Below are 144,179 nucleotides of genomic sequence, written 5' to 3' on the forward strand. Positions count from 1 at the left end.
CGCCTCAGCCCACCCCTGGTGCCAGCAGCCGGGCCGCTGAGCCGTGAGGCGATGAAGCCCACCAGGTGCTTTGCACCTCATGGCCTCTTCTAGGGTTGCCAGGCATCCGGTTTTTGACTGGCATGCCCCATCAAAAAGGGACCCTGGCCATTAAAAGTCCAATCAGCGGCATAGCGGGGCTAAGGCAGGAACCTTGCAGCGCCTAAAAGCAGCCGGTATGTCCCTGTGGCCCCTATGTGCAGGGGTGGCCAGGGAAGCTCCGTGCTCTGCGCCTGCCGCGAGTGCTGGCTCCGCAGCTCCCATTGGCTGGAAACCATGGCCAATGGGAGCTGCGAGGGCAGTGTGTGGAGCCACCCTTGCGCCTAGGTGCCGCAGGGACATCCCGTCCGCTTCCGGGAGCCGCCTGAGGTAAACGCCACCCAGCGCCTGCACCCTGAACTCCCTCCTGTATCCCAGCCCTGAGCCCCCTCCCAGAGCCTGCACCCCAACCCCTTCCCGCACCCAAACTCCCTCCCAGAGCCCACATAACCCACCCCCTCCTTCACGCTGAACCCCTCGGCCGAGCCCAGCGCCCCCTCCTGCACCCCTCATCCCTGGCCCCACCTCAGAGCCCTCACCTCCCTGCCCCCACCTGCACAAGTCTGGTGAAAATTAGTGTGTGTGGGGGAAGGCGTGAGTGGGTGGGCGGGGCCTTGGTGAAGGGGCAGGGGGCGGGGCAAGGGTGTTCGGTTTTCTGCAAACAGAAAGTTGGCGACTCCTCTCCGCCCAGTGTAGCCCCTCCCCCCCCCACAGGGCAGGTGCCGGCTGTGGCAAAGCCCGCCCCCCTCCCGCCCCCTGGCTGGCAGTGACCCGAGCCGAAGTAGGTGGGCGCCACTTGTCGCTGGCACAAGCCAAAGTGTCAGGGCTGGGCTGGCTCTGCAAGGGCCAGGGGCAGGCCCCGGCACTAGGCCTTAAGGGACGCCCCCGGCACTGGCCTGCTCCCCCCTCGGCTCAGCTGCCCTGCCCCAGCCACGCATGGGCGTGTTGCTGCGGGGCCAGGTGGAGCTCGGGCTCCCCCTGCTGCCCATCACCCGATACTGCAGCTCGCGCCATGGCAGGCCACCCGCCGCTCCTCACCAGAGCAATGCGGGGCGTGGTACAAACAACTCCTGGCTGGAGGCAATGCACAGCAAGGCTGCAGCTCCCCCCCCCCCCCCTTTGGAGGGCTAAAGGGAAAACTCCCCCCCCCCAACTGCCCCCTCAGGACACCTGGGCCAACAGCAGCCTCAGGGGCTCAGCGGGTCTCCTGTCCCGCAGCACTAAACCAGCCCTGTGGGTGCAGGTCACGCCACCCCCAGATAAGCCTCAGACGGCAGGCTCCAGGGGGTGTGTGGATGTGCACACACATGCTCTCTTGCAGCAGCACCTCCCTGGTAGAGTGGCCCTGTGTCCCGGTTTGGCTGGGACAGTCCCGTCTTTAAGCCCTGTCCTGGCCGGCCGGCTGTTTGGCAAAACTGGATATGTGTCCCAGCCAACTGCTCACCAGTCGGCAAGTGCCGTGGTGCCAAAAAAGTGGGATGCGCCATCTCCCAGGGGGCACAGAGGACGCAAGTGGCAATACCAGCCCTGCACCGGAGGGAGGGTCAGGGAGAGCAGCTTTGGCCAGGCCAGCTGTGCATGGGCAGGCAGCAGGGGGTCTTGAGCTGGCCCCATGCAGGTACTGGGGAGGTGTCGATGGGGGCTTTGGGCCAGTCCTGTGTGGGTGGCAGTGGGGCTTGGGCTGGCTGCAGAGGTGGGCAGCGGGGCCTCATGCCAGCCTCACATGTGGGGAGAGAAGGGAGGGGTGTCTCAGGCCAGCACATCCTTGCTGGCAGAAGGCAGGGGGGGCTGCAGGTTGGCCCCTGTGTGGCGTCCTGTTTTCTCTTTGGGAAAATAACATCTCCCTTCTCCGTTGGAGCATTGCTGGTGAACAGGCGCCTGCCAAGCCCTTGTGAGGGCAAACGGAGGCTGGTGAGGAGCTATTCATCCTGCCCCCTTCTCAGGCTGCTCGTTCCCTGTGTCCCCCAGCGTATACTGCACTGCGAGCCTGCGGCCGCTACGTTGAAGCAGTGATGGCGCGCAAGCGGCCAGGTGAGCAGCTAGGCATGAGAGGAGACAGCTGCCCATGGTGGATGGGGGTGAATGGGCCCAGGGGAGATGTGTATTTCCCCCCAGCTACGGCAGCTTCTCCCTCGGCCCACTTCCACCACCCGAAGCCGGAGTGGCCGCAGCCAAATCTACTAGAGGGCAGCGGGTACCTCTACACCAGGTTACTAACGGTTCAGCGCGTAGGAAGAGCTAGTGGGGTTCTTGCCCATTTTACCTATTGTGTGTATTAAATATAGCTAGGGCCAGGGTCTGTTTTTCCATGTGTCCCACCCCTCCCCCCTTACAGGAAGGAAAACACTTCCCAGCAATAACGAATGGGCAAAACCTAGACCCCCAAATGTATTTAAAGCAAGACATGCAGGCACTCTACTGTCACTGCCTTTGATTGCTGAGGCTGTTATACGTTTTGTTAGATTAGAGCCACTTTTTAACATGCAATAAGATGCTTACCAGCATTAAATGGTCCCAAACCCCACTTCAGAATCCAGGACGGGAGGAAGTGGAGGAGAACTGGGACTTGAAATTATACTGACATGAAAAAGGGTAAAGTCTACTCTAGACTAAGTTAGTGTAACCCTTCAGCCAGGAGTAGTCAGCAGCAAAAATAACCAGCTTCAAATATCTAGGGTTCCTTTCAGAATGAAACAAATACCAGCTCAAGCCCCTCCTCAGATACCCGGGAAACTAAATGCCTTTCCTGGGCATCTTTAATAGGCAATACTTCCCCACTCGCAAGTCTGAGTATGAGGCATTCAAGGAAAAGGGGATGCAGAATCAACTCAGGAACAGTAACAACACATGTATGTATGTATAAAATAAATCACCCATCCCCATGGTATCTTTGGCAGAAGATCAGCTCAGTTCCCGAAGGGCCGGTGCGATCAGGGCCGGCTCCAGGCACCGCGCAGCAAGCAGGTGCTTGGGGAGGCTAACGGAAAGGGGTGGCACGTCCGGCTCTTCGGCGGCGGGTCCCTCAGTCCCGCTCAGAGGGAAGGACCTGCCGCCAAATTGCCTGCGAAGAATGAAGCGGCAGTGGTAGAGGTGCTGCCAAAGTGCTGCCGCTCGCGACTTTTATTTATTTTTTTCCCGCCGCTTGGGAGTGGCAAAAACGCTGGAGCCGGTACTGGGTGTGATACCGGATAAGAAAACGTCCCTTTAACAATTTCTCTCCCCTTCTCCTTCTCCTATTACACCCTCTCGTTGTTTGGTTGTCACAGTCACCTTCCCCCTCTGCTACTGCACTTCACTCATCATTGATTATCCCTGGTTAGCAAACTCTAGAGCTCAGCAGGCCCATCTGCAACCCCTAGGGGAAATACTATACAGTCTGGTCCTGAGTCATCTTCATTTAACTCAACTGTGATTCTTTCAGTATAGTAGGGACAATATTTAGCCTTTTCGGGTCTGTCCATATTTCACTATCCAACCATGCCAGAGAGTGGATTTGGTTAGGGTGACCGCTCATCCAGGGCACATTTGGTGCAGTTCTTTTGCCTTCTGTCACCCAGCAAGGATAACAACATTTCATTATCCTTTCACCCAAAAAACAAAAACTAATTTTCACCACCACCCCTAAAGCTTTTACATAACAAAAATGCAAATGAGGCCTGGCTAATGGTCTCTTCTCCCTGATCACCAGTAGATGGCAGCAGAGAGCTCTTTCCCCTACAGAGTTTCTGCCCATCTGGCGTTCTCAAGCAGCTCTGGGCCACTTTCCACTGCTCGCCAATAAATGGTAACAGCAAGCACCCTCCACTCTAAACTCCAGGCTACAGGACTTGCATCACAAACGTGAAAAATGTTAAGGCTGTAAACCCAAGTACCCAACATTTAGGGAATGCCAGATTTACAATTGCCCATGCCCCCTTAATCCAGACTCCACATGCATCCATCCTGTCCACTAGAGCAGCAGAATCGGGGGTCAGAAGCCCCCTGGAGGGCTGTGAGCAGGTTTTGGGGACGCCAACAGGGCCAGCATTAGACTTTCTCGGGCCCAGGGCAGGAAGCCGAAGCCCGCCGCATGGCGTCGAAGCGCAGGCCTTAAGCCCCACACCACCCGGAGCTGAAACCAAAGCCTGAGCAATGTAGCTATGCAGGGGCCCCAGGCAAGTGCCCGGCTTGCTATCCCGTAACTACGGCGCTGGCTTTTATATGCAGAAAACCAGTTATTGCGACACAGGGGGGCCATACAGTTTTTATAGCATGTTGGGGGGTGGGGGGCTCAGAAAGAAAGGTTGAAAAGTCCTAGAGGAGGCAGGGGTCCTGTGGGACAAATAGCATGTAATTACAGACTGCACCCCAATGCATGTACACAAGGAGGCCAGACTGAGGTTGCCCATGTAGGCTTAACTCTGGCTTTCCCTAACTTTTGAGTTCAAGGCCTGGCTCTTGGTTTTGGGGCACTTCAGGCCGGCGCTGCAGGAGGTGGTTTCTGTGCAGCACCTACAGGGCTGGGGAAAGACTGCGTCTCCCACGTGGTGACGGGAGAGTGACCTGCAAGTCTCACTGGGGGGAAGGAGGGCTCATGGGGAAACCTGGGTGGGAGACAATGTTTAAGGACTCCAAAGGGAATGGGCCAAGGGGATAGGGGCTCAAAGGGAGCCTCAGTGCCATGGTGCTACCCCTGAAACAGCAGCTGCCTCCACCCCAGGTAGCATTGAGGACGGAGACTGTTTCCCTGGCCTTCATGACAGTGCCAGCCTGTGGCCAGGAGGAATCACTGCAGAGGATGGAATTCCTAGCAGCCTTTGATGGGTGCATAGGAGAGAATGTGGTTGGAGGTGGAACAAGCTCCTTGGGGGTGATGTAAAAGAAAAGGCCACACAGAGATCTGCATTTTCTTGCTTCTTCCTCTTCAAATTTACAAGATTTTCAGGCTCCTTTCAGAAACTCTTCCCTGCACCCCTAGTAGGGGGCCTCACTGTTTGAGAAAGCCTGTTCTGAGAACGGCATTCTCTGGGCAGAACACAAATGTCATGGGGAACCCTCCAAACATGCACATGAAGCACAGCGTTTAAAGCCAGACTTCCTCTCACCTTCTCCCATAGCTCAGTAGAGTACAAAGGGCCATAACTAGGAGTAGTGGTGTGGAATTACGAAAGGGAGGCCTTTTGCTTATGATATTAAGGAAAACTTCCCAAGAGGTGGAATGTCTTCCTAGTGAAGGGAAGCCCCATCGTTTGGGACATTTAAAACTAGACTTGTCAAACAGTCATAAAGGTACAGCTGGAAACATGTTCCTACATCAGTGGGGAGATGAGTTGGGTTACCCCTCAAATTTCTATTACAATTTTTCAATGAGGAAAAATGGTTTTCAGTTTAGTAAGAAAATCTAAGCTAAGGAAAATGTCCATCAAAATGTAGAAATGTTAAAGAAAAACTTCAAGCCAGAGCAACTCAGTCGGACTCCAGATCCACTGATAGGAAAAAGGGAGCTCAAGGAAGAAGGGATTCATGCTTCTTTACAAATCTCCCTGCATGAGCTGGACTTAACATGGTCCCCTCTTATTCCAAAATGAATAGTTTTGATGCTCAGGTGGGCTTCGACAGGGTGTCTCTGTGGAGACAATTTAATGGGGGAAAAGGCCATTCAAGAGTCTGTACCAAACTCTCTCAAGTGATATTATGGGACACTTGGATGTCTATCATGTCTCAATCAGTGTGTGAAAAAACCAAGACAACGTGTTTTAGCAGCAATTTCCCAATTTATTGAAACTGATTGATTTTTGCAAGTATGTCTAAGCTAATCCCATCACATAAAGTAATCATAATCAATAGGCATACCTTCGGCATGCCTAGGCAGACAAGAAACTGTGAGATCAACTAGAAAATAAGGTAATATTTACCTGACCTACATTTACAGAAAATCAGTACAACACACAGTCGCCCACTGACTTCTGATTACTAAAATCTCCCCACCTCCCCAAAATATTAAACACATCTCCAATACAAACACAGGTTTATAATAATTAATATAAAGTCAGTATAATATAGAATATTCCCAGCAAAAAAAATAGTCAACAATCTTCAAACACTGTCTTGGTGTTTTTTTGTTATTTTTAGTTTTATTTTTGTAGACAGGTTTAAAGCATGTTGAAAAATAAATATATATGAAAGCATACACACAGCACTCTTACTATGCAGAAATTCTAAAAAAGGCAGAAATCCAAAACACAATATAGAATCTAAAAATAAAAAGAACCATTAAGTATGGCTTTCTTAAGAGTTGCACATGTCACAGAATGAGCTAAAATAAGATTATCTTTCATAATATTGCAAAAAATTCCAGTTTTTGCATTTTCTTGGAGGTTTTTTTTTTTTTTTTTTTTTTTAAAGGATGATGTGCAAAATTGGAAGCATTAAGGTGGATCTTTTTCACAGAGGTGCCTAGTCAAAGATGGCAGTGTTTGACCCAATGCTCTACTGCAAATTGAGAATCAAAATATATAACTTTGTCAGGAACAAGAGTTTGACACATAACCCAGAGTAATAAATTCCCAAACATACATATATATATATATATATATATAAAAGTCAACTGAATGCGATTTTCACTTTGGAGTTGCAGAACATTTAAAGGCATAATTCAAGATACAAAACATAAAATGAGACCTAATGCTAAAGTAGGTTTCCGTTTGATAAGAAAATATTCCTTTAATAGTCCAAACACTATTTGTTTTTAAAAAGAACCAGTCACTTTGAAAACCTTCATGAGACATGTCCCCCTTCTCATCTCCCTGCAAAATCATTCTGTATCTTTGTGAGGTTTTATGGTGACCTTAAACTTTAATATATAAAGAAACAATACTCAAATATATATAAATTAGGATTTTTTAAAAAGACTTTTTGAAAGAAACAAAAAGTTGACAGGAAGGAGAAGCCAAGAACCTAAGTTGCCTGTATTGTTCAAGAAAGCTTTTAATGCAGTATTGTACAAAGGTCTAACCTACTGCATCATTTAGCATGCTTTAGGTATTTATTCGGAGCTGCATAGATAGTGTATACAAAACTGAAGAAATGCATTCAATCACTGAACTGCATGAGAAATTAGCAAAGCTGCATTTGAGATGCTCTTTTTAGTCCTGGCCCCATTTTATATATAAAAAAGATGAGAATAAGAAAGATTCAGGGTACAGTGATTACACATTACATATAAAACATTTTTAAAAATTACCCACATTTCCACTGAGATCAAATGTCTTAATTTTTCATTTTAAGGGAGTTGTTTTCTGAAATTAAATCTGCATTTTATTTTTTTATTTTTTTAAAGAAATTGAAATTTAAAAAAGGAACCTCAGTAAAATATACAAATTCCTGAAGGGAAATAGAAGAGCGGATGCTAAAGATTATTTGAGCTAGTGTTGGATAGAACAACATTTAAGCAGAATTTCTTTACACAGAACAGCAAAGATAGAAATTTATATAGGCAGCAAATTACACAAGTATCTGGACACAGAAAAACGTGAGCAATGGTTGGCAAACTCTAAACGGGCGCCCCAAATTTAGAAAGTCAAACACCTGCACAGAGTTGGGCATTTGCTTACGTCTTTGTGGGATTGGGCCTGGGGATGGACCTGGAAATTGCTGGTCTCTTTCCATGCTTAATTTCCTGTTTTCAAATCAGATTTCTTTTCATTTTTACAGAGATTATCCCTGCAGTTAAACATAGTGCAGTTTCAGATTTCAGTTTAGAACACAGAAGTGAAGTAACTGGTAAAGTTGTATAGACAGCCTCCCTTTCCATTTGAGAGAAAGTATCCCCGTTTTAAAACTCACTGTCTTTCAAAAATAAAATCCCATGTCTCACCCCTATAGGGTGTGAAAGTTTAAAAAGAAATTCCTGAAAGGTTTTTAATTTCCAAATCTGCACACCTCCATCAAAAACAAAGCACTTAAAAGTATACATCACATATTAGAATGATTTATTTGGTATATATATTTAGTGTAAATTAATAATATAGACGCATGTGCCATATTAGAATTTTAACATTATAACAAGTTAGCTTTTTGTGGGTTTTGTTGGTTTTTTTTGCATCCTCAGTTTGAAGAGCACAGAAGTGGCACTAGTAGAAAACATTTATGAAAGCCATTTGGCTTATTGTCCACCATTTAAAAAAAAAAAAAAAGGAAAAGAGAAAGGCAATATAAAATATTTCCAAATAAAACATGAAATAAAGCTAAGCACCCCCAAAATATTAATACAAAATCAAGTTTGCCCAAAAGGGGGGCAGGGACAAGGGAAAAAGTCAACTCAGGATCAATACCTTTTGTTTCTCCCTAAAACATACTAGCTGAAGATAGTGAATCTGTATAGTGGAGTCAGGGTGGACAAAAACTGGAATGTAGAAACTGAAGGTTTGTGGTTTTGGGTTTTTTCTCCTTTCTCCATTTTTAAATAGATTTAATATATAAAAAGCCAAGCTACAGGTATCTTTAAAGTACTGTATGTATTTGTCTACATGTAACAAGTGATTGCTGGAAGTTTAGGGAAAAAACGTCGTATTTACAGAATAAATGGCAATAAATCCACAACCTGCGTATCTGACAGGTGAAAGCAGTCAAGTTCATGAAACAACGGCCTGGTTTTATGATCAACACAGAGTGGACACAGCTGCTGATTTCTTTTGCACTTAGAAAAAGGGATATAAAGGTCCAATCTTAAAATATTGGGGTTTTTTTAAACATAGTTATAGGGCTTTACAACAAGCTAAAATGCAAAAACAGCTTTTTACAGTTTCATAAAAATGGTTTTATATGACCTTCCCCCACTATTCCTTGAATATTTAAAGAATCTGGCTGTCCATTTTTGTCGGGTAACTTTCTCAATCCTAAATATTAGCAGCAGTGTAGACAAGTGATGACAGAGCTTTGCTTCGAGCTAACAGTAGATTTAAGAACATGGATTGGCTTAGAAAAAACATTTTTCCAAATTACTGACAAGTACCAAACTTGAACAGTAAGAATTCTGGTGCTTTTGCACAATGTGAAAGTATAAACCACTGTGAGTGGAGTCCCAAAATTTGGGGAGGAGGAAAACATGCATAGGAAAATTGGTGAGATTTCCCTCACCCCCCCAAGAAACTGAAGACAATTGCAGAGAAAGGAATAAAATACATCACAATGGTGATATGACCCTTCAACTAGAGCAATGCCTAAAGGTCCAGGTGGGTAGGTTCCTGCATTATCACACTTCACTGGGAGGAGATTCCTGGCACCGAATAGTTGAAAAACCTAAAGATTTGATTACCGGGATTTTGTACAGTAAAATCTGCTTTGATTTTACTCCCTGGGTAGAACCATGCTTTCCATTTGTTAAAATTAAACTGCAAGGACTTATATGCTTTTCCCACAAGAAATTGCCTTTCCCACAATTGGGGGAAAAATAGCACCTTTTAATCATTTGGCTTCCTAGATTTAACTGGTTGCTTATTTGTGGCAGGTTTCACGATCACCATATTCATACAGGTTATATAAAAGTCTGCTCCATAGCAAGAAAACAGTGAGGTCTTCAGCTTTTAAGCACCAAAAGCATACAGGTGAAAGGTACAGCAGAAGCTTTTATTATGAACAGGACACTTTCATTGAGTTTTTTCTTTAAACATTGTCATAGGAAGGCAGCAATGGCCAATATGAACTGAACTATTTGGAACACACCCATGTAAACTCTACTGAAAGAGGAGATGCTCTAGTGGAGAAATCTGGTTCTCTAAAAGAGAAGGTTTACTTACCTGGAACCAACCTGGCTGAAACAAAGGAAATTTTACTTAGTCAATTAAATATCTGGACTACACCTACAAATTAAGTAGGACTGTTTTAGCTTGGCAAGGATGAATAATAATATAACTTGGGAGAAATCTTGACTTCAGAACCAGGATTTCTCCCCTAGTTTCTTGAGTTATCACAATTTGTAATTCATTTTGCTAAATGACTTATATTTACTAAAATTTACACATCAATATGAAAAAGGCAGTTAGTTGACACCTACGGGAGAAAGGTGACAACTTTCATGTAAACCAAGCAACTGGGTACTAAACTATATGCGTCTTTTATAACAAAAGAAATCTTATGGAAACACCAACACTCATTTCACATAACGTAACTAAACAAGGTTGGAAAACTGGATTCTGTTAAGATGCCAGTGGGCCCAAGTAATTTCATGATCTTTAACCTGATGGACTATTTGGGAGTTAAGACCCCATGTTATGAAAGTGGCTCTTAAGGCTGCAGCCTGAATTGCTGTTTGATCTAACAGGCTCCATTAAAAAAAAAAAAAAAAGACATAAATTAAAAAAATTAAATATTTAAATTAATTCTTTGTGAAAGGCTTGGGTTATATGGAGAAGCCCTCAAACATACAGGTCAGTTTATTTACATGATACTAGTCTGTAAGTAAGTCCACTGCTGCTGTGAATTTAGAACAAACAAAACTTAAAAAAAAAATGGTTTGGGACGCAAAACCTCCCTGGTATTTAATTCAGGGTGGGGAAGGTTTATAAAAGGAACAGACGCTTTACACTGTCTCCTAGTCTCTCCCCCCTCACAGTGCTCACATCTTCAGAAACTTTACGTCACTTGCATGCAATCTGATTTGCTCCCACAGAGAGGCAAAGACAGACAATCGTATTTTTCCATGGGGGAGAAGGGGAAGGGATGTAACTGATGCCACTAAAAGTGACACTTACTAATACAGTATCTGAATGGTACAGATAAAGGACTTGTTTGTTTTAAAAAAACCCCACAAACAACTCTTTTGCACACATGGACGACAACAAGGCTACTTAGTTTTTCCCAGCACACTCTGTCTTCCCTCCCTCCCCCTACAAACAAAACCTTCCCCGTTTCCCTAAGAAATCCAAGTAAAATCCTTGTCATTCTCTCCAGAGTTCTCTTGCTCCTGTGGAGAGTCGACATCTTCTTTGTCATCTTCTAGAATCACATCATCTTGTGAAATTCCTACGTCATCTTTCCATTTTATATCATCATCATCCCCCATCTCTTCATCTCCCTCCACCTTCATGTCATCTGGATCCTCCATGTACTGGCCTTCACCAGGATACAATTCATCTGGAGATCCTTCTCCTCCATTCTGATCTAAGTGGCCTGTTATGCCTCGACCAGAGCAATCAACACAAACTCCATGGCGTCGGGAACCATGCTTAATTCCCACGCTGGCGGCAGACATGAACACTCTGTTGCACACTTTGCATACATATTTTTTATCTTTGCTGTGGACCTAGGGAAGGAAAAAATAGAAACAAAATTAAGGCAGGGAAGATTAAGCAGAGAATTGCAAATGTGGTCCATGAAAGAAGAGATGCTTTCTGTTTTGCTGTAAAGGGGAAAAAAATAGCGTAGCCCGTAACTGTCACTGGCTGGTATTTGGAACAGAAATGATGGGTCCCAGGTATGACTTTTACCCACTATATTTCTACCAGTATTAGTAGGAAGGTATTTTACAAGGCAACAGAAAATCCTTTTTTTGAAACAGCCCTGACTGTGAAACCAGTAATTTAAGCCTACATTTACCACAAGGCACTAAAGTGCACACATTCCTAAAATTCCTACTACATTTTGAAAGTCTTGTACTATCTTAAAATAGCTGTCACCAGATGCTAGTTAAAAGCTACCAAGAAATGTCTCAAAGATACAACAACCAGAATTTCCGTGTTTGCTATTGGTCAGACAAAGGAACTGTCTATCTCAGGAACGTTTTCACTGGTGTAACCAGGTCAGTGTAGCTACACTGTGCAAACTGCTAATGGAGCTGCAGTACGCTGAAGTAAAGTGAGGTTACTTCGGCAATTAACCAGATTAAGTTGTGCCTTTGCAAGCCCTGGCGTGGAGTGGTGCAGTGCATCTGTGGGAGAGATGTATCCTGCTTTAGTTGCATTGACAGTTACCTTGATCAAGTTTTTCAAAAATGTTCCCCGTGAAGACAGGCTCAAAGGTGGTAATTTATCAACAGGTGTCAGGATATTGTAATGCATGAATTTAGCAGTCTGTATTCCATCATTATCACCATCACCACAGGCTAAAGAATAAAAACCTAGCCAATGTATCCACTTAAAAAACCCAAACCAAAACAAAAAACCAAACCACCTTCTAATGCACATCAGCTTCAAAATGTATGTTTACTTTGACAGGTTTGTCACAAAAGTTTCTGTTTCTCGAAAGAGTCACACAGCAGTGTGTGTCTGAACATGGCATTATGCACAGCTATTCCAGTTAAGAGAGCACGAGCAGCAGTGGAAAAGTCATCTGCAGAATTTATTCAGAGGGAGAACATTGTTCTAACTGACCCAAACTTCACAGTATAATAACCAGAACTAAGCACTTGAAGAGTTTGTGTTTAAACACAGCTCCATCCAAAGTACGCTAATACACGTAATCTCTGCCTTAGCGTATTTTCACTTTAGGTAAAAGCAAGGGAGCTTATCTACTCATTAAGCTAATTTGCTACACTCCACTCCTAAAGAAAAGAACGTATCAGTGGGGTCAGGATTACTGAACTCTACTTCAATGGAGTCACACCAAAAATAATATGGCACGCGTAAACACGTGACGCTTTTAAAGGTTCTTTCTGTTAAGATGTTACAGTGCCAAGAGGTCTCTGGGAATAGCATTCAAATCGATTGTGACTGTCTATTCTTTGAATTGATGGGCCTACCGTGTCCACCAGAGAAAAGCTGGCTTCTGTTTGAGGGCTCTAGGGCAATTTAAACTACGCTGGCTATGCCACAAAGTTATTATAGTAAGGAACGGATGAAAAAAACCCCAAATTAATAGCTAGACTTTGACCTGACAATCTGAGTTTAGAACAAATGCTTCCTCACATTCAAGTAAAGTGGTGAGTTGGCTTTTCCACACAAAAAGGAGATATTGGGACAGATATTAAAGCAGCCCAACTTTCATCAGGCATAACTTGATCCAGAGTTTTTGCATGACTAAATCTGAAATTAATCTGAAACCAGTCAGGAAATGTGCCACATAGAAAATGTCATTGAGAGAGAATAAAATAAACAAGTCAAGATATAGTTGTGCCATAAGTCACTTTGAACAGGAGATGGCAGTCTTGTAGCTGAGGCACTGGTCTGGGATTCAGATCTGGGTTTAATTCCCAAATCTGCTGCAGACTGCCTGGGTGAGCTTGGACAATTCACTTCATCCTTGTGCCTAAATTACCCATCTGCAAAATGGGGATACTACCTATTTCCTTTCTCCCACCCTTCATCTGCTCTGTCTGCTTTGACTGTAAGTGCTTTGGGGAAGGGACACAGCCTCTCATTATATATTTGTGCAACAGCTAAAACAGTATGGCCCCAATTCTGGTTGGGGACCTAGGCACTATAACAACCTGTTTGGGGTCCCCAGGCGATATAAATAATTACTAAAACAGACAGCTGGAAATCAACTAATTTTAGTTAAAAGTAAGAATTCTTGTAGCACAAATCAAGTGTACATAACAGACTTTTTTCTTCTTTCTGTGCTTTCTAAATGAATTGTCTGTAACCAGCACAGTTGGTACCATGGCTAAATGCACGCGAGAGGGGGTGAACAGCCCACACTCTTGCTGCCTTCAGGAGATGTTAGCTGTGCTGGCAGGATTGAGAACTGTGACTACTGACATCCAGGTCTGAATCCCCAAATATATGCAATTTCCTGTCAAAGAAAAAGGGTTTCCTGAGTAATTCCCATCCACTGTAATGCAGTTGACCACCACCACCAAGGCATTTGAGCAGACAGAAACTGTGGGAATGTAATGCCAGACTCAACAAAAAATTCTCTCAAAACTTTATATCTAAGAGCAACACTTCCTCACATGAACTTTGTAACAGTCAAGCACTCCACTCCGGAAGGCACTAAGCTCTCTGATGATTTCTGTTTCTCAAAGTTCAAGCCAGCTGGGAGTATCAAGAACACAATACTCCTAATCTCAGAGTTAGGTTGTTTGAACAGACTGTAGTCATTCTGTTTAGCAACACTTATGGATTATGTTAGGTTTCCTGACTTGGGTAAGGTGCCATATGAGAGGAGCAACGGAGCAATTAAAGCAGGACCAATTTCTCGCTGCAAACATGCTGGTAGGGGTAAAGAAGTAGGCAGCCTCTCTGGCCCTGTGATGGGCCCTCATAAAGCTGCCCAGAGATAACAGCTCATGGGTGGGGAGTGCAGGCTCAGAAAGCAGCTTGCTGGTCCAATCTGTGTGTGTCGCCCCTCGCCACACACAGCTCAGTTGTGAGAACAGGCGTCTCGGCCACATGAAAGCTGCCAACATTCACCTCCATCACAAGCAGCATGTAGCTTTCTGGTCATTGATGGAATAGGCAATGGGAACAAGGGCAAGGGAGAGAAAAAACCAAGAGAGCAAAAACTAATAAAAATGGACAGGAAAAAGGAGGAATGGGAGTAACAGGAGGAGTATGAAAAAGAAAAGTAAAGTGGGCAAACAGAAAAAGGTTAGAAACACAGTAACTGAATCAGCAGATAGCATGGAGACATGGGGAAGAACTGCCCATATACTGTGTCTGCTCTTGACATAGTTGCCTATAAGATGTAGCTATTAAAAGGGGGACACGGTGGCCCAAAAACTTGTAGCAAGGACAAGCATAATCACACCTTGGGAAGTTGAGACCCCTTGAGAAAAAGTTGGCTGAGGACCATGGACCACTTTCTAATGGTCTGCTGGCAGTTCTCATGGTGCTGGCTCCACTTCCTTGCTCCCAAAGGCATTTGGGCTCACCAACGTAAAAACATTTTTTTACTCAGAAAGGCGGCCAATTAAGCACATTATTAACTGAGTCACAGAAGATCTACATTTCCTCGATCTGATCGCCAAACCAGTTGTTCTATGGCAATTCCTATGTTCCTATTCTGAGCATAGGCTAATTGGATTGCTTACAACTAGGATATTCAATTTTCTTATTGGTTACAAAGCTGAACTAAAGGTATTTGGAGAGAGAAGAAACTGATCAACTTCACCACTCAACATACTGCTAAAAAAAAGTTAAGGCTCGTCTACACTTACTGGGGGTTCGATGACCGCCGATCACTCTCCCATTGACATCGCATAGTGTGGACCCCGCAGTAAGTAGATCTAAGTTAGTCGACTTCAGCTACGTTAGTCATGTAGCTGAAGTTGCGTAACTTAGATCGATCTCCCCCCGTAATGTAGACAAGATGTTAGTCATGCTTCTTTGATCAACATTGAGTTCACCAAAGCCAGTGCATTCTTACTCCTATCGAATCACACATTATTCCATGCTCTGAAATATTTTTCAAGATGGGTTCTTGAAAACTATTTGAAATACTGTTGTATTTATTACCATACGAATATGAAGCAAACTTTTTTTTTTTTTTTTAAAGTTGGATAGTAGACCCATGCTAAAGAAGGAATCTTAAAAGCCATTTAAAATAATCTATGCTGCAACCATGTATGTCAGTCTGTGTTACTGAAAAGATTTTCAAGAATCAAAACATCAACACTGTCTTGAGAGATGGCAAAATAGGTAGATGAGGTGAGGTCCGCAGGGCCAAGAGAGCAAGAGTCAGAAGTGACACAATATGCACCAAAAATGAACCATAACTTCAAACAGAAAACTGACCAGCAGCCCAAACTTTTAAATGATTCTTATTCTCCACCCTCCCCACCCCTTTTCTATGTTTGATAGTCTAATTGGAATACTCAAAGCGACCCACCCTACTGGATTTTGCCATCAAAATGTACTATTTCCATTCCCCCAGTTAACTCAAAAGATGTACCATCTAAAACAAAGGCAGATATGCTGTTTGTCTTCAGTATTTGAAAATGACCACTTTCATGATAGACGGACCCTATGCTTACTGTATTTGATAATAAGGATATTCACCAATATTTCCAAGGGGAATAACTGCCCTGGCTGCAACTGCACCAAATCCTAGAGTAAAAAAGAAAAAGAAAAAATGTCCCCACCAAACTAAAAAGATCCAGGGAACCAGCTGGTATGACAAGGTGTCTACAACGGCAAAACTAACAACAGACCTTGAAACCTTTGTGTCTGCAGGGGACAGAGCTGACTGCTTGGATGTACCTACTGAACACCAGAAGACTAATGCCCAAAGGAAATAATAAAGGGACATCTCAGGGAGCAGTTGGTCCCAAGGCCAGATGGCTGGGCACTCATCCGAATGGACACATACTCATGGAAGGAAGTAAAAAATGGCAGGGTTTTAGATACCATAGCAACTGATAACATAAGCCCCTTGATCATTCTGGTTTAAGTGGTATGGGCTAACTGCCACCCTGTATATAAACACCACCATTTGGCAAGCTAAGACAGGACACTGGCATCTGCTCCAGGCAGACAACTGCCTACCAGCTGACTACAGACAACTCTTCCCAGAAAAAGGGACTGAACATAGTTTCAGAATGCACGTGTGAACCAAACAAGCTGCATTCACAATGTACGAGCTACACGAAAAACGTCAGTTTATAGTTTTAAAAAGCTCTAGCTACTCCAAGGAGTTGGGGGCTCAGCAACCAGGGAAGCTGTTGTTTGTCATTCACAAAGCCACTAGATTGAAGTAATTTCTGGTCACTATGGACACTGCAACTAGCAGGGGTCAGAAAATTTTAGCAAACACAGGGACAACCCAAAGGGAAAAACAACAAAACAAAAAACCCCACAGCAAACAACAGCAGAGCAATACTTTTTGCTGAAGCCATTTAAAAATATTTGATTATAAGACTACACATTTTCCTTCCAAGGTGGACATCCATTTTTGGATACACAATGTGCATTGCAACCTCAAGGAAAGTGAGTGATGATGTAATGTTAACTGATACCACATTATCCACTGGTTACTATTGCTATTACATCTAAGCCCTCCAAAGTAAATGGTAATTTAAAAATAAAATAAATGAACCTTATTTAGAGTATGTATTTCTCAATACACATCTGTAAATCAAATAGAAGAAAGGAAATATCAAAGAGATATTTGCCATCTGAGGTCATTTGTGTGTTTTTCAGAAGCACAGCTGTTGATTTAACTCCTCTTCAGATAGAAATCACACTGGTAAAATTAACTTTTTATAGACAGTGTTTTAAAGAGACACTATCGGATTTAAAACCATATTTTTAAAAATTTATGTCCTTACCTATGTTAACATTGCATACGTTACTACAACTAGAATCTGTGCTGTTCACACATTTTGTATTTCTCTCAACCTGGACAATGAAAATAGATCTGTCATTTCTGTTTCTAGTTAATTTCTCTTTCAGCTTCTTATGCTCTAATACAATGGAAAAGTAGCTGAGAAGCAAGGAATGCAGGGAAAATCTTATTGGTTTAAAAATTTGCTCTGGATTTTAAAAAGATACAGCATAGAAACATTTCTACAGACCTGAGGTTATATGTAAAAGCTTTAAAAAACAAACAAAAAAAACATTTTTAAAACAAAAAATTGGGCTAAACATAAGCTAATCCAGGCCCTTTAAACCTTGCACACTGATTGAGGAACTGAAAGAAGCAAAGTCTTTGGTGGTTTAAACACAGTTCCTTTTCTCTACTTCAACTTTTTACTCTGAGATGTATGTCTGGAAGTTATTTTTATAACAGGTGCAGTCTGCATTTAATGCACATCAACGTTCATCTCCACAGTGCTACCTGCAAACTGGCACTAAGAAGCACAAACGTCTGACATATGAGGAAAATAAAGTTACAAGGCAAATAAGCACAAGGCACAAGATCCCATGGGTTTCCCTACCCATATTCAATTCACACAAACCACAACACCTCCCTGTCGTTGAAGATCAAGATACTGACTGAACTAGTAGCCTGTGGAAAGAGATGCTGTGCTAAGTGGAAAAAAAAAATCTGATGAATATAAAACTATCCATTTTCTTGAGTCTTATACACGATCCTCCCCTGTAGGGTTCCCACTTTTGTGAAAATATTCAGTCAGTGGGTTCCTCTATGGAGATTTTTGTCAGTATACCTGATGGGTCCGAACTGTAACGTCCAAAAAGCAAAGTGAACCTACCTATTGCTTCTTCATAGAAGGAACAATGGTCTGAACACAAAACCAATCATGATTTTTAAGTTATTTTAATTGAGATTTTCACTGTCCAGTTCGGGGCATCACACCTTAGGGAAGATGTGGATAAACTGGAGAGACTCCAGAGGAGAGCAACAAAAATGATGACAGGTTTAGAAAACCTGACCTATGATGAAAGGTTAGAAAAACTGGACATGTTTAGTCGTGAGAAAAGAAGACTGAGGGGGAACCTGATAAGCTTCAAGTATGTTAAGGGTTGTTCTAAAGAGGACAGTGATCAGCTGTTCTCCATGTCCACTGAAGGTATGACAAGTAGTAAACCGTTTAATCTGTAGTAAGGGAGATTTAGGTTAGATATTAGGATAAACTTCCTAACTATACATGTAGTTAAAATATGGAATAGGCTTCCAAGGGACGTTGTGGAATCCCCGTCATTGGAGGTTTTTAAGAACAGGTTGGACAGACACCTGGTAGGGATGGTGTCATAACTATAAAGGGAAGGGTAACAACCCGCCTGTGTACAATACTATAATCCCTCCTGGCCAGAGACACCAAAATCCTTTTACCTGTAAAGGGTTAAGAAGCTCAGGTAACCTGGCTGACACCTGACCCAAAGGACCAATAAGGGGACAAGATATTTTCAAATCTTGGTGGGGGGAAGGCTTTTGTTTGTGCTCTTTGTTTTGGGGGTTGTTCGCTCTTGGGACTAAGGGGGACCAGACATCAATCCATGTTCTCCAAATCTTTCTGAACAAGTCTCTCATATTTCAAACTTGTAAGTAACAGCCAGGCAAGGTGTGTTAGTTTTATCTTTGTTTCCTCAACTTGTAAATGTTCCTTTTGCTAGTGTTTACCTCTGTTTGCTGTAACTTTGAACCTAAGGCTAGAGGGGGTTCCTCTGGGCTCTTTGAATCTGATTCCCCTGTAAAGTTATTTTCCATCCTGATTTTACAGAGATGATTTTTACCTTTCTTTCTTTAATTAAAAGCCTTCTTTTTAAGAACCTGATTGATTTTTCCTTGTTTTAAGATCCAAGGGGGTTGGATCTGGACTCACCAGGAATTGGTGGGGGAAAGGAGGGGGAATGGTTATTTTCTCCTTGTTTTAAGATCTAAGGGTCTGGATCGGTGTTCACCAGGAAATTGGTGGAGAAGTCTCTCAAGGCTACCCATGGAAGGGTTATAGTACTTGGGAGGGATATATTCTGGGGGGAGGGTGGTAGACAGTTTCCCAAATGACTCAAATAATTTGGGTGGTGGCAGCAAAACCAGATCTAAGCTGGTAGTTAAGCTTAGAGATTCTCACGCAGGTCCCCACATCTGTACCCTAGAATTCAGAGTGGGGAAGGAACCTTGACAGATGGTCTAGGTTTACTTGGTCCTGCCTCAGGCTGGAGGCTGGCCTTGACCTCTCGAGGTCTCTTGCAGCCCAACATTTCTATGATTGTTAACCCAACCTTTAACCGATTTATAACTAAACTGATAAATTCTTTGGAATAACTTTGATAACATAAGTAGTAATGCATTTTATTCCAATGTGACACTTTTTCAGGACTTTATTCCTTGCCCTACAAATCTGCACACTCAGTTGGCACTTTCAAAACAACAAGAAATAACTGGATTCCGAGGGACGGGCTCAACTGCATATGAAGAAAAGTTATAGATCTCACAGAGATGTCTGATACACCTCCCCATGTATATACTAAAATAATTTTAACTCCATTTCAGTACACCATGGTAGTGACCTGACGGGCCTTCCTTATAGCAAAAATGGAGATCTAAGATGGATTTGTACAAAACTCTCTCAATTCACTTCTGAAAGACAATGTAGTTTGCTTCCTGTGCAAGAGAAAATAAAAATATGCTACATTTAACCTGTTTAAAACTATCCATTACAACAGGAAAAAACCTTGCAGGATATTTCAGGATATTCAAATGTGTTATATTTAACTTGAATTATCATTTTAAATCACCTATTCAAAATTTGGTGATGGGAGAGAGGATTCCTTTGTGGATATCTGCTGTTTGAATTATAACCAGTAAAACATAAATCAGTCTAAATTTATCTTTAATCTTTTGTGATACCTTAATTTACATGTACTTCACATGGAATACACATCATTTAAAAGGAAAAGCTGTCTCCAGCTCCTATCTGTCAAAACCCATTAAGGTAAGGGTTTTTCTTAGCCTGGAAGATTTTAGTCAGTCTTACAGCCCACAATCAAGAACTGTTGTTTCTGAAGACAATACATTCCACTGAATTCTCTAGTAGTTGTATCTATTTGCAAATTCAAAATTAAAAAGGTGATGAAAGGTAAAAACAAGCAAGTTATTGAACAGGCTCTAACCATTTTTTTCAGTGATTTATCTGCCCAGCTCTCTTTTTCCCTTTCTCTCCCACAGTGTTACAAACCAGTTGATGTATGAGAAAGTATTATTATGAAGCTGCTACCATCCCTAAAATTAAAGCTGAAACTGGTGTTTTTGCTACAGACCTGATTTAAGGGGGAAGAGGGACAGTGCTGGTCTTGGCTGTTGAAACTATTGTGCTAGAAGTTGACATAAAATTTGTTCTTTTTAAACTAAAACTGTTTCAAGGGTTTTTTGTTGTTGTTGGAGAAAAATGCAAGTTAGTTTTAGATTCCTTTGTGTCAAATACTAGCCCAAACATTCTGCTTAAAAATAAAATCAAAATAAACTTGGCAAGTGTTAGATTCTAGCACTTCTAGTTTGTGTGTACTGAATTTATTATGATAAATAGAAATTGCCAGGATATTAAGGTTTTGAAAAAGTAGCTAGTGAGTATGAACAACAATGATATCTAATTTCACTATCACCAGATGGGACTTCATGTAATCTGTACTATCCCACAATATCACCCCACACCATCAAGGTGAAGGCTTGTCAAGTGCAAGTCTATAGAAATGATGCTAACAAATGCATGGAAGGGAAAATACTACCACCGAAGAAGGAAATTTGACAAAAAAATGCACACACAATATCATGTGTTTATAACAACGCTTCAGTTGAGACAAGCCAGCAAGTTACAACAGCACATATTGACCTTCTAAGCACAGGGATCGGCAACCTTCGGCACGCGGCTCGCCGGGGCGGGCCGGGCCAGTTTGTTTACCTGCTGCGTCTGCAGGTTCGGCCAACCACAGCTCCCACTGGCCAGGGTTCACCGCTCCAGGCCAATGGGGGCTGCGGGAAGTGGCGCGGGCTGAGGGATGTGCTGGCCACGGCTTCCTGCAGTCCCCATTGGCCTGGAGCAGAGAACCGCCGCTAGTGGGAGCTGCGATTGGCTGAACCTGTGGATGCGGCAGGTAAACAAACTGGCCCGGCCCACTCTGGCGAGCCGCGTACCAAAGGTTGCCGATCCCTGTTCTAGCAGCTGTCTGAACAGCAAGCAATCTTTAATGAAATTATGTATTAAATGATAATTAAGTGAAACAGGATAGCGGTATTTCCTTGCTTTTACTGGGTGATGTATTACTTCAAAAAAATGTGTTCCTAATTATTCAGCCTATTAGGCCAACATTTTTTATACTAAAGATAAAGATAACATTGTCTCTTGTGCCTTGAAGCACCAAAGCCTAATAGGTCCTCCACAGCAGTCTATGTTGCATTAAAAAGTAGTTTCGTGCACTAGGAAGTGAGGTTTGAGATTCCAGCTCAGTCCCTCACTTTGGGGCCAGGAGCATTAAACAGGGTGTGCAGACCACTTCAAATTGTTCTTCAGCAACTCCTCTGGAGGACCCATTGTTGAATAACTCCAGAGGAACAATAAGCAAGACCCTGGGACTTTTAAAAGTGGAGAAAACAGGACAGAGGTCTTCTGCATTCCATAAAAGACTCAGAAGAGCACCAGGGGAAAAACAGAACACAAATCTAAGTCAGGTGAAATTCCTTTTCTCCTTAAGCACAACAAACCATCTTTCTATTTTCCAACTACTTCAAACGCTCCTACTTACCAAGGTGTGCCGTTTCATGTGCTCCCTGCGTGTGAATTTTTTCCCACAGATTTCACAAGGATAGGGTCTTTCTCCTGTATGGGATCGCATGTGTCTCTTCAGGATACACTGATGCATGGCTGAGAAACTGCAGTATGGGCACTTGAATTTTTTTCTGATGACTGTGAATTCGTTTACTGAAAAAGAGCAACCCAAGAAAGCAGGTTACAACTTAAAACATTTCAAATAATCCATTTTCTTGCTTAATGTTCATTAATGTTTTTGCTGTCAGACCACATTCCCACTGTTTTACGCTCCGCATAAGGAAAACATTTAACAAGTTCAATTATGTTACACTGTCTTTCTAATGTCTGCCTTATTAAGCGGCAGATTTTAACTAGGGTACTTATACTGTGTCAACACAGCTGGGAACTTCAAGTATCTCCCCCAGAGAAATTTGTTGATAAGACAGTACACCAGGCTGTCAAATATTTAGCAACAGCAAAAGAATGACCCAATTTCCTTAATGTCTGTTAAAGTACAAAACAAAAGGGGACTATAATCTGCTATAATGCTAAATTATTTTCAGGAATTAGTTGGCCAACAGAGAGAGATCTGAAATTCAAGCATAGTTCTAGTTAGTGACAATGCCCTGATGTACTGAAACAGCTACATGCAGAATCAGGTCAGAAATAACTGGCTGTGAAGAGAGGATCACAAATGTGACATGTCGATAGCAGTATACAGAATTTCTCTTTAAACCCCTAAGTAAAACGAATGAGTGAAATGCAGTTTATAATAAACCAGGTACCATGGCAGTATTTCCATTAATGTTCAAAGATTGAGGGGCATCTTGAACAAATATAGAGTTCACCATGCAAGCATTTAACAGTAACCATCTTTAAAGTAGTATTACTATTGCTGCAAGTATAGAGAGTAGCAAAAAGCGGATACAAAATGTTGAATTAAAGCGCAGTTCTTGAAAGAGTGTTCACAGTCCAAATTGTATAATCTTTGTTGGAATAATTTTCTTATCACATTCTCCGGAATGATTTGGAAGAGAATGAATTTTTATAAGTTATTCCTGTGCTGTCAATATTTCTCCTTTTGCCATCCTTTTAGAGGTAAAGTGCACTCAAACTGGACTCTAGGGATACATACAGTATTGACAGCCTAAGGGTCTAATTTGCCAGCAGAGTGCACATAGAAGCTGTGTTGATGTTTCCCCCTCCAAATAAAAATGAAAGTGGAACATGCAAAACAAAGCAGGGGAAAAAAGAAGATCTAATATTCCTTAATGGAACCCACCCACTATACATTTGGAGGTCATTGTCCTTGTGCATGTAGCATTTGATATCTTCTCATTAATAATTTTCTTGGTTGCCATTACTATATGTTAAATATTACCCACTTCAATGATCATCTTTGCCCAAAGCAGTTTTACTGCTAGTAAGGAACTGGATTCTTAATCTTAAGGATACTGGTTTGCATTCAATAAAAGCAAATTCTAGTTGACATCTTAAACCTTGGTGGGCTTAAACATGGTATTGTTCTAGGTAGATGGCAAACCAGCATTGTGTTTTCAAATGAAGCACCGCATGTAGGAGAGTGAAGGAAACAAGGGAAGTCTAATGTCTATTATGGTCTTATGTCATTGAAGGTACCGAGTTAAATGATAAGCTGCTTACTCAAATATTACATCCTGCAAAGATCCCACTAGCTAAGTCAACACTGAGAGCTCTCAGCATCTCAGACTCGCGCCCTTCAAGTGCAATTGTACTCTGAAAAATGAACTATTTTAAAATGACATCTTTTTACTCAGCAGGCCTGTTTCATCAGCTTACTCTGGTGACCAGTTATTTTTAAAAATTTACTTTTATTTGCATTGCAGAGCAAACACAACGAGAGGGGGAACTAGGTTTGATTCCTCATGCAAACACAGTGCAGACACTCTCCTGAAAAAAAATGCCCCAGAATTGTGCTGGGCTGCCACATGCCATTTTCCAGATAATGCACAAAAGTGGTCCTAACAAGAACTGGTTGGAACATTTTTGACTAAATATATTTTCATTGAAATATGTTGTTAAATCGAAGAGTCCATGTTTCAGAGACTTATCAGTTTTCTAAGGTCCAGGGCTTTCTGGTAATTTCTGACAAGAGAGAGATGCCCAAATTGAAAATCTGATCTTTTCGATAAGAAAAATGGACATTTTAACACAATTCCACTTTGTGGAAACATTTGGAAAATTTTGTTTTCGTTCTAACATGGAATGAAATCAAATTTCAACAACTCAAATATTGTCATGAAACAGAATTGTCATCCTCTGGCTGGCTCTAGTCCTGACCACCTAGAGAGAAGATCCAAAGTATAGTTTCCTGCTCCAGCAAATGGGGCAGTTATTTTTAAATCTACCTCTAAATCTTCTCAAATCAGCACTTTGAACTTAACAGTCCTCATATCTTGTCCCAAACTGTTGCTCTGTTGTGTTCTATAGCTTGTGTGTTCCACCATGAAGTTATTTAAAGCAGCCCTGGAAAACTGTCATGAAAATTTACTAGTCCAAGCACAAAACCTATTCATCCACCTGTACCATGGTGACTATAATGATAATAATGAAAAAAACAAAGACTATTTTATTCACTTGTCAGAAAAGATTACCCACTCCAGTCAAGTAGAATTTCCTAAGGTTAGTTTAAAGGGATTACAAACATGCATGCAAACTGCTTTGGGAACCTATGGGATGAAAAGTGCAAAATAAATGAAAGATATAACACCTGAGTTCCCGGCACCATTCTCTCTCAATAAAGCACGTTCTAATATCCATTGCTCTGCGCCAGCTATTGTTGATAAAACAATAGCAACAGCTTGCTTGCATAGTCACTGTGCTACCAGTATTTAACTTCTTACTTGTAAAGCACTGTTGAAATAAACTAGAGAATGGAAAGGTATTCTAGTCTATTTTATTTTTCCAACTTGCCTGGGATGAAAAATATTTTGCCTTTGTATCGTATCTAACACACTTCCCAGTCTATTTCTTTTATAAGCAATCTTTAGCACGTTTGAATATTGTGAAGGACAAAGATATTTATGATAATCTGTTACCAATTTGAATAGGGGATAAGATCTCTCAGCTGCTTGACTACTAACAATAGGTTATACAAACAAAACATTTGCACACCACAGGATCACCATAACCCAAATACTACAGAATCTAGACAAGGTAAGCAAGCTATCAGCAGATCAGGTAAGATCAGCCAAGGTCATCTAAGCCTCCCACAGCTACAAGGCTATTTTCAGTATTGTTTAACAATTTAAACCGAACATACATAACTTAATACAATCCTTATGTCATTCCCAGCTATCCAGCTCTGTTGGATTCCTTCAGAGGTGGTTATTTACAGGAATTAAACTAGTCACAGATGCAGTAAACAAGGCTCCTGCAGGTCCACCTTTGTGAACAGGTGGTGTTCCTTCTCATGTACAGTTAACCAAATCAGTTTAAAAAAATGCTGACCTAGTATGGAATACTAATTCAAAACAAATTGGGTCCTTTCAATGAAAATGCCTCAAATTAACAGCAAATTTGTTACATTTTGGATTAGCTTTCACCATCACCTAAAAAAATGTCATTATAGTAATCTACTGGTGAAATACACTATAAATAAATGCAGGTCTTGATCCTCTTACCGATGGAGTGTAGGAAATTTTCCCCAGTGGGTGTGTGAAGGAGTGCTGAAGCTATCCATTTCTGCAGAATTTAAGATGTTCTTAAGAAAAATCAAGTGTAATCCTTGAAGCTGCAAAGAGAACCTTCTAAATGAGAACGGATACAGTACTGCCTTCCTGTGGACTTGTCTACATTATCTGCTGGATCGACGGGCTGTAATTGATCCAGCGGGGGTCGATTTATCGTGTCTAGTATAGACACGATAAATCGACCACTGAGCGCTCTCCTGTTGACTCCGGTACTCCACCGGAGCAAGAGGAGCAGGTGGAGTCAACGGGGAAGAGTCAGCAGTCTACTCACCGCAGTGAAGACATCGTGGTGAGTAGATCTAAGTACGTCGACTTCAGCTACATTATTCAAGTAGCTGAAGTCGCTCAACTTAGATCGATCCCTCTCCCGCCCCCAGTGTAGACCAGACCTGAGTCTGCAAAGACAGACAGTTCTAAGTGCCTTTGCTGCTGCTGGCATTTAAGTGGAGTCAAGCTGACAAGACTATGGTTAGTTTCACTGTTGCTATTCAGAATCCTGACAACAACGAAACTGTAAATCAGTTTCACACTGTCCACCAAGAAACTTCTTACCAGCAACAGAAATAGGTACTGGAACTATTCAGAAGAGGTAACATAGAACAGAAATTGAAAGGCTGGAGTAAGTCACAACAACAGTACGGGGCTGTTTGGAATAGCAATCGAAGAAAAAAATTGCTGGTGTTTCAACGGCAGAACTTCACGTAGGCAGAATGTAGTTAACAGAGTTACAATTAGCCAGGATGCCACCTATACTTAGTGCCATGGGAGTACTCACAGAAATTAAGTGCCCCCAACACCATTCTGTGATACGGTTTCAATTCTGATTTGTAGATTACGAAGGCAAGAAAAGAAGGGATTACTGTCATCTTGTATAATTCAAACCATAGGACTTCCCTGAATTAATTCCCAAGTCAAATATTTTACCAAAATCTAAGTATATTCCACCAACACTATTATAATCTTTATCAACCAAACTTGTAATCTCGTTTAAAATAAAGATATCAAGTTTGACTCGATTTGTTTTGTGTTAACCAAAGTTGACTGGCATTAATTATATTACTCTTTTTTAACTCTTTATTAAAAAAGTCCCATAACAGCTATTCCCTTAGTTTCTTGGGATAGACATCAAGCCTATAGCTACCCATGTCATCCTGCTTATCCTTGAAAATACTGGCATCACATATGTTTTCTTCTAGAGTTCCAGAACTTCCCCAGTGTTCCAAGAATTATTTAAAAAAATCAATGTGAAACTCAGAGGTAAGAATGCCACTTACTTCCTACAATACTAAGATGCCCCTTGGAGGGCTTCCCTCAACTTATTGTCCAGACAACATATGGTTTAAGCTTGTGAAGCTAAATAAATTACACTGCAACATTGCATGTGTTACTGCAGACATAGAAGTCCCCAATTTCAAAGCCAAGGTATACATTTGCAGGAGTTAACCAGGCAAACCCATGTACAAAATGTCCATTTACCCCACTTTGGGTGCACTATCATAGCAAATTCATGCAAATAATGCGTGTATTTGGATACCCAACAGTATGAAAAAAATCAGGTACAAAAGCTTTAAGAGAATGGTTAAAATAGATTAAACCATTTTAACTATTTCTGCTTACCAAGAGAAAGATATGAAAGTCTTATGTTAAATTCAGATACAAACTCTGTTTCAAATAACAGATCCAAAACATTTTATGATAAATGTCCCTCAAATTTACTGCTTTTGGTATTAAAAGGAATCTCAGTGCAGACGACACATTTTTCCAGCTAAGAAACTCTGTTTACTTAAGATTGAACAGACACAGGACAATAATTTGTGCAGTTATAATTTTATTAAAAACTAAATATTTTGTCAAATATCCATATATTTTTAATTCTGCATCTATAAACTAAAAACTTGAAAAATAAAAGCATCATTAGAAAAACTCTAATACAGTTTCATTTTAGAGTTTCACAGCACTATCTGTTAAACACATACCTATAAGCATGTATATTTAGTCAACAATATAGTAACCTTGGTATGGACAGACAATGAATTTTTTTGTCTAAATGACAAAGTTTAAATGTACAAACTATTTGCTCTAAATAAAAAGGCTAATATTAAATATTTACAACACGTAGAAATAGCAGCATCTGTAAACAAGGAAACGATCATTGACCAGATTACCAAGATCATTACCAACAGCGATACATGGCAAATCTCTAAATGAGGAATAGCACCAAGAAATGAAATATGCATAACGAACAGAGCTGCATTTTTAAACAAAAACTGCAAAAATAAATAATTTTATAAATACATTTATATAAAATGAGTGTTTTAAAAAAAATTATCCAGCAACACTACAAAAACTTTGGCATTACTGTCTCAAGTCATCTATCTAGTTTCACTGAGGTAAATTTTCATTGTTTTACATTTTTAGAATTCTCTCCTTGCTAATACATGTTAGCTCCCCTCCCGCTTCCCCACCTGAAAAAGTGATGTACAGATTTAACACTACCCTGGTTTGTACATGCATTTCCTGCATAAATTTGTAAAAAAACCTGTTTGAAAATCTAAATAAACTCCAAACAAATTCCCAATGGAGAAAGATTAAAACTTTTTCAAAAGTATAAATCTGGTCTGTCGACTGTCACTGCTAAACACTGACAAATGCCTAGATGATATAGGAAAAAAACCTGTTATGCAAAGTTAATATGCATTAGACCTATCATGTAACATATTCATATCAATGATGTTATTTCCACTCTAGTTTTGAATATGCACTCCAAGTCAGTGATAAAGGGCCCCATTTCATTTAGCATCACATTGTCTACAGAAGAAATTTTATTGTAAGGTTTGTCTGCAGTTTGGAAGATTTGTAGACAACTCTCTCCCTCCCTCCTCCCCTCCCCCCGCGCAACAAAAAGCCCCACAGCTAAATTTATGCTTTCTTAATATCTTGCTTATCTCATTTGCAACAATTATTCATAATTATTTCTCTTTATTGCTGACTGCTACCATCAGGACCCCCCAAAAGATATGTTCATAATTCAAAATCCCAAATTACGGAGACAGAATTTCTGGAATCCTATGCAGTAACTAGATCAGTTCTGTGCCATATATTGTTTGGCATTCCCCTGCTTCAGTTGTCCACTACTATAAGACTGCAATATATTATTCCATTTGGTGTGTTATTAGAATTGCCATCCTTAAGACAAGATGTTAAACCAAAAGCCATTTCTCCTGATTCTATGGAAATTAAATATTTTTTTAAATTAAAGGGAAAACTTGTTTCCTGACCAAAATTCTCCCTCTCAGGGCTTGTCTACATTACCCGCTGGATAGATGGGCAGCGATCGATCCAGCGGGGGTCGATTTATCGCGTCTAGTCTAGACGCGATAAATCGATCTCCGAGCGCTCTCCCGACGACTACTCCACCAGGTCAAGAGGCGCAGGTGGAGTTGATGGGAGAGCGTCAGCTGTCGACTTCCCACAGAGAAGACATCGCGGTGAGTAGATTTAAGTATGTCGACTTCAGCTACGTTATTCACATAGCTGAAGTTGTGTAACTTAGATTGATTTCCTCCCCCCCCGCCCCCCAAAAGTGTAGACCAGGCCTCAGAAATAGCTGCTACATTTCCTATATAGTTACATCAATACCAGTAGCTGTTCTGTAAAACACCACATAACTATTGCATAAAGGTGCTATATAAAACTACATTTTATTCTATAAATCTGTAACTTATGCATCTGCTGTGTTACTGCATGACAATTATTGGAATACTGAATCTTTTGGATGCCAAGAAGTATTTCACAAAATAACCTGAGGCAAGTTTTTTGCCTTTCCTTTTACACATTAGACTGCATTTTATATTTTTAAGCTCAAACTGCAATTTTTGTTATTTACATAGTAAAACCAATAATCCCTATCACATCTTCTCCTACTTCCTAATTCTGAACTTAAAAATACAAGTTTAAGGAAGTTTTCTATTACAACTATATAACATCTGTTATATTGTTTCCTGAAATTCTAATGTTTGGGGTGTTTTTAATTAATTTGCTCCTATCCGTGAAGACAAGAACTTGCAAGTCACTCAAGAAGTTTGATAAATATTTGCACAGGTGTCAGGAATCAATACCATCGGTATTAACTGTACATATTACAATAAAATGCCTAATTAACCTGTCTAGTAGAAAATAATTTCTTCCACACCTATGTGATCTCATTTGGATGTTAAATTAATTCAATCAAGTCCCTTAAACATTAGGGAAATGACAGGGCTAATCTAGTTGAAAGAATGTTATCTAGACACTTTCACAAAGAATAACACAAAATAAAGGACAAACTTAAAAACCTCAAAACAACAAACTCTGCAGAAAATGCTACAAAAATCAGAGAACCAGCAGAGCGTTGGTTAGAATGAGAGAAAAGAGGAAGAAATGATCAAGGGTCTTCTTTCATGATCCACCTACTCCTTCTATTTATAAGATGTATTCAGTGACTTTAAAAGTTCCATATGTGTTTCACTACATTTATTACCATTGTGGCAATTTGAGTTCCAATGACTGAACCGAAGCATCACTGAAGAAATCAGATAGGAGCCAGATTTGTGACTGATGTTACACAGGTATTAATTCCCTAGTACAGGGGGAAACCCCCACCCCAAATAAGTATTTAATATGGCCATTATATCTGCCTGTGGCACATAACAGTCTAACTTCCTATGGGTTGTAATACTTTGGGTTAGTTGGGATTAGTGTGAGGGTGTTGGTGCCCTGCGATAAAGAGGTCAGACCCTTTGTAGCCCTGTTGCCTTAAAAACTTTATGACTATGACTCTGTCATGAGGCAACAGTCCTTTTAGGTATGCTGTGGTTACTCATGCTCCCTTTCCGATATGGTCTAGATAAGCCCTCATTTTCTGTTTCCATAATGCCACAGATATTTTTCATGGGGGCAGAGAGATTTTTCACAGTTCCCTCTCACTGCTCAGTTCCTTCCCACCTCCTCTCCCATCTGCCAAAGAGCACAGTAAATTTACTTAGCAATTGCCAAACATCAAATAGGCAGATTAGTCATGTGCATAACAGGAGGAGCAGGTTGATTCTAAGGCTTATTTATACATATATCAATAATCAATAAGGGGAAAGCATTATATGGACAAAGGAGTGCTTAATATGACTTTCTTGCTATATCAATTAACACGATATGTGCCATAATTGTTACAGAGGAACAGACTCTCAAACGGTCTGTGATCTGCTCAGACACGGTGGGGGTGAGGTTGAGTGGTGTTTGTGGCTTCCTGGCCCTAAGCCACCCAGCTCTGGTGCAAATTAGAGCTGCAGTGAAGCAGATATAATTTACACCAGAGGAAGACAGAGAGTGTAGTAGATCAGTGCTCCAGAAGGCGCCACTTCTCCTCCAGGCTGGGGGTGGTAGAGCCACCTCTTCCCGCTTTCCACTGGTAGACAGTTCCTCTGCATGAGAAATTCTCCACTGGCCATCTTCAGCTGTTTTATGCCCACTTTGTGCAGCTTGCAAAAGTGGATTTAGCAGGCTAAAGAATCTGGCCCTTAATGTTTAATCATCCTACAAGTATACAATATTGTTTGTGCAAAACTAAGCATTTCCCTGCCTTGTTTTCCTGAGGTATGGCCATGCTACAAGAGAACTACTTTGGAGAAATCATAGGACTACTACTTCTAAAAGTTTTGTTATTGTTTCCTAGTTATGTTGTCACACACATCAAAAGAACCAATATACAAATTAACCCCAACACATTACATAACCCTTAAGCACCAGACCAAGTTGCTGACAACTTGTGCATTGTGCAGAGTATTTGAAAAGCACACTTACTGTGCCTTAAACTCAGGCCGCACAGATGATTCAGGGGGCCTGGGGTCTTCGGTGGTGGGGGGCCCCTGTCGTCGAATTGCTGCTGAAGACCCGGCACTTTGGCGGCGGGTCCTGGGGCGGAAGGACCCCCCGCCGCGGGTCTTCAGGGCACTTCGGTGGCAGGTCCTGGAGCAGAAGGACCCCCCGCCGCCGAATTGCTGCCGAAGACCCGGAGCGGAAGACGCTCCGGGGGCCCAGGCCCAGCGAGAGATTTCCGGGGCCTCTGGAGCGAGTGAAGGACACCGCTCCAGGGGCCCCGAAAAACTCTTTTGGGGCCCCTGCGTGGCTCGGGGCAAATTGCCCCACTTGCCTCCCTGCCCTGGGCGGCCCTGCTTAAACTACAGCAATTGTTAGAGTAATTAAACTAATATGTATTTGTATGAAAATAAATAGCAAGCTGTGAGTTAAACAGTTCACAGCTTTCAAATAATTGAACCAAAGTAATTAAATGGGAACTATAGTTAGACTTCAACCTTCCAGTAACAGTGGCTAATTGTCAAGCTCCACTGTCTCCACTATATAGTATTAGGCTTTTTGAAGCAAGAGGATCTATTTTTATGTACATTCAATTGGGCTGGCTCAACCACAATGTACAGACCAATTGACGGAGTTAAAACACTTGAAGAAACTTAGTTTTTGAATGCCACATTCTTACTCATAGATATAGAAAATAACTCCAGGTAACATTCAGCAGCATACTAAATAATCTAATGTTCTTAACCCTGCAGCAATTTTAAAAAAATCCTAGTATAGAACCATGCCCAAGTAGCATAGAGTTTCTAAATATGATACAGAAAACTGGACTTCTTTATAAATAGCTTGTGGCATTTGGTGATAGCAAAGTACTTTCATTAACTGGCAGTTTGGGCCAGAGATGGAACTAGCAGCTCAATCCCACAGTTGTGCAATTGCAAAGTTTAGGTCTTTTGTTGTTGTTGTTCTGTTTCTTTTATAATCTGTTTGATGCAATATAAATCTAATCTTTGTCCAATAGCATTCCAGAAGTTTTATGTGGTTTTAAAAACTAGTATAAATGAAGACAGTCAGCAAAGCAGAAATACTTGCACAGTGGTTCAACAGAGTTTCTCACCTAATACAGGCAACAACCAGAGTGTTTTAGGGAAGAGGAAGTGGCTGAGTGCACATACATGATACATTGGCAGGAAGCCAAAGGAAGTTTAAAAAAAAAAATCTCAAAATGCCATAGTCTAATTGTATTAAACAGCAGGCCAGCTTCACCTTTTCTGGTAGGGCTATCTTCCTCTTCCCATGCCTGAGATCTGCTGGAATTTGTACTTTTCAGAACAGATTCACTTTAGCTGCAGTACAGAACAAGCTTATAGTTTAACTGTGTAATGCCTAATATCAGAGGAGGAAATCTCCTTAGATGACAAAGTTGACACAGAGACACGCCCTCTTCCACTCCCAAATGCAATTATCCTGTATACTTCTCAATAATCCATTTGAGACTATTTTTAACAGAACCCATAAAGCAGAATTTTAAACCAAGGAAATGTTTACAATCACTGATCATTTCCATTCATAAAGACCCCCACAGTACATAGGGACAGCAAATAACATACTGCCATGAATTGCTATGTTTACAAAGGAATCTTTTAAAACTGCTTTTAAAAATAAATTAATTATCTTTAAAACCATTATCTCTGTATAACAAATTAAATCTTCTCTAAAGGCTTGAGCTTATATTTAAAAAATACACAAGCCAAAGCTCTTAATCATGACATATAAAAATTTAAAGGGAATGCAACCTCTAATCAGGAGTAATCCAAAATACCATTATATTATCTATCAAAAATATTCTTACACAAAATTGCATCTTGATTCTAATTAGAGTTTTTAGTTTACAAAATCTGGAACTGAAATAATGCCTGACCAATCTGTCCAATATCTGGGAATTATTATAGTGTTATAGCTTATCCAATGGTAAACCCATTTTCGGCTAGTAACAATGCAGCAATATACTCCTCTTAATTTATGGATTTAATAAAAAATAAATTCCTAAAACATGTGATCCCATCTCCCTCCAATTTCATGATTTTCTCATTTCCTTAATACAGCTTTGATAGACCTCCTCAGGTTCCTGATTTTGATCCACACGATCCAGAACTTCTTCACCCATTGGCTGGGCAGAGCCCAGGTAACACACTTTCATATGAGTAGTGAGATTCTTTTGTGTACCAAAACCTTTGCTGCAAAAGAGACACACAAAGGTACGTTCATCTGAGTGCACGGACATGAGATGCCGGTTCAGATCTGTTTTGTCTCGGAAGAGTTTTAAGCAGTCAGGACACTGCATCTTCTTGTGGTTAAAGTGGATTGTCTTTTCATGCCTATCCATATTTGATTTTAGTGTGAAGCTTGCAGGGCACTTAGAACATTGGAAACGGGCAAGCTGATCCTGGGACACATGATCAGTGAGGTCAATGAGCACAGGTCTGGCACAGTCAATTAAGTCAAAAGGAAGAATCATGGAAAAAGCATGCTCGTGTATGTGCTCCTTCAACTTTTCAGTGCACTCAAAAACCCTCCTGCAGAAACCACAAGTCAGACTCTTGGTTAAGGTTGAATCCGAGAACAGGCCTTCATTCCTTAAGTCATCTTCAGATCTTGAAATGTTTATATCTAAAACAGAAACACATGCACACACACGTTAATGACTTTAAGTACAAAATAATTTTTTATTAAAGGTATTGTTCTCTCCATTTACCTGTGTCAGAGTTGTCAAACTGCCACAGTGCTAAAAATCCATCACAGGGGGCCTGCAAATGAAAAGTGCAATGAAGTTAAAATAAACACACAGAAAAATATTTCTCACCCACCCACCAACCCTCCACTTCTTTAACAGAGATCCAGCATTCTATTCAGCAATAATTAATTTCTCTTCTACAGACTTTTCATTATTAACAAAATTTAGAGATGGAGGTCAAGTTTTCAAGTTTGGAGCACAAAGAAGGGAACCTAGATAGGAATTTAAATTCATATTTGGGTTCGTAAGTAAATGTGGTTCCATTTTCAGAGTTGCCTAGCACACACAGCTCCCTTCAACTTAATGGGAACCACAGTGCAGAGCAATTCTGAAAGTCAGGCTACTTTTATTTAAGAGCTGGCATATGGATCCAGGTACCTAGTTTGCCCTTAACCCTTTACTACTATTTTTCTTTCCATACAGAAATAGCCATATCAAGCAAAATCATGCTCTCCTCAGTTTCTTTTATGTTAAGACTACATGATATTACTGATCTGAATTTGGCATAAGCAGTTTGCACTATGCCATTGCATGGCAGATGGTGACCCTGTCTATGGAAGAGTGCGGATGTTGTAGTCTGGGTAGGTTTCTCAGAGATTGGGGACAGGGTGGGGTGGTTAATTAACCTTTCTTACCATGTGATTTTTTCTAAGGTGACTGCAAAGGAAGAGCTGTATTTTACTCCATTTGTTTAATAAGGAGGCAAAGAACTCATTACTGACAGCTACATATTTTAGTTCAGAAACTTTTCCATTACGGAAAGCAATCCCTGCTTCTATCCATGTTTAAGTACTGAGTAAAAAAGCACACTGGACACTTGCGTGTTCAAGCATCCTTATACTGTATTATAACTCTTAATGGTTTTTATAATAAAAAGCACACATGCCATTTTTGTAAAAAACACTAATTACTTTTGGATGTACGTTCCACTGCGGAAAGAAAGAAAGAAAAGGGAAAGGGAGCTGCAAAATTAGGGAAATATTAGCTCTTAATCCAGCCCAGGAGCAAATCTGGATTTTTTTTCTGAAGTTTTAAATTAACTATATTTTGAAAATGTAACTCTAGTGTGACATGGCAGAAGTATAAAATACGATGGTCACTGCATGTTTTTCTACTAAGGAGAATGTGTGTTAAACCCCCCTAACATTTACAAATTTTTGCCGCTATCTCTTGATCTTACCTGAGCCGAGGAAGACAGCTTTCCTTTTATCATGGTTTCTGGTGACATTTCACCAGAACAGGAGATCACAGGGGGGCTCTGAGTGGCAAGGTGTGATGAAGGCAGCAGGGGAGATGGTGCTTCCACTTTGCCATCAAATTCGCCCCTTGAACGATTCAAGTTGGCACCAGGCCCTGGGGAACACAGGAAACGAGTCTCACCCACGTGAACTAGCACCAGCTGGTGGTTTTAAAAAAGGCCCTGAAAAGGCAGTGAATGAGCACTTGCAGTTTATCTTCTGTCAGTGGGAGGGAACGCAGCAGTGTAGTGATGCCAGGCCTTTTGTGTTTTTATAACCAGCCTCCCCACCCAAAATGCCAGTTGTCTGCATGTGATGTATGGGGTGGGGGTTATAGCTCACAGCAGCAAAATGTTCACTAAAGAGAGTCATATGGGAGAAAGAAGCAAAAAGGTAGCACAAATATTCTGAACAATTACACTGCTTTAACAAGTACTATTTCAAACATATAGCTCTAAATTTTCCATGAAATATACAAAAATTATTTATCCACTATCCATATAATTGTCTTTAAAAATTCTGTCAAAGTTTTAAGCCCATTTAACCATAATAAATAAATAAAATTTGTTTTATATAGTATCCTTAATCCCAGATCTCAAAGTGCTTTACAAAAGGTGAGAAAGTACTACCTACATTTTATGATTGGGAAAGCAGAGAGCTTAAGAGACTTGTATGAGGTTGCATAACTAAACCCTAAAAAGAATTACATTCTAAACCTCTACTACAGTTTAAGGGAAAAGAAAATGACTGGCCACTAAAAGGCCAATTTATTTTTGCTGTGCCAGACAAAATAAAAGTGTATCCCTTTGTTCATGTTGTGACAGCAGCTAAATGGTATACAGTACTCAGAAAGTATGTTGACAATCAATGGTGAAAATATATAATGATGTTTTGACTAAGACAAATTGCTATACAAGTTTAAAATTGTTAATTAAACCTTAACAGCCATCTTAATTGTTGCCTCATTTCAATCTCACAAACAAACGATTGCTTGTGAAAAGAAAGTGGGCAAAATCATTAGGAACAAATACTGTATATGCATTGTTCAATATGGTATTGTAAACTAAGCTGTAAAAAAAGCACAATTTAAAATACTTTAAGTCCTTTCAAAGGCTTTTCATTCTTATTACAAGAGAGTACAATAATTTGCTTGCAAGATAGCAAACAAGGTGTATAAAAATTTAGCATAATTTTAATCAAATTATTAAATACGTGCAAATGTTAAATTGCATGGCATGAACAATTATTTCACAAAAAAGATACAACTTAATCAAAATTACAATGGAGCATTCCACCGAAACTGGGTAAGAGTCTCTTACTTAAACCACCCACTACAAAATAAAACCGCCCAACATTTTATTAAATACCAAAAAAGATTAAAGTGACTTTAATATGCCTTGTAATAAGGATTCCCCATTACTTCCTCAGTTTATTTAAGTTTTAGTTCGTGTGAAACACCACTGCTACTCTTGCACTTCTTACTATCTTCTGGTTTGGCCTCCTCTGTTTTGGTCTTCTGTATTAAAGTTACGCTCATAGTTTAGTTAGTTACATTCAGGAGCAATGAAAAGAGAATATTTTCAAGCTTTCCTTCTATTTAACAATAAACATTGCAGGGCAGTGGAGAATGCCAAGAAAAATTAAATGTAGGCAGTAATGAGGCAAAATTAAATTACTAAGTTACTATCTCCAGATATAAACAGGTGGATTTCTTGTCTTAATTTACCATTAGAACTTATGTGATTTCCTTGTGAATGGGCAATGGTCTGTGGCAGGTTCAAGAACACATGGAGAGTACATACGAATGTAAGAACGGCCTACTGGATCAGACCAATGGTCCATCCAGCCCAGTATCCTGTCTTCTGACAGCGGCCAATGCCAGACAGTTCACAGAGAATACACAGAACAGACAATCATCGAGTGATCCATCCCTGTTGTCCAGTCCCTGCTCTGGCACCCAGAGGCTAGGAACATCTAGAGCATCCCTCACCTTCTTGGCTAATAGCCATCGATGGACCTACCCTCCATGAACTTATCTAATTATTTTTTGAATCCTGTTATAGGTCTGGCCTTCACAATAGCCCCTGGCAATGAGTTCCACAGGTGACTGTGCATTGTGTGAAGAATTTCCTTATGTTTGTTTTAAACCTGTTGCCTACTAATTGCACTGGGTGACCCAATTCTTGTGGTACGTGAAGGAGTAAACAACACTTCCTTATTCACTTTATCCGCACCATTCATGATTTTATAGACCTCTCTCATATCCCTTAGTCATCTCTTTTCCAAGCTGAAAAGTCCCAGTCTTTTTAATCTCTCGTCATGTGGAAGCTGTTCCATACTATTAATCATTTTTGTTGCCCTTCTCTGTACCTTTTCCAATTCTAATACATCTTATTTGAGATACAGAGTAAAAAATATTTTCAACGTTCAAATGAATCATGGGGGGAAAAAAGTCAGGTTTATAGTATTACAACACTTTAGGTAATTGTGTAAAACACAATCACAGTCCACCTACACAAATATGAGATTAACTGGTGTTCTGATTAAATCTACAATACTGATGCATATTGCCCTGTTTACATTGCAGCTTTCATTGTGACTCTAGAGAACTTACATACGGAGTCCAATTCAGGCTAAAAGTAGTCTGAACTTTAGCAAAGTAAGAAACAGTGGTTTAGCTTTCGTAATTCCCTTGCTAGTTCCCTTGGGAAGCTATACTTGGTAATAAACGTGAAGTAAACAGCTGCCCACTTATTAAAGCAACAGTGAAGGCTAATAGAATGGGCAATTTTTTGGAGCATAAGGGGAAATAATATGCCACTCCTGAAAATGGAAAGGAAAGATATGCAGCATAAAATAGATACAGAACAACAATTAATATCTACTTGTTTGTTTCCACCAATTGCAAGTATCAAATGAAGGTATATCATTGATGTTTTGTACTATGCATGTAAGTAAACAGTGTCTGAGTTTAGGTTTTAATCCATTCTGGTTAATATAGTAAGAAATGTTAAGATTATTTTTTTCTTTAAATTCTTTCATGGAAGCAAGACGATTTTCTTAATCAGAAATTAAAACTATCAATTGTCCTGTAGTCAGCACTGTTCATGGAAAAATATACATAGAAGATCTCAGTGATAGCGACATGAAAATAGTATCCTCCACTGCCAAGAGCACTAACAGATTTAACAGTCAACTCCTGTAGAAAACTTAAATTGAAATGCCAAGATCATTATGACATGCTTAAAATGACATCAACTCTCCTCTAAATCTTGTCAGAAAACGTCCCTGCCTACATGAATACCACTTGGGAAAACTGACCACAGTATAAACATATTCCTTTAACTTTTAGTGAAAGTATAAATTATTGGCTTCAATGCATATCTAAAAATAAAATATTAACTGGCTAGCCCAAGAGAAAATGGCCCTTTTTACCATGCAATCTGTTGTATAACACGCCTCATAGGAATTGCTTCTATAAACAAACAGAGTAAACAGGAAGATCCAAACGGACATATGGAGAACTTTAGAACAGACTAATCTGAAAACATGACACATTTTTTTTTAAATGAGAGTTGATTTCAATCACCAGAAAACGGAAAACTTAACTGACTTTTTAACTATGGAAAATATGGAAAAAGTAATCAGATCAATTTATTTCCTATAGCATTACCTGAATGGCAAGAAATGAAAATAAATTTAATTTTTTTTATTACTTTTATTTTTAAGCTGATTTGAATTGGTTAAGTTTAAAAGTATGCATTACCTTCTGCTCAGTTGTTCTAAACACAATATATGAATATCCACTGAAACAAGAATCATCCTGTATTTCCATTGTCCATTAATTGAATATTAGGGATTTCATGCTTCTCTTTCAGTGTCATCATTACAAAAGGTACAATGCTTGTACATCCTTTAAAATTAATGTTCATTTACACAGAATTTTACACTTTGTTTTGTTAGCTTAATGTTTACAATACCACAGTAAAGTTGACATGAAACTAAGCCTTTTAGTAATCAGCAGTTCCCTTTACTCACCAAGCACAAAGATTTCTCAGGTTTAAAATCCATTAGAAAAATCAGCAAAGGTATGATGAGCACCTTTATGTATTCTCAATTAGCTTCTTACAACAGTATAAACTATGCCAGAGAAAAACTGAAAAAAACCCTGTATTTCTACAGCAACCAGGGGTGCAACCAGAAATTTCCTAAAGGAGGGAGTCCAAGAGGTGCATTTGTGTGTACGCGTCGGCCCCTTCCCCCTCCTTCCCCCCACTGCCATGACCTCTTCTCGCTCTCCTCCCACAGGAGAGACACTGACTGACTGAAACACTTTTCCCCTCCCTGCATCACCCCTGAGAGTTGGGACCCCCTCCCCATCTATGGCCAAGGAGGGCGGGAATCCTGGGCCCCCTGATTCCCTGCCCTCATTGCATCCCTAACAGTGACAGAGTTACACGCCCCTTAGAAAGCTCATGAGTATGTCAAACAAAGAAAATACACTCTTACAACCTATTCCTCCTTACCTCAACCTTACTCAGAGAAAGGACAGCAAATATTACCAACACTATTTAGGTAATCTTCTTACAATATTATTTTCTGGGTCAGGAAGACAACTGAATCAACAGATGGTTAAGATCCAACACACTTTCTTTTCTTTTTTTAAAGCTTCAGGTTGAAAACCATTTAGAAATGCTTGGTGTTAGTGCACGTCATTTTCAGATTTGATAAGATAGAAAACAAAACTACAATTAATAATGTGTTGTTTTTTTTTTTAAAAGCACTTTGTTCACTGCCCCCCCCCCTTTTTTTTTTAAAGTTTCAAAGATTTAAATGACAAAATCCTCAACTCATGGGTTTGAGAAGGAAAGTAAAGAACTGAAATAATGGGAGGGAAAAAAATCCAAAGATCGACTACTAACCTAAATCGCATGTTCTGAATGTATTAGCAGTGCCTTAATCACGTGATACGTTATAACTTATGAGTTTAATCCCAAACACGGATTTAACAACAAGCTATCACTTATGGCTTTTTAACAAAAACAACAGGATATAAAGTTTAATGAGAAATTTTAGTGTATAGAGTTAAATATCACTAAAGAATTAACATTAGAAAGATACTCAGATTGAAGGGACCATTATAAAACAAGTACACTCGAAATTATGACAGCAGCTCTTAGTGATACATTAACAAACAGCAAGGAGCCTAATAAAAAATAAAGAGGAGGGTCCCCTCCCCCCAATTCCCTGATTCAATCAGCTGTAAAATGAGTCTCCCCAGGCTTTTGGGCATGGTTGTGGCAAGAACTATAGACCAATTATCTTTTTCTCTTAACTTCAGAAGAAATGCATTTCACTTGCATGAAGACCAAGTAATTAGGGTCTATGTGGGTGAATTTCATGTGCTGGTGAAAGCACAAGGATGAAATCAAATACCTGCCAATCTAGGGCCAAGATGAGGGGCTGCAGTGTGGCATCCTCCCAGAGCTGTTACTCTTGCCAGTGAAGGCAGAAACTGCGTCATCATGCTATTACTCCTAGAAGCAGTGGACATGACACATTGTCCATGTAACACTGATCCTAGGTCCCCTCCCTTGACCTGCCCTATTTCTAGCCTCCACCCATCTGTAGGCCTAGAGAGGAGACCCTTTCTATAGAATGCAAGGAGGGCAAAAACGCCCCTGTGCAAACACTCTGCTTACAGGTTCCTCCATACAGTTGCAACAAGAGTTTAGGTGGTACAAAGGGCCATGTGCTGCTTCATTGCAATGGGGCCATTTGCACTCTAGGAGTAGTCTGAACAACAGAATATTCTACTTATTTACTTAGAGAGATTACCAAAGTAAAGAAGCTACCCTACCAATTAAAAAAAAATGCAAAACATCACCCCAAAAACAAAAACAAACAAAACACAACTCCAAGCTGCAAAAAAAGATTACACCACCAACCCCCCTTAGTTTTAAAACCAGACTAACTTCAACAAAAAAATTAATATATATTAAGATTTGCCATTATGTTATTTTTAATTGCATTGCCACTGCACTGTAATTCATCATGCAATTCAGGTGATTGTTAGCTTAAAGGTGACCTAAACATTTTGGCCTTCAAAAATAAAAATAATAAATAAAAATCAAATATGTGCTAAATGTTCTTTTCACTTTGTTTATTTGGGTCATTCACTGCCTTAATTTTTTTTTTCTGGAAGTCTGAAGTGCATATACTGCTAATGGCCATCTTTTGCTCTGTACGATGCCCCAGCCAGTGTTGTTCTCCCCCACTACTGAAAATACCATCTCAATACCGCATATATGGTTGTTATTTCTATTTTCTCCAGCCTACCAAGTTTTATCTAAAACACTTTATAAAAGACTTCTGCCTAGAAGAAACTATAGAACTACCTTACAACACAGGCAAGAATATATACTCAAGTTCTTATTAATGGTGTGTACACATAACCAGTAGAACATAACCTGAAGCAACCAGGAAATCATCCTATGAACTATGATGCTTCCACATGCTTCAGACTTGAAGAAAGTATGTTTTAAGTTATGAATGCACAGAATGATCACTTTTATCCTGAAAAAGAGCTCCATGTAAGCTCAAAAGCTTGTCTCTTTCACCAACAAAAGTTGGTCCTATACAAGGTATTATCTCACCTACCTTGTCTCTCTAGCATCCAGGGATCAACACGGCTACAGCAACACTGTAAACACGTTTACCCTGATTATTTGGGGATACTTAGCAAATGTACAAGTGACTCGTTACAAGATGCTATCAAGAATTTTCCTTCCTTCCTCAATTCCAGTTTTTGTAATCATCAAATATTTAGTCCTAAAATAAACCCCCCAAACAAACAAGAAGTATTACTCTTTGTGCATAAGCATAGTGGAAGTCAGAATGGCTACAGAAACTGTATTTGTTCATTATCAAATGCAGAAAATCCAAAGGAAGAAGCAAAAAAGGATTCGGCTTGTTGGGACTACAAACATGACTACAACTCTATTTTATTTTTAAAATTTACTGGAGTGGCAGCTCCTTCCCACCTGGCTTTAAGATTGATTACTTTTTTATTCAAATCCTACACAGCATCCATTCTTTAACTGAAAAAGTCAAATATTCCATACTCTCTAAATACGTAAAACCATGCTAGTGATTTGTCAATTAGCACAATGTCCAAATCAATGTAATAAATATCTCCCTAATACCTTTTGTATTTCCGACAATTGGTACTAGAGCTATGCTGCATAACATTACAGACAACAGAATTCTAAACCTCATGGGATGTGCATTTATACAGAAGTTTAACACAGATAAAACTAGCAAAGGAGTAATAAATCTAGAGTGACCTGAATTTCCTCCTTTTTCCCCTAATTAGTTTTTAAATTAATCTTTAAGCAAAAATATAAAAGTATAAACTTACGAGATAAAGAATGTGTGCCTTTGGGTAAGTACTCGAATAGCAGAGAACTGTCCTCTCCCAGCATGTCAGCTTTCAGAGATAACAAGCTGTTCTTACTCATGAGGGCTGCGCGCAGGTTAGCAACTGTCGCAGCCTGAAGTGCATCATCCTTCTCCGGGGTAAGAGGCTGAGATAGGTAGCTAGCATCACCTCCTAGGAGTGCTTCATCAACATTTGTGTAAAGGTCTGATCTCTCCACTCGGCTATCCGAATTGCTGGGTTCTGTCACATCAGCACCTATGTAAATAAAAACACCATTAGAGAAACATATAAAGAATTCAAACTTTCAAGGTGAGATATCTAGACACGTGCATTTCTAATCTTAGGACTAAATGGCTAGGCACCAACAGTACATAGGAAGAGGACCTACTGGTTTTGCTTTCATAAGTAGATGGTAAGAGTTCTGGTTTGGGTCTCAACTTTTATTGTCCATTACATATTTTAATTTAAAACAGTTACACATTTTTACTCAATCCCAAACATGCAACTCACATGCTTCTAATGTCCAGACTACTCAAAGATTAAAGCAAAAAAAACTCTGTTAGCGTTTTCTGTTGCCAACCACTAAAGACTTATTCTAATACATGGTGAGAAACAAATTTAGTGTGAGTAACTCTTCCATCCCTTGAGAAAGCCTGAAGGTGAACTGCAATATTATATGACCCATAATCTTGTAATTTGTAATGTGTGCGCACTTTCTGTTTCAAGAGATACATCAGAACCAATTCAATTAAGGTTCTCCACCAGATCCTTCCAACGTGGGTTGCAGTCTTCGCTGTTGTTCTATGAAGCAGGTGGTTACATCACAGCTATCACAAACAACGTAGATGGATAGGCAATATAAGATAATCAATGTAACTCACTGGATTATACTGAGCAATTCATATTTTATACTACAGCAAGAGTTTCACTGACCATGACAGTTAAGATTTTATCACAGCAGGCTAGTACACAAACTGTTTTCAGCCACTTTAAATTGTGGCTTTCCAGCTGAAATTTTCCAGGCTTGGTCTTTTCCCCAAGATGAAGATTTTGGAAAATCTGAGCAACAACAGGTCTACTACAATTCCATGTGGTCCCTGAGGTCATTCATATTAAAAGGATACCATAAACTACAGTTTCACAACAACATCTATTATACATGAAGTTTAACATGAGTACTTGTGAAAAAACTCTGACAAAACAGACCACCTGACATGGTTAATTGCCTCAGAAGTCAAAAATGTAATGGACTATTACAACAATTAGTATAAGTGCAGAAGAATGAAAAGAATATTAGAAAATAATACACATGTATGTAAAGTTGTAAATATTACATTTGCATGTTTTTTATTCCAATAAAAAATGACATTCATACCTTTAGCCATTATGATAATTATTTAAAATAGTCCACAAAGGAATAATCACCCAACAGAGCAACAGTGACCACACACACAACAAAGTTAACTAGCCATCAATTCAAAATAGCCAAACATACCCAAACAAACCTAAAACCCAATCAGACACACACAGCTTAGCCATTGCCAAAATCCTGAGCAAATGGATGGTCGGTGCAGCATGTCCTAAAAGTCAACAGATTACAGCTATTTTGGAAAGCCAGCAGGACATCACTGAGAATGCCCCATCAAGGGGGTTCTGCATCTCTGCTGAGTGCACATGTGGCTGTATCATATAGGGAGAGAGGCAGTTTTTCCAGTAGACAGGTCCCAAATGATTTATTACTATATAGGTCAAAACCAACTCTTTAAAATTCACTCAAACCAACAGGAAGCCAACGCAGATCAGAGTGCTGATGCTGTGTGCTCCCCTACAAGATACACCACTTAACAAGTGAGTTGTAGCATTCTACACCAGCTTCAGTTTTCAAAAGGATTTAATGTGTGGCCCCATAGAGGGCATATTATAATTTATATAGCAATTTCCATAACTACATCTCAAAGTGCTTTACAAAGGAGGTCAATCTTTATCCCCATTTTACAGATGGGGAAACTGAGCACAAAGGTGAAGTGGCTTGCCCAAGGTCGCAGAGCAGGCTAATGGTAGAGCTAGGAATAGAATCCAGGTCTTGAGTCGCAATCTACTGCTCTATCCACTAGACCACACTACTCTACATTACTGTAATGTAATTTTGAGGTGACAATGCCACGCATAACAGCAGCAAGGTCCAAACCGGAGAGAAAAGGTTGCAATCTCCTGTCTGGGAGCAGACAAAAAAACAACATATTGGTCACTGCTGTAATATGGAGTGTCTAAAAGCCACTGTGTTTTAAATGATTGTCTAAGACAGGGGTCAGCAACCTTTCAGAAGCGGTGTGCCGAGTCTTCATTTATTCACTTTAATTTAAGATTTCGCGTTCCGGTAATACATTTTAATGTTTTTTAGAAGGTCTCTCGCTATAAGTCTATATATTATATAACTAAACTATTGTTTTATTGTAAAATAAACAAGGTTTTCAAAATGTTTAAGAAGCTTCATTTAAAATTAAATTAAAATGTTGATCTTAGGCCGCCGGTCCGCTGAGCCCGCTGCTGGTCTGGGGTTCTGTTCACCTAGGCCGGCTGCAGGCTAAGCGGGGCCTGCGGCCGGGACCAAGGCTGGCAAGGGTCTGGCAGCAAGAACCCTTGACCGGCAGTGGGCTGTGCGGGGCCAGCAGCCGGGACCCCAGACTGGCAGTGGGTTGAGTGGCTCAGGCCGCTGCCGCTTAGGGGTTCCATCAGCCGGCTCCTGCCAGCTGGGATCCCGGCTGCCGGACCCGCTCAACCCGCTGCCGGTCTGGGGTCCTGGCCCTGCCCATGTACAGTGGGTAACTACCTTCTCCCTGGTTCTGGCCCATTCTCTTCCTCTCTCTGCACTGAGCTGAGGGTGGGAGTGCACTGAGCACAGGGCTGTGGGTGAAGGAGCAGGCTGGGGGTTGGGGTGTAGGGTCTGGCCAGGAGCTAGAATGAGGGAGGGGGCTCAGGGTTGGGGCAGGAGGTTTGGGTGTGGGGCACTTACCTGGGCAGCTCCCATTTGGTGCGAGGGGTGCAGGTGGGAATGTGGGGGGGGGGAAGAGTAGGCGCTCCCGTTTGGTGCTCAGGGTGGGGATGGGTATGTGGGGGGTGCAAGAGTCAGGGCTGGGGTCCTGGGGACGGAGGGGGTGAAAGAGTCAAGCAGAGGTCTGGGTGTGTATGAGGGGGGTACAGGGCTCAGGGCAGGAGCCTGGGGTGTGTGTGGGGTGCAGGGCTCAGGGCACGGGCCTGGGAGGTGTGCAGGGCTGCAGAGTGCCATTAAAATTTGGCTCGCGTGCCAACTTTGGCATGCGTGCCATAGGTTGCCGACTCCTGGTCTAAGACCATTTCAAAATTAAGAAACTAAGGACAGATGACTACTGTGACACTCTACACCCCAGGGGAGCACCCTGTAACCCACATATTTATTTGTATATAATTTTGATGTTGCATACAAGGTATGCCTTGTAAGGCATCATGGGAAAAGTTATGATCTGCTGAAACCCATTGTTGCATCTAAATATATATATCATTAATGCATATGAAGTTATGAGAGTTGTGTTGTATGATTGTCACTAAAATATGCTAAGGGTTTGGGAAGCGCCCAGATACTAGCGCCCCCAAAGACAATAACCAAGGAGATAACCAACGCCCAGGCAAGTGTCGAACAACTATCAACAGCCATTGTCCAGCAAGGGAGCTACAATGCAATGACTCACTTGCACAAGGCCACACCAGGGGAATTGCTCAACCTGGGTCCTTTTTCCTCCCCCACCTATGCTGCAAGCAACAAGGACGTTGAGAAGACAGAAGATTTCAACAGAGAAGACTGGCCCATGTTTAAGGGACAAACCTGTATATTAAGAACTGTAAGAGCCGGTGGAGTGAGAACATTGCTTGATCTAAATACTGCCTAGTGTGATAAGGGTTAAGGTTTAGAATGCGTGCTTATATTTTATTTTGGTAACCACTCTGACTTTCTGCCTATCACTTATAATCACTTAAAATCTATCTTTTGTAATCAATAAACTTGTTTTACTGTTTATCTTTACCAGTGAGTTTGCCTGAAGTGCTTGGTAAATATGCTCAAATTACAAAGACTCATGTATGTCCACTTCCCATTGATGAAGTGGTGAACCAATTAATAAACTTGCATTGCTCAAGAAAGGGTCTTGAGCAGTGCAAGACGATATATGCCTGAGAGCTTGGGGGATTTGGCTCTGGTGCCTCTCTCTGTGTGATTCATGAGTGGCTCTGGGAGCATTCATGCAATTTAGCTGGGTGTGGGGCTCCACGTGCAGTTGTACTGAGTGGTAACAGTACCTGCAGGGGTTTGCTGCTTGCCACTAGTAAGGCATTGTGAGAGACAACCCAGAATAGGGAGTAAAGAGGGCACAGCGGTTCCACAGTCCCAGGCTGCATCCCGGGGAACCCGTCACAAATACCTTCAACCAAGGGGGCTTATGTTATTTCTCCATATCATCCTAAACTGGACATCCTACAATTTAGCACCACCTGAGCTTTATCTAGTTTGAGCTTTAAATCACCTGCCCTCCTCCATGACCTAATCTCAACCTGGCTAAAACTGCTAAAAAAGTGTTCAACGGCATTGTCCAGAGAAGGGGTTCTCAGCCTTTTTCCTTTCTGAGCCCCTCCCCCCCCACCTGCTATAAAAAAAAAACTCCATGACCCACTTCTGCCACCACAACTGTTTTTCTGCATATAAAAGCCAGGACCAGCATTAGTGGGTGGCAAGCAGGGCAACTGCTTGGGGCCCCATGTCAGAGGGGGCCCTGTGAACCCAAGTTGCTCAGGCTTCAACTTCAGCCCCGCGTGGCAGGGCTCGGGGCCCCGGGCTACAATCCCATGCGGCGGGGCTTTGACTTTCTGTCATGGGTCCCAGAAAGTCTAATGCCGTCCCTGCTTGGTGGACCCCTTGAAACCTGCTCACGGTCCCTCTGGGGTCCCCGGACCCCTGTTGAGACCCACGGGTTCAGAACACACAAGACAAAGCTGGCTTTCACCCTCATAAAAATACTTAAAATCCTGTACTCCATGCCATCTTAGTGGCCTTCCTAATGGCCACATGAATAAACGGGGTGAAAGAGGAAACTCTGCAATACCCTACACTTGAGAGCCCTATTTGAGAAACACTGTGATCAGGAGACTAAAGACTATCCCAAAACATTTGCATAACAATAGCAGAATTAAGGTTAATCATATGGATATCTTGGCTTTTAAGTGCTTAACTATGCAACTTGAAGTTTCTCTTAACAGTTTTTTGAACAGAAGTGTATCTGAAGTTAGTTATTTGTGATATGCTCTGATCTTATCTCTGCCTCTCAGGGCACTTTAGATTCCTTATCATACTGCGAGGTTTATTCTGTTAAACTGGATTGCATATATGAAGATAGAACAATAGCCTGCTGTTGTCCCATACGTAACATCTTCCACTTCCTTCAAAAATGACAACTATTCCCTACTATGTAGTACTCAATCAACGCTGTTGGAGATTTAGGGAAAATTAAAAGATGGCAATGCAAGCTTTGCAATAAACATGTCAGCAGTGTTTAGGTTCAGCTGACAGAATCTCGCTCTCTGTAAAGCCGAACTATTTCCCTCCCTCTCCATATTTCATTTCTGGAGAGTCAGCTCAACAGTCTTTCTTTTAGAAAAAAGTATTTTAAAAATTAGTTTTCCAAGTTGAAAATGTTAATACTTCACCACATTTTGATTAGTGTTTATAATTAGAGGATAAAAACAATTTTTAAAACAGATTGTTTAAAAAAAATTGTCCCTTTAATCAAAACAATTCAAAAATCAAGTATCGCATGAAGAGATAAAGAAATTAAGAGAATTATGGCTAATTAAAAAGGCAATTTAACAAACCTCTTTAAAACCTGTTACTCCGATCAGCATTGTTTGTAGTAGATTTTGCATGAGGTGGCAAAGAATTCAGGCCTGAAAGGATGTTTGACAACAATCACTGTTGCCAAATATTGGGCAGTAAAACATTTCCAGTTTTCTCACTTCTTTTCCATAGCCAATTACAGATGCTGACTGACAGTTTCCAGAATGTGTTGCTGCATGCGGCACATAAACACTAATTGCTAAAACACAGGCAGATTAATTCTAACCACAACAAGATATTAAATATTCGTCAAAAGCCAAGATTACAGATAGCCAATCAAATAGTGACTTTAGGGCTTTCAGTATTTATAGTTGAAATGACCTAATCAAATATACATTAAGGCAAAATAACTAATCACACTAATGAAATTACTAAAAAAAATACAAAATAAAAATACAAAACAAGAAACCCCAAACACACAAAGTCCCTCTTAATTGAGCTTTCAAAACCCCTCTCTCATCTGATGTAACAGCTCTTCTAATCTGCTAACAAAGAATCACATGAATCTAAAGTATCCATCACTGCCCAATTAACTAATGCAGGGGTGGGGAACTTACGGCAGGCAGGCCAGATCCAGCACGCTGCTGCATTTCATCTAGCCCGCGGCTAGTCTCCACACTGCAGGCTGGAGCAATGCCGGCTCACCCAGCTGAGTGGGGAAGCTGGGGTTGCCAGGCCGTTAAAAGTACGGTCGGCTCCGCACAGCTCCCAGAATGTCCCTGCAGCCCCTAGGAGCAGTGGCCATCCGGGAAGCTCCACATGCTGCCCCCGCCCCCACTGCCGACTCTGCAGCTCCCATTGGCTGGGAACTGCGACCAATGGGAGCCGCGCCTGCAGGCAGCACGCACAGCCCTTCCGCCTAGGGGCTGGACATGGCAGCCACTTCTGGGGGCAGCACGGAGCCTGCCTTAGCCCCACTGCGCCGCCATAAACACCTGCACCCCAAACCCCCTGCCCCAGTCTGAACCCCCTCCCACACCCTGCACTCCAACCCCTTGGACTGAGCCCCCTCCTGCACCCAAAGTCCCCCCTGGAGCCCACAGTCCAACCCTCCTCCCGCACCCCAACCCCAAGCCTGCTCCCGCACTCCAAACCCCTTGACCCCAGCTCTACCCAAGCCTACATCCCCAGCCGGAGCCCTCACCCTTTCCCACAGCCTGTTGCCCTCTCCCATACCCTGAACTCCTCATTTCTGGCCCCACCCCAGAGCCTCGGGGAAGCCACAAGCCTCCACACCCCCCGCAGGGCTGAAGCTGCAAGCACCGGCTGCGGAGGAAAGCCCCAAGCCCCCACGGCCCCTCCCCTTTCTCCCCCCCACCCCCCACCGCAGGGCTATGTGTGGCCTGCAACTGATTTTTTCTGTGAGTCAGTGGCCCTGATAGAAAAAAGGTTCCCCACCCCGAACTAAGGAGTTCATCAGGGCTTTTCAAATTCAAGTCAACCAAATTCCAGTAAAAAAATTTTTTTTTTTAAATTATCCAAGGAGAGGAGGAATGTAATAAGCCTTAATTCACCTAATGTTTATGGTATGTGTATGCTGTAGGTGAAGGTGTGACTAAGCATACCATGCTAGCTTTTATCTAGCTAGTACTGTTGATAATAGTAATGTAGATGTGCAGCAAGGACTTCAGCAGAGGCTAACAACCTGACTACAAGACATCAGGAAACCTGGGTACATACCTGGGCTAGTAGCTTGAGTTGCCACATCTTCACTATTATGGTTATCCATGCAAGCTAGATTAAATCTAGCACAGATATGCCTACTCATGCCACACTCACACCTTCACTTATAATGTAGACATACCCTAAATGAGAGCTTAAATGACATCTGCTTGCCAAAGAGAGGCATTTCTCTGCATCTTTCGTATCATTCACAGGAAATCCTAGTTAACGCCAACAAATTAAATATGGAATTAAAATGCTGTTCTGAAAAATTGAGCTTATTAGTATCTGCTAATAATTCTCCCACAATTATTCCATTGCCCCACCCTCGTTTCCAAACACTGAACCTTTCAGAAAATCTTTATTAGGAAATTCAGTCTGCTCAAAGATTTTTTTTTTTTAAGCATGAGGTTCCTTTTAACAGCTTCTGCTATACTGTAGGTCATACATTCCTGAAACTCCGAAAGCAGTGTTTAACTGGGAAAATCCTTATTTACACATGAAGCCCAATTACATGCATCTTGTTAGAGAGAGCCCACACATTCTAGCTGAATAGTGCATGACCCACACACTTCATCCCTAACTATGCTGACCATGGTAAGCATTAGCACAGGGGTCGGCAACGTTTGGCACGCGGCTCGCCAGGGTAAGCACCCTAGCGGGGCGGGCCAGTTTATTTACCTGCTGACGCGGCAGGTTTGGCCGATTGCGCCAGGGGGAGGGTGGAGAACCCGGCCGGGGCCCCGCTCTCTCCCCGGCCAGCCGGAGCACCGGGGGAGGGCGGCGAGCCCACTGCAGCTCCACTCTCCCCGGGTGAGCGCCGCCCCCCTCCAGGTGCCACCCCAAGCACATGCTTGGAGGGCTGGTGCCTGGAACCGGCCCTGATTAGCACAATTCTAGAAACAGTGTCTAAGCAGTTTGACAGAGTGGCTGGAGTAGCAGTTTCCTAAACAAACACAGACAAAGCCTCTGCACATAAATTTCTACTTGGATAGAAGTGAACTGGACACTTGTTTTGCTGAGGAGTACAAGTGACAAGAAACCATTTTTTTGTTCTTGGGTAGGTACATAAGACAGCTAACTTTTATGACTGCTGCTGCTGCACACTGAGTGGATGTTTTTAGAGAACTATCCACAATGACTCCAAGATCTCTGAGTGTTAACAGCTAATTTAGACCCCATACTTTTATATGGTATTACATTTTCCAATATGCATTACTCTACATTTATCAACACTGAATTTCATCTGCCATTTTGTTACCCAGTCACCCAGTTTTTGTAAGATCCCTTTGTAACTCTTCGCCGTCATCTTTGGATTTAACTGTCTTGAGATACAGCGCCCTAGGGATACTGGAAATTTCTACAAAAAGGTAGGGAGGACAGAAAATTAAAACAAAAGAAGATGGAGAAGTTACAAATATAAACACAAATTAAATATTCAAAACAGAAAAACGTACGGTAATCTTCTGTGTGTGGAAAATAATCCAAAATTATTGTGAGTGAATACTTGGAAAGCATGAATGCAGCAAACTACATAAAACTAGAATAAAAACATACTAGCCCTGGCAATATAACCATTTATCCACCCTTTACACCATGATGATTGATAATTTAAAAAACCCCTGTATTTTATTCACCTGCCATAAAGCTTATTTGCCTAAGTCAAGAAGAATTTTTCAAAGTTGGCTAAAACATACCTGGGGAGGAGGCAGAAGTTTGTAGGCAGCTAGATATTAATTTGTTCTGTGGTATGTGACAATTTTAGGTTGTATAACCAGAAACATCATATACTAGGAAAATAATCCTCCTATATTGCATTGTTTACACTAGGAAATGTACCAGTCACTGACATTATGCGTCAGCAATGGGGGTAATTAAATTAGCGCTGAAAATAACAACTACAAATGTACACAGAACAAAAAAACCCACATTCATCACTGTTTCATAAACAGTGGTTGAGCACCACTTGGTGCAAAGTTCAGCTACTATTTCTGAAACTTATAACACATTTGGTTCTGTTGTTGGTCACTAATTTGGAAGTCCATGTCTGAGGTCAGACTGCTTACCAACTCCAGGTAAATCACAGAATGATAGGAATGTTGGGCTGGAAACAATCTTAAGAGGTCACTTGTCCATCTCCCACACTGAGGTAGGATTACATATACCTAAGCAACCCCTGACAGATGATTTTCTAACTTGTTCTTTAAAACTTCCAATGACAGGATTCCACAGCCTCCACAGGTAGCCTGTTCCAGTGGTTAACTATCCTTATAATTAGAAAGTTTTTTCTAATATCTAACCTAAACCTCCCTTGCTACAAACTAAGCCAATTACTTCTTGTCCTACCCTTGGTGGACATGGAGAACAATTGATCACTGTCCTCTTTGTAACAATCTTTTCTGAAGAGCTGTGTCACATCCATGTGATTCAAGATGCCAGATCACTGAGATCTCAATCTTTTGAGTGTATTATGCAAAAGGATACCACAAGAACAACGAATGCTGTAGGGACTATTAGGTTACAATTCTCAGTATGGTTGTTGCAAATATTTTCTAGCTGTTCTTTCAGCATTCCATCCAAGTAGACCTGAGCTCTTTGGACTGAGCTCTGTCTAGAAGGGCTGTAATGTAACTTTTCAAAGCTTACACTTTGAATAATTTCCCTAGAAAACCTAGTGTCGCTACTGAATCCTTTTCCACAGGGATATTTGATCAGCTAATCTCCAGACAGAACACACAATTCTCATTCTGTGAGCTATATAGTTATCTTGAACACTTAGCACATGACATGTTCTTGATAACTGTAGCATGAAAGAAGCAAGAGCCACATGTCAGAACACATTACTCAGGTGTCAAATCAGGTCAGACTGAGGATACTATTGGGATTTGGTACCTCAAGAAAAATGTAGCTGATGCAAAATGGAGTATTGTCTTAATCACTAAGGCTGTGTCTACACTGCCACTGTCAGTGCTAAAACTTTAGTCGTTCAGGGGTGTGAAAAAGACACACCTCTGAGCGACAAAAGTTTTAGCTCTGAAAAGCGCCAGTATAGACGGTGCTTGCTCCCGGCGATAAAGCTACCACTCCTCATTCAGGGTGGTTATTTTTAATCGCTGTGAGAGCTCTTCCCCCCCCCCCCCCCCGGTGATAGAGCGTGACTACATTGCCCATGTCACAGCGCGGCCATGTGGACGGTGTAGACATACCCTAAACCTCTCTCTATGCTCTGCAGAAGTCCAGCCGCCAAACTAAGGGTTTGAAATGCAGCTGATCCCTTCGACTTGAAAGGCAAGGAACTCAAGGACCACTTCAAAACTCTCAAGTTGCTAATTTGGGACCCAAGACAAAAGTTTCTAGACTAAAAGAGGATGATTCCAACGGAGGAAGTCTAAATACAGTCACTAACCTTTTAAGAATTTCTTTGCAGACTTCCATGTTAACTTCAGAATCAGTCTAATGGTAAGCTATGGAGGATGACAGGTATAACTTAACATAAGCCTCCTGGGACCGGATAGCTAGAGTGACATCTGTGAGCAGACAGTAATGCATTTACGTCAATCATGCTACTCTGAAAGAAGACAGGTAGTGCTCGTGTCTGTCCATGATTGACATCAAGATGACACTTGGGTTACAGCATGTAGCTGTTGGGTTGCTTCAAGCCTTCGGACATCTTACAATAATTGCAATTAATAAAATATACAGGTTTAGAGACCCTTAAAAAAAGCAAATACCAAATATCATATCAATTTTTAAAGGATCAGAAACATTGCATTAAACACTGCAGACCACACGCGAGATGTAAATTTATTTAAAACATTTTACTCTAAAAAAAAATAGCAACTTGATCTTGACATGCATTTCTCATTCAAGCCATATAAAAAGTTATTACTTCCCCCCCCCTCTTTCTTTGTTTTATAATCATATTTGGATTAGAAAACTTCATTACTATGCTCCATGCAAAAAAAAAAAAAAAAGAAGTGGGGGGCGGGCTAATATTTCTGGAGCATATACAAAAGAATGCTATAGGAGAACAGAATATTTTTTAGTTTAGTTATCCTGTCTCAATAATAATCCACCAAACCTATGTCATGTAACCAATGAACCAAAACCGGTTCTGTCCTTGATTAAAATTTACTGCTGCAATAAGGAGAAGAGCACGTCCATGAACTATGTTACAATGCTGATAGAAGTTGACACAGATAAATGAAAAATTTAATTAAGCCGTGGGAGTGGTATCTGTGAGAGTGAGAGTGAGCATTTAAAACCCACCTCCATCAACTAAAACGTATTAGCATCATGGACAATTATTTGCAGGAGAAGTCAGATTTAATAAGCTTTTTAGATAAGGCTCTATTTATAAAAAGACTGAACTGTCCAGAAGAACATGAAGTATTACCCCTTGAAGTTTCCAGTGAAGAATTAAAACAAAAATAAGATGTGATAATGTGACCCTAAAAATATAAGAACAAAAAACAAGAGTGATACGTAATTTCAATCTTCAAGAGCTTGAAAAATGTACCTGATGCTTTTAAAATAACTAAACCTATTACCATGGATGAAAAAAATTGTGCCACCACCCCTCAGACACAGATCATATGCCCAAAGAAACAGCTCCTGCAATTTAAAGGTTGAATACAAATTGTGTACTGTAATTAACTGTAACTTCTTATTCCATTTAAGACATTTTTAAAAAATCCAATTCTTGCTTTTGTTATACATTTATCTTGTCATGGCTTCACTCCACTTTTTGCTTTTCTTTCCTATCATGGTTCATGGTATATCAATATCACGTTATATTCAGCACCTGTTTCTTCTTTTTCTTTTCTCACTACACCAATTTCTCTCTTCCCTTCACTGTGTTCTTTAACTTCTCCTAAACATTTTTCTATCACGCTTTTCTTTTTTCCCAGGCTCCCAGTACCATTCTTCTCTCTCTTTTTTAAATTTGTTCCATCAATTTCTTCCCCTCTCCCTCCTGAATATTGGGTTTCTGGAAAATTTTCAAGCCTTGTGTGTGAGAGGGCAGGATATTGGTATACTAGGAACCAGCAAAAGGGAGTTTGATCCCTCTCCTGTAAGTCCGTCCTTGGCTGCCTGAATGAGAAAGAATAACTGTTTCCCCCAGCTCAGTCTTCAAAGACTCCTGGATGATGAGACTGAAGACAAAACTCCACTGGAAGCTGAAGCTAGACAAATTCAGGCTGGAAATAAGGTGTAAATTTTTAACAGGAGGGTAACTAACCATTGGAACAGCTGATCGAGGGCTGTGCTGAATTCTCCATCACCGACCATTTTAAAATCAATATTGGATATTGTTCTAAAAGATATGTTCTAGGAATTATTTTGGGGAAGTTCTATGGCCTGTGTAATGCAGGTCAGACTAGATTATCACAATGGTCCCTTCTAGTCCTGGAAACTATACATCTGTGAATAAATTACCTGATCATTTTCTCTGCCTGATTTTTGGGTTCCTAAGTCAGTAACTCCAGTGCCTTGGCTTTTACACAAAACTTTAGGAGCTGCAGCAGAATGAAAGCACCCAACACCTTGGCAATTTTATTGCTGCTCTTAGGGTTCTGATAAGTAACATAAAAACTGACATGACTTTGGTCACTTTCATTCTGCTGAGACTTGGCAAAGCTATAAGCAACACCAAAGACTCTCGAACTGTCTGCAGACTCAATAAGATGGAACTGCATCACTTAATACTCTGTTCACGTTTAGAAGGTATTCTTCAGCATAAGAGCTAGAAACTACATTTCTTTTAAATTAAAGTTTTGATTTTCCAGAAGCTGGATGCTAATCACCCAAGTAAATGGATTTATCAACTCCTATCTATGTACCACATGCATTTGTAAAGCAGCCACTACCATAATATCTGGACATCTAATAAAGATATTCAGAAGAACCTTTAATAACTGATTGTGAATGGACAACTAATCCCACTTCTCCTAATAGAGAAAGAGCATCTTATAAAATGTGTAATGTGTAGGTTGTGGTGGGAGGGAGACAAGGAACTTTGATTTTGTGGGACTCGGTGTGCCTCTGAACCATACAAAACAAACGGTGAAAATAGCTTTTTGTTCAGAAGTTGCTGGAGTCAACATTTCTGTGGTATCATATTTTCTTCAGATGTCTTTTTTTTTTTTTTTAAGTACAATAATGTTTTAAAAAAGTATAAGGAAGTCTAAAGTACAAGATGACAGGAGTGTATGATCTAATCTGTGGAAACTAGTTGTGCAGGTTTATATAAAGAGGCTAGATGAGTACCCAGCACACAGTGGGTACTACTAGAAATAAATATTTGGCACAGCAACAAAACAGGCATCTGATTTGTACTTTACAGTTAATTTCCATGTAGATATCTATCATTTAAAATCCATTTTTACATTTAAGAGTTAACTGAGTTATTCATAAATGTTGCTGTGCGCTGTAACAGTGAATAATTTATACAGTACTTTTCTTACAGCTATACTTGATCCACAGATAACATATTAAGTAGCATATTATACCCCGATTGGGAGGGTGGGGGGAGACCCACAGGTGGGTAGGTATTTTTAAAAAATATTCTAGAAACACTATCAATAATATTTAACTTTGCATTTTAAATGCAAGTCACATTTATAAATGACTGTTGTGTTGTGTGTGCGTGTAACCCAAAACTAAGTATGTAACCATCCAGTGCTAAGGGGACATTAACTTCACAAGCATGCCTTGCAGCTACCACAATTGCCTGCATCCACCCACCTTCAGAACAAAATAAACCAAAGCTTTTATATTGACTGTGTTCTAGTGGACTCTGGCCTTCTGCTTCGTCCCCCACTCAGAGTGCAGGAGCTCAGGTTTGCACACCAGGGAAACAAGTATTAGAAAAACTGCCAGTACCACATCAAAGATATAAACACCAACCCTCCTCTAATGAACATTTAAAAACATAAGATTGAAGGAAATTATTGTTTAAAATGGGGCTGCTAAAAGCACATTACCTCCAGACAAGTTTAAATGGTCAGAGTAGACGTGGAATATTTTAGTTACCAGCATATATATTTTCCGGTGCTTTATATCTGGTAGAATAAGAGACCTATAGACAAAGAAGCCTACAGAACTTTTTCTTTAAAGGGGGAAAAGATAAAGGTGGAACTTTAAATAAACGGAAGGTACTGAAACACTAAGTTATAATTCCCGCCCCCGGGGGGGAGGGGGAAGTAATGTATTTATATAGCACTTTCCCCGCGCCCAAAAGACCAAAGCTACTTTAGAGCTATAGAGCATTATTAAGATTGTGCATATGGGCCCTTTCTAGAGTAAATAAATAAGAATTAAATATAAACTAAACTTTTATGTCAACCTCTATTTTAACACTTATGTAAGAAAATAACTTGGACAGTCTACAACTCTGTTTTATCTTCAATAAAAAAAAAGAATATCTAAAGCCCACAGCTGAATAAAAAAAAAGACAGGATTCCTTAATAAAAGAGGTCCAATATCCAAAAGACATTTTCTTTCAAATAATTTCCCTAATAAGATGTACCATTATCATAGTATTATATTAAGTTCCATATCTAGTATTTATGGCAAGCCTATTGTTGCTGGAAAGTCAAGCAAGTTCTAAAATATTTAGATCCCAAGTCTGTGAACACATACATGTTTAACATTATGAAAGTGAAGTCAATCAATGGGATTGATGTCAGCGGGTCTACTAATGCGCATAAAACGCTACCACATGCACAAATATTTGCAGGATTGAGGCCTTCTGATTGTATGGCTCATTATTTGTAACACATTTTTTACACTGCTACAACATGTTATTTATAAAACATTCTTACCATTTTATTGCATGTTCTTTAAAATAGACAAGTCTAGAAGAACTACTAGAGAACTTAAGATTGTAAATGCTAGTTTAAAGATAGGCGACATTAAAGATGACATCGGATTGATACTTAGAGTACAAGCCTTACTGTATCTTGATAAATTCATCTCATTTGGGGGTTTTCTGATATGTAAGCCAATTTACAGAAAGGGACATGTCCTTTTCATCCACTCCCAACTCTCTCTATATAATTATCTGAAGGCAATTTACAAGCTTGTGTGGGAGTGGGAAGTGAAGATACGCTGGGAGGAAAGGGGGACATATTTGGACTGCCAAAGTCAGACTTTCAGCGTATGAATAAATCAAAAAGATTAAAATGACCTCTGCATAATCCTACTTGCAAGATGCTAGCAAGCAGCACTCAGGAAGTTGGACTGAGGAATTCTAACACCACAAGGATTGTAAAACTGCCCTCAAAGGGTCAGATTCTGATACCCTTAACCATGTTGAATAGTAATTTATTCTAAAGGTAGCCCTACTGAAGTTAATGGTACTTTCTGTGGAGTAAGGCATTACTCAGCATAACGGGGGGTTATCAGAATCTGGCCCAAAGTCAGCATCAAAGCTGGATGCCAAGTAAACTGTGGCAAACACTGTCAAAAATGAATACCCTTGATGTGGGAAAAAGACAGAGGACAGCTATTTGTACTGATAATGGTAATTCTGCAGACAAAAACAGGAGGTATTTTATGGGTGCCAGTCTCACAACTATATGAAAGTAGCATCCTTTAAGGTGCCCTTCAAGTCCAAAGCCCCAAATCAGCTGAGAGGGAAAGGGCAGGAATGATGAAAATTAAAATTAGTCTTTCAGAACTAGAACTTTCTGATAAAGCTGTTTGATTTCTGGAGGTCTGCAATGGGATGAAGACAGTCTTTTGGTATGATTCTGAGATACTGTCATATTAATTTACATCAACCTATTTATGGGTACATGATGAAATCTTAACAGCGTGGGTAACCCAATGGAGAAGTTCTCTCTCTCAATTATATGATCAAAAAGACAGAGGGTGCCTCTAAAAGAATGACTGTCCCAGCTACATCACATGGTCTAATGCCATTAGGAGATGAAGTTTCATCTTCTGATTCAGTGAGGTTTCCTGATCTATTAAGAAAACTGGTAAAACCTCCCTCAACAAAATTATGTCTTCACAAAATAAAGAGTCTTCACATTAAATTTGATATTTTTGATATTAAATGGTGATGCATCCAACTCTCAGATGACAGACTGAAGGTGGGCATGGGAAAGGGAGAGTGTTGTCTGTGGGTATATTAATAATAATAATAATAATAATATATGGAGATATACCTATCTCATAGAACTGGAATGGACCCTGAAAGGTCATTGAGTCCAGCCCCCTGCCTTCACTAGCAGGACCAAGTACTAATTTTGTCCCAGATCCCCTAAGTGGCCCCCTCCAGGATTGAACTCACAACTCTGGGTTTAGCAGGCCAATGCTCAAACCACTGAGCTATCTCTCCCCCCGCAGCTTTGAAGAAACTTGACTGAATTACAAACTCACGAAAAGAGCTGAAAAACCCTTCAAAAGATGTCTAAAAAGCATAACAGTGTTACATCAGAAGATCAAGGCCCTGGAAAATAATCTTAAATGTTGTAATCTTAGAGAGACTTAAAGAAGTGAGGGATAGCAACCTTGTAATGTTTTACCTCATTTGACAGAAATGTCCTTTTGATAAAAAGCTTTGGCTCCCTTTGCAAATAACAAATGCATTTAGAATGCCTTATAAATTTATAAATTTTATGAATTACTGCTAGGTACTTCATCTAAACCAGCTTTATGTCACACCTTTAAACTTAGTTATAACTTTGGTTTTGGATAAGTGCCATATTACAAGTGATATTTGGAAGTACTGGGGACATATTTTGTATCAAGGGAAGAAAATACATATTTTCCCAAATACTGTTTGGAAAGTGCAAACCCAAAGGAAAAGAGTTAATATTCTTGAAATCAGTTTGTTTCTTTGAGGATTGATGCTAAGGTTTTGTTTCCTACTAAACTGCAATGATAACTGATGGAGGTAAAATTAGATTTAGACACTAGAATTTTTTTTAATCTGCACAATCTAAGCAGCATGAAGACCAAGAAAAGACAAGTATATGAGACTTAGATTAAGATTCTAATCAAAACCAAAACCGACAAACTAAAAATATGATGTGTGTGTGCATCTGATGTATAGTTATTTCTCTCTCTCTCGTTAAAATACTATATGATACCCTGTAGATCTGAGTCTAAATTAATATTACTTTTTTCTATTTCTGGTTAACTGAATCATTTTGGTATACTGATGAATATATTAGACAGAGGTTTGGCCTTTTCCTCATCTTTTTTAATCAATGTGCACACTATTAATTTATTTTAGATATAATAAAAATAAAAGATTTTAAAAATAATATTCTCTATATTTTGGAGGAATGGAGGGGAAAGATAATACACAATAAAGAAGCTTTACAGAAAAAATAAAGCATTAATATGGACTCCTTTTATGGCTAAAACTGAAAATTATTATTATTATTATTATTATTACTTCTGTTGCCACATCCAACTCTCAAAATCAGGGTTAGACCCCAAATTTGCTCACCCTGATATGTACAGCTCCCCATTACAACTTGACTGTTTAAAAATGACATCATGCCACTTGGTAACAAGGAAACATGAGCCATTGGCCAGTGTCTGCTAACTTACAAATAGAAGTCCTTTGATTGACCAGTGAGCATCCAATGTTACCATAAAGGAGACTGACTGCCGTCAGTGGAGAGCAAACACAATCCTATCACATGTGCTGTATGAAAGTCTTTGTTGAAAGTTCATGTGGATCCTGATTGAGACCAAACAACAGAATGGATATTGAAGGTGTGTGTTGACTTCTGTGTTTTATTTCTGTTAAGTTTCTTGGAAAAGTCAACTTCTATAAAATCCTCATGTTAGCGTAAAACAAAACTTTTAATTGGAATTTAATCCATGTCCATTCTACAGGTCTTAAGCAAAGTTTCAAAAACCCATGTATTTATTTATGTATAGATACATACATACTAGCAATCCTAAATTTGGGCTTGATATTGGCTTCATGTCCCTTTAAAAGCATCAGAACGTATTTTTTGGGGGGTGTATTTATGTTGTTACCTCAACCAAATTCAGGAAGCAGAACAAACCTCCTTTAACTGTTCCAAAATGCACTTCTAATTGCTTATTTTAAATGTGTCAAATTTTAGGAGAGCAAACTGTCCAGAACTGGTGAAAATCTGCAAGATACTAGACTTATTCAAGGTTCCAAAATTGAAGCAGGTCTGGAAAAACATGCACTCACATTTCCACTTTTAATCTACTCAACAAGAACAAACAGTGAAAAGAACTAAATTTATATAAGGCAAGACTGATTTGCAAACAGCCAGAAATCATTCTTTGATTTGCACATGCTTTTTGATTCTTTCCCCCCTGCCACTGTACCTTTTTTAAATGGGATTGGGCAGGGGTGGGTGGGTGTGGAAAATGATATTTCACCTCAGGATGGCTCTCCAGGGTGAGGCGGCAACTAATCCCTAGTTGGCAAAAATGAAAACTCCTAGCAGACGTAACTTTTCTACAGGTCACTATTTATTAAGCAAAGCTACTAATTTCACTTACGGCAGTTAATTTGTCAGACAGAATTCAGGCACATCATTATACTGGATTCTTGGTTATCACACCTTTGAGTTTTGTTGGCTTAAAGTGTGTGTGTATATATATATAAAATAAGCTGTGACTTGGATAAAAATGTGCAATATGTTCTATACAGATATACTCCTGGTTATTAAAGGAAAGCTACAAAAGCCTTATTTGCATAACAATTCACAGCTTTATTACAGAAAGGCCCAAGCAAACATGAATATTCAAGCACAAATTTATTCTAAGAACCTCTTTTAAACATGATACATCTTCTGAAGTACAACTACATTTAACTGAAATAGTAATTGGACTAAGTTATCTCCTTGGGGCTGGACTTCACTTTTCACTATGTTATGGGTTCTACAAAAACTTTTTACTGTGGTCCATGCTGGGATGTGGAGCACTCTCTCATCTGGACTGCAGGCTGGCTTTGGATAATCCATTAAGTATCATTTTGGAAAACGTAGCTAATAGTTTTTGAAATCTGCCATCTATTGCTGGTGACCCAGAGGGAAAACTTCAAAGCTTGCTAGGCCAGCTACTCCATTTAGTTTGTCTTAGCTAGAAATTTCTAGAGGTCCCCCAGAGTCCTTTGAATAAATTGAGAATGCACTGTAGTACCATCTCCCTGAGTATTTGAACAATCAAACTTCTAGAATACAAGGAGTTCAAAGTGCATGTCATTTGAAAGGTAAAGTTCTGCTATATTTGCAATAAGGTCTCGAATATGGTCTATGAATTGGTTGTCAGGCCGTTAATGATTTCCATATGACCTATGCAACAAATACATTTTTATTAGAAAATCTAAAATCCTATTCAATTTCTAAAATAAAAGGTGTTCATGTGGAATATACCTGTTCTTTCAATACACAACTCCAGATGTCTGAATGAACATAAAAGCAAGACAAGACAATTTCAACAACTCTCCAAAATCTAGACTTGTAGAATATCTGAAAACAATATTTCAAAATCTAAAAAATCTAACACTAAGCCTTTTTGAAGCATGCTAAAAAAATTTGGGTTTGCCCCTAGACTGGGCATGTTCTAGCAGAACTTTGTATTCAAATGAATATCCTTTTAAAAACTAAAGATGCATATTGTAAGACAGATCACTTAAATACCAAGTACTTTAGCCATCAGCTTATCCTCAGATTCCCCCTATTGACACATTACAGAGCAGCTCAAATATGGGCAGGAATTATATTTTCACATGCAGAATCACAGAAATGTGGGGCTGGAAGGGACCTCAAGAGGTTATCTTCTAGTCCATCTCCCTACACTGAGGAAGTATTAAGTAAACCTATATCATCCTTCACAGATATTTATCTAACTTGTTCTTAAAAATCTCCAATGATGGAATTCCACAGCCTCCCTTAGAAGCCCATCCCAGTGCTTAACTATACACCTCTACCCCGATATAACATGACCTGATATAATACGAATTTGGATAGAACGCTATGGTAAGATATGAATCAATGAGATTACCACTGAATGACAGGTGCACTGGGGCTAATGGCCCCCACTGGATTAGCATCTTATCTCAGAATGTTAAGATTTTCAAAATCCTTTTTAAAAGAATTATTTTGTTTCAAGGAGTGATCAAAACTCAGAAAAAGCAGTAGTAACTACACTGTACTTTTAGATCTCAGATTTTTTTCAGATTGCAGACCACTGAATTCAAAAAATGAACTCCTACATATCATACATAAATGCAAAATTGACCCTTCCATTATAAAGATGAAAATACTGAGCCATTTACAGGAATGTGTGATTCACAAAACAGGAGAAAATACTTTAGCAGTGTGAACATCTGACTCACATTTTAAAAAATTCTCTATTCATTCAATATTCAAAAAAGGGTATAACTAAGAGAAAAGGCTGGATTAAAAAGATGAAAACGGTAACAGAATTTTTGTTTAAAAGTTGGATATGTATAGATTGGGGAATGGTATAGCCTCAACTCAAGATGCAAATACATTAAAGCTGCAATAAAGACACTCAGAAGGGAAGTGCTCTCTGATCTGTGGAGTTAAAGCAGATTAGCAGAAACATGGCTGTTATTATAGGGGGGGAAGAGAAGAGCTTTGGAGCCAGGGGAAAAAGGAATGCAGGGAGGGGAAGGGAAACAGACAGAGCTTTGAACTAAAGCTGGTTTAGGGTGGAGCCATTTTAAAGCAAGGGTGTAGCCAGGGAATGAAAGTCTGAGTTTAAAGCAGTTTCCAGAGAGACTTGAAAATAACCTGACCTAACCCGTTAATAATGGAAACTTGAAACTGCTATTCCTGTAAAGATTGAATCTCATTAATTTCATAAATTTATAACTGTAGTTAAGTGAAGTATCTGAACTCTTCCCTGAACATTCTAGGATGAACTAGTCATTGAACATTCTTCAGACCAATACAGGATTAATTGTATTTTCTTTGTTTTGCTGCAACTAGCAGCTATTTAAAGCGGATTTCCTTGTATACATTAAAATTATACATTTTGTACATTTAAAACAGAGTGTACCAAAAGAATTTAAAAATCTGGGCATTTTCCTAATCCAGTGGAAGGCAGAACATGGACTAAACTGATTTAGACTTCAGGAAAAGACTTCAGGGGGTGGTATTCGAGCACTGAAACTGTAATCCCTGCAGGTCTGGCTTTAATTGCCAAACACATCTAAATAGTAGTAAGGTAACCATAATACCCTGCATCATAACCCTGGCTTAATTGCTAAATTGCCAATCTGTTTTTAATTAAGTTACTTTTTTGAGGTGGCATGTTGTTTGAAGCTCAAACTGGAGCAAAACTATTACTTTGCTCATTATATATACAAATACATACATACATACACACCGAAAAATTCTGATATCTTTGCAAGATTCTTAACCTCTAACTTTCCCAACCACCTTGCACCATAATTCTGTCTATCCGACTTAAAACAAGAAATATTGTGATCTTTCACAAACTGAATGTAAAAATGGCATAAAAGCAGTCTAAATAATGAAGCTCTAATAATCTACTTAAAATTTGAGTCCAAATGTTGCTTTTATAATCTAAAACATCCCAGATTACTCTGACAGCTCAACTTTTCACTAAACCAGTTTTAAATTCACTAATGTTCAATTTTATATTTAACACTGGAACTCAAAAAATAAAAAGGAGATTGACAGGTTACAGCTTCATCCTGCTCCAGTAACACTAAGCATCACTGTTGTAGATACTTGTGTCTTTGACGAATTATTTTCTGTCCCCCTTTTCCACATCTGTACAATCGCAGTGCTAAACAAAAACATCCTAACTATACGGCAACCAAACAGTGGATCTACAAAAGAAAGCGTACAACCTACAGTATCTGTAAGAGGTGCAAAAAAACTCAAAATGCTATATTATACTATATATTGTGTCTCGTTAGACATTATGTCCTTTGACATTCAGTGGACAGATAATTGTATATCATTAAGGTCTACTTAATAAAATCTACAACAGAATGACTGAGGCTTTGGTTTCCTTTATGGAGTCCACGCAAAATACAAAAGGATAGAGTCTAGGCCTTTTCAAACAAAACTTGATAGAACTAATAGCATAAACCTCTTTGTTAGCTAATTTATAGAAAATTACTCTGGAAAGCAATCAATCAGTCTCTTCCAAATTTCACTTGATAGAATTGTATTTTATAAACCTCCTTGTAAAAATTTATCTACATAAAAAACATATTATATAAACCTAGAAGAAGAGTTCACTGAAATTTATGGGCTCACTCAAAAACCACCACAACCGCCATCTTGATGGTTAGAAAGAGAGACCAAAAACAAAAGTCCAAAGGCTCCCCTTGAGCTTAAATATATATTTCAATAGCCCCTTTCATTCAAGGATTTTATTATGCCAATACCTAAAAAAGTAAGTGACAAGAGGATGGGAATTCACAATTCCATTAACTGCAGAAACTTCATGGGGCCATTGGTACAAATAAACCCTGGTCTACACTACAGAGTTAGGTCGACATAAAGCAACTTAACTGTGTAAGTGTCTACACTAAAATGTAGCTCTCATCAATGTAACTAGCCCACTACACTGACTTAACTCTACCTTCGCGAGAGGAGTAGCATAAGGCTTAGGTCAATGTAGTTAAATCAGCACAGTGTCAGTGTGACACTGCGTTGCTTACATCAACTGTTGCTGCTTTTCTGAGTCGTCCCACAATGCCCCACACTGAGTTAAACGAGTGCAAGTGCTCCAGGAAAGGATGCAAACCACCAACACAAGAAGTGTAGTGTGGACATGCAAAAACAATTTAATTACTGTGGAGGCAATAATTCAACATAACTTAGGTTGACTTAATTTTGTAGCGTAGACTTGCTCTAAGTAACGGGTGAGACGCTAATACCTCTACAATTACAATGTCAGTGAACCAAAACACTACTATCTGCCTATGACATAACGAGGCCTCAGCTGATGATGATGTCTTGCACCTTCTTTTTCTACATCTTACATACCATTGTGTATTTTGGTGGCTTGCTGGAAAATATGTATTTTTGGGAGAATTAACGTTTTGAATTCTTATAAACTTTTACAATGCCAGTTCGCTGAATGGTAAGTATCCAATCTCCCCCACTCACTAATTTTTAAATTAATCCAGATATATTCAGGAGGACTGATCCAGGTTACTTCTTCCAAGCGACATCCAAGGAGCAGCAGACTCCTCTGTAATTGTCCTTGAATGCTGAATATGAACTACTGAACCCGTATGTATTCGTGTTAAATGGCCCTCTACCCTCAAATTTGTTTCCCCTAGAGCAGACTCTAGAGAACCTTCAGTCTCTATGATGATATGTGCCAATTAGACTACCAGCTCTGCAGACAGATGCCTGCCATCCACATTCTACCGGGGAAGTGGCCCTTTGGTGTCCCACTCACTGAACAGAGTTCTGCTGACTAAGGTTAACAATCCATATTATGAAGGGTTAGATGACGTGCATCCCACTCAGATATACAGAAGACAGGAAGTCATATAAAGGGAAATTATCTTGCACAAAGATCTCAAAATAACTTTCTTGCAGAAGAATTTCATATACAAGGCCTACTTAATTTGTGATACTGCAGATCCCACAATATTAGACTTCCACCACAATTTTGATTTTAATTAGCTTATTTTGCACAATTTAAATATATTTTAAGGTTTGCACCACACTTTTTCCCCCATTAGTACAGTAGAACCCCATTTCTCTGAGCTGACAGTGGCTGGGGCTCCCGCTGTCAGCCCTGCCCCTGGCACTAATGACTGTAATATAGTTGCAGCAAAACGTCTGGTTATCAAAAAAAATTAACAGGCATAACAATACTTGAGTGTTTGTATTGTTTCAGCAAATTTTTCTTAAACAAATTGGTCTTCTCTGGCTTTTCCAAATTACTGCAATTAGTAAAGGTCCATTATTACTTTTCTACGATTTTTCATGTCTTGTCCACACAGTTCATAGGATGGGGATCACTACACACATCAGAGCAAGATTTTCAAAACAGCATGCATGCAAACGTCAACGCGTTCAGTGATCACACACTTTTCTTATGTACTTTTTAACCTGAAAACAATTTTTATGGCTGTACACATTTGTCTTTCTTCCGATGTCATGATTCCCTATTTGTGATGGAGAACTCCAACATTTTCCCTCATGTTATGAATATCTACAGCTCAATAGGACAGTCTGATGGATAAGGGCCTGACAGGCTGAAAAACCTTCAAAAAATACATCAGAAAGTTGCATCATCACGCTTGGCTGACCTATGGATGGCAGTGGAAGTCTACAGATAGCAGACTATGAATAGCCTGGACCACAGAGGGAGCTATGAAAATTTGAAAATGGTTTAGTAGCTGGGAGCTATTACATTTAAAACCAGACTGAAGATTTCAATGTGGGAGACAAATGTATAAAATGCTGAAAGTGGAAACCAATATGGCTCATTTGTAATGGCTCCCAGCTACCAAATGAATTTACATTTTAATGTCCCCACCACCTCGTTCTTTCTGTATAGAAACCTCCTGACCACTTAGTTTAGCTCCACTGAGTCACATAGGACTCAAGAATTGCCTAAATACAGTGTCTGGCTGGGCAAGGAAGTTTCTTTACCCATTACCTGACATGGTTTTCATTTTGCACAGGCAAAAACTGACAAATTAACTAGCAATAAATTGTCTGGTGATTGCTGCAAATTTGGTTTATTTACCTCCTTTTCAGGCTCAGAAGCAACATATCCCTCTTCTTACATAGCAGAACTTCTGCAGAGATCATTCAATTTTATTGTTAAACTTTAATATCATTGTCTCACTCACCAGATCTTTCCAAAGGCAGAGCTGAAAGAAAAGACACTGCCATTTAGAAAGAGGAAGAACAGGGAAAGAGATATTTTCATTGACAGAAACAACATATGAAAGTGCCTCCATGAAGACTATACTAATTATGAGTCAACAAGAGTGTTCTTATGTGCCAAATATATGGCAAATATGCCCACCGCTTGAGGAGCTGCAACATATGGCATCTGGGTTGCAGAAAATGAAACAAAACACAACTTTTTTTTGGAAGCTCAGTGTCCGTTAGCAGTCCCTGATGTACAACTCAGTCTATGCCATCGAGGCTCTTATACCATACCCATCACCTTCCACAATTAAGATTTTAACTGTAAGTTCTGTATTTCTATTTGATATAAAAATCTCTAGTAGGAAGATAGAAACCCTAGCCCAGCCAGTGATTTGTTAAAACTTGCCTTAGACAAGTCTGCGGAGAGACACACACATTACCCTGAACAAAAGTTTAGTAATTATACAAAATATATTGGAAAAGGGTACTTGGAAAATATTGTATGTTTGGAGATACAAATACTTTAAATAAAGTGGTCAAAATTTAAGGTGCTATAACTTCGTGCTTTAAGAGTACAATTCCCATCAAGGGCACCTTTTTTTGGTGGTGGTGGTGGTAATAATGGAGCCAACCAGCCAGGCTGCAATAAAGACAGGCAAGTTGGGAGGGAAATATGAACCATGATGGACAAAAGATTGAATCGCTCTGGCAATCTGAAATGCCATTGCAGCCTGTAGGAGACAAAGATTTTGCCTACCATGCTATATGCAGCATTTCAATACTTTGTCATGTATGTTCTGGTCTCATCTCCTGAAGATCTTTTTAGTATCCAAGTAGATGCATTATTTTCCTCCTTTAAAATCTGCACTTTTCTCTCTACAAGTTGCCAGTAATTCTTACTTTAGACAACTTGACTAGGTTATGTGATGATGTTTGGGACAAGCGCTGATAGGTGCCTCAAAATAATTTCTAACCTTCAAGGAGGCAGGGACAGAAGTCTTGAGTAGCAGCTTTAACACTAGGTCAAAAAAGGTTGCTTATTCCCTTACCTAACCTAGGCAAGAGGTTAGAAAAGGCATATGGGGGCATTAGTATTTCTCAAACTTCTGCAGTACTGTGCAAATTCTTTTAAGTTGATCTGTGAATATTTAAGAAAAATAGTGGAAGCTTATTTATGATGGAGAGTACATGGAATAAGGTTAATTTTTCTGCTGTAAAACCTAACAATTTTGAAGTTTGCATCTTGCTCAGAAGGAAAAAGTCTCTTAGCCATCTCATCCAGGTATAGACTGAATCTCTGGTTTATTTGCAAAAATTTCAGACACTTTGAAAACACTATCTAAAATGGGATTTTTAGTGCATATTACTATCTCTTCTTCCTTGCAGATACACTTCCTATATCCTAGGGTGATGGATTAAGTTATTACAGAAGGGTTGCATACCAATTTGTGGGGCTGTAATGTGATGTGGGACTACAGAAAAATTTAGTAGCGGAGTTGGAAAGAGGGATAGCTGCTGGGAAGGATGGGCGAGTAACAGCTTGGAGAGATTTTGAAAGGCTAGTGCCTGGGCATTTTTAGTAGAGGGGTGAGAATAGCTTGCAGGTAGGAGACTTCATATCTGGAAAGAGGGAAAATAATGAACCGAAAAGGATTTCAGTGGGGGTTTTTTGTACTACAATAGCTGTTAGGGTAAGTATACACTACAATCAAAAGTGTGACTACACATGTGTGAAGAAGCTATCTTGAACAACTATAGCAGCAAAAAGCAACTGAGAGTCCTGTGGCACCTTTAAGACTAACAGATGTATTGGAGCATAAGCTTTCGTGGGTGGATGCCACTTCGTCAGATGCATCCGACGAAGTGGGCATCCACCCACGAAAGCTTATGCTCCAATACATCTTTTAGTCTTAAAGGTGCCGCAGGACCCTCAGTTGCTTTTTACAGATCCAGACTAACACGGCTACCCCTCTGATACTATAGCAGCAAAGACGCAACAGCTGTAAATGCCTCCCCAAGGACCTTGGGCGGGTACATATTCTGGCAAAGAACAGAGACCATTTGTTCTTGGGGGCAAAAAGGTCTATCACAGGAAACTCCATTTGCTGGATATAAGCTTGAGAACACAAGTCCTTCTGGGACCATGGTTGGCAGTTTACCTCAGCAAATAGTATTCTGCTAGATCATTGTTCCTAATAGGTCAATAGAAATGACCTGTCGCCATATTCACCACTGGTCAGACTCCCTAAGGCAGCAGTTCTCAAACTGCGGGTTGTGACCCCGAAGTGAGTTGTGACCCCATTTTAATGGGGTTGACAGGGCCAGTGTTAGATTTGGTGATGCCAGGGGCCGAAGCCCAAGGGCTTCAGCCTGGGGCAGCAGTGCTTGGGCTCCACTCCTGCTTCCCCCCCACCAAGTCACATAGTAATTTTTGTTGTCAGAAAGGGGTCGCAGTGCAATGAAGTTTGAAAACCGCTGCAAGGGAAGAAAACCAAATACTAAATTCCACTTGGACTTGCAGTGTAAGTACAGTTGGTACACAGGCTACCATCAGCCAAGGCCCCCATCTGCGAAGGGAAAAATTGTGGCTTCCATCCCAGGAGAGGTAGACACTTGATGGGGTACACTCAGAAACCAGAAAGGAGACAGAGGTGCATCTAGACTTGTAACCATGACAGACCTGTCAGTCAGGATCTGAAGGCTTTGGATATCAAGGTCAATGTGTGATGGGAATCTTGATAACTTGTAGAAAGACATTCTTGCAAGCCAAAAAATATTGAGAAAATTTTGTGGACTAGGAACCTAAGCAGGGTATAAACAAGGCTGCTCTGTGTTATGACAGAGTATTTTAATTTTCAGAGATATCATTCCTTCACGAGTCTAGTGTACTATCAAAGGTATTCAAGTTTTATTCTTCAGTTCAGCAAGACCACTCTTCACTCCAATCTCATGGAACAGAACCCAATACATTGCTCTATTCACTCTCTTTCTACTCCTATAGCAGTCTTAAAGTATCTTCAAGTAGTGTTCAAGCTAATGTGCAAAATAAGAAAGTTAGTACAGTATTGCCCTTCCAATTATTAAAATCTTTTAGGTAAATAAGTTTGACATCTGTATTCAATAGCAGTTTTGCACAGAAGTGCCACACTAATTTTTTTTGTTATCTTGATAAAGAAATACTTCTTGAGGGTTTTTTAAACCTACTTAAATGCTCTGAACAACATTTCATGGAATATTTCGCAGTTATACATACCACTCCCCACAGAGACCAAACTGAACACTTACTTTAGAACCAAGGTTGTCTTCGTTTAGTAAATACTACCTTAGCAGCTTAAATCAATTAAAACTTTTTTTTTCTAGGGTTTCTCTTTTCACTTTATGTGAAAATGGAAATAGTTTGTTGACATTTTGACCCTTTAGTTTGAACACACATCAAATGCTTGCACTGCTCTGGTAGCCTACAGGCACTTTCTCCTCCACTCTTTAAAGAAACATATTTAAATAGTGAAGTTGATGCTATATGCTTAGAGAGAGTTAAAACATTGTATGAAAATATTAGAGGATGAAGAGACTGCATGTTTTCTCTTGCTTTTATTCTTGTTCAATTTTACAAAACACCCCTTTGTATCATTTAGCATTCTTAATTTCGCTTCAAAAATAACAGAGCGTGCAGCCAACTGAATTCTCCACCAGGACTACAGATGACAGTCCTCCAATAGCAGGCAGCAGGACTGTGTGGCGTTCTAATCAAACTATGTGGCTGAGCCTTCCACGCCATTGGCAACATTAGATGTTTCACAGCATAAAGGGTTTTGACTGGAGAGTGTTTGGGTTTCTCAGGTCCCAACAATTTTAAGGCATTTTAATATTAATTAGATAATAATTGCACAATGTACTTCTTGGAAATATGACTCAGTTGTGATGGTAGATGAATTTGGTAGCGATATCCCTTTAAACCCCATAAGATTAATGTAACAACTAGAGTCTCTCATTCAAAATACAGCTCTTACGTGTGCTAGTTGCTGAAACTTGGTTATAAGGTCCACAGACTCTGTATCTTGGAAAACTAATGTATTCAATTTTGGTTTGAAAAATTATCATCTACTGCTACATGACTTTTATTTCTTTATTTATTTTAAACCATTAACAAGCATTCCACGCTTTTGGGAGCAAAGATTCAAAAGATGAGTGGGAGTGTTTCCTTAGAAATAAATTTCTGAACCAGAACTACTGTGCTTGAATTGACATGTATTAGCAAAACCGTTAATCAATTTCTCAAACACACACACACATATACAGGCAGACGTTTCAATTATATGAGAAAAGCAACCATCTGTTTTGCAAGGCTAACAGCTCTTCCTGTGAAGATAACTGACCTCTGTGAGGCCAACCTTTAATACCATCAAATCCTATAGTCCAGAGTCTGACTCTATTTAATCCTGTAAAGGGAATATTCCTAACACTAACAGAACAGTCTAAAAAATAAACAAGACCTTGTCTGAAACTTCAGATGCTTCTTTTATATTCAGAATAATCCAAGAAGCAGCATTTTAATTCTTTACTAATGCTAAAGGGTTTATAACAAGAAGTTGAAAAATAAGCCAGCCAAGTTCTTAAGCTAAATCTCTGTAAAAAGCTTCTTCTTGGTTAAACAATTGTACAAAAGTTGCAATGTGAAAATACATTTCTCAAATTATATTTTAAAAGTTGTGATTCTAGTACATTTTGTCAGAAAAGACTTACTGTAAAGGCGCATACATCTTTCCACAAGTCTCAAAACCTTCTTAAAGGAACAGCGGAGTACTTTTTTCCCCCCAATAATTGACTTGCAAAAAAGAAACTAGCAGATTAACCAAGTGAAGGTCTAGTAATCATGTGAAGGTGGTTGCTCCTATTACTTGGCAGATATGAATACAGTGTAGAGATGTCAGTAAACAAGAACATCCCAGGAACTTTACCCCCTTTGCTCTGCCTAGCTACAAGAACAACTAAATAGCATACACTTAAAACACAGAGAAAACAGTATAGTGTTTTTTCCCCCAAACTGAAAAAAGGAGGGTGGATTGACAGGCATCTCATAGGAAAGCAACTGACAGGTAAGGCAATTAAAGTATCCTAAATTATGAGAAAACCCCCCCAGCATATCCCAGATATGAGGAAAGGGAAAGACAGACTGGCAAGACAATTTACAGTAATCCAAATAGCAATGGGAAAGGAACACAGCAAAAGTACTAAAGAAATCTGCATGAAAGACCCTTTCAGCTAAATAAAGTGTCCACAGATGCCAGGAAACATGTAAACTGGACCACAGAGCTGACCTAGCAAACTTCACCAAGCTAGAACCTTTTTCACCTCCCGGATACCACCAAAGATCTCAATGAGAGGGGATGCACAAACATTTTGTGCGATTAAGGCCATCCTTCAAAAATTGCAACTTATCTGTTTCGGACTATGACGCATTTGTCACATTTTCAGCAGTCTAGAATCTCAATTTACTCCAGATTCTTTTGCAAATCCTGCTTCTGCATTCCTTCCTGGAGAAAGTGGATCCAGACTTAATGGGGAACAGTAAGAATCTCTTTCCCCATTTGCTATTTCTATAGTATCTAAGTACCATGGTGCCTGTGGCCAATACAATGTTATCAGAACCACTCCACACCTTTGCTTTATTTAATTAACTGGCCTGCGGTGTAGTGGAATTCAGGGAAGCAAAGCAGTGTCTCTATTCACATCTGGGATAGGGAGTCAACAGATCCATGGATTATTCTCTTGGCCTTTTCACCAAGAATCTGAATATTTTGGGGTTTGAGGCTCCACTCTAGTGGGTTTAAATACAGCCTGCTATGGTATTTAGGACCCTTCTAATATGCAGTGTCTGTATTGACAAAATGTATGTTTCCCACTGAAATAAGCACCAGTACTCTGAAGGACTGGTAGCTCCTTTACAGTTCAGTTGTGTACACTAGCAAAGAATTTCAGAAAATAACTTACTATATAATCAACTCCATAATAGCATCAAAGTTTTAATGCATGAATTATTTCTGCAAAAAACAGGAGGGGTTTCTGGGCTAGCACTGGTTACTTCAAGTCCTAACAAGGAAATAAATTACTTTCATTCTTTTCCTATGTCAACCCAGCAACTCTAAAATACCCACCATCAAAAGTTACCAATAAATTAAGGGCACTTGGCGATGACAATGGAACCCTGTATTACTCTCCTCCCACTCCAAAAAGCCACAACCGATCATGCTTCTTCCTATTTATATAGGGTCTAGAGAAAATTCTAAGGCAGTACAAGTGCAAGGTATCAACACTTTCAGACTATAAACCTGTAATGGCCTTCAGGGAATCATCATTTTAGGCTGCCAGAAGGTCTACACTAACCTGTGGCCTCGTATTATTTGCAAATACTATTCTAAAAGACCTGATTCCAGGACAATCAGATGTCTCAAGATACTTCCAGTCAGATTTCAACAAGATGAAGAGGAGATGAGGCCTCAAAATCTGTAGTAAGTTTTAAATAATTTTTTCTCCTAGGTATCCCAAACAGACACATGACGATGGTGTATCAAGCACCAATTCCTTCAATTGAAGTAGTACTTTTTCCACCTTGGCTATGGGTTGAATGGCTAAGACCACTTTCAGATTAGCAAAGAGGACAGAGAACCTTACATAAAAAGTTAGGGACTGTTTGAAAAGATTTTCATTAGGGTGGAGGCTATTAAATTCACAGTAAGGAGGGGGCTGGCATTTGTTAAAAGGTAATGGTAACAAAACATGCTAAACATTACCTCTAACACTTTGCTTGCATATGGCATGCATTTGCCATCATCTCTTGTTTTTATCTATTTAGATGATCAGTTCTCTGGGGCTGGGGCATATCTATTACAGCTTTATGAGGTGCTTAGCATATTTTTGGACACTAAATAAATAGGTAATTAAGAAGCTAAAGAAACCAAAAAATATCAGTGACTAACCTAAGCTCAGTTCTGAAGCCTAGCAGTTTATTAGATTTAGTAGCTAGCAAGAGGGTTGCTTCCACCTGCTGGAGATGGAAAATATTAATTTGAGGCAGAAAGCCCTATTACGCATAGGAGTGGAGGAAGTGGTAAACTAAGCTCTGATTTTTTCCTATCTCCACCCACTGGAATGGTGAAGTGAACTCACGTGAATAGCCTATTTAATTAGATTTCATTTCATCCAACGTACCTGCAGAACTGGGCACAGGAAGGAAATTTGCAACTGGCAAGCATCCTAAGTATCAAAGATTAAGGAAGCAAATACACAAGGTGTGAAACAGAAAAACAGTGCGTCTTGGTCACTTAAAACACTTCTAGGGATTGATGCTGGCACTTTGATGGATCACAGAGTGCTCTCGCAGAAGTGTGCCGAGCAGCATTCAAGCCAAGCCTACTCTTGTGGCAGAGAACAGAGTCTTGTGGAGAGCTGGTACATATGCTGCAAAGAAGCAACATCACTCTGCAACAGTAAAGAGGAGGAGAATTCTGTCTCTGATCAATTCTCCAGCTGGCTTAAGTGGGAATACCACGGGCTGGCCAGCCTTCAGATACCTCCCTTCTTCAGAAAGATTGCCTGTATTCAGGAAAATAGTGTTTGCGGTGCAGCAGCCAGATCTCTGTAGGTCCCTATCTGTGCTGGCATCACCCCCGTTTGTTTATTTCTGGCATTTCACTCCATTTCAACAGTGAACAATAAATAAAAGCGACAAAGAGTCCTGTGGCACTTTATAGACTAACAGAAGTATTGGAGCATAAGCTTTCGTGGGTGAATACCCACTTCGTCAGACGCATGTGGTGGAAATTTCCAGAGGCAGGTATAAATATGCAGGCAAGAATCAGTCTAGAGATAATGAGGTTAGTTCAGTCAGGGAGGATGAGACCCTTTTCTAGCAGTTGAGGTGCGAACACCAAGTTGGCCAACTACAAAAGCAGTTTCTCCTCCCTTGGGGTTCACATAATTGCTTTCGTAAGAAAAATAAATCTACATTTGTAAGTTTCTCTTTCACCATAAAGAGATTGCACAGCGGTACTTGTATGAGGTGAATTGAAAAATACTATTTCTTTTGTTTATCATTTTTACAGTGCAAATATTTGTAATAAAAAATAAATATAAAATGAGCACTGTACACTTTGTATTCTGTGTTGTAATTGAAATCAATATATTTGAAAATGTAGGAAACATCCACAAATATTTAAATAAGTGGTATTCTATTATTAACAGTGTGATTAATCATGATTAATTTTTTTAATCGCTTGACAGCCCTAGTTTTAACACACAAAATGTAGATTTAAGGCCATCCTAAACTATTTGATAGTGTCCACTGAAGCAGATGTCTGAAGACTGCTCTGAATCAATGCTGGAAATCTCTTTTGGGTGGGGGTAGGGTGTTTTTGTGACCATTTTCAAGTTAATACTGTTCAGTATCGTAATAATTAGGAACTCAGTGACACAGACCCTATTAATTCCAACAGCAGAATCTCTGACGTATGTTTTAAGAAACTATACTTTTAAAACAATCCTCGAACATATCCCTGCAATTTAGTTTTGCAGTTCCATTTTTGCAGCCATTCCAGCATACCTGTATTTTACTCTATAAACCAGTCCAAAAATGTCCGCAGTTTGAATAATATAAATGCTTGAGTGGTTTTTATGGGGTTGTGTGCAAGCCAGAAATACTTATGCTTGAATAACATCATAGGCACTTAACGGGAACAACAGGCTTTATTCAAGAATACTCTGAAGTTTGAGAACTATAAATCCAAAATTCATTGTAAGCCAATATTATCATTTGGCATTGTTGGTTTAAATTAAAATTATTTAGGTTTTTATCATTAACCAATAAGGATGATCAAAATTATATGCAAGCTTGTTGCTGCACACAACAAAATAAATCCAAAAATATTTCTAGACTGTTACTCATTCCACCTAATTTGACTTTCCGTGACATTTAACATTCAAATTCCAGACCACAAATATTTCACTAATACTGCCCTTCAACTTCAAATAGTATCAATTATGTAGAATTTTTTCCTAAAATTATAGTTGTTTCTTACAAGAAATATGAAAACATATAATTGTATTTACTTTATACATTACACCTCTCTCTCTCACACATACACACACCCCTCCCTTTTTCCTGGCTTTATGTACCAGCATGCAGTAACGTAGATTTGGTTAATAACTCATGACAGGCTGGGATTTCCAAAGAAGGCCAAGGGAGTTGAGCACCTTGTACTCATTGAAATTCTATGGCAGTTGGGCACTTAACATGCTCAGGCTCCTTTGAAAATCTCAGCTATAATTTTGATAGGCAAATATTTATTCTTGAACCTAAATAATTGGTGGATAAAGTGAATGTAGCTAGACAATTTTCATATTATTTTAAAGATAAACACTGATGAAGATTCAAAAAGAGTCGAAGAGTGTGTTTGTCTTCCTTGCAACGCATTTAAAGCTGCTCATCTGAAAGACTGCAGATATTCATAATAAACTAATAGAGGGTCTAAACCATAAAACTACATGAGGACTTCCATTCGTAAAGCCACTAACACTTGGCTGACAGTTGATTAAGGAGGAACGTGGATGCTATGTTGTCCTTAATTGCCCCTTCTGTCAACACCATAGCTGTTCCTCCATTGAGGAGTGATCTAAGTAGGCCATACGAGTGAAACTGGTGCTCCTATAGGTACCAGAAGGCAGTGTTAGAAACAGTAATCTCATTAAGATGCAGAGATTAGAGCACATGCAGTAGCAATTAAAAGACTCCTTACTCTATACAACCAGTGCTCCTCAGCCCTGACCTGAAATGATTATTTTAGCAGGTGGGCAAGTCCAATTTCAGTCCTTTACCAACACTGCTACTAAGAATGGCAGTTTTGGTGACAGACAATTGTACATCAAGGACCTGACTTAAGCCACTATTTTATTCACAGACAAATTAATATCTATGAGATGACTATGACTTCAGTTCTCTACTATCCAGAGATAAGTTTGGATAAATGACCTAAAGATATAAGGTTCTATATTCCATTATCAATCCCCAGAAGTTCTTAATATTTTTATTTCAGTGAATGACAACAGTGTGCCATAAGCAAAATACTATCTATATTTGCATTACTACGGCTGTTCATTGCTGAAAATCAAAAGAAAACAAAAACAAAAACCTTACTTGAGTCACGACTGTTGTATGGCCATCCTGAGGCAGATAAAAAAGATGGCACTGGAGAGCTTGCCCGGCTGTCAGTCTCTACTTGCTGTGTAATATGACGCACAGTTTCTTTATTTTTTCTATTCTTTCTGCGTCCAGTGGGTTGCCAGCCATCCCCTGCTCCTTGTTCTGAGAAACTGTTCTGTATTGCACTATCCTTGGCAGAACGCAATTCATTCCCTCCATAGTGAGATGGTGAAATTTGCTCCTCTTTGATACGCAAAGACCCATAGCCCATGTCACTGGACCAAAGAGACTGGGATGAAATGTCATCGTGGCTATCTGTTTTTGGTTCCTGATCCTCTTTTCCATAACTGCTCCCTCCTTCATGACAGCTAGCAATGGCCGAATCTCCAGAAGAGTTCGCTGGACTTGTTCGTCGAGCTAACCACGGAGAAATACTCCTACCAGCCACCACTGCTGAAATCAAAGCATCTGTACTACTGCTGGAAGCGGCCCCAAGTTCATAATCAACAAGATCATCTGAGGCATCAGACTTTATACTTATGTCAAGAGCTGCTTTTATGAAATTGTGACAAGCTTGTACAATATCAGTCATTTGAAGATAGCTAGCAGCTGACATCACCTCAATGACATTTCTGCTCGTCAATGCTAAGTGTGCAGAATACATGAAGTCAATGATGGCTTTAAAGCCCTGTGCAGTTACAATGTCTAAATGAGTGACTGTGGCCTGGTCAGATGTCTTCTGCACCTGGCAGTAAAGAGTCTTGAAGTAGCGGCTGCTCCCGAGCAGAACATTTTTGTGAGCCTTAAAGATCTTCCCCTCCACTATAATGCAAACATCACAGAGGATGCCATGCTGTCTCTGCTCATTGAGCTCACGAAGCAGATGACGGTAATGGGAGGCAATCTCCATATCTTCCTTTCGGTTATTCATTTGGGAATCTTTGTGTTTTCTCGTCCACAGACTCTGGAGGGAGAAAGGAAAGTGTTACTTCAAAATGCAAAACAAACGTAAAAATGTATTTTGTCAATAGCACTGGTGAAAGGAAATGAAACTGCACCACACTAAATGCTCTTCTAGGATTATCTTGTCACCATAAAACAAAAATTATTGCCTAGCACAGACAGTGTGTTCCTTATGTGATTAATCTTATCCATAATGCTAGTATTCAAATAATTCATATTTTTAAGAGAAATCAGAGTGGAAGTTCAATCTCAAATATGCAGGAACATCTCAGACATTTTACATGTACCATTGATTATACTTAAAATTAACACAGAATTATGGTGAAAAAGATTATCAATAAGGGCTTGTCTACACAGTGGGATAATGCACACTATGGGAGGTGTGATTTCAGAAGTGCAGTAACATGTTGTGCATTAACTGTTGCGTGAATACCCTTCTGGTGTGCACTAAAGGTTCCCTAGTGTGCTTTAACATAGTACTGTTTCAAGCAGCACTAAGTCAGAGAACACTAAGGAATCTTTAGTGCACACCAGCAGTCAGCATGGTCCAATTAACGTGCAACACATTAGTGTTGTAGACAAGCTTTGTGTTATTGAAATGGTCCAGGTAAAATACCTGTCAGTTTTTTATCATTTAAGATTTGATTAACAAGAAGTAGAGTTGAAACTATGCTAACGGATGCAAACCACTGAATAGTACCCTGTAGCAGTAGTATGTCCTCAGGGGGGAAAAAAAAAAAACCTTACATATAACACACTAAATACTCAAACAGTAAAAGCCAATTGAAACTAGCCATTTACTTTGCTATATTGTTGCTTTGGGGCTATAATGCTGTTACGGTGTCAGAGAAAAATCAGACAAAGATCTGAAGCCACATTTTGGAATTTTTTAAATCCTCACTCAATCAAGTAAAGTTGTAATGTATGAAGACTATGAAGTTAATTTCACCTAAACTTTAACTCCTTTTCTATTTACGATCAAAACATTTTTAGTGTCATGATAAATAGTATTGTATACAATTTATTTGACAGGCATACTTTTTGAACTGAATGGATTTGATTTATTCTCTATATAACCACCCTTTTTTCAATCAAGGGCCCCTAAAGCACTATTTGTTCACCAGATACTGTGGATGTATGCATAGTAAGGATTCTCTGACTCCCAAAACAGTATCTGTTGCATCAGACTTGGACTTTTACCCACTAATTCAGAAGACCCTCACAGCAGATTCCTGCCAAGACTGGATGACGTTACTAGCTTCACCAACATCAGTATATTTTCCCTGACCATCTTTAATTAACTGTCAGCAGAAGTCTCCCCTCTTAAAGCTACTAAATGTTCAAGCTTGTTTCTTCTAAAGAAATTCATAAAACAAGGTTGGTTAAGGTTAACTTTTTTTCCATAATGCAAGTAGGATCAAATTCACTTGTGAATTGATAAACTACTATTTAATTTTCCAGTATCAGCATGAACATAGTCCATATATGGTTTTCATACAGCATTAAATAAGTCACCTCTGTCCTATAGTCTGATTGATTTTTCTTCTGTGATGCCAGGAATTAAGCTCATTATCCATTCAGCTTCTATCAGACATGTGTTGTCCTTCCAGGATCTTGAGAGAATTATTTCTGTTGACATTATGCACATTATCTTTGTCTCTCAGGTGAAATAATTCCATCTTCAGAAAAATTATTTTGAATACATGAAGCTGGCAAAGCCAAGACAATCTTCTGAAGCACTCCTCCCCAATACCATACCTCAGAATTCACTAGTTTTTCCAAAATTTCAATTGTATGTGTAATTAGTTCCATAATTATTTTAAGGCTTCTCCAGCAGAATTTTTGCCCATCTCAAACCTAGTCTACTCATCTTGTTTGATCTCCATTGTAATAATTATTCTAAAATGCAATTATAAATTAGGGTCTAATTGTTTAATAGCTGTGAGTCCATAGGAGCCTCCATTATAAAGCAGAGGATACTTCCTTATTTCATTTAGAAACGGAACTTTGTTTTGATGAGGCAAGTTAACTGGAAGTGAGCAGTCCTGGGTCTGTCACTGAGCCTTGATCAAGCAGAAAACTCCCCCCTCCCATGAAAACGGGCTGACAGTGCTATGCAGAAGACCAAAATATTAGAGGTCTAGGGCCGCCACAGCTAGTATGGGCAATTATAAGTATTTCAACTTTTTCCAACTGCATTTTTGGTATTGCTCTGCGAAGCAGAAGGCTCACTCAGAAGTAGAGAAGCTCCTTGTTTCAAGGCTGGAACAAAATATCCATGGCAAGGGCAGACTATTCCTCTGCCTGGAAAATCTGAGTAGTTTTACCATACTCCCTGTACTGAGTGCCTTACAAGTCAGTCATTGCACAGAATGAAAAGTTGTGATGCCTTGATTCCTTCCCCATCCCATGAAAGCAGCTAATATGCAAAACTAAGTCATCTCCAATGACTTTCAGAAATTGGGATGTGGAGATAGTCTAGATCAATAGATGTATAGTATGCTATAAGACTTCAGAAGATGAGCGACTGTTTCACACATTGCTTTGTCTGCAGAGGTTCCTTGAGGTCTGCAAGAATATAACTGTCTCCTCAGGAATGTGAAAATCCCATGGCGTAGTATCTTCTGGTGCCAGTCACATGATCTTTGACCAGTGATGCTTGAAAATAGTAGCCTCTTCCAAAGGCAGAGGAACCCTTGGACAGGTAGAACTGGTAGCCATGTGTTATTTTTGGTGTTTAAATTCCAGATGGAGTAAGCCCTAGATTTTCCTCCTTGGGAATATCTATCCTCTTCCTTGGGAGTAGCCAGAAGCTCTTTTAAAGAAGCACCAGGGAAAACAAGACCCATAAGAGGGCTAGCCTTTCTGGCACGAATTAAAAGAGGCTGATGCTATGTACCTGCAGAATATCTGGATGACATCACTGCAGGTAGATTTCCAGGTTCAACAAGAAGTCCTCAGATATAGGTGTTGTGGAGATTGCACTGGAAGACATTACACATGCCACAAATCTTGGCCCTCGTCTACACTACTGCGGTAAGTCAACTTAAATTACACAACTCCAGCTACGTGAATAACATAGCTGGAGTCGATGTAGCTTAGGTCGACGTAGGGGTTGACAGGAGACACTCTCCCATTGACTTACCTTGCTCCTTCGTTCCCGGTGAAGTACTGGGTCGACTGGAGAGCGCTCTGTCATCGATTTAGCGGGTCTTCACTAGACCCGCTAAATCGACCCCCAGTGCATTGATTGCCAGAGTGTCGATCCAGCGGTAGCGTAGACATAGCCTTAGAGACCCTATTAGGCAGAGTCTTCTCTCATCAAATTAGGCAGAGTCTTCTCTCATCAAAGTGAGAGAACATTTGAAAATCAGTTCTTCCAATGTTTGGACTTGGAAAGAAAAAACTGTTAGATCTGTCTAGGCTAGAAATACGGTGATCGATGATTAGAACATGACTGCCACAGCATCATAATTTTGTACCAGTGGGCTCGTGAAAGCCCCCTTCTCAGATGGAAGGACAGTATTTTTGATTAAAGAGGCCACTGCTGCATCTACTTTTAGAGGCTGTAGAAGTCAGCTTTGCCTTTTAGGAAATTGGAACAACCTTATAGGATCAGATGTGTGGTCCATCAATCCATTCAAAGGAAGATGCAAGAAATCTCACAGTTATGAAGTGAACAGTGTGTGTGTGTGTTCGTTCGTTCTTTCCTTTCGGTGTTCCCATTCCAACATGAAAGTTTACACGAAAGGGAGCAACTTCTTGGACTTCGTTGGAAACAGGCTCCCCTTGGAGTTACTTTTCCTTATTTTGCTATGAATATCAAGCGTATTTAGCAACATTTTCACCCATCTTGAAGAATTTAAGCAGCAGCCACCTTTCTTGGGTTTCTTATTCAATGCCTTCCATCTCAAGTTCAGAGAATTTCCCTAGCATTTGATAAGGAAGACCTCTGCCACTACTTGTGTTTCCTTCAGCTTATTTTGGCTATATGTATATTTTTACTGTGTGTGTTGTCTGCCTTCTGGATATATATCTCATTACTAGTTATCTTCCAACAGAGAAAAGCCATTTGTACCACAATGATGAAATCAGTGTAAGTGTCTAGATTGAAGATGGCTAGGATAAAGGAATCTGTGCTAGCTTGTGATGTGAATCTCCTGCTCCTTTTCTTAGTTTTTTGGTTTGTTTTAAATTCAAGCAGGGCTTCTTTAACTAGACCCTTTTGAGACTGAGCCCCTGAAGCTGACCTGGATCAATCTTTACTAGCCTTGTCCTTATAGACAGAGCACTTGCTAGCCTCACTGGATGAGGAGAGCGTCTAACTGGATTTGGCTATTTCCTGTTCAGCATATTCTGACCAGATTCTAGAGTCTAGCAATAAAGGACCAAGTATCGCCTTCCCTCCCACTTACCAAGACCTTGGCAGAAGATGCAGCCTCTGGGCAGGATGAAAGAATCACGAATCAAAGAAGGGCAGGAGTTGGATGATACATTTGGGGGGTGAAACTCTGGACTCTCCCCAAAAATATTTCCCTATGGGGCAGGGTCTTTGGAGTGTAGGCCATGCAAATCTGCCAGGAATCTTGAGGCGGAGGGCTGACAGTAAGTAGCTGTGATATTGTCAGACAAGACAGAGGCAGACTGCATGAGAACTAAAGCCAGTCTGAAGTGAGGATCGGCCCAAATAAAGTGGGGGAGCTCAATTATTCTGCTCTGAGTTCAGGCTCTATTAAAATATTAAATACAAGAGTGGTAAGAGTACTGGAAACCAGGCTCTGCAGGGCCATGAAAAGTGGCTTACTGCAAAAGCACCGTAGTTGTATTACTGTAGCACCTAAAAGCCTTAATCATGGACCAACATCCCACTTTGGTAGAACAAACACAAACAAAAAGACCACCCTGTCCCACAAAGCTTACAATCTAAGGATAATACAAGAGACAAAATAGAGTAAAAGAAAACAATGGGACAATATTGGTCAGCATAACAAACAATGGTCTCAGCAGTTAGACCATTGTTGTGCTATCAACTTTTTCTAGGTATCATGGAAAAATAAAAGTTTAAGAACCGTTTTGAAGGAGCATCTTTCGATAACTTTGCGGATGTTTATGGAGGGGCTCCTCCCAAGTGTGATGGACAGCATAGGAGAAAACATGAAAGTGCTTATTTAAAACAGTTTAATAAGTAGGAAATGGAGGGTGGCATCAGCAACCAATCAGAGGTGGGAGTCAACTTCTTGATAGACAATGACATGACAGGTAGGGTGGAGATAGGCCGTGAAGGGCCTTGAAAGTGAAGACAAGTTGCTTATGTTTGATGCAAAGAGATGTGCTGCATGCTGAGAATTTTCTAAGCTTCGGGTTCTTAGATTAATCTACTTGAGGGAAGGGGAGCAAGCTAGCTCTGAGACTAACAAAAATCACTCAACTGTAAATCTGAAACTGGCAGAATAGCTACAAAAGAAAAGTGGAAAAAACTGATAACACCTCACTACTGGAAAGAAAGACTGAATTTCTCATTCCTGTCTCCCTAAATTTAAGAAAGTCTGGAGACTGCTATCTTCAGTCTTTGGAGAAACTTCTTGTGAGTCTTTCCAGAGGGAGTGATAGGCAGGAGGAGACAAAAAAAAAATACTTTCTGACATCAAATATATTATTTGTGAGGACTAGTGGCCATCCCACCAAGAGAATTCCACATTATCTGTCATCTTCAAATTTGTGGGCAATAATAAGAATATTTGTGTTCAGTTTGACTAGTAAAGTTTAACATCTTCCAATTTGAGAGAAACAGTTATAAATTACTTGATCCGTGTCACAGAACCGATCACTTTATATACTTTGTTCCACATTCATAACATCATTGTACTTTTTATATAAGAGGTCTTTGGGGGAGAAAATTAAATATGCCTCAAATTCAGAAGAATTAGTTTTTTTGTCTACCCATGTCAAACTAGAGCATCTGTTTTATGTCAAGGATCACTGGGGAATTAGCACAAGTTAAATTTAAGGCAATTTGCTAGTAGTTAATTCAGTAAGCTTCAAAATCCTCCTCTCCCGTGTTCCAGTTTTACACACTGCTTTGTGGTTTTAAGATTTTGGGTTTTCTACCCTCCTTTGTGATTAGATATAGCTATTTATGAGAAATAATGGAAGGAGTTCTATAGAAATGTAGCCCCTCTAACAACTAATGGAAGCATCTGAGACTAAAGAAAAATAAATTGTGGAGCAGAAGTCAATTTTAGAAAAACAGATCATCACAGACAAAACTATTAAAATGTGCGCTTATCAAAGCTCTTTTTAATACTCTAAACAAGATCTCAATTAACTCGGATTGGATTATTTAGGCCTGAGTTCTACTTAGTATTTAAATGTAATGTGGCTCCTCAAAGAGTTAAATAGAAATATTTAATAAGAAAAGTCCTAGTTTTGAAGAAAATGGCATTTTTTAAAAAATGAAAATATTTACTAGATGAAGTCATACATGTGCCCAACACATTTCTACTAACCCAGATGAAAGATTTCAAAAAATAAAATAGTCAATAACTGACAACTTCTGGAATGATTTCACTAACAATAATAGGGTCCATTAATAGATGTACTAAATTAAACGAACATAGCATCAGAGTATTAAAATTCAAATCTCAATTAACTTAAACTTGAAAGCTTTACTATTAAGTGTATGGATTAGCATTACTCTAACTTTGGTTCACGAGGGGTTTTAGTTCTACATTTTGAAACATCTACTGCATGGTCTCCACATCTCTGTGAGTGAGTGAATGAGTGTGACAGACAGACACACACACCTCTACCGATCTCTCTGACATGCTTTAATTCTCCAAAGTCTAATGTTAGTAAGACTCTTGAAAATGTATCTCTTTTTGTTTAATCTGAAGTTCCAGTTTTGGATCAGAACAGTCTGCACAGTTATCAAATGCAAAACAAGGTCCCTTCCAGTTCTAGGAGATAGGATATAAAAAAAACGTAAGTAAGAGCTGTATTGGCTTTTTTGGCAGACATTCTGTTGCCAATATTTCACTCATCACAAAACAGTATTACCTACTTAAATAATTACTGAGGTCATTAAATATTTTCTGAAACTATATTAATTTAGGAAGTTAACCTCTTTACAAATCCTTGCCATATAAATATCAGGAGACAAAACAATCATTACAACAATGAGCTTTAGAGAAACTTACAGTAATAAAATAGAGATCCGATGATTAAATAAGGTGTTACCATACTACAGAGTGAGCATCTTCATATTACCATAACATGATGTTTTGGTGATTTTATAAAACTGAGTGAAACTTCTGATTACACATTTAACAAATCAGGTAGCTCTATCAGTTGTTAATATTCAAAAAAGTTGGAAAGTGCGTTTCTTTTTTGAGGGGCGGGGAGTGGGCGAGGAGGGGGAGAAGAGATGAGTATACTCTGAGTACTGAATAAATCGTAACCAAATAGCTAAGTAACTACAGTATTTGTCCTCTGTCTATAGTGTTGGGTACACAATTGGTGCATCAATTTTTTACATAACCACCACCTCCCACATTTCTGAATGATTCCTCTAGTGTTGGACTATTTATCTTTTTCCAAGGCTACCAGTAACCTTGCAGCTACTAGCAGATGAGAGATTAATTCTTCACTTCCTTATGTGTGACCATTTCTCATAGAAAGCCCAGGAGGATTACCAAAGGATCAATGAATATCCAACAAATTGTGGTATTTGGTAATAAGCTGCATACTAATACTCTCTAATGAGTGGACATGTCCACCATATATGCATAAATCTTCTCTCACTCCACAATTTCTTCAGCTATACACACACACCCCTGACCAATATGAGGTACCCTTGAAAAAGCATTTTAGTCTAAATCTCAGATTGAGAATGCTAGTCCTCTTTTCCAGATCAAATCCCATTTTTCTTGGGTAATGTGTCTATCCAGATCCTTTCACCAGTATATCATATGTGATGTCACTAAAATTTTAGTTTCATAAATTCTACCTTTGCGCTGCTATGTATTCCTCCTTAATTCCACGGAATTTTACTTTACGCAACCCATTTCCAATACACAACTATAACATGCAAACGTCCAGCCTTTAGGAAAAACTTCAAATAGAATGTATTCAAGTTTAAAGTGTTGTATAATTTCCTACTTGGAAAGTATTCATTGGGGTTCACAACAGAAACAGAGCTTCCTCAAAAAAAAAAAAAAAATATTAGCAACACGTTTATAAAATATCCAATAATGTGGTATGAACTGAGGTTGAAAAAGTAGGGCACCACCAACCCAGACCTCCATCTACAACAGTCTGTCTGATTTCCTATGGTAGTTACATAAATACTAACAAGCAACCCACTGCTTACCTTCACTGCAGTGTTAGCTTGCATTAACTGCACTCAAGTTAGCCTAGTTCACATGACAGCGGTCCCACAAAATATTTGAGCTGCACAGAGTGTATTAGCAGCACAGAATAGCTGAGCTCCTACTCCATTACTAGCTCAACCCACACCTCCTGCCCCGACTAGCCCGCTAGCTAGAGTTTAAAGCACCACTTCACTCAATCTAGAGTTGTGTGTGTGCAAGGGAGTCAGGTTAGGGCAACCCTCAAATTATACCTCAAACTAACACTGCAATATGGCAATCCCCGATAGAATCACTGTGCTGCCTAAGGACAAGAGTTCCCCTCATGGCAGGTATGCAAGAGTCTCCTCCCAGACGGGTGTAGCCTGTGGATTACAAGTCTCCTGTTGGTTCAAGAAGTGAGAAAAAAAAATATATCAGGCTGTCAATCGCAGTTAACTCAAAAAAATTAATCGCGATTAATCTCTGTTTTAAATCACACTGTTAAACAATAGAATACCAATTGAAATGTATTAAATATTTTGGATGTTTTTCTACATTTTCAAATATATTGATTTCACTTACAATACAGAATTCAAAGTGTACAGTGCTCATTTTATATTATTTTTATTACAAATATTTGCATTGTAAAAATGATAACCAAAGAAATAGTATTCACCTCACACAAGTACTGTAGTTCAATCTCTTTACCGTGAAAGCACAACTTACAAATGTAGATTTTTCTTTGTTACATAACTGCACTAAAAACAAAACGACGTAAAACTTTAGAGCCTATAAGTCCACCCGGTCCTCCTTCTTGTTCAGCCACTCGCTAAGACAAACAAGTTTGTTTACATTTATGGGAGATAATGCTGCCCACTTCTTATTTATACTGTCACCTGAAAGTAAGAACAGACGTTCACATGGCACTTTTGTAGCTGGCATTGCAAGGTATTTACGTGCCAGATATACTAAACATTTGTATGCCCAACATTTGTATGCCCCTTCATGCTTTGGCCCCCATTATGGAGGACATGCTTCCATGCTGATGACGCTCGTTAAAAAAAAAAAAGTTAATTAAACTTGTGACTGAACTTCTTGGGGGAGAATTGTAGCAGTCTCAGACGGTGACCCAGCCTGTTATTCATTTTAAGAACACTTTCACTGCAGATTTGACAAACTGCAAAGAAGGTACTAATGTGAGATTTCTAAAGATAGCTACCACACTTGACCCAAGGTTTAAGAATTTGAAGTGCCTTCCAAAATCTGAGAGGGACGACGCGTGGAGCATGCTTTTAGAGGTCTTAAAAGAGCAACACTCCGATGCAGAAAATACAGAACCCGAACCACCAAAAAAGAAAATCAACTTTTTGCTGGTGGCATCTGACTCAGATGATGAAAATCAACAGGCGTCGGTCTGCACTGCTTTGGATCATTATTGAGCAAAACCCATCATCAGCATGGATGCATGTCTTCTGGAATGGTGGACGAAGCATGAAGGGACATATGAATCTTTAGCGCATCAGGCACAAATATCTTGCAATGCCAGCTACAACAGTGCCATGTGAACGCCTGTTCTCCCTTTCACCTGACATTGTAAACAAGAAGTGGGCAACATTGTCTCCTGCACATGTAAACAAACTTGTTTGTCTGAACGATTGGCTGAACAAGAAGTAGGACTGAGCAGACTTGTAGGCTCTAAAGTTTGACGTTGCTTTATTTTTGAAAGCAGGTTTTCTTTGCGTGTAATTCTACATTCATAAATTCAACTTTCATGATAAAGAGACTACACTACAGTACTCGTATAAAGTGAATTGAAAAATACTACCTTTAATTTTTACAGTGAAAATATTTACAATAAAAGTTAAATATAAAGTGAGCACTGTACACTTTGTATTCTGTGTTGAAATTGAAGATATTTGAAAATGTGGAAAACACCCAAAAATATTTAAATAAATGGCATTATTAACATCGCGATTAATTTTTTTAATCGCTTGACAGCCCTAGAAAAAATTAACTGAAACTAGTGACATCTTTGACCACTAGGATTAATTAGACTATTTTTCTATTTGCAAAAAGCTACATCCCATGAAAAGAAACCAGAAGTAAATAAATGGCATGCTCTCAAACCCTGTCTGGGAGATCTACAATGATAAATAGCTGCGAATTTTGGAAATCCTAAAATTAAATCTCCATTGTAGAAAGACAGAAACATTGCAATTGTCTACTACTTTGACAGTATTATATAACAGATACTATAGCGATCAGGCTATTTATAGTTTTTTAATACCACTTTTATTGTACAAGTGAATAAATTATTCTGCTAACCAATCTGAGCAGAGGACGTTTTAATTGATAAAAATAGCTAACAAACCTTGGAGAGCTCATTTCCAATGGTTTAGAAAACGTGTGTTAGATATACCATTCAAAAGGTTTAGTATTTTACCAGGCTTAACTTTGAAATATGGTCAATCCCACCACTGCTCTGCATTACTATGCCCGAGTACAGCCTCTCACTTTCCAGGGAACAAAGGAATAAGGAGAGACAGCATTACCAATCGCCGACATAGAAAGTCTCTGTAGTCTACAGGACCTTTCTGATTGATCTATCAGTTATAACACCCTCCAGAGGGAGGAAAATCTGTACTCTGGTGAAGGAAGGTTGCCACAACACTGCCTTCCAAGAGGCCAGTGAACCATGAAAGCTCATCTGTAGGGACTCTGACAAATCCTCCCCCACCCAAACAATAAACTGTAGTCTCAACATATTTTCTCCACAAGCTAATGTGCAAATATAGTAATTTGATTCTACTGAAAGCATATTAATAAACAGACTGCAAAAATAGTATAGAAATTGTTTCTAAACAAAAACGCACTTACCCATAATATCAGAGGGGTAGCCGTGTTAGTTTTACTATTATGTGTAAAAAGATCCAGACTAACTATGGGCTCTTAAACCTCAGCAGATTTAATTTTATTTAGCCATATGTCAACTTATAGCTATAGGTCAGAGTGACACTGCTCACATTTTTACAGGCTAGGCTCAAAACGAAGTATTAAAAATACAATTCTAAATTACTGATAGAATGAACCTAGTTCTACACATACTGTAAATTCAAAAATTTTCTAGTAAATTGAAGATACACACAATGTAACCAAGTCCATGTAATCAGCTGGTGAACAATTTACTGTACTTAGAATTCTCATTTACTTCTTTAACAAATTAATAAAATACAGCCTGATTTGACACAGAAAATAACATTGAGTCAAAGCTTATGGACCATCTTGTTCACATGTTCTAATCCATTTTTTGGAAAAATGAGACACTGTTTTACACACAACAAAATAGTCATTTTCTACTAAATAAAACAATAGGATCAAAGCTGCAGACTTCAGAACACTAAATCAGGTAGCCTCCTTCAATTGTACCAATCCTTGTTAAAATATTCTTAGAACGTTAATACAGAATTGATTAGATACCACCCTAAACTAGAAACCTCAGTCAAAATGACAGTTACTTGAGGTTGTTTTATTAGAAGTTGAACTTCCACAGGAAGTCCAACAATGAAGAAGGACTTCATCGAAGTACATCTTTTTCAGGTGGCCGACACTATAATATCTTACTTTTCACAACATTATCTTTGATGGATAAAGTATCTTAGTACTTATTCTAAATTTAACAATGAATTCTAAACTTTAGAGTACCAAATGTTCTACACTTCACAAAAGTAGTATTTCAATGTTAAATCAGTCACTGCAAAGATAATACTTATTGCTTCAACTGAATAAGGTTTTTTTCCAAGTAATATTCTCTCTTCACCTCAAATGTCATAAAGGTGAGAGATTTTAAAATACAGCTGAGAAAAAAAACTATTTAGTTTTCAGACTGAATTAGTATCTGAAATTTAGAACCTTAAGGGCACAACCCTGCACTAATCTTATCTCCACTGTGCTAACTACTCTAAGCAATTCAAAAATTGTTGATTTTACACCATCAATCCCTAAGCATAAAGGTTTGCCCTCAGGACAGAGTAGCAGCCTTACTAAAACTGAGAAATCATCAGTTAAATTAGAACAGTCCTTTAAAATAGGATAGTCCTGTAACTATTTCCTGTCAACATTACACATATGAGTAGTCCCAAGATTAAGATTTAACCCAATTAAAATTAAAGGGTTCCAAAAAAACCTGCTACATCATACTTTAGTCATGAATAAAATGAGAGGCAGAAAACGCACTTCATGGGTGCAAGGTAAGTCTACAGAACTGTCCCCCACAAAAATCTCGGAGACAAACAACAACAACAACAATTCTAAAAGGTATTTTGCTTCCTTTGCTCAGAAGGAAAACAGCAACCTACCTACCATTCCATACTCCCATGGGGGAAAAGCTTAACTGGAATATAGAAAAAAAAATTCAAGTGCTGCTCACAGATATCAAGATAAAACAGATTCAGCTAACAGATTAAGGAAGAACTGAAACTCAGTCCAAAAGTTTACCATTTAAAATTAAATGAATGCATCCCATGTTTCTCCTTCCCTTATCACCTGCCTATGTCCTCACCCCCCCGCACCACACACCCCCTAGCATTCCAACATTTTTAAAATTCCAGTGCAGACGAACTCTGCTAGGTTGGGTCACACTTTCAACTCTGCTGCTTCCAGAATAGGACACAGGATGCTTGTCAATTTCACTTGGCTCTAGTTGAAAACACTGGAAAAATAAAATGTACAGGAACGCAGGCATAGGTGTGTTCTTACACTACTACAAATTAATTGGAAAACAGAAAAACAGAAGAGGATTGTGTCTGTGCTTGGGTTACTCCACCTACTTAATGGGTCAGAAAAAGCAGCAGCATGAAAGCGCTGACGGATGAGGATTCCCAGCAGTCACTCTCCTGCTACTCATGCTTGCAATGGAAGAGCTCATTCTCCAGAAGCAGAGCCTATTTCTGTAAGGATGTATTTCGGGGAGGGGAGGAGGGGGAGATGGGAATGTACAGAACAGAATCTTAGGGATAAGATGGATGATAGAGTACTTCCAATACAAGTTTTCAAGAAAATGTTTTTATACTGGATGTTCAAAGATGTTCAGTTTGCACAATGTTTAAAAGCACAGCTTGATTAAGCAGTTGTCAGACAGAAGTAAGCACCCTTAATTTGATTCAAGAAACAAGTCCTTTTGGCCAAGAAAAAAAAAAAATCAGAATTGTGAATTCCAGATTCCTTCAAATATAGACCAATATCTGTGGTAAGGACAAATTGGACCTTTGGACCTGTGGTGTCACTGAGAACTAAACATGACTTGCAAAAGAGTATGATGAAGGCACACCAATATACCATCTTGCCCCTATAGATAAGAGAATGAAGACATTTAGTTAAGGACCAGAATGGGTACTTGCCCTTATTTTTACTCCTGCAACCTCTACCCCTAGAAAGCACTGTCTTCTAATCTGAGAAACATTATGGATAAAGCAGAGATCTTTACTTTTATTAGATTTTTACATAAGCAGAGAATATGCAACTGAATTAGTTGAGACTAATTTCAAACTGCAGAAATATTAGGACATCACTGACGTTACTAGAGGAAAATTTCCTCCTTTTAGAAATTCTTATGATAGAGAGTACCCAAGAACACAGAAAGACACCCAATTCAATCAATACAAGAATGGTTGGCAACTACACCCAAGGCATATTTACATGTTCTAACAGATCAATGGATGAAGGAGGGAGGCAACTGATTCAGTCAGGCTATTTCCAAGCACTCTAGCTCAGAGAACAGGTTCAAACTCTCAATCTGTATGGTGCAGATTAAGTCAGGAAACTTAAAACATGGTAGAAGATGAGAGCTTAGACATCAGTGGAGCCTACAGTTAGAAGATCAGCTCTCCTCCTAGAAGAGGTCAAAGTGTCTGATGGGCCAGAAATATTTATATTCTTTAGACCATGCTACTGCAATGCTGGAGATAAACAAAAACACATTAAAACCCCAACAGCCAGAACTGAAATAAGTGGGAGCAATCAATACAGATTTCACCCTGTGCTCCAAAACCTTGATGGTCAAGCCTTAAATACTGGTCAAATTGCCTATCAAGAGCTATGACCATGCCTCAAGTCCTCAAGAGCCATCTGGCTACAACTGAGTCTCTTGAAACCAATCCAGAATTCTCCCACTCCAACAAATAGATTCTACAAAAAGGTAAACCGTACACTATCAGAAAACGCAGAAAGTGTCAAAACTTGTTAAAATACTAGTTTATTAGTTCAGGCTAATGTTGAAGGTGAAGGCATGCTTTCAGAGAAAAACGAGAAACTTCAAAAATAAAAGCATGGTAGAGCATTTAGGATGGTCTACACTAACGAGGGAAGACTCTCTAAGTCTCTCTAAGTTTGGGGAAGGGGTTGGAATGGGGGCAGGGAAGGGGCGAGAAGAGGCGGGGCACAGGCAGGGCCTCATGGAAGGGGTGGAGTGGGGGAGGGGCCAGGGGCAGCAAGTGGGGGATGTCAGTGATGTGGCCCTCAGGCCAATGCACTAGTCCTCGTGCGGCCCTCGAGGTCATCTGAGTTTGAGACCCCTGATCTAAGTTATGCTATTAAAGTTACGTAAGACATTAACTTAAGTCAACGTAGCTTAGATCAACTTATAGTGGTGTCTACATTGCGCTATGTCAACGGGAGATGGTCTCCCACCAACAACATAGCTTCCGCCTCTCAGGGAGGTGGAGTACTGAAGGCAAGCGGGAGAATGCTCTCCCATCAACTTATCGCGTCTTCACCAGACCTGCTAAATAGGACAAGAAGCAATGGGTTTAAATTGCAGGAAGGGTGGTTTAGGTTGGACATTAGGAAAAACTTCCTGTCAGAGTGGTTAAGCACTGGAATAAATTGCCTAGGGAGGTTGTAGAATCTCCATCATTGGGGATGGTCTAAATACTTAGTCCTGCTTTAGGTGCAGGGGACTGGACTAGATGACCTCTTGAGGTCCCTTCCAATTCTATGAAATCAATACCTGCTGCATTGGTCACAGCAGTGCCGATTTAGCCCATAGTGAAGGCAAGCCCTCAATGGCTTTGAGGGAAAAGCTAACAGCATGATGTTCCATGACAGATTGAAATGCAAGATAACTTAGGCAACAACAGTTTAAACTTTACAACAGGGGCACACACAGGTTTGTATTCTTTCTTTAACTTTCTTTCAGTTAACTTTTAATTAATTAAAGAAAATATGGGTTTTTAAACAACCGTGGAAGTTTTTACCATCTAAGGGTACATCTACACTACAGGGGGGAGTCGATTTAAGATACGCAAATTCAGCTACGTGAATAGCGTAGCTGAATTCGACGTATCGCAGCCGACTTACCCCGTTGTGAGGACGGCGGCAAAAATCGACTTCTGAGGCTTTCTGTCGGCGGCGCTTACTACCACCTCCGCTGGTGGAGTAAGAGCGCCGATTCGGGGATCGATTGTCGCGTCCCAACGGGACGCGATTAATCGATCCCCGAGAGGTCGATTTCTACCCACCGATTCATGTGGGTAGTATAGACCTAGCCTTAGTAAATTTTAGAATAAACCCACTTCCCTCTTAATAGTCACAAACAGAATTCAAGGTTTAATGTTTCTCCTACACAGTCGAGGACATTCAACATTCTAGACCAGCACAGGCATTGCAACTCTCTGAGCCGTTTGTATATTACTGGTATATTATTCCTACAACTCTTATAGGAGAAAGACAATTCTGATAAACAGAAAAACAATTATTAAAATTAGTCAGAACATAAATAAAACCGTGATACAAATTCTGAAACTGTCAGTCAAGCCTTACTGCCGAAGAGTGTTGAACACCCAGCTATCAGCTAATGGACTAAATATGCTACCTAGTCCACTAACGTAGAAGGCGCTAGAGTTTATCAACACAATTCCAAGATTTACATGCCATGTGATTACACAATGGTAATTATGCAGCAGTGTTATCCTTAAAAATGTATAGAATCAAATTTTAGAGTTCACATATTTTAAACTCCTTGGAAAAGGATTTTTTTGTTTTGCAGTTTTTTAAAGATACTCTTAATTCTAAATGTTGTTTTTTAAAGAGACATTTGTGGTCCTAAAGACACCAATCCTCCCCATTTAATTGATAAAACATTGAAGTTAACCTTAAAAATTAAGTAAAATACAGAGTTTCTCTAAAAATCAACAACAGAATTTCTGGGAGGATGCCCTCCTGCAAATATAGAATCAACTGCCAGATTTTATTAGCCGATACCATATTCCTAGACTAAAAGACAAAAGAAATTCAAGACAGTCCAAACATATATACACTCTTTTTATAACACACACACACAATATGTCAAAAGACAGATTTCCCAATAAGAAGCTTTAATAGGTTGTGACTACAGAAGTAAAACTGTTTGGTACACTGGTGCTCCATTCCCCGCATACACACAGAGCAGTGTCTGTATATGTTCTTTATTTAGTTGCATGATTTAAAAAGATAACACTATCTAAATTCTTTCACATTCATATAACAGTTGATTTGTGTATAGAATTGACCAATATTAAAACGGTTAATTCAACATAATATTTACAACTTACATAGTCCTTTGCACGTATTAGTCTTCAATAACCCTCTGAGGATATTATCGTCATTTTACAGATTTAGAAATTACGGCAGAGTTTAACTGGTTTACCAAAGGCCATACAATGAGTGGCAAAACCAAGAGTAAAATCCCAGCCCCACTGAAATTAATGGCAAAACTCCCACTGACTTAAAAGGAAGCCAACATTTCACCCTAGCATAATAATTTGTGCTCTTTCTTCTAAACCATTAAATTAAATTAAATTAATGGAGATATCCTATCTCCTACAACTGGAAGGGACCTTGAAAGGTCATCGAGTCCAGCCCCCTGCCTTCACTAGCAGGACCAAGTACCAATTTTGCCCCAGATCCCTAGGTGGCCCCCTCAAGGATTGAACTCACAACCCTGGGTTTAGCAGGCCAATGCTCAAATCACTGAGCTATCCCTCCCCCCCTTCTACCAACATGCATGCTGTATGGGGCTGTATATGAATATATTGTTAAATGTGGCTTATTATTAAAACAATCTTAAAATTAAATTTTAATTCTTGTTAACAGAAATTATCTCATACACTCCCACCAACAAAAAAACAAAAATGTAATGGTAATTTTAAACTACAGTTTGGAATAGATTAAGCAAATTAGGAATTCCAGCTTTTACACTAAAAGGTGTTATTCAGCAGTTTCTATTTATTTTACATGGATTTATTTTATGTATGCTGTGACAAGGAAAACATCTGAAGAGACCTCCCAGACCTAAAAACATAGGTCCTGATCTTGCAAAGACTCATCATGCACATGAGTAACTTTATATAGTGTGAGTACTCTCACTGAAGCCAATGGAGTACAGTTTTCAGGATCAGGAACTTAGTTTATAGATGAAGAGGTGACTTTCAGCCAATTTTTTGGGGGGCAATGAGGGGTTAATGATATGAGGTGTTTAATCTTATATATGACTGTATATTCATTTGTTATGACTTCATCTTAAATAATGTGATTCACTGTTAGGTTTTACCTATCTCCCGGCTATAAAACATTATGAAGAAAACATTTTATTCAGTAGTCTTAAGACATTTAAGTTTTAATTATAATTCTTCACTCTATCTTGTTCTAAATTTAGTTTGTGTGCTGTAACTCCACTGTAACAAGATATTTTTCATTATATTCCGCAGTCCCAGGTGCACTCTCTCTTAAAAGGGCTAGTCACTTCCTGAAACTCACATGCCTACGTTCTAAGAGCTGTGTTCTGTACAGTTATTAGTCACAGACTAGCTCCCTTAAGGAAGGGAATCAATTTTCAGATCAACAATACCTGTTTGTTTAATGACATGGTATTAAAGCCATACTATTTCAGGAAATCTAAGAAAATTTAAGGAACCACAGCTGTTTTTTCTAAATACAAAAGAATAACAAATGTCCACTCTGTTGTTGTGGTCCATCACTGCTAACTCTTGTTTGCACCTGACCATGGACTCTAGGATTCATAGACCTGAGGCTGAGCTAGAATAGGAACAGTAAGAGCAGTGAAGCTCCTACCTTTCCTGTTTTTGCATCACCCCTACATTTTTTTCTTGTTTTGAGTCCTGTGATATTCTTTCTTCCAGCTTCTCATCTACTCAGAGAGAACAACAGACTGATCAGGATTAATGAAGGTGCCCACGCCAGAAGTTAGGAGCAGTACAATAGCTAAGAAATTTGCGTCAGGTTTTAATTCTGTGTTAAGTTTTTAAATTAACCTTCGTTATCAATGTTAAGTTAAAATTTCAAGACAATTCAAAGTCCTCAAGGTAATGCTATCTCCAATTCTTCTCCCTTTCTCCCCACCACACAAACTAAAAAGCAACTTTCTTAAGTGTTTAGAACTTACCAATAGTTGAAAATTGTTTTCTTTAGTAAAGATAAATGCCACGAGGTGTCATGGTACACCATACATGTTTTAATGAACGGAGGGAAAGCGTTTCTGATAATAGGCTTTGGAAGGTTCATCAACTGTCCTGTAACTGAAGAGAAGAAACAAATCTTAATTTTAAGCTATTTAAAGTCAGTAAGTTTTAAGTCAGATATTACATTATTATGACTTGCACGTTCTTACAGGCAACAATTTAAAAAAGCCAAGCCTGGAAGTTGTCTAATAAGTAAACTAAAAGTTATTATTTAATAATAGAAAGAATGCCTGTACTTTAAACTGGTATACCTGTTAAGTCATGCAAAATACTATTATATTTACCATCTCACGAAGAGAAATATTCCTGAACAATAGCATAAAAAAAGTTAATGTCTAAAATCAACTGCACAGGAAGCAAACTTAAGTTTGCAGATGATTTTAAAAATACTGATTCCAGTCTTAATTAACTAAGGATTGTATACTATTAATAGACATGTGGTCAGCAGAACTCATTATGAAAGAAATCCTGAACCCAATGCTTCCAAGCCCCTTCCAATACAGGAACTGAAGCTTTAGAATATTAAAGAAGTGGCCTCACGGCTTTCACAAGAGACCAAAAGAATATCTCTATTATACAGAAGTTCCTTCTATCTGAAACGTGACCCACTGCCAAAGAAAGGTATTTAAAAATACATTGGTATTATAACAAGAAAACGGAATACAGTTACTACAGTGATCAGGCAAAGGAAAAATTTACAGTACAAAAACCTCACACTTCCAGCACACAGAATTACAGTGAAGGAAGCTGCCTAATGATCTCAACAAACAATACGTCCCAAAAGTAAGTAACGTGAAAATTTTTTAAAATGCATTTTGAAGTGTTTACTTTGGTGTTGTTATACTTTGCATTTCCATTACAACATCCATCCAAGCACCTCAATAGTCTTAATAAACATTAATTTCACCTAACATTCCCCCACCCCATGAGATCTCTCTAAAATGGAGATTTTGCTAAGGCAACTCAGTTTGACAAAGATTTAAAATGATCTGTCCAGTACAATACAGGAAGTCTGTAGGAGACATGGGTTCTATTCTCAGCCCTATTGAATCCATCTTCCATTTAGACCAAATCACAGTTACAGGAAAGCACTGCACAAGGACACTAAATGAACTGCTGCCCTTTAGCAATCTGAGAACCTTCTGAAAAAATAGCAAGGATATGAAAGGAAGTACAACTAGATACTTATACTGAACTTAAAGAAGCGGGTTTTTTTTTTTTTTTTTTTTTACACAAACACAAAAATTAGCCAGAACCTCCCTATTCCACTTGATAACATTGCTGATACTTACGGCTGGATGGCATCCTCCCTCACAGCCAACTAATTAAATCAGTCTTTTGTGATATTAGAAGTTACCATGATCTATAAACCTCTCGACTTCAAAATGCTTCAGTGTGGGAATACAATGTAGAACACAATATTCTCATTATTTCTCCTCTCATCCCCTCTCTCTGCATTCCCTTTGTACTTGACTTCTAATTCATTTCCTCAGGTCCTCCCACCTCTATTCATTCCCCTCCCTTCTCTCCATCTCCTTCCCTCACCCCCATGCCACAGGAACACTGCTTATCATCTGCCACATCTCTGCTCCCTCAGCCTGTAACCTATGTAGCAGAGACAGAACAACAGCTCCAACAGTGTCTCACACCACTGAGGCTTGCATCACAGAGGAGAAAAACAGGAATTAGCAAATAAAGCATCTGAAAAGCAGGATAACTTAGAAGATGCTTGAGAAGTATGTCAAGCCCCCAAAGGCAGGTCAAAGAACAGCAAGCACCCTAGCAGGAATCCCAGCATTAGAGACTATATCTCACCTAAAGAGTGAGATCTCTTCACCCTTCTTATTGTTTGTTGGTTGTTTGGTTTAGTACACTGACTATGGGATATCTGACAAAGTTTCCAAGTTCAATGTGAAAAGGGGTGGGTGAAAGAAAGAGGAAGAATTCTGAGACATTAGAGAAGAGAAGTATGGAACTGAGAAGTATTTTGCAGGAGACAAGGGAGAAACAAATGTAAAAGTTGAGGTAGAGAATTTAACAGAAGTAAAGAAAGTTATAAGAAAGTCAAGGATGATAAAAGAGAAAACACTAAACCACTGCAGAATTAAATACATCTGTTTGTTATTTACGGTAATTTAGCATGGTAGACAGACATCCCTTTCTATTTTTTTTTGTATAAACCTAATTTAAATCCAATAACCTATCAAAAAAAAAAAAGGGGAAATGGAATGAAACCAAGAAGGATATGGTGATAGTAATTTAAGATTTTTTTTATATCATAAATAGAAAACTGTTTGACAATATGTTACAAATAAACACAGTTCACACCCATTTCGTTATTTAAAACATCGGGGGGGGGCATAGTTCTGACGGGTGTGCCAGCACAGGTATTTTTCATCCAGGCTATTTGGCTTAGTCCCCAAATTAGCTGGTATTGGGAAAGCTTTTTCCAACTACCAGATACACACACACTCATCAATCCTCATGCTTCAGCCAGCCAGGGTCAGGAGGAAGTTTCTCCCAATGCTACAGTAATGCACAATTAAGATTTTGCATCTTCTCTGCAAGCATTTGATGTCAAGTGCCAAGAGCAGTTAATAGACGATAGGATCAACTGCCTATTCTGGTACGTTTTCCTTACTCTACATTGCTTAACTTGTGACAAAGAGAAGACTGGCTTGGATGGAACAATGCAGGTCATTTATATCCAAAGAGCTTTAGTAATAACATAAGAAAAAATTGTGAAAGGTAACTGGGTACTTGTGGAACTACTCTCAATTTTAACTATTCCTCAGTATGTGAGCCCCTGCTCGGTTTGCTAAATACAGTCAGTAGCTAAATTCTTGGCACATATACCCTGCTATTCTAGTTACTAAGTATATTTCAGCACATACACCAGTAACTGTATGTGTAGAATATTTTAGACTTCTTTGCTGCCCCTAATCTGGAAACTCCCACCCCAACCTCATTATATAAGTGAATTTTAGATAACTAATATGAATAGTTAGTATATAAATGTACAAGTTAATAAAATAATTGAACAGGAACAAACCCCATAATAATATGGGAACGGAGTGTAAGTATGCATCTATTTAAAGGGAAACTTCAAGTACTAGTTACTTTTCAACTAGTTACTGCACATATCTACAGACATATTACCCATCCTTGTGCATACACACACACGTATATCAAACTTTAACATCAAGCAGATCATGGTTCCATCTAACTAGCGTTCTGTCAATGATCCCATCTTGTCAGCAAAGAATTCAAAAGTAATGAAAAATCCACACTTCAATTTAAAAAACGAATGTTTCCTTAAAGCGTGCTTAGGTAAGAAAATTGCAGCTGTAATTTCCTCTAACTATATTGCTGATGACTTTACAGAAGAATGAAATACAAACCTCTTACAGAAATATACCATAAATGTTTGACAAACGTACCCAAAATTTCAGACTATTTTGCATTAATTAATTAAGACAAAGAAGCATGCTGTGTGCTAATATAACACATAATCTATGGATTTGGAAGCCCTTTAAAGAAGTGGGTAAGCATTAGCATCCCCATTTTACAGATGGCCAAAGATATACATAGAGATTATGTGACACACACACAGAGTCATTAGCGGAGGTGGGATCAGAACCCAAATCTCCCAATTGCTGTGCATTCAGATAGATCAAGGCAGCATCAGATAAGTAATTTAATACTTTGGGCTGTGGGAGTCAAAATTCTTCTCTCCCCTGCCCCAAGACTGATAGAACACCAGTGACAATTAATCCATTAGAAGGTCTGGGGAATCAAGTAGATTGGGAAATAAGAACTAGCCAAGACCATCAGAGAATATTCTTTTGATACAACCCCCCTAAAATAATGGTTCGTTAAAAAATTAACACTTGAAATATGTCCACGTCTATATCTTAAGGTAAGTAGCATGAAATATCACAGGCATCATTAAAGAATCAGTATCATCATTGCACTCTAAGCAAAAATTATGCATCCCACAACTTTGTTAAGTCCTTTTTATTGTATCTGCAATTTACAGACAACCACACAGGACATTTTCCATCATCATTATTGAATTGTAAGATACATAAGTGTTAGAGACATATTGTATACGTACACTGCACATTCAGAAAGTTTAAGGTAGGTCAGCAGTAAACTGAAGACAAAATAAAAATGTTCTATTAATCCTTTTGTGTAAAGTATCAGAATTTTCTACTGTAGTTTGTTGCCAGTAATGGACAGAAACTGCTGGCTCCAGGGAATTACAATGAGTATAAGGAATAACCATTAGAACAGCAGGTAGCTGTTCAAAGATTTAAACTAAGCCCTCTCTTTACCCCTTTGTTTGCCCATTAAACTAAGCATGTAGGAGCAAGGAAAACCCATGTGAGTGCTTCACACCAGAGCAAGACAGTTCAGAATACATCATGGAGTGCTCTAGAGTAGCTAGTTAACACAGGCAAAAATAGTCACTGAGAAAGAAGCCTTAGAAAAAGTTGGGCTGTTGTAGGAAATACTAACTAGGAACAAGAATGTGGATTGGGTGGTAGTCTTCAGCTGGCAAGACAGGAAAAATTTTGTTAAAAACTTTAAGCATATGTATATAATAGATCAAAATGGGTGTTATTAGGAGAAACTTCAACTGGGAAGAGAAGGCAAGGCAAAAACGGTTTCAAAATATACCCAATCTCACATCAACACAACACCATGCCAGAGCATGAATGAATATAAAAACGGTAAGTAACAGGCTAAAGACCCTTCCTTTTTGCAGGAGGGGGAAAAAACTACTTGCCAAACTGGTTTTTTTCTAAGCTTTCCAATTATAAAAGCCTCTTGCATAGAAGAACATATCCACTGCTGTACAACTGTCCCAGAAAAAACACAGACCATGGGGAGAAAGTGGCCCATTTTCTTTAGTCTCTAAGAATCATGTATACAGGTCATATTTTCAAAGGTTCAATTTATTAAGATGTATATCATCACATTAACAGAAATTACATTATATGGCTTTTAAAATATGAAATTGTCATTTTCACTCTTAAAGTCTGTAAAATTTACTCTCAGTTTTGCACATAGCACTATAAAAATATAAAACTTTATTTCCATCACTTACATGAAAATTAACAAAGTAAGTGGAAGTGACTGGCATATAAAAAGATGCTACTTTACTATAATAGTGAAGTTGGAATATGAGAAAATGTCCCATAAGAAAAACAAAAAAGTCTATAATTTTCTATTTAAACTGCAATTATCCCATTAGTCTATCAAACCAAATCATAATTTTCAGGAACATGTGTATGAGAATTCCAGCAAATACAAATATAAATATTGTTATGTAGTTCCCAGCGTGGCCCATGGGGCAATCTTCTCTATCAGCTTCTGTTAGCTCCCAAAAACACCTCAAAGTGATAATTCTTCACCACATGTTGAAAATGTTGTGACTAATAATACACTCCTCCACCCATTTTTTCCATCACTAAAAGGATTTCAAAATAGAGAACTTGACACACAGTGGTTAAATTCCATTTCTTTTAATTCAAATCAACTTGCCATAAGAAGTAAATGCATTTTTGCTAACTCTTGCAATAATAGTTATGATGATATACAAAAAAATATACAAGAAAAAATTCAGTACAAGTGGAAAAAATATCCAGTAACTGCAAGCTTCTTTTGTAAAATTACACCCTCATTTTTGTCTGTTTTTCAAATCACCTTACCTTGTTCTTTCTTTCAATTACCATTCTGTTCCCCCTTCTCCCCGCACCATCCTCTCTTTGGAAAAAGTCCCTTTAAGGTAAGTAATTTAACAAAAATGGAACTAGACAGAAAATTTGAACATATAATAAATATTTTGTTGAGGACAACTGGGAGCTAGACCCATACTAAATTAAATATAAAAAATGATACACGTGAGGCAATTAAAATGCATGTAAGAACTTCGGTACAGGTGTCTGCAATAGCACTGTTTGCAAAACACGTTTGCTAATTAGCATATCTTTAAACAATGCTGATAATAATCTTGTCCCTATAATCCATGACAAATGAATCGCTGAGATTGTAAAATAGAAAGCATGTGGAGAGTCATTAAAAGTCTCTATTAAACCTTTGTTTATATTTTCCTTGCCAGGTGTAAAAAATAAAATATTGTTCTACTTATTTCGATTTCTTCAAAGTGTTCAATTACACATTTTAACACAGGTTCTTTAGTGGTGCATTAAGTATCAAGAATTTTTTTTCCTATCAAAGAGAAATCCTCACAGTATTACAGTCTCGAAAATCTGCTCCATTCTCTATTTGTCATCTGGGATTGAGTTATCAGACACTACTTGTATTACTTTGTGAAACTGACATGTCTATTTACAGGGACACAAAGGCAATCCAGTACTACAACCCCTTATTTTACAAACACCTTCCAAAACACCTTTTCTCTCCCTCCTATTTTTACAAATACTTTGTGTTTTTTTTCGGTGGGGAAGAGGACGTTATGCACATTAGTTTTTCACCTTGACAGAAAACAATTTCAGTCACTTTTGCACTTGTTACAAGTATATTAAAAATCACCTACATCTCCAAAGAGGAGAGGCATTGTTTTGCAGGTTGTTATTTTTTTTTTTTTTAATAGGGTCACTTCCCCCATTTCAGCCTGCAATTAAAATGGAGGCAAAGCCAGGCGATCTGTGTCTGGCTTTAGGGGGAGACAATAACCCAAAACAGGCCTGGCTTTAAAAAGAGAGAGAGAGAGAGAGAAAGAGAGCGAGAGAGAGAAAAAGAAATACAACATACTTCACCAGTATTATTACCTCATCCCTTTTTCCAAGCAGTTTTGAACCACACTCTTGACAAACTCTTGGTCCAACTTGCACAGATGCTGATTTTTTGGGGGTGGAAAGGTTTTTAATTCTGGAGCCAGAATTCAGGCTTGTTATTTGCAAGTGGAGCTGCTGTGAAAATGCCCCCTTGTCTCCTCTCCTCTCCCTTGAGCTGGGTGTTGACGCAGCAGAAATTACCAGCTGGAAAATTCCCCTTTTGGAGGTTACAGGGAGGGGGGGGAGAGGGAGGAGGGGGGACGAGTCATGGGGGAGGGGGGGTTTAAACCCTGCCACTCACCTAGTTAACCCATCCACCCACGCCAAGTCAGTCACGCGTGCCAAAGGGAGCTCCATGCCCCTTCCACAAAGGGAAAATTTCCCCCTTCCCCCCCCCCGAGTGCAGTGGGCTTTGCCCAGCAGCCCCCGGGGGCTCAGAGCGGTTCAGGGACAGGGAAGGGTGTTTTCAGGGCAGAGGAGACATTTGGGCTCAGACAACCTCCCCACTGTCAGGCCCCCAGCACCTGGGATCGGGGCACTGACACCCCCCCCGTTACCCCACTCCTGGGGGGAGGGGGGAGCAGCTCTCCCCCGGGGCAGCCAGGGAGGGGGTGTCCTCGGCACCGGGGGAACCAGCCTGCCCCCCTGTGCTGATACACCGGCAGCCCGGGGGGTGAGGCGGGTAGCTGCCTCCCTCATCTCCTGGGGGGGGAGGGGGGCGCCTCCGCCAGGCCAGCGCCGCCCACCCCCGAAGCGCCGCGCGACTCCCGTGCTCAGCCCCCCGCCCCGCCCCGCCCCGCCCCGCCCGAGGGAAGTGGGGGCAGCTACCTCCCTAACGACCCCCCCCCGGGCTACGAGCGGCTCGTGCTCCCCATCGCCCCGCCGGACCCCCCCGCCCCCTCCAGCGGGGCGCGTCGCCGCGCTGCCCCGGGACCCAGCGCTCAGCCGAGGCGGGGGGAGCGGCCAGTGCCCGGGGACAGCCCGGAGCCCCAGACCAGGCTGGGGGGGGCCAGGGCGATCGGGGGGGCGGGCGCGGGCCGAATCCCTCTCCCCTGAGGGGCCGGGAGAAGCGGGGAGAGCGGTCTGGGGGGTCAGGCCCCCTCCCCTTACCGGGCCGGAGAGGAGCCCCACCGGCCCCTCTCCTCAGGGGAGGGGGCACCGAGCCCCCGGGGTGCGGGGGGAGCCTGGCTTGGGGGGGGGGTCTCGCTTACCTGGGCCCCAGGCAGGGGAGCGGGGTCTCGGAGCGGCCGGAGCTTTGGCTCCTTCGGTCACTCAATGTCTCTCCTCACGGGTGGGGATGAGGGGGGGGGAAGCTAGAGGGGGGGCGGGGCGCGCTCCCGCCGCTCCCCCTGGCGCGCGCTCCCAGGCGGCGGGCGCGCGGGCGCGGGCCCGAGACCGGGGCGGGGGCGGGGGGGGCGTGGCCAACGAGGCTCGTGCGGCCTCCCTCCCTCCCCTGCTGCGCTCCCACTGGATGACGCCGGACACAGGCCTCCGTAAGCCCCGCCCCCTAGCCCCGCCCCCTCCCGTCTCCCTTGCGCCAGGGGCTCGGGGGCGCCGTCAGCAGCTGCCACGGCCGGACACCGGAAGTGAGGGCAGTGCGCTGAGCATCATGGGAGACACCCCGAGAGGGGGTGGGGGGCGCGGGTGAGCCTTGGCCCCCCCTCCCCGAGCCCCCCCCCTTGCCCGGTCCCCTGAGGTGCCTCCGGGGGAGCAGCCCACAGCGCCCACCTGGCCCGCAGGTGCATCCGCCCCCGTCCCGCCATCAGGCCCAGCGTCCCCCTAGACCCCCCGCCCCGAGCGCCTGGGGCTCCGCGCCCGCCTGGCCGGGCAAGCGGGGAACCGGTGGGTTCAGCTCCTGGCCCCCGCGGCGGGGTGGGAGGTTCATTGGTAAATGTCAGCAAAGGTCAGTGTCCCCCCCACGCTCGCAAACCACCCACGAAGAAATGTTTCCGTCGCCGGTAATCGAACTGCGCCAGGAACATGCCGGCTGAGAACTTACTTGGTTCGCTTTTGGCTGGAGGAGATTTACTTGGGTGTGTGTAGCTGTGATGCTGTCCCCTTCCCCCATCGTCCTGTGAAAATGTAAAGGGATAAAAACATGCTTTAAAATAAATATTGATGTTCTAGAAATCACGAATTCCACTATTTGCAGTGGTGGTGTAGCTGTGGGATATGAGGATCCCTGGATATGAGCGAGACAAGCTGGGTGAGGTAATATCTTTTATTGGATGCGCTTCTGGATATACACAGAGGGAGATTCTGCAAGCTACTCTCTGTACTTTAGTTACACATGAAGGAGGGACGGCTCTTATAAAGGATAAGCTGTTCCCCAAGAACAATACAATCATACTCACTTCAGAGACCCTTGACTTCAGTTTTCAGAGTAACAGCCGTGTTAGTCTGTATCCGCAAAAAGAACAGGAGTACTTGTGGCACCTTAGAGACTAACAAATTTATTAGAGCATAAGCTTTCGTGGACTACAGCCCACTTCTTGACTTCAGTGGGATTGCAAGTGGGTCTAACAGAGATCATGGCTGGAAATCAGGAGAACTGGATTCTATCACTCTGTCACAGTAAAATGGAGATAATGCTTACTTGCTTATGTCCCATGCCTTGAGATCTGCAGCTGAAAAACATTATTTAAGTGCAAAGTATAATGCCCTTTGACTATAACACCAAAAGATCAAAGAACTGTGCTACATGTCATGGGAGTGAGCTAACAGCTCTGGAGCCTGCAGGACACCACGCTCTTGAGATGGCTTTAACAGGCAAGACAATGGGTCTCTGAAGCCCATCTTGTTGTACAGTTGTAACAGGGCAGAATTTAACCAGAAAGATTAGGACCAAATATTCCAAGTATTTAAGTACATGCACTTATTGTGATTATGAACACAAATTGGGTAATTATGTATGTAAATAACTGGAAGTGGCCGCTTATGTGCAGTTATCTGATTTCTGTGTGTAACCTCAGTAATTGCACAGACAATTGTGTTCCTAAGCTCTGAGAATCTGCTCCCTAATTTCCTTTTCCTCGAATCATGGTACATATAAGGTCACTTATTTAGATAGAATATTTTCCCCCATGCAAACAGATATTGGGTCAAATGCAGCCCTGGAATAAAGAGAACCTACTCCACTGAAATCAATCAAATTACACCACTGCTCCTTACTTAAGTGCATTCCTAAAAGGATCTTTTGATCCGTAGTATGTTTGAAAGTGGATGAACAGGTGTTCCAGCATGTCTTTCTTCCTACTGCATCCCACCCCCCAAAAACCCAAACAATTTTATTTTAGAAAAAAAACCCAATGCACCTAATTAATGAAAATGAAATGTCTTAACTCCAGTATATTTTTCAATTACCTTTTCTTCTGTATTGCTAAAGGAGTCCAACTAACATCTCCCTAGAAAGAATTCCATTAAAATGCAAATGAACAGTTTGCAGTAGTTGTCTATGTATGCAATGAAGGGCACAATTCTTAGTTTAGGGAATACAAAATTAAAAGTAATGGGCCTGATTTTCAGCCTCCTTTTATGTAAACCCAATATTGTGTGTGGACATCGCTGCACATTCAGTTGAAAGTCTCTCCCACCTGTGTGCAGGTGACAGAATTTTAACACACAAATCCCCATTGTCCATGTTAAATTATCAGATGGGTTTTACATGTGAACATATCCTCACATGTACGTACAGATATTAGAATATTTCCACTGTGGTTGCAGCAGTTGTATGCTTTAAAGATGAATCCCAGTGCCTACAATTACAGGTGCACAAGTGGAAGCTGGGTTGTGGGGGAGGAACACACTAAATCAGGCCATATAACTATTTCTAAATATGTTTGTAACACTCTGTGTTATCCCTAGGTTTCTCTGTTTCTAGCTGTAAACCATCCTATTTATTCCTTTCCTGATTTCTTCTCTTTCCAAGACTCCTCTGATTCCAGGCAGGAGAATTCCCCTATCACCCCTGGACTCCTTCAATTCCAAGCATGCATGCCCTAGTTCTACCCCTACCCAGGATTTCATCCTCCTCTCTTTGTTAGAAGAAAGTATTTATTTATTTAGTTGTGTGTGTCATGCTGGACTCACTCCCCCATGAGCTGCAGCAGCTGCAGACTGGGCACTGCCCTGGGGAATGCTTTCGAAGAGGGGGAGGGTGGAGAGAGGCTGAGTTTCCTGAAGCCGCACAACACAAAGGGCTGGGGAAAGCTGGACGGGTTTAATACACTTGAGCCTGTATTTTGCTGTGCAGAGGTAGGGTTTTTGTTTGTTTTGATAAACAGTTTGTATTGCGTTTTAAGTAAGTATGCAATTACACAATCTGTCCTCAGAAGAGGGGAAGCTGCTCCCCAGAAAGAAGGAAAGAACTGACAGTGGGAAAAGAAGAGAAAAGGAGAAAAGACGGCAGGAAAGGGAGGATGGTGTGGTTAGGGTGACTACATAGCAAGTGTGAAAAACTGGGATGGGGATGCAGGGGGTAGCAGGCCCCTATATAAGACAAAGCCCCAAATATCAGGATTGTCCCTATAAAATTGGGACATCTGGTCACCCTAGGTGTGGTCTAAGGTGCTGAATGAAGTGCATGTCAACTGGAAGCATGATACAGAGTTCAACAGTCAGGGGGTAGCCGTGTTAGTCTGTATCTACAAAAACAACAAAGAGTCTGGTGGCACCTTAAAGACTAACAGATTTATTTGGGCATAAGCTTTCGTGAGTAAAAACCTCACTGTGAGGTTTTTACTCACGAAAGCTTATGCCCAAATAAATCTGTTAGTCTTTAAGGTGCCACCAGACTCTTTGTTGTTTTTGTAGATACAGACTAACACGGCTACCCCCTGATACTAGTTCAACAGTGTGTAACAGTGGGCCATTGATGATATATGTCAAGCCCACGTGTTTTCAGATTGAATGTAACTCTTCTGTATCCCACCCTTTCCAAGGCTGCCAAATCACAAAGCTCATAAATCCAGACCATATGCCCAGGGATGTTGAGGCTTCTATCTCTGCAGCCTGAGTTTTTAGCACTGAAGAAGCATTTAGAAGTCACATTCTTGCGAGCAGTTCTCTTGTGATAAGGAATATATGAACACTTTAATGCATTCATATTTGCATGCTCACTCTACCTACACAGTCATCAGATGGGCATGTGCAAATGCTGAGCATCTATTCACAATAACTGTGTACACAAATTAGGCCCACACATTTTTGCACACGTGTTCTGGTAAACTGAGGTACAGGGCTACACAAATTGCCTGTTTTCACAGAATGATTCCGTTGCAGAGCCCATGAGTACTTCTCAAGTATCCTTACTCCCAATCCCCTGCTCAGCTCTAGACACATCCGTCCCCCTGTCTATCTATAAACCAGAACAGACATTGCATTTGATAAATGCAAAGTAATTTCTTCTAACCCTTTGTAATTTTGCTAAATTCAGAATGTGTTGTACTGGGGACCAAGACAAAATCCCAAGTGGCTGAATCACTCTTTTTCTCTCTCTCTGTTTTGTACCCTAAAACAGATGTCCACAACCAAATAACAAGCATTCTGAGCTGACAAGCTGCTTCGTCAGAGTTCTCATTTTCAAGAGCCCATTCTGACAGGGATTTCCATGCACCCTACAAATGAATCCCAATCCTCAGAGCCAATTCATTTCTGACCAGAGCGGGAAGAAAGCAGTTTGACTGGGACCCATTACCGCCCAACATGGTGGTTCTGGTTGCATAAAAATTCCAAGACTCTCACCTTTTCCAGCCAATTTCCCTCCAAACCGCTGATGTTAAAAGTACAGGTTAAAGGACCAGTATTCCTGTCCATATTACACTGAATCGAAGGTCATCTGGTTTCTTTGTCAGGGGACCATAAAGGAAAAAAGGGAGGTGATGTGCAACCCTGACCAGGTCATTTTAGGAGTAAACCACATTTAAATTGAGCTAATGAAAAAGTATTTGTCTCTTTCTCTCTCACACAGACATACTCCCAGCCTGTGCTTGCTTGGTGAGTGAGAATTCCTTCTTTAGTGGGAGTCAACATGTCAATTGTATTTTTTTTCCATGATGTGTAAGGAGGCATTCACTAGGTTGTGGGAGTAAACACATAGGGGAATTCTCCATGCGCTAGCAAGGGCAAGTCACAATCCTACTAAATATGGTGAATGAAGATTACAAAAACCCCAGGAGAATAAAATTCCCTCTCTCCACCCCCATCTATTCCCCCCCACACACACATATTTATTTTTTCTCATTACCCTGTTCTGCTGTTTAACTGCTTGAAAGTTAAATCTATTTCTATTTGTGTTACTAAATGCACAATGTTGGTTTAGTTTTATTCTGTGCACTGAAGGGCAGAACTGGGGCAATATGTTGCTTCTTCATTATTAATCAAGGCACATCATTAGAGAGGAGCAGAAACACAAGTATTCAAGTAGTGGGAAGCAACAGGAAATGGTCCTCAGGTTTGTAAAAACTCAAGGGGTGGGGGATGATGATCATTTATAACATATTTAACCAGCCACATCCTACTGACCTCCTTCAGTGCAGGTCTTGAAAGGAACTGCCCTGACTCAGAAGATGTTTAATGCTCCAAAAATACATTCCCCATAAAATGTTGAACTTAAAGAAGGGCCCAATCTGCAAAATTCAGATCCCACTGCAAATTCGTCATAATCTGGAAGAACTGAGCTCCAGGGTATTTGTTTGTGTCCATCTTTAGTGCAGACTGAGAAGCCAGTGGTCTTCTGTATGGATAACTTTGCTGTAGCAACACAGTCTTCCTCTTACAGTCATTCATGTAAATGGTCTTTGCTTCCATTTTTCAAGTCATTTTGCATCAGGTTCAATTTCTATCTAATTTTATACGTTGGTGCACTGGGTGGGAGTATATTCTTTTAACAAGTTTTCTCCTTTGATTGGGGTCAACTTCCCTCTATCGCCGTGTTTTGGACTGGTGGGCTGACAATTTATCCTTTCATCAGATCTTTTCTTTTTGCAGGTCTTTATGTAAGATGGACTCACTGTACATCTGGAGAGAACAAGTGATGTGGGCTTTTCTTTTTCCTGGAGTCCACCAGTCCAATGGTGACATGTTTAGAATAAATTTGATTTCTCCTTTCTCTCGCCAACCCATGTCCCTTCATGCTTGCAAACTGTGATGCAGTTTACAATGGTTCAGATGCACTGTATCATTTTAGTATGGGCACCTTCATTGTCTTTTTATTGTTATGAGATACAAACAGGTAAATGCCCCTAACTAAATGCTAATATCTACATTATTAGATAAATAAACTAGTTTTCCATTAAACTAACTCCATTTTGCTACAATCTCTCAAACCAGTCCATTTGTATAGGAAGGACTCCACCGAGGGATCTCCCTGTTGTCTGCAAAGAAATCTTTCTGTTTGCTGTAGAAACCAAACAAATTGCAGAGCTTGTGTACAAGCCCTTTGTTTCATGCAGATTGCATAAACAGTGCACCAGTACAAGTAATATATCTACTTAAAAAATAGAAGCAGCAGTTAAACTATATATAACTCTACTGAAGAGGCTGTGGAGTGTGGTTTTGGGTTTACTCAGAATATTTGGAGTTTGTACAACAATTGAGGCCACATTCTAGACTTCAGTTATCTAGGTTAGATACTATGAGCCAAATTCTGCTCTCATCTCTGCACAATGACAGTTGAAACATCAGTGGGACTTGCACCATGTAACTGAGGGCACAACATGGTCCCCTAAAATGCTTCAGTTATGTATGAATGAACTAAAAACTAAGCACTCCTCATCCAATCTCTTCACTTCTCTGGAATGAGCATAGACAAATATCGCCTCATAATTCTAGGACTCCAGCAAATGAGATTACTCAGACTCTCCAGAAATTAGCCAGAGTGTGATCAATGCTTCAGGCTACATCTACTTACTGATCACATATCTGAAAAATGTTGACAGGTGAACACACCTGAGCCAAACATTTCTCTAGAGGATTCACTTGTTCTGCTCAATGAATTAAGTCTTCTTAAAACAGTTTGGTGCAAACATTCCTGGTATAACTCCACTGAAATCAATAAACTTTGCTATTGGTGAATTTGGCGTATGCTCCCATGAAGTATACCTGCGCCAAGAACAAGTGTCCCTTACCTCCACTGACCTGGATTTGCTACAGTGTCCCAAATTTCAGGACACTTTATCAGTGTCCCATAATAGCACAGTATGTGCAATTCAAAGTATTTGGTGCGGAGATATCTAAGTACTTGTCATTGTAAAAAATGGGAAAAGCCATGGCAAAAAATGCACAGAATCACAGTTTTGGTTTAAATAAATCAAAGTCATTGCACATAGTAGTTGAAAGTCAAATGAATGACCTTTATTTTACACTAAAAGTTGTTTAAAGCCATGTAATTATATTTAGCAAATAGTTTACCCACATTAAAATATATTCCAATACACCGGGAATATTTAGAGCTAAATCTGAGAGGAATCATGCAGAAATAAATCTTGCTTAATTGGGGTGTAAAGATCATGATTTTTATGGAAAAAAGCTATAAAACATGAAGTTTATGCCTATTAGTCATAGGCCCCACTCCTGCAAAGATTTATGCCTGGGTCTAACTTCATGCATGTGAGTTGTCCCACTGAAATCAATACGAATACTCCTGTGTATAAGGTTCAATACATGTGTGAGGTTTTGAAGAACTGGGGCCTTTGCGATATCGCACAAAATACTGCCAACACCATCAGCACCACAGAAGGCCCCCATACGGTAAGGGCTCCATTTTTAAATGGCACCCGAGTAACTTTCGCGGGCTGATAACAAAATGTATTTTTACATAACTTATTTGATCTGCCAGTGGGGTATGCGAGTGAAAAGTCTAGAATTTGCATGCACAACTGATAGTGCAAAAAATAACGCATGTGCAAGAGCTTGTGCACACATGCACACAAACAAACAATTTAAAAGTTTGGCTCACAGGTTGACATTTTTAAGCTCGAGTGCCTAAAGTTAGGCCCCTAAATCCATATTTAGCCTGATTTTCATCCATGCTGAGCAACCACCCAAGTCAGTGAGAGCTTCAGGCAGTTAGCATTTCTGAAAAGCAGGTCATTTTTATTTTATGTGCATAACTTTAGGCACCCGAGTAGAAAATTCAGTCAGAGGGCATGTCTACTCTGCAATTAAACACCTGCGCTTGGCCCATGCGAGCTGACTCGGACTCATGGGGTTCAGGCAGGGGTGAAAGTAACTTAAAGGACTTACCGGTACGCCGGAGTCCTGAGCGGGGGTGTGGCCAGAAGGGGCGGGGCCTTTCAAGATTTAAAGGCCCTGGGGCTCCGTCTGTGGCTGGGAGCCCCAGGGCCTTTAAATGACTCCGGAGCTACCAGCTGCAGAGGTGGCTGCGGAGCTCCGGGCCCTTTAAATCACCACAGGAGCCCGGCTGCCGGAGCTCTGGCGGGGATTTAAAGGGCCCGGGGCTCCCCACAGCGTCTGGAGCCCTGGGCCCTTTAAATCACTGCTGCGGAAGCTGGTCCAGTCCGGCACGGCATACTGGTTCTTGCCGGCGGTGTACCGGACCATACCGGCTTACTTTCACCTCTGGGGTCAGGCTGAGGAGCTGTAACATTGCGATGTAGACGCTACGGTTCAGGCTGCAGCCTGAGCTCTGGGAACCTCCCACCTGGCAGGGTCCCAGAACTTGGGCTCCAGTCCGATCCCAAACGTCTACACTGCATTTTACAGCTCCAACGTCGCAAGTCTAAGTCAGCTTACACGGGCCAGTTGCGGGTGTTTAATTGCAGGGTACATGTACCCTAAGTGACTGAGCCAAGAACAGCACTGAAACGTCCTTAACTGAAGTACTGCACCCTATCCACTGGTTAACAAAAAGAATGTACCGTAATTTCCATTCAAACTTTCTCCCACACGACAACAGCCGTTGTATGGTATTGAAGCAAAATGCAAAAGTCTAAATGCTGAGGTGATAGGTGCTGACCACGGACTGCCAGAGGACTCTTGCGTCAGCTGTGGGTGATACACAGTGGTTACCGTTAAAAGGTCAGCATTTGCTCAAACCCACCACTCAGTACTACCAGAGGTTACCTGTTTCCCCCTGTACTCAGAAAGGTGGTATTAATGCCAGCTGTGTGGCACTTGTTGGCAAAGTCTACCATGTTACAGTATCTGTCTCCAGGCTGTCAGCTCACAGAGACTTCCTATCTCCTCAGAAATCGGCAGCATGCAATGTGAACCAGTGCAGCCTTTTTCTCCAGGTGGGTGGGGTCCACCAGGGACCCATCCAAATTCACTCAACCGTCATGTTTCCAGTAGCTGGGTGCAGTTCCCACTGCATTTGGACCTGCCCATATCTGACCTCTGCCAGCTCACTTCAGAAAACTGAACCCTGTTCCCGGGCCGATAAGATGCTCTGAATAGGAAGTGCTGACTCCTACGTTGGCTGGTCATGCAGGGGTGGGGTGGGGAGAAAACAAAGGGCAGAGGATGAAATGGGGAGGTGCAGGGGGAGTTGTCAGATAAGCTCTAAATGGAAACACAAAACGGATACAGCCCTCTGTTTGGGAGGGTGAGCCCTGGGGCCCAGTCATTTCTCTCATGCTGTCCTGAGGGCAAAGCAAGTAACAGTTACAGGATCCCAGAGATGAAATTACAGCCAGACTGATCTGTGACATTCTATACCTTGGGGGAGCATCCTGTAACACCCATATTCCTCATTTTGATAGAATGGTGATCTTGCATATAAAGCCTGCCTTGTAAGGTATCTGGGGAAAGGTTATGATCTGCTGGAAGACATGGTTCTATCTAAATATGTGTATCACCAATGCATATGAAATGATAAGAATTGTGTTGTATGGTTTTAACTAAAATATGCTGTGGGTTTGGGAGGTGCCCAGATACTAGCTCTACAGAGACAATGACAAGAGAGGTCACCACCACCCACCTGAGTGCTGCTGAACAGACATCACCAGCCATTGTCCAGCAAGGGAGCTACAACGCAATGACTCACCTGCATGAAGCCACACCAGGGGAACTGCTCAACCTGGCCTGGGGACTCAGCAATGCCCCCCAGACATGCCTGGACTTGTGTTCTCCAAGCACATGGGCTAAGGGTATAAAACAGAACACCGGGGTCCCATGCTTGGCCTTTCTCCTGCCCCCACCGATGCTGCAAGCAGCAAGGACACTGAGAAGAAGACTTAAGACTCCAACAGAGGAGACTGGCCCAGGTTTCAAGGGTGAAATCTGTGTACTATGAACAGCACTATCCAGCGGGGTGAGAAAAACGGCTTAATCTAGATGTTGCCCAGTCTAACAGGGTTGAGGGTTTAGACTGTGTGCTTATATTTTCTTTTCTTTTGGTAACTAACTCTGACTTGTGGCCTGTCACTTAATATCACTTAAAATCGATCCTTTGTAATCAATAAACTTCTTTAATTGTTTACCTTTACCAATGAGTTTGCCTGAAGTGTGTGGTAAATCTGCTCAGGTTTTGCAAAGGCGGATGTCTGTCCACTTTCCATCGATGAAGTGGTGAACCAATTCATAAAGCTGCATTGCTCATCTTGAGTAGGGCAAGACGGTATATTCCTGAGGCAGTGTTGGGAGCTGGGGGGATTTGGGTCTGGCGCCTTTCCCTGTGTGATTCACGAGTGGCTCTGGGAGCATTCCTGCAATCTCGCTGGGTGTGGGGCTCCACGTGTGGTTGTGCAGAGTGATAACAGCACCTGGAGGGGTTTGTTGCTCGTCACTAGCAAGGCATTGTGAGAGACAGCTCAGGCTGGCGAGAGTTAAGGGGGCATAGTGGTCCCACAGTCCCAGGCTGAACCCCGGGGATCCCGTCACATGATCCTGCACCTGAGCAGGGGATGGGCTTGCCCTATGCAACCTACACTCAGCAGACAGCAGGGAAGTCCCTGCCTGACCCGGTATTCTTCTGCAATATGTTACCTCTACCCCAGCAAGCACTTCAAAATCCTTTCAGGTGTGGGGTGGTGCAGCTTCGCACGGAGTCTAATATTCACAGTGAGCCATTAGGAAGGAAGTGTGGCATAGAGGTTAGAGCAGGGCATTAGCAGAGCTGAGTTCTAGTTTTGGCTCCCTCTGTGACCTTGTGCAAGTCACTGAGGGTCACATTTTTAGTCTCATCTCTGGTGCACTTTTGACCCATTCTAGAGGAAGAAAGAGACAAAGACGTGTGTGGTCTGAGTGCTGTGAGCAGCAGTCTAGGGGCCAGGAACTTGCCAGTTATCAGCCTCGCATTGACACTGACTTCTTTTGTAGCTTCAGGTAAGTCACTTACTGTCCCTGCGCCTGGTTTCTAACCTGTAAAATGGGTTGTGAACTTGCCTGGGGTGTTATAATTCTCTGCACATTCCTATCCACAGGAAATTTGTTCACAGTCCTGGATGTGGAAGCGAGAGATCTCTGATGTGCGAGACCCACACACGCACCTAGAATCATAGAAGATCAGGGTTGGAAGAGACCTCAAGAGGTCATCTAGTCCAACCCCCTGCTCAAAGCAGGACCAACACCAACTAAATCATCCCAGCCAGGGCTTTGTCACGCTGGGCCTTAAAAACCTCTAAGGAAGGAGATTCCACCACCTCCCTAGGTAACGCATTCCAGTGCTTCACAACCCTCCTAGTGAAATAGTGTTTCCTAATATCCAACCTAAACCTCCCCCACTGCAACTTGAGACCATTGCTCCCTGTTCTGTCATCTGCTACCACTGAGAACAGCCGAGCTCCATCCTCTTTGGAACCCCTCTTCAGGTAGTGGAAGGCTGCTATCAAATCCCCCCTCACTCTTCTCTTCTGCAGACTAAATAAGCCCAGTTCCCTCAGCTCTCCTCGTAAGTCATGTGCCCCAGCCCCCTAATCATTTTCATTGCCCTCCGCTGGACTCTCTCCAATTTGTCCACATCCGTTCTGTAATGGGGGGGACCAAAACTGGACGTAGTACTCCAGATGTGGCCTCACCAGTGCCGAATAGAGGGGAATAATCACTTCCCTCGATCTGCTGGCAATGCTCCTACTAACACAGCCCAATATGCCGTTGGCCTTCTTGGCGACAAGGGCACACTGCTGACTCATATCCAGCTTCTCATCCACTGTAATCCCCAGGTCCTTTTCTGCAGAACTGCTGCTTACCCAGTTGGTCCCCAGCCTGTCGCGGTGCATGGGATTCTTCCGTCCTAAGTGCAGGACTCTGCACTTGTCCTTGTTGAACCTCATCAGATTTCTTTTGGCCCAATCCTCCAATTTGTCTAGGTCACTCTGGACCCTATCCATATCCTCCAGCATATCTACCTCTCTCCCCAGTTTAGTGTCATCTGCAGACTTGCTGAGGGTGAAATCCATCCCATCATCCAGATCATTGATAAGGATGTTGAACAAAACCGGCCCCAGGACCAACCCCTGGGGCACTCCGCTTGATACTGGCTGCCAACTAGACATCGAGCTGTTGATCACTAGCCATTGAGCCCGACAATCTAGCCAGCTTTCTGTCCACCTTATAGTCCATTCATCCAATCCATACTTCTTTAACTTGCTGGCAAGAATACTGTGGGAGACCATATCAAAAGCACTCTTTGTAAATGTCATATGGCATGCCAGCATGGTTTGCAAAGTTGTTCCCTAGTTGCTTTACTAAATCAGGGGGTCTGTGCTGACAGTGAAGTGAACTTCCCAGACCAGGGTAGTGTGAGCTCCCATTAAGTTCTACAGTAACAGTGTGAACTGGTGCCTTTCCCTGCCTGCCTTAGACACAGTTCACACACTGTGTGTAGTACAAACTCTCCCCTTCCAGGGTCTGGCTTATTAACACAGAAATCAGCAATCAAATAACATCATAATAGTTAGCTGAGATCTTCTCTCTAGGCCTGGCCGCTCCTAGGATTCCTCTTTCAGGTCTGTTCAACTCACCCATTAACCCCTCTCTCCCCAGAAAGCCATGTCCACCTCCCTTATATCCAGCACCCACCTCAGTAAATCAGCAGGATCCACTTAACCCTCTCCCAGCGGGATCAGTGCTTACTGACGGTGGGGTGTTTCAGGCAAACACGGCTGGCCTGCTGCAAACTCTCGTCTATCTCACAGGGGTGTTGTGAGGCTTCGTTAACTAACGCTAATATGGAGCTTTGAAGATTCTATAAGCTGAGAATTCTTACTACTAGGAACGCATGGGAAAGTCTGTGATGGCCCAAGGAAGCTCTCAGGAGCACCAGTGATTATGGCAAAAGAGGAGGCTATTTGGTGCCACCCCTTTTGTGTGTGTAGAGTTAGACGTTCCAAATCCCCCCCCCAAAATATAATACACATCTCAAAAATCCTTTCTAAACCTAACCTAGTTGCTCTTATTACTCCCTTCGGTGAGTCTGTTCCATATACTGTATTAACTACTCTCAGCATAAAGAATTTCCACATGAATCCCTTTAGTGTCCAACCCTTCCTGAGCTTTAATTCATGCCCTCAATTGTTGCATTTGACACCAGTTCAAATAGCCTTGTAGTGTCTCTCCTCTCTATTCCCTCCAGAATTCTGTACACTTCAGTGAGATCTCGCTTAATCTTCTCTTTTCTAAAGAACAGAGACCTAGTTTCTTGAAGCTCTCTGTTTAACTAACTTCCCTGAGTGCCTGCACCATTCTGGCTGCCTTTCCCTCTCTCTTCTTCATCTCAGTCATATGATCCTTTTGGAGACTGAGGTGAGCAGAGCTGTGCGCAGCGTTCCAGATGTGGCCTCAGCAGCCCCTTATGACAGGAAGGTCACAAGTCGCCAATGCAAACGGTACGAGCAAAAGAAAAGATTTCCTCTTCAGACAAGAGGCTGGGGGGGCATGTCCTAATCTCCAGGGCGCGGAGGTTTTATACATGGCATTCCTATTTGTGCGGAAAGGTTTTACCATGATGGTTGCTGCTCTGGACTAAGGAGGAAATGGTGTACCCTCAAATGGACACTTCATGGTAGTGTGCAGGAAGTCAGAGCCAGCTCTTAACTCTGCCACTCCAGAGTGACTGCAAGAGCCCCCCGTCCCAGAAAGGTAGTAATGTTTGGGTCGGGCCCTCTTGTACCTGGCTGTCTCCAACCTTTCTGGATTGGGGATCACTTTTGAAAAGCCTCCTGCGCAGACACCTCCCATCCAAACCCCAGGCCCATGCCTCCCCTACGGGATAGCACTTGGCTCTGTGACAAAGCCACAGTAGGACCATGTAAAGAGACCAGAGGAAAAGATTCAGTTCTAATGAGGCAGGCGCAGCGGTTGAGTTGCATCCCTATGTTCTGCGTTTGGGCTGTTGATTTCCTCTCCCTGCATGGAGGACTTCATGTTTTTTAGTCCCCAGTATCCTGCTGCTGCCTGCAGGCCCCAGTACTCCAACATCTCCCGCACTTGACTTTGCGGTTTGGTTCTCTTTGGGAGCGTTTGCGGTCATCAGCCAGTCTGAGCACAGTTAAATTTATTCCATGAAAAACCCGATAAACACACAACAGAGAGTGCAGAGCAATTCTTGACTTTTTCTTTTTAGTTCTGTTTGTTAAAAAGGCTTGTAGGAGCCCTTATGCAGTCTCGGCTGCTGCTAGCAAGCATCACTGCTTGGAGGTTGCCAGATGCATCCCCATCGCCACAGAAGCTACCCAGACACTACAGTGAGGAGCAGGTAGAGAGAGAGAGAGAGCACCCAGAATTACTCCAGCTCTGTGGAGCCCGTTGCTTGAAGAATAACGGCTCTAGTAAATGCCTTCTCCAAACTGAGACAATGAGCAACCAAGAGCTGCCTTTGCAATCCTTTTCTTCCTATGGCCATTTCTAACATCCACAGCTGAGCAGGAGTCACCTCTGAGCTCATAATGGCTTCTGAATGTGCCCAGACGCTGCCCGGCCGGAGCCTGGCTCTCTACTGCCTTACCCTTTGGGTCATCATTTAGACTAGTGCAAAATGCTACTCTCGGATTCTGCTGGTAAGACACTCCACTTTGCACTCCCTTTACGGTGACCACACCAGGGGAGGGGTCTGGGAGGGTCACGCCTCTGGTATCTTTACTTTCAGAGCACTTTGGGAACCCTCGCAAAGCAGGATACCAACCCAGATTCTGCTCTATTTTATCCGGCAGGGCTTAGGTTACAGAATAACATACCCACTGGTTTGTTTGTTTGTTTGTTTTTAATCTGAAGGGAAATCTTCACACCTCCATTTGCTCTTTTCTGCATCAGGCCCTCAGCCTGACAACGCAGCACTTCAATGTGGGCAGTTGCCCATCTATCTACAATTACAATTTTTACACTTTTCTTCCCCCGTCTTCTTCTCTTCTGCCAAGGGCCCATGAGTCACCTTCCCCTCTTCGGCAGCTGACCAAAGATGGCCCCCTCCTTATTTTTTCCAGGCTATGTCTCATTGATACCATAACGCAAAGCCAGTAGACAATAATAAGTAACAAGGGAAGGGGAGGCTCAGTAGAGTCAATCTCTGTAGGGATAAGCAGAGCGTGGTACATACCTACCTGGGGGTCAAGTCCATCCCTGTTGACCTCTGCTAACTTCAGTGGAGTTTCACTAAAAAGGAAGCGGAGCTCTGTGTTCAGTCACAGAGAACATCAGGGGCAAGAACCATTGTACAGCAACAGTCACCTGCTCCAGTCTTTAATAAAAAGACCCGTTGATCTACCCTAGAGGAGGGCTGGTATGGAATGCACTTGGCCTCCTCTTTCTTGGGGGGAGTGGGGGCGTGAAGGGGTATTGGCTGCATCCGTGCAGATGGTGGGTTGTTTGTGCTTACCAGATAATTTGATGTCTTTATCTGATCACAGATTTTCCTGAGGAAGGAAAGGAGAGTCTGAGTCACTTGAAAGTGGGGGCCCTTCTTCTCTGGGTATGACTTGCTGGACCACAAAGTGCCGGTAGAAGAAAGCAGAGAATCTGGTGTCTTGGGCTGAAGAGGTTCCACTGCGGTTCCTCTTTTTAATTTCCAGCCAAAACTGACAAGGGGCTCCTGGATGTATTGTTAGGCAGCTCAGCTGTTTTAGTCATTATTAGATACAGCAAGTAGATGTCCAAGTGTGCAAGATGTGTGGTCTGAGAAGAGTGCTGAGAACTGGGAATCATGAGTTCAGATTCCTGCACTGACAAAAACTCAGTCACTATCGCTCTGTGCCTCAATTTCCCTATCTGTAAAATGGGTTAATGAAATGTACTCGCCTATCCCACAGGGGAAGGGACTTAATTAGACTGGGATTTTCAAAACAGCCTAAGGGATTTAGACACCCTAACTGCTTTAAAAATCCCAGGCTCGGTGTCTGTAAAGTACTTTGAAGATGACAAATGTTATTAAGCATTGTTCTTGCTTTAATTTTGAGCAGGTAAGGGGAGGAAGCGGACAATTCTCCCTCCTCTTCCCTCCCAAATTCTGGTATGTGAACTCTGGCCAGCATAGAACAGCTGAAAAGTTAACCCTGTTGAACCACAAATAAAACCCTCCCTATTCTCCGGCCACCCCATTTGTCTTCCAAACTGCTGCGAAGGCCCAGTCCTCGCCAAACTGGGCTGAACTAAGACTCAGCGCTTACACAGCACCAGCATTCTCCCAGAGCACTTTACAGAGAGGAACTGCAGCAGCAGAGCACGGATGAAAACTCAGGAGATCCCGTCTCCCAGCCCCGGACTCCGTCCACTAGACCGCACTGCTCCCTGAATAATTAACGTGAACATTTTAAATGATGCCAGGTTTAGAAACTTTCAAGCCCATTCTACTACCTAGGATTCAGGGACTCCCCTTTGATTATCAAGACCGCTGTGCGGTAGTAGGGATCTCAGAGCCCTTTACAAGCCCTTGTTCATTAAACCTCCCAACCCCCTGGCTTTACACTCATTCAGTGTTTTTCACGGCAACCATGCAATGGTGTTTGTCATCACTAACGCTGCTGCTCCTGACGGTGTGCATCGCTGACTCCAGGCCCATCTCTTTATGTAACTCCCCCAAGGCATTCTAGTTCAGATGGAGTCCGAGCAGCCAGAAAGACAAAACATTCCCCTCCTTCCTTCCGCCCCTAGTGAGAGCAAAAAGGAAATACCGAGAAACAGATGCCATGGAAGAAAGAATGAGAGAGAGCATTGCCCGTTTTCATCAGGAGAGTGAGTAAGGGAGTTGCTGACATGATGCCCGGGGTGCAGAATGCACCATCACAAGAAAATTGAAAACAAGAGATAAAAATCTAGCAGCAGTGGATAAATTCAACAAAGAGACAGGTTCATGCCCTCCTAGAAGAAAACCCAGATAATTAAACTCCATTACTCTGCTAACATCTTTGGTGACCGGCTTGAGAAACCAACTACTTTGAACTAATCTTCTTTTTCTTTGGAGAACATCAGCAATGCCGACCACGAAACGCTGGAGGGGCGAGGGGCTGCTACCACTGAGTAGTGCTGAAACGGCTCGGGGTGCAGAGTGTGTGCATGCACCAACCTTTGATGTCTGCAGGACGGGCACCACACCTTGGCTAGGACATCAGGGAAATGAGTCGGATGGTTTCAGAAGGGTCCCTGGTGCATGTTTATATTGTGAAGAAAATAGCTCAGGTTGACTCCCTTAAAACGGTAAATCTCTGCTCAGGGCTAGGCTAGCAGGGAGGGCCGCCGGTCTGGATTGAGGCACATTGGTGGAGTAGTGTTGGACCCAGGACGGGAATAGCAGGAAGTGCAGCCAGTCAGGACTGGGTTGCATTATCAAAGCTTATGGCAGGAGACTGGACTACACTCAGATCCCAGACTTCACTCAGTGCTGTTAGTCCATTGATGTAACCAGCGCCACTGTTCTAGAAAACAAGCGATAGAAGAGCTGGATTGGCCTTATGTCTATTTTTTAAGACAAGTATGTGATTTTCCATAAAGTTCCCCCACAGCGTTAACACACTGCACCTGGGATTCAGACGAGCTGGAGGCTTTAAAACTTTTACTAAACTCAGCCAGGATTACGAGAGAGAGAGGAAGAGAGCAGCAAGCTGCTGAATCCACATATAGAAAGGCCTCTGGGATCTCAAATTAATAGGCTAGAGAGGGGGCTGTTCCCAGTGTGTTTTATTTATGGGAATCAGGACAATTAAGTTCTATGAATACACAGAAATAGTGATCAGTATCACCCACGGTTTGCACTGCCCAGGCCCACAGCCTTGGTAGATGTATAAGTGTGAAGTCTTGGAAGGTCAAGAGCTAACTTTAAAACAAAGTGTGTGTGTGTGAGAGAGAGAGATTTCACCTACTTGTCTTTTTATCTCCTTTTTTGGACTTAAATAAAATTAACTTGTGTAGAGCAGGAAGTTAAGCTCCAGTCACTCAGAGCCTGACTTCTTAGCCCTCAAATTGTCCCACTCAAGTCACTGGGGCCACGTGTGGAGTAAGATGCTACAATCTCCGGGCACAACAATCTGGCCCAGATTATATCATTCCTTTATATTTGGATTTAACTCACCCTGGGTGAATTTCACCCGGTGCAGAGGTGCACCAGGCCTAAGCAGCACTTGCGCCCTTTTCTGCGGGCTTAAGTGGGACTTAAGAGGTGCCAAAGCCACCCCTCTGCACAGAGGTGGATTTCACCCAAAGCGACGCAGGGACTCCTAAACACAGACCGTCTCTGGACACTTCCAAAAATCTGCCTGTGTTCATATGGACACACAATGTGAGACTGGATGGTCCTGCCACATTGGTAGTAAATGCAGTGAGTGCATGAGCTGAGCTAGGCCCTCTTTAACCTGCAGAGCACCAGGAAGTGGAAGCTTTGTTGATTGGGTGGGACCTACGGCATGGGCCTGCACTGGAGAAGAACAAATGCACCTCCCTTTTACTGTTCTCCTCACGGCTAATCACGTGCAGGTGAAAGGTGCTGGGAGCTGCATTGATCAGGGCAAGGCAAGAAGAGAGAACTCCCCACAATCCACCTATGAGAGTGAGAGGATAGTCCATTCTCTCTTTGAGACTGCCAACACAGCCACCAGTCACGCTCACTGATAAGTACAAGTGTAAATGCCTGTAGAGAGACAGGTAACACAGATACTGATCCACTAGGCAGTGGACCATTAATTTCATACAGGCCACCAACACAGCCATCAGATGTCAGTTACCAGCTTGACCCAGATGGAAACCAGTGACCTAAAGGAGGAAGCTGCCCTATCCCATAACCAGCTCCCCCAGCAGCTATTCATTTTCCTGGAGGAGGAAGAACTTCTTCAGTGGAACCACCTGCACTACGTGTCTGGAAACCTAGACTTATCTCCATCTCGCTTTGCAGGAGAAATATGTCTGGTGACCAGCCTGGAGATGGACTATGGTGACAATCTGCCCATATGTAACCCAGCAAAGGCTGTTGTGGATCAGAACTAAGGGTTCATGAGCACAGCTACGTGAGGGAAGCGTACACAATGTTTGTCTTCTCTGAACCTGGCTCCAGCCAATGCTACCAATCTCTCCTTACGGAAGGTCGCAAATGATAGTAGCAAGAAGTGCTGCAAGGACTAACAGAGGATAGCAGGAGGGCTACCACCTTTTAGAGGAAAACTAGGCATGACAGAAACTTTCCCGGTGGCAAGCAGCAGCTCTAGGATTTTGCAGTGGAGGGAGGAGTTATGGTTGGGGAGTGGCTTAGTATGTAAATTGGTATGCAAAATGTACTAGCAGGCTAATGTCAAAAACAGGGAGCTAATTATTGTCAAGAAGATGCTTGAAATAAACTAACACCTTAAAACAATGAAATGTTTCTTTTCCCTTTTTGTAACTGAAAATTATTCAGAATCTTTCGTGATCCTAATTTTCTTTACATATCTGTTTAAAACAAGAAATGTCCTTTTTCTTTATTTCATTGGAGTACTGTCTGTATCCAAGGCCTTGGCTACACTTGGCAGTTCACAGGGCTGCCGCGGCGCTGTGAAGCGCGAGTGTAGTCGCGCCGCCAGCGCTGCGAGAGCTCCACCTCTCCGAGGGGAGTAGCTTACAGCGGTGTGAGCGAGCGTGCAGCGCTGCAGGCGCTGATTACACTGACGCTTTACAGCGCTGCACTCGCTGTGCTCGGGGGGGGGCGTTTTCACACCCCTGAGCGCAGCAAGTTCCCGCGCTGTACAGCACCAGTGTAGCCAAGGCCCCAGAGGGCTGAGTTCAGAGCTTTCTCAGGTCTCAGCAAGGAGTGTCTTTGAGTGATAAGACTGTAAGTTTTCCAGGGCAGGGACTGTGAATTACTAATGACTAGGGCACCGGCCTGGACCTCAGGAGAGGTGGGGGTCTTGTCTCAGCTCGGCCATTGGCCTGCTGGGTGACTGCGGGCAAATCATGTCACCCCTCAGTGCCTCAGTTTCCCCATCCATTAAAAAAGAGAAGTAATGTGTCTGAACCCCTTTGTAAAGCACTTTGAGTTCTACTGATGAAAAGTGCTCTGTAAGAGCTAGGTAATATTATTATTATGTCTGTCTAGTGTTCAATTCAGTGGGAGCCCAGCCTGGCTGGCCTTTAGGTGTTACCACGCTATTAATAATAATAATATCACCTTTCTTTGTCTTTCCAGCACAAGATCCTGTTTGGGGCTTTGGTTTGGTTTTGAATTTCTGGTAGGATTTTCAAAAATAAATAGTAATACCTGATTTAGGAGCATAAGTCCCACAGAAAGTCAGGGTCTTAGCAGCTCTTTGAAAAGCCAGGCCTCACTGTCAGTGGGTTAGAAGCTCTGTGGTGCAGTCAGAAATATGTCATTGATCTTTAACAAACTCCCCCAGTACCTGATAACAGAAAAGATCACCTTGCCACCGGCGATCTTTAAACTTGTCCACAAATGTCCTGGGTTACACACAGATGACTGTGCTGGGGCAGCGTGAAGCTATTCAACAGTTCTCCCTTGGCTTTCTTCCTCTGCATAAATGCAGATGGGGCTACAGGACAAAAATCCCCAACAAAAGCCCCCAGACCTGTCCTGTAGTTCTGAGGCCAGATTGCAAATCTAGGGCCTGGGTTTCCTCTCACTCACACTGGTGCAGTAATCCCAGTGAAGTCAATGTAGTAGTGGACCACAAGCTAAATATGAGTCAACAGTGCGATGCTGTTGCAAAAAAAGCAAACATGATTCTGGGATGCATTAACAGGTGTGTTGTGAGCAAGACACGAGAAGTCATTCTTCCGCTCTACTCTGCTCTGGTTAGGCCTCAGCTGGAGTATTGTGTCCAGTTCTGGGCGCCGCATTTTAAAAAAGATGTGGAGAAATTGGAAAGGGTCCAAAGAAGAGCAACAAGAATGATTAAAGGTCTTGAGAACATGACCTATGAAGGAAGGCTGAAAGAACGGGGTTTGTTTAGTTTGGAAAAGAGAAGACTGAGAGGGGACATGATAGCAGTTTTCAGGTATCTAAAAGGGTGTCATAAGGAGGAGGGAGAGAATTTGTTCACCTTAGCCTCTAAGGATAGAACCAGAAACAATGGGTTTAAACTGCAGCAAGGGAGGTCTAGGTTGGACATTAGGAAAAAGTTCCTAACTGTCAGGGTGGTTAAACACTGGAACAAATTGCCTAGGGAGGTTGTGGAATCTCCGTCTCTGGAGATATTTAAGAGTAGGTTAGATAAATGTCTATCAGGGATGGTCTAGACAGTATTTGGTCCTGCCATGCGGGCAGGGGACTGGACTCGATGACCTCTCGAGGTCCCTTCCAGTCCTATAATCTATGAATCTATGAATCTATGAATCTATGAATGTCATTACACCTGTGTAAGTGAGAGGAGAATCAAGCACCATACTCTGCAGATCAGTTGTGAATGCACCGTAAGTCTGATTCTGCTCCCCTTGAAATCAATGACAAAACTCCCATTGACTTCAACTGGAGCAGCAGCTGGGCCAATGTAGAGAAAGACTTGCACATCTCCAGCCCATAATATGCCGGTGATGTTAGCCCTTTGAAGGCAAATTGATCAAAAGGTGTTTTCTCTCAAGAATTAGAATGTAGCTGCTATTGCTGGATAATGGAGAGACCAGAGGCCTTGAAATAGGAACAAAAAGCGGGTCAACTTTTCCACATGCATTTTTATGAGTTTCCTAGAGCAGGGGTGTTGCTTTGCTAACTCTTCACCAAAATCACCAGCTGGGAATGATGCGGCTCTCGCCGACTCCTACAATCTGTCCAGGTTTGCAAGGGTTTTTTGGTTTTGTCCCCTTAGGTTTCTTTCTTTCCTAACAACAGATAAAGCTGCCAGCTGCAGCAGTGATCTCTCAGCCCAGAGAACAGGAAAGGCAGTCTCTAAAAAGACACGCAGGAAGTGGAAGGGGCAAAAGGTGCCACAGCTGCCTGTGGAAAACAGAGACTGCGGGCCGAATTCTGTGTCAATCTGGAGCCACTTCAGTGGAGAGACCCTAGATGTATACCAGCTTATGAAGATAGGACTTGGCCCTATCTCTTTACCTAGAATAGACACAGATCTCATTCGGGGAACATGTTTCATTTCACCTGAACAACAAGACACGCTGGGCAGTGACTTTGGGCTGATTAGAGCACAACTCAGGTGGCGTTAGTGTCATGCTGCAGATGCCAAAATCAGGAGCAGACACGTCAGTCAAGAGGCAGAATCAGCTAAATACATTTCCCATTAAAAAACAAACTATCGCACTGTTTCCCTTGTTTTCAATGTAAGTTCCCCCACTCTGGCAGGAGGAGTTCAGAGCCCCAGCTTACAGACAAGGGGGGATCACAGTCTAAGGGCCTATTCCTGAAAACTCTTACTCACATGAGTGGTCTCACTGGGCCTGATTCTGGTCTCAGTTACACCAGGGTAAATCCAAAGTGATGCCACCACAGTCAGGGGAATGCCTCCTCATTCACACTGATGCATGTGAGATCAGAACATGGCCCAGTGGAATCGCTCACATGAAGAAGAGTTGCCAGGATCATGCCCCAGGTTAGAAATAGACCAATTATATCCAGTGTCTCATCAATACAGGAACATCTGCACAAAGTGACAGTGTGTAAAACCACGTCACATGCACAACACTTTCTCAGCTAAAGGAACCTGGGTTCAGACTGATGCAGTGAAATGTACCGTCACAGCTACACAATACTGAATTTAACACCAAGTAGAGAGCAAAAATGCAGCACCTGTACCTGTGATCATTTCTGTGCATTTCCCCAAGCAAGCTCTCCGGCAACACTTTCCCCACTGAATTATAATAACAATAATCGTACTTTGTACGTCTAGAACATCTTGCATCTGAGGATGGCAAACAGCAATTAATTAAGCCTCCCAGCGCCCCAGATGGCAGATACAGTATGTATTGCTGTAGAAAGTGAGGATTAATGTACTCCTTTTATAATTAATGAATTAAGTGGCTAGCCCAAGGTTGCACAGTGAGTCAGTGACAGAGCTGAGAACAGACCCAGCAGTTCCCGCCATCCCTTGCTCTAACTACTAGACATCCCTTCCCTCCCGAGCCAATAATTAGTTCAGTCACATTCTGTTTCAACCATTAGCCTTGTATTCCCCCCAGTGACTTCTTACAGCCCCCCCATTTGCTCCTGCTGTTAAGCTGAGCTCAGCAGAGCAGAGTCTCCGACTATATTTTACCCCTTTGAAAGTTTTGCTTGCACAAAAGCAGGCACAGTATTCTACTAGGGCTTGCCCCAAATCACCAACCTGCAATTGGTAGCTGTGGATTTGTAAAGTGCTCTTTGCAGGGCCATTTAAAACACATAATTTATTTCATTATTGCTATTATTTATTTACTATTCTGATTATTCTCCCCGATCAGCTACCCCGGAGTATAGCCTACCGAGAGGCCCAGGCTCTCTTTGTATGTTGCTCAGAAGCCAACGAGCTAGGATACCTTGGCAGGTGGACAGCGCAAACAGTAATCTGATCAACCGGGGCTGAGAACTTTCACCAGCCACTTGCTTCTTAATAAATCACCAATCCAGCAAACACCAAGAGCTTCCTAGAGAGGAAGGACGGTCCAGTGCTTAGGGCGCTAGCGTGGCACTAGGGAGACTTACCCTGGTCTGCTACTGGCTTCCTGTTTGACTTTGGACAAGTCACATCTCTCTGCCTCAGTTCCCGCTCAGTAAAATGGGGAGAATAGCCCAGCCCCACCTCACGGGGGTGCTGGGAGGATACATACATTTAAGATCATGGGGTGCTTAGATACTATGGTAAAGGAACAGAGGGTCCTGTGGCACCTTTAAGACTAACAGAAGTATTGGGAGCATAAGCTGTCGTGGGTAAGAACCTCACTTCTTCAGATGCAAGTAATGGAAATTTCCAGAGGCAGGTATGGTAAAGGGTGTGGTCTGAGTACCTAAGACAGCTAGAACAAGTAGGATAGAAGGGCCAGTCATTCCTGTCCATGAGAGGGGGGCATTTCCATACGGATCCCCTCCAGAGTGATGTCTATGCTGGGACAGGGAGGTGCGTTTGGCAAGTGTCTGAGCTCACCCCTAGTAATGAACATATTTTAAAGCAGAGGTTCTCAAACTGGGGGTCGGGAGCCCTCAAGGGGTCAGGAGGTTAATACATGGGGGGTCATGAGCTGTCAGCCTACACCCCAAACCCGCTTTGTGTCCAGCATTTATAATGATGTTAAATTTATAAACAAGTGTTTTTCATTTATAAGGGGGGTCGCACTCAGAGGCTTGCTACGTGAAAGGGGTCACCAGTACAGAAGTTTGAGAACCACTGCTTTAAAGCATCTCTGAGCACCTAGTGCAGACAAAGGCAGCGGTGTTTCGAAGCACGTTAGCTGGCTGGGGCCAGCTCTAGGCTTTGTGATCACTAGGAACGAGTGTGCGTTTTTAACAGGCATGCGCTAACATGTTAAAGTCCTAGCGTAGACAAGGCAGTTGTAGTTTTAGAATGTGTTAGACGGTGTGATGAAGTGGGAATTTTTATCATATTTTTATGAGTCCTGTTTGTGCCTCGGTTTCCCCAATATGCTGCATTGTTACGGGAGAGGCGGGACAGGACTATTTGTTCTCTGGGCAGACTAGGAGAGAGAGGTGTGGGTGCCGCCTTGATGTCTGGATCTTAATCCCCATATCAGCAGAGCATCTGGGAAGACAATGGGAAATCCAGTTGCCCAGACATTGATACCTAGCAACCAATGACCCCCAGAGACATACAGACTTCCCTGCCTCTCAGCCAGGGGGTTAAGCAGCATTTCCCCAGCTCCGGAACAAAGAACTGGAGAGGTGTGAGGTGGGAGATAAATAAGTGTTGGCTGCTGGAGGCAGTGGGGGATCTCACCTGGAGTCTGACGAAGGAGGGCAAATGGAGAGACAGACAAAGGGTTCCCTAGAGGTTGGCTAGGCTCTGGGCTGACCAGAATGGACTGTGCTTTAACCTTCAGTTCTTTGTGCTGCCTTAAGGACGACTGTTCCCACTGCAAATGCCTGGCGATGGTGAGGTGCAGTAATGCCCAAAGAATGGACAAGTCACCATCAGGGGTCTGTCCCAGTTGGACTCATAGAGCTCCCGGTGTGAAGCAGGCACGCTGCAGGCCCAGAGGTCCAGTCTAAGGAGGCGGTGAAGCCACACGGCTTACCCTGGAGGAAGAGTGAGACCCCTCGGGGGTCTGGTACACTGAAGGGGTTCTCCTAGATACCGTTCCAAAGCTGGGGCCAGAGCTCTGATCTTCTGGTCATGGCAATGCCAACCATCCCCCTGGGGTTTACCTCGGCCAGCTAACATGGATTAAAACTACAACTTGCCCTGTCTACTCTACGATTTTAACACCTTGTTCCCCTTGGGGTGACATGGCCCTAGCAGCAAAGGATCAGAGGGTCCACTGCAATCAGCGTTCCGCAAGGAATTTAAATACTTAAAATAGGAAAAATAGCAAGAGGGACAGCCTGAAAACAGGGGGAAATATAAAATCCCCCCCAACACCCCCCGCAGCATCTTGGTGTTTTAGTCTCAGCCTGTCACCAAGGAGAATCCCTCGGGGCTGGGGCATGTTCAGCTGTGCAAGGGTCATTGCTGCCACCATCGTCTTTAACCAAAGCCTGTGGTTGCCCTATGAAAAGAGGGACATTCTTTGTGTGCCAAACCTGCAGCTCCACCCTCGCCGCGTCTGTCACCGCTCAGAGTCCCAGTGCGCAGAGGGAAGGAAGCAGGGAAAGGCCTTTACCTTGGGGACGGAGGAGACCTTGACCTGCTACAGTACTGGGTAGCAATGACCCAGCGGCAGCCAGCATGGCAGAGTGCAGCCTTTGGAGCCAGGCCCGCGGCCGAGGAGGGCTGTCTCCGAGGCTCTGGGGCAGGGTGAGGAAGGCTTTACCTCGGGACCAAGGAGGCAAGAGCTTTCCCTGCAATTTCCTAGGGTTCTCAAACAATGCACTGAGGAGGGAAGATCTCTAGGCCTCGGCTGACCTCCGGAGCAGCCGTGGGGCTGGGGACTGACGTGAATTCCAAAGTGTTCAGCAGGTTACAGCCCCTCAGCATGCCCAGGCCTGGCCTCTCCTCCCGCCCCTGCTCCACCCCCTCCCCCCACCTTCTCTGTGAACAGAAAGAGACCCTGACCCTGAGCTCTGTCAGAGTTAAACCCCAGCTTTATCTCAGCCTTGTGGGGCAGCAGACGCAGGGCACAGCCCCTAACGGCCCCCAGGGCCCTTGTCTGAGCCATGGAATGTGACCTCGGCTCTGCCCTTTCCGCGAGGGCAGAGGAGGCTTGTCCCTAACAGTCACACTATGTACAGCAAAGAAGGAACTCTCGCTTAGCCGGGAGGTTAGCGACTTCCCTGTGCCAGGGCCACTGTAATCTGAAGAACCCAGCTAGGACTGGCAGCCAGGGGGTTATTTGACTACTTCATGGGATCATAGAAACAAGGGGTGCTAAAGCAAGTGTCCTTCTCAGTCCCCTGCCCGTGTGGGATTGCTCCCGATTACACAGTCTAGTTTGAAAGGTCTATTAGATCTCGTGCTTTTCTCCCCCGGTTTCTCAAGGTGAGATCCCGCACTAACTCCTCTCCTTCCCTGAGGTTGACCCACCTCAGATATTTTTATACACTCAGATCGTGTCCCCCTGTGGATTGTCTCTGGGAGATTTTCCTTCCCACCCCCTTTCTCTGGTGATGAGAGAAGGGTCTTGAATTTGTAAGAGTCACTCCTGGGCGACTTGAGCTACTATCCATGAGGCTGGGTAGACCCCTGCACAAACGCAACACGCTACAGCAAAACACCCTTAGCAAGTATAGAATCAGTGACCACAAACCGGAACTAGAGCCCATCTTCTTGCTGGATGATATGCCCTGGCTGCAGCCTCACCCAGGTATCATTATCATCTCCATTTTACAGAGAGAGAAACTGAGGCACTGAGTGGTTAAGTGACTTGCCCAAGGGCACAGAAGGCAGTGGCAGAACTGGAATTAGAACTCCTGTGTTTCTGATTCCTAGCCCCTGTACTCATTCTGCTGTAACACTGCTTCTCTGACATGGACACACCCTTTGGATTACTGGAAGGTTTTTTAATTCGTTTTACTACCTCTAGGTTAGATCAGAAAAAAATAATATATCCAGCAATAGGATTACAATTTTTCACCTGAAAAACGGTTTGCCTGGTTTCAGGAATTGTTAACCCCTCCTCCCCTAGACCCTACCAAAAAAAGAGGAAAGTTTCTAAACTGGGCGTTTAAGGAACAGAAAAAATAATAAAGTAACTCACGCTTCTCAACCTGTATAAAATACCCATTTACACTGTGCCTAGCAATTAATCTGTATAGGCTATTGTGTCAGGAGTTCTTTATCGCTGTATCCTTCCCAACATGGCAGGGATGCAAGGAAAAGCCAGGAATAGCCTGTATTGCAACACATTAAACGGCAGCTTCAGATTCTTCAGCACGACACAGAACAGACCTGAAAGGTTCTAACCCTCTCCTGGTCGAACAGCTGGGAAGGATCTCTCCTCCCTCCAAGACACCAAAGTCAGGCCCAGAGTTGACGGTGTAAGAGCACATGTCTGCTGCTCCTTCACACACGTTGATTTAGATTCAGCTCACCCCTTTTTAAAACACAAACCAGCCAACTCCATTAACCCACTGGCCCACAGATTGTTCTGGGCACTATTACAGCAAGGGACAAACAAAGTCAAGGATTAGTCTAGACAATCAATAATGGCAAATACTGTTCTCTCTCTCCCTGATTAGAACAGACTTCCTCACTCCAGGTCTCAGTTTGCCAACCTTCTACACCTTCCAGCCTCTGGCTCTTGGCAATTTCCAAGGACACAATAATCCCTGTTATGTGTCTGAAATCATTTTGTTAAGACTGCTAGGCTGTGTATTTCCCTGGTCCTGAAGGTGAACTCAGCTCCTAGCGGCTTCAGTCCCTGCGGGGAGAGGGAGCTGCTTCTCCACATCTGTGCCTAGTTTAACACTGTCTCTAGTAAATTCCCACCCCATTGCTATACAGTATCGATGCACTTGTAGCAAATGGCCCTGATCCTTCCAAGGGTTGATTGAGCCCCAAGTGGCTAAAAGATTGGACCTAATCAGTGCATAACCAATACCTAGCTCAGGGGTCGGCAACCTTTCAGGAGTGGTGTGCCAAGTCGTCATTTATTCACTCTAATTTAAGGTTTCGCGTGCCAGTCATACATTTTAACGTTTTTAGAAGGTCTCTTTCTAGAAGTCTATAATATATATAACTAAACTATTGTTGTATGTAAAGTAAATAAGGTTTTAAAAATGTTTAAGAAGCTTCATTTAAAATTACATTAAAATGCAGAGCCCCCCGGACCAGTGGCCAGGACCCGGGCAGTGTGAGTGCCACCGAAAATCAGCTCGCGTGCCGCCTTTGGCACGCGTGCCATAGGTTGCCTACCCCTGAGCTAGCTCAATGTTTTGTGAAGGGCATTAGAGGGGACCGGATATTATTATTCTTTCTTTGTATTGCAGTGGCCACAAGCAAGGTTCCTGGCCCCATTGTGCCAGGAGGGTGCACACATGTAACAGAAAGGTGGGCCTTACCCAGGAGAGGTTGAATAACTCAGGATTTGCAATGAGCTACAAACACTTCTCTCTCTTGGTCTCTGATTTGAATCTAGCTCTGTGGGGAGGGGTTGTAAGTCTCGGGATGTTTGGTGGGCTGTGGAAATTGAATTGGGGGACTCTGTCTAATGTCTTGAAACCAAGCAGCGATCTCTGGGTCACACATAACATAGCACATTGGAAGCCAGTGGTCAAGAATTTAAAAAATGGGGACCCAAAGTGAGGCTGGAACAGGGTGGCTTGCCCCATGGCCTGAAGAGCACGGGGCTCAGCTAACCTTGATGACAGTATCTAAATAAAAAGAACGAGGAGTCCTTGTGGCACCTTAGAGACTAACACATTTATTTGAGCATAAGCTTTCGTGGGCTAAAAACCCACTTCATTGGATGCATGCAGTGGAAAATACAGTAGGAAGATATATATAGAGAGAGAAAGAGAGAACATGAGAAAATGGAGGTTGCTATACCAACTCTAATGAAACTAATCGATTAAGGTCAGGAGCGGCGCCAGAGTTTTTGGCACCCTAGGCGGGGGTCCTTCCATGCTCCCGGTCGTCGTCGGCAATTCTGCAGTGGGGAGGTCCTTCCGTGCTCCCGGTCTTCGGGGCACTTCGGTGGCGGGTCCCGGAGCGAGTGAAGGACCCGACGCAGAATTGCCGCCAAAGACCTGGAGCATGGAAGGACCCCCCGCCGCCGAATTGCCGCCAAGGGTGGCAAAATGCTGCCCCCCCAAATCCTGGTGCCCTAGGCGACCGCCTAGGTCACCTAAATGGAAGCGCCGGCCCTGATTAAGGTGGGCTATTATCAGCAGGAGAAAAAAAAACTTTTATAGTGATAATCAGGATGGCCCATTTCCAACCGTTGACAAGAAGGTGTGCGTAACAGTCGGGGGAAAATTAGCATGGGGAAATAGTTCTTACTTTGTGTAATGACTCATCCACTCCCAGTCTTTATTCAAGCCTAATTGAATGGTGTCCAGTTTGCAAATTAATTCCAGTTCTGCACTTTCTCGTTGGAGTCTGGTTTTGAAGTTTTTGGTTGAATAATTGCGACTTTTAGGTCTGTAATTGAGTGACCAGGGAGGTTGAAGTGTTCTCCGACTGCTCTTTGAATGTTATCATTCTTGACGTCTGATTTGTGTCCATTTATTCTTTTGCGTAGAGACTGTCCGGTTTGGCCAATGTACATGGCAGAGGGGCATTGCTTTCAGAAGTATTGAGGACCCCCCAGCTTCGGGTGATGTCAATGGGAGACGCTGGAGGCTCAGCTCTTCTGATAAATAAGGTCTTAGGAGCCTAATTTGAAGCTCTCATTTTTTAAATCTTGACTAGGACCGGATGAGCAGGGCAAAGCTACTACTGTCTTCTCCCTGAGACTGGCCCCTCCAAAACAAGATCACCAGCAGATTGGCAGGGAACGGTTTGCAGCAGCCCATGATATGCCTGGTCTGTGGATGCAGAGAGGATTTCATCTCCAGCCCTCTATCAGGAATGCACCATCATCAGCGACGAATTCATTTTAAAGAGAATGAAGAAGTGTACGAAATTTGGGGATCCTTCAAGTCTGAAAAGTGCTCTACAAATTCCCAAATCAAGGGTTTTTCTATTGACAGACAACAGCTCTCGGATCCTAGGAATGAGCAGAAAATAAACACAGTCAAAATATATTTATTGGATCAAAACTAGCGTCTGCAGTTCCTAAGCTGGATAAAACTACAGGGCCACCAATGCTGCTGCTTTAGGGCATGAGCTAATCACCAGCTGGGGACAGGAGGGTTTTTCATCCCCATGGCACAGTCTTGCACAATTAGGTGCATTAAAGGGCTTTCAAGCGTTCTTCGGGAGCAGCAAGCACTGCTGGCTGTCAGAGAGGACACCGGACTGGATGGACCGTTGGTCTGTTTCACTGTGGCAATTCCAGAATGACACAGCCGCTTGCGGAGAGTTTATTGCTAAGATACGGAGAGGCTTTCAAGCAGGATGGTGGTGTGAGCTCTCTGCTCCTTACCTATTAATTTGTAATTGATAATTGGGACATTCTGTAACCACCATTCCAAAGAGCTCAACAGAATCACAACGTGTGGTGTACCTCATCCAGTGCACTAAATACCCCGATAACAACGACCAGACAATCACTGCGTTCTCGAATGAACTCACACAGGAAAAGGAGAAAAGACAACATCACCACATCACCTGTGGGTGAACACTTTTCACAAAGGGATCACTCCATATCAGACCAGTCCTCCTCGTCCTCAAAGGAAACCTGCACACGCTGTCGAAAGACGAGCCTGGGCGCTTAAATCCATAACTAGATACTAAAAATCATGGTCTTAATAAAGATGCTGGGTTTGTGGTTTATTACAACAATCTGCAAGCCACTAACCCCCCTTTTTGTCCTATCACTACAGGGGTGTTAACGGCCCACTTCACCATGAATGGTTCCTTAGAATATGTGCTGACTACTTATGCTGAACTATCTGTTTGACCTGGCATTTAGCTGTGCCGCTCTGAGTACCTTTCCTGACCCGAAGAAGAGCTCTGTGTAAGCTCAAAAACTTGTCTCTCTCACCAACAGAAGTTGGTCCCATAAAAGTTATTCCCTCCCCTACCTTGTCTCTCCAACAGAACCAAGGCAGAGATGTAATTACTCCTATATTGACAGTGGGTAGTTTGTATCCGCTATGAGGATGCTGCTGCAAACTTTGCTCCCTTGCCTTATGTATCTTTATGTCTGCCTGTGATCCATTGCTTCTCACACAGGAGAGAAAAGACAGGGCTTGGCTGTAATGCAAATGACAGTGATAGATAGACAGAGACACCTCCTGCTCTCACACTGAGGGCTTGTCTATACCAGTGGTTCTCAAACTTTTGTACTGGTGACCCCTTTCACACGCAAGTCTCTGAACGTGACCCCCCTTATAAATTAAAAACACTTTTTTATAAATTTAACACCATTATAAATGCTGGAGGTGAAGGAGAGTTTGGGGTGGAGGCTGGCAGCTCACTACTCCCCATGTAATAACCTCATGACCCCATGAGGGGTCCCGACCCCCAGTTTGAGAATCCCTGGTCTACACAAACATAGAGTTTGCGGCAAGCTGGGATGTGGGTCCCTCGTGCACTAGCCTGCTGCGGACTCACTGTCCGTATGAATCCTGCTGATGTGCATTAACAGTTTGTTAATGCACTTTGAGCTACTTCTGTTTCAAAGAGGTTAAGAGCTGATGTAAAAAGCTGCCAGAGGAAGCTATTTGCAGTGCTCAATTTTATAGGTCCTACAAAATCCAGGAACTAGGCTCTATATTCATGAACACCATTTACTGGCAGCTTATCTATTAACCCACTACTTACACATATGCAGACCAAGAGCACTCCTGTGTCACCCATCTCTGGGGCATAAGGGTGCCACCCTGCCCTTCGTGTGGAGAGAAGAAACTCTGGCACCAGCTGCTCAATGAGGGGACCTGGACTGGAGCAACCTGCATGGAACTGAGGGAGGCATTTAGAGAAACCCAGGAAGTCAGTCTGCATGCACGTGGCTGGAATGCTGGCTCCAGAGACAGCCCATCTGTAGATCTTTTAATAAAGAGCCACTTTAGTTTTAGAAACACAGAGTCCTCTCACTATTACCTAGCATGCAATGCAGTAAGTGAACATGGCTATTGTAATGGGTACACTGACTCTGTAAGAAGGAGAGAAATCAGGGAGGGATGAGATCCAGGCTACTCTGTTCCAAGTAGAAGACCTGGGGACAGCAGGGACAGAAGTGCGGGGAGAGTAAAAGGGGGAGACAAGAGATGACTATTTCTTAAGGGCCGGGACCCATGTATTGTAGCATGGGGCAAGGCTCCCCTCTCTCTCAATCAATTAAGACAAAAACCCTAAGGGGAAAACAGTACAAAAAGCTCCCTATTGTTCGGGGGTGGGGGTGTAGAGAGGGCCTGTTTGCTGATGGATCTTCAACCCCGGGAGGGAAAGGGTGACCTGCAGTCTCCTCCCACACACCGTGGAATAAGAACACTGGGAGGAAGGACTTTTGCTATCAAGGTTTTGAGCTTGAGGTAATTTTATTTTGAAAGATTTTTGTTGCCAGCCTGGAAGCTGGACCAGGGAACTTGAAAGGGCCTGCTGAGAAAGAGAAGGAGGGAGTGAGTCCAGCTGTGAGCCTGCCACAGATACATACTCATGTCAGAATCACTGTTGTGTAGCAATAACCACAAGGAATATTTGAAGTCTAAAAAAAGCTGAGTACAAACTAATCCAACTAATAACTATTTACTGAAAAGGAGAATTTGTCAAATAAAATAACCCCAGAGTGGTTCTCTCCTAGTGCCATGGTATATGGGGACTGTGTAATTAACCGTCCTTTATTTACAGGAGTGACAGCTTTGTTTGTTTGCTACTGACGTGGGAGTGAAATGGTTTTCACTGGCCCCCATGTGAGTTTCGGAAGATGACGGCTCTAATGCAAACCATGATTTTCTGACTCAACAGATGGGGTGGGGTGGTCTTAAAAAAAGCACCTCCCTCCTTTTGAAACAACGTCTGGCTTCAAGGGCGGATTTTACATCCTATGATGCTCATTCACGTGTGGTTTGCACCACCCCCTCCTCTTGAAAGTCAAGCGATCTGGTAGCTCAGGGTCGTGCAGAAGGGGTTTATCATTCACTGCTATAGAATCAAGGGCCAAATTCATCTGTGGGGTAACTTCGAAGAGTGATCCCAGGGATGAATGTCCAAGGGCAGTGTAAATGAAATAAATGCCTAGCACTTCTAGAGCATATCTTCAAAGCACTGCTGAGGCATAAACTAATTAACACAGAGGAATCTACTTCCTAGTCACATAAGTCCCAAGGATGCAGATCTTCAAGTCAATGAACCATAACATATTGTAATAAGAAATAGCTGCTGTCAGTGGGGCATATGCTCCCTTGCACTGAACAGCGCAGAGGGAAGCTTAGGTGAGCAGATGTGGGGAAGGGAACTGGGGGAAAGGGCTCAGGGGACTGGGAATGGTGGCTGCAGCAGGCGTGTCAAACTTACTCTGTGGAGAGGGTGCAATTATATTCATCATGGTTTGTGGGCTGGGGCTGTAAAGTCAGGACCTTGTACTCGCCTTGATCCATAGTGAATCCCACACTGGCAGCAAAGGGAGAATTACAGAAGAGTCGAGGGTAGAACAGGAATCCTACACACTCGTTAAGGCCCCAAGCACATAGCACATAAGTAGCCCTATTGTCTTTTACCAGGCTGTTCCAGGGCTAAGGTTAGTCACTTGCTTTAGTACGTGCTGAGTAGGGTTCTTGACTGTTATTTGGTAAATCACCCTTGTGTTCAGAATCTTGCAACGGGGAAAAATGAGGCTAGTCACGTCTATGCACGGTGCTATTTCTGCTCTTTCGTTTGCCATCTGCATGGCAGTTACCCAACTGTGGTCAACATACAAATTAGAGGCACCACTGCATGCCTAAAATAGTTGAAGATCTGGCTCTTTAAGTGACCTCACAGGGCGTAAGAACGGACACGCCAATAAGACGGATGGGGGCAGTTTCCCATCTCCCAAAGCTGTTGTTACAGGCTGGCTGCAGACTCAGAAAGGCAACGCTGCTCAGGTTGCACTCAGTTCACATTTGGAAGCTTGTTTGTTTGGGATATTTTCCGTTACCCTAAAGCTTTGGGACAGATTTTCAAAGGCATTTAAGCACTTAAAGATGCACATAGGTGTCTAGTGGGATTTTCAAAACGGTGCCTAACCTAGAGGCTTAAATACTTTTGAAAATCTGGCCCCTTTCCTGTACTTAGAAAAGTTGTCCCTGTGTAACTCCATCAGCGCTGCAGCAGTGCAGCGTGGGCTTCAGCTTCATTCAGAAAGTGACTCTAAGTGAAAACTTGCATCTGCATGTGCTGGGGGCTGGATCCCGTCCCCCCGCAGCGAGGTGTCTGACACCAGGCATCTAGGACCAGTCACCTGTAAGCCGCCAGGAGGAACGCAAACCAGGACAGTAGTGATCTGATAAGGTTCAGTGGCTTATGTGATACACTTTGGGTGAATTTCAGTCTTGTTTCCAGTAAATAGGTGCCTACATTACAAAAACCACCGTCACGCATGGCAACCCTGGCAGTATGGTGATGGGTACTATAAAAAGGCTTAGATAATAACCATGCCAGCAGGCTCAGGTGAAAGACCAACGGCTGGGTCAGAGCTGGAGCCTGGTCTAGTGTCTCACCCCTGAGGGTGCCCTTGAGGTCAGGGCTGAGGGACACCGGCAGGTGAATGGGGGGGAAGCTTGCACCGTAGCTAACTGTTCGGAGCCTGATTCTCCACTGCCTCTCACCTTGCTCTGTCATTCACGCCTGCACAGAGTGGGGCTAAAACATCACTGTGGAGATCTGGCAGCACTTCCTATGTACCTTGCCCTGGTGGGAATGACAGCACCTGGTGCAGAGCAGAGGAGGATCAGGCACTTTAAACAGAGTGTCCTGGCCTGATTCTCCTCTCCCCTCCACCAGTTCCACTCCACTGTAGCCTTGTCACTCCCCGGGGAGAGGCTCCTGACTTACGTGTATGCGGGGGAAGCAGCCCCTCGGTCTCCTGGGTTCTGTCTAGCACCTTTCACCACCACTACATTCACACTTTGAAAAAAGCACTGAAATGAATAACAAGCTGCTCTCACTACAGGGGAAGGCTGATGGCCTGGAAAATGGGTCCCAGTGAAACAATACAGAGTTAATGGGGCTCCACGATAGGGGTGGGGGGACCCAGACCCAGCAACCACTATAGGAGAAGAGGTAGGAAAGCAAACTGCAGGAGCATGGCAAGAACTTGCAGTGGGAGTGAGTCCGTAATCCCCAAATTCGACAAGGTCTCTGAGCCTGGCAGCTTAAGAAGCCCTTAATTAAAGCGACTTTCTGTGCTGCTTCCTAATATTTGTTTAAAATGAGCTGGAGGAAATAGCAAGTTGCAGATGGATCAAACGCAGGGATGACAGTGAGCTGGGAGGGACTGAGCACAGGGTAACAAGGGGAGAAATTAAGGAGGACTGAATGAGGCTAGAGAATTGACAATTACCAACAGCCTGAGATTGAAATATAGATAAATGCAGGCTAATGCAATCCAAGGGCACTAATACCATACCACGTAGCAATACCTGTAAAACATGGGAGCTTGCGCTGGCTAGAAGGCAGAGATGCAGAGACGGATTGGCGGTGGGGAAGCTGATCCAAATAAGGCCAGTGCTAGACTAGGGGTGTGTGAACACAAGCAGCGGGTGTAGCGTTCAGGAGGTAAGAAATGGCCTGCAGATCTAGCATCTGGGCTGTGCCTGTCAATTCACCACCATTGCCCCCGCGCCCATGGTAGCATTCGTTTAGACCAGCTGCTAGGTTCTGGCAACCTGCTCACCGCAGGGCTACACAACAGAAGGGTAAAAATGCTGGTGAGCACTGGAGCCCTATTCGGCCGAGCGGTCAAGCCTTTGCTGCTGCTGGTGGAGCGGCACCAGGGCTAGTGCCGAGGCAGGAGGATTTAAGAGGAACGCCGGCGTTGACAAAGGGTGGTGAGCGTTCATCTCAGATCTCCTGGACTTGGACTGGATTGTTACAATTGCCCACCTCCAAGAGTCTGCCGGAATGAACAGAAACGCCCTGAAACGCCTCAGACCCTTCCTCTGAGACTAAACCCAGGGGGCCATTAGGAGTAACCGTCTGTCCACCTCCAAAGCGCTCGGCTATGGAGTCCCGTAAGGCCCAATCATCTCCCCCACATTACCCATTGTCCGTCTGTATGGAGTCCTTGGGACTCAGGCTGAGGTGTCAGCAGCAGGTAGATGACATCCGGGGCTGTAAGCAGCACCCCTCCCGGCTCTCTCAGGGTATGTCCACACGGCAATTAGACACCGCGGCTGGCCCGGGCCGGCTGACTTGGGTTCAGGCTAAGGGACTGTTTAATTGCAGTACAGACATTTGGGCTCGGGCTGCGGCCCGAGCTCTGGGATCTTCCCACCTCCCAGGGTCCTGCAACCTGTGCGTATGTCTACACCGCAGTGACATAGCCCCGTAGCCTGAGCCCTGCCATCTGGCACAGGCCAGACACGGGGTTTTAATTGCATTGTAGACATGCCCACAGTGCTTGGCTGTGAGCATCGCCTGGCTGAAGCGCACCAGCTACAGCGGATTCCTGACAGAGCTGCAGTGATGCCAGCAGACAAAGGGACGTGCTTGGAAGAACACTCCTCTCTAACATTCCCTGCTCTCTAGGGCACCTGTCCCCAGCCTCCAAGTCCTTTCGGCTACCCAAAGAGCCACGGCAGCAAACACCTCCCCCTTCCATCAGCAACGAGCCAGAAGGTTGTGCCCTGTTCCACGAGACACAGCTGTGACCATGGTGAGCCATGCATTTGTGACCTTGGGGCTCAGTGACTGGAACTGATTATAGGGATAACTCAGTGGTTTGAGCATTGGCCTGCTAAACCCAGGGTTGTGTGTTCAATGCTTGAGGGAGCTGCTTAGGGACCTGGGGCAAGATCACTACTTGGTCCTGCTAGTGAAGGCAGGGGGCTGGACTCAATGACCTTTCAGGGTCCCTTCCAGCTCTATGAGATAGGTATATCTCCATCTATTACATTATTATTATGTGACACTTGCCCCCCAAAAGCTCTGGTTGGTACAGAACCCAACAGTTCAGCAATAGGCTGCTGTGAAGACCTCACACTCAGGCCACAGTCTCCGTTCTGGCTCCCTAGTGAAC

General features: G+C 41.8%; 1 protein-coding gene across 5 annotated transcripts; it reads right to left on the bottom strand.

Moving 5' to 3' along the window:
- Positions 1-5,811: 5,811 nt before the first annotated feature.
- On the bottom strand, positions 5,812-106,769 carry ZBTB46 (zinc finger and BTB domain containing 46). 5 transcript variants are annotated; one of them, XM_034786613.1, is made up of 8 exons: positions 106,670-106,769; positions 105,453-105,633; positions 98,577-98,709; positions 78,825-79,794; positions 43,169-43,444; positions 35,691-35,863; positions 34,472-34,523; positions 27,725-34,386 (listed from the first exon to the last, which is right to left on the bottom strand). In XM_034786613.1, the coding sequence occupies exons 4-8, from the start codon at positions 79,759-79,761 to the stop codon at positions 33,794-33,796; spliced, it is 2,031 nt and encodes a 676-aa protein (XP_034642504.1). In that variant the 5' UTR covers positions 79,762-79,794; positions 98,577-98,709; positions 105,453-105,633; positions 106,670-106,769; the 3' UTR covers positions 27,725-33,793. The 5 variants fall into 5 exon arrangements, with proteins under 5 accessions (XP_034642507.1, XP_034642504.1, XP_034642503.1 ...); XM_034786612.1 differs by having other exon boundaries at positions 105,453-105,675; XM_034786614.1 differs by having other exon boundaries at positions 105,453-105,662; positions 106,670-106,759.
- Between the last annotated feature and the right edge of the window lie 37,410 nt (positions 106,770-144,179).

Source organism: Trachemys scripta, chromosome 12, assembly GCF_013100865.1.
Source record: "Trachemys scripta elegans isolate TJP31775 chromosome 12, CAS_Tse_1.0, whole genome shotgun sequence".
In the NCBI taxonomy this organism is placed as follows: Eukaryota; Metazoa; Chordata; order Testudines; family Emydidae; genus Trachemys; species Trachemys scripta.

What these genes read in the sequence shown, in the direction of transcription:
- ZBTB46 (XM_034786615.1), bottom strand. Translation starts at nt 79,761, where the DNA reads ATGAATAACCGAAAGGAAGATATGGAGATTGCCTCCCATTACCGTCAT. An exon ending in ATACAACAGTCGTGACTCAA is followed by an intron (nt 43,445 to 78,824) that starts GTAAGGTTTTTG and finishes TTATTTACATAG; the next exon opens with GTGCTGATGTGACAGAACCC. An exon ending in AGGCACACATTCTTTATCTC is followed by an intron (nt 35,864 to 43,168) that starts GTAAGTTTATAC and finishes TGTGTTCCCCAG; the next exon opens with GGCCTGGTGCCAACTTGAAT.